A 144,179-nucleotide genomic window follows, 5' to 3' on the forward strand; every position below is an offset into this window, starting at 1 on the left:
CCAGATGCTGTGTTGAAGCCAGGTGTAGCAACTGATTATGCAATAAACTGCTGGATAATAAAACAATTGCAAAATGTAATAACATGTCCCTATAAATGGGCTGTAATGTAATAAACCTTTTAATGTGATCATTTACAAGGTAATAACATAATGTAATATGTATATATGTATATATATATATGTAGTAACATCTTCAGATCTTCAAATAAAGTTACATAACAGTATGTAACAATGTCAATGTAACAATGTATTCCATTATCAGGAAAAAATATTACAATATCAGTCTAAAATTGTTCATATTTGGCTATCTATTACATGAACAGGTTTATTACATTTTTGACTCTGTTACAGGGTTTTATTACATTTTGACAAATCATCACATTATCTCGCAGTTTTTACATTTTCAGTTGCTACAGGGTGTTTTGCTGGGTTTCTAAGTATTTTTACCCAAATATAAAAAAAAATATACAAATAAAAAGTATTGAATTCGAAAAGCTGAATGGAAACGTCAAATTGCAAGGTGGGAAAGTTTTTTTCAATAAAGAAATGATGTGAAATACATTTGTGGTATAAATAATAACATAGGTTTGGCATGATCAGCCCTATAAATGATTCAGTCTTATAGCACAACATTTGAAAAGTGCCTTTGGATATCATGAAACACTGTTGGTAAAACAAGTTATAAGTTGGTAGATTTGATGGAAACACATCTAATTTGCTTATTTATTTTTTGTGACATTTCAGAGTTCGCTTAACATTTGCTTGGCATCTGTATGGAAACCTATAATGTGTGTGTGTGTGTGGCACCGCTGACCTCTGGTGGTGGTGGAGGGGGCCCCCAGGCGCAGGTTCATGGGCACTTGGGAAGCCATGGCCAGCAGGTTGTGTTGGAACGCCTGCTGCATCAGGCGCTGCTGCTCCTCCGCCAGGCGGGCCATCTTCCTCTCCGGTCCTTCCCCTCCGCCCGTCTCCAGCTTTTCCCTCAGCTGCTCCAGAGTGGCGGCTCGCGCCAGGCCGGCCACCTGCTGCTGGCCCAGGGCCAACGCCATGGAGGGCCTCGCCGCCAACATGGAGGTGGTCAGGTCGTCTGGAGGATGGAGACGCAGGGTTAGTTATACTGTCTCTAATGGAATAACTGGTAAATATGGAATGAAACAGCCATCTAAATGGGCTGAAAATGTAGTAAAACTACTGATGGGTATGGAATAATGTTAATGTAACATGGCATTACATTATCTGTAAAACATTATTACAATTATCAGTCTAAAATTGTTCTTACATTATCTGACAATTTATTATGTGGACAGGTTTTATGACATTTTTGACTCATTTTGATGGAAGATAAGATGGAGGTAAAGACAGAGGGAGAGAGGAGGGGAGAAAGAGAAAACTCTGACATGATTTACATAACAAAATGAGAGTCTGTGGGTTTTATCTGTGGGTTTTAGTTAAATGGAAGACTTAAAGACCTTTTTCATGTCAGTTATAGTAAAAATTGTTGTTCATAATTGAAAAATGAGAAAACATCTCCTGGAAAATCAGTTTGAATGAACTGGTAGATTTTGCACAACAAAAGTAACTCGTCAGGAAAAGACATTTTTGAAGACTTCTGAAACTATGTTAACTATTTATCTGTACTTATGACCTTTTAAGGCCTTGAATTTAGATCAGGGGTTCTCAAAAACATTTTCCTGTCATGGACCCCCAAACATACAAACATTGGGACCTCCATTTGATAAGATTTGGTCCCAGGGACATATAGGAACGTTATTGTTGTTGTGTGAATTGTAAAACAGTCTACACTGTACATGGGGAAGTACAGTGTAGGGAAGAGTACAGTGGTGAGAGTGAAACTTTACAACTTTACCATACAATCTCTAATTGGGACAATTTCTAGTAAATTAAATTATAGTGAAATTAGACTGTTGCTCATTTTGCTGAGCACCTCCTGGAAATCCCCTCAATGACCCCTGCTGGTTCCCAGACACCCACTTTGAGAACCACTGATTTACATAACTTTGGAGGAACAGAACAGAGCTGATTTCAAACGTGCAAAGCAGCTCCACGTGAAAAGTGACTGGGAGCAGCCGAGCCATGTGGCGTCCTACGTGACCTCATTGCACGAATGACGGCGGCAAAAAAAAAAGAAACAGAAGTCAAAACACGGCTATGGTCGGGGTCAACAGCCGAGCCGCATTCCAGCCAGAGTCAAGGCGACATCAGATAAGAGAGCCGGGTAATGACAGTTATCAACGGGGATCCCATTGATGTGGACTGAAGGTTTGAAGCTTTAAAGCGCGCTGGTCATAAAGTGTCCCCCCCCCCCCCGCCGTGGGAACCGTGTTATTAATCAGTAGTAAAAGGTGAGGGCACTCAGCAGCCTGGGGCCATGTTGGTTCATACATGGACTCCCAAACACCTGGATGGACTACACACACACACACACACACACACACACAGTCATATAAACACACATGCACACACAGAGGTGGAGGGATAGAGCGCAGGCAAGGAAGGAAAAAACGCGCATAAACAGCGTAAATTTGGGAAAATGGAAAAATCAGCTTCATCAGTCCCTGCCTATGCCAATGCTCAATGCCCATGTGTAGTTTCAGATTGATTGGCCAACCCATTGAGGAGCAAAATGGATGCAGACAGACAGACAGACGGACAGAGTTTTCCTCATTTTATAGTAGGATTGGCCTATTATCTGGGCCTGTAAATCATTTCATGGCTTTGCAAGCATGACAATCTGATTTTCAGCTTACTTCTGCAAAAGGCGAGATGTCCCTCCATGTATTTTTTTCAAATATAACTAGATGTAATTTCTCTAAATTGCGACAGAGGGCACTAGTTCTCCATTAATGTTTTGAAGCGCTCCTTCCTGCAGCAGGAGCGCAACTGTAACCAGAATACTCCAGTCCAGTCCAACCAGGTGTGGAGAAGCTGCAGTCTTTGAAATAGTTTTATTTAACCTTCATTAATCCAGAAGAGGTTTTCTGAGCATACATACTCTTTTTTCCCAGCACCGCTGTTGTTCACATTCATACAGTTACACACATTTACATCTGGGAGCTGCTTATTTACTTGCAGGGAGGGATGTAGTGGACGGTAAACCCAATTAAACTCAGTTTGCTGAGATTACAAATGTTTTTTAGGCTGACAAAACATTGCTATGAAAATCAGAGTATATATCATAGTAAGTAGTATCAAACTGATGGAAGTTATATGAGGTTGGCGTCTTTTAAAGGAAAAAAGCACAGGTCACCTCGGCATTTTAATCCCGCCATCGCAGGTCTCTTGTGCCCCTATTCATCAGCATAGCCGTCGGGTGCCTACCTTTCTTCAGGGAGGGTGAGCCCTGCAGGCCGTTGAGGGCCCCCGAGGTCCCGGCCCCCAGAGCCGACAGGTGCATCTTGGGAGGGGAGAGGATGTGGGGGGCTGTGCTGGGCGAGGGGGAGAAGCGGAAGAGGCTGCTGCTGTAGCTCGGGCGACGGCCCTCGCGCCGGTTGCTGTCGATGGCCGCCTGAAGCTCGCCCGGGGAGCTCAGGCCTTTCCTCTCACACTCGTACGGGTACAGGTACTTCATGTACCTAAAGTGGGAAATACACACACACACACACACACACACCAACACATCAGATCACCACAGGAACAACGAGCCTATAAGATATTAGCACGTGAATCCAGCTGAGCCCATTTAATCCAGTTCAGTCATGAAGGGGAGAGATTTTGCAGTGATTGCACAAAATATTAGCCAAACCCACTCTATCCATGCATGAACTACACTGATCCGGTGAATGCATGTGATCCTTAACTATCCCCTATTACAATACACTTCACATATGAATGGGGAAATGAAGGGGAAGAGACAAATTAAAGAAGAATTCTTCGTTTCAGAGGCAATGAGAATGGTCAAATTTAAAGAATATCAAATTGAATGTCAGCACACAATATCGGCAGCTTCAATCCAACAATATCGGTATCAGCCTTCAGAAACTCATTCCAGTCTAAAGAAGAATTTTTACTGAGATGTGGATTGTGCACACGATGTTCTGTCTCAGTATGCACACAGGGGTGACGTCACCGCGGCTCTACAGTATGCGCAGTCACAGCTCTGGCATGTTTTCCATCCCATAAAAACATATTATGAATGCGGAGTGCATAATGGCGGAGAGCAGCCCCGAGGATCAATAAGGAGCTAAGAGCAGCGTCCATTAGCCAGAGCCGGCGGAGCGATGCTGCACAACGGCCAGCCAACATTAAAAATACATAAAGGTTCATTAAGGCACTCCGCTGGTGGACGGGGTAGAGAGGTGTTACACATCTACAGGGGAGAGGGGCAGTCCAGGCTCGGTGAGCAGCTGTCAGTCAAAGCCCACCTTAGTCATTGTGAACTCTGACCCAAATGGCGTCAATAAATCTATGGGAATCAATGGGCTCTATGTGTGATGTAATGGATGGAGGGATTGAATGTGAGCAGGGAAGGCGGCCTGGTGGGGGAAACAAACTCACATGTGTGTAAACACACAGGCATGGGCTCATATTGACATACACACTCATACCAACACACACATACACAAACCTACTCATTCTTATAACACACACACACACACACACACACACACACACTCTCATACCAATACAGCCTGAGGGTTGTGCTTGTTACCAGCTGGGACACACACACACACATGCTTAAGATGCTTTTTTTGTTTCAGATAACCAGATAGTCGATAGTTATAGTGCAAAGACTGAACTGAATTTGACTGGTTGTTAGGCCCTTTATTTGAATAGGCCTGCAGAAGCCTCTAACTAGTAACACAGACACACGCAGACTCCCAGACTTACTGTGTGCGCAGAGTAAAAGCTGCACTGGTGATGGAGGTGGGCAGGTTGAGTCCCTTGGTGATTTCTCTCCAGATCTTCTTGTTGATGACCTCCACCAGGCCTCCCTTCTCCGTCACCAGCTTGTAGAGCATGTACAGATCCAACACCTGCTTGGCCATGATGGGGATGCGATTGACTGGGGTTCCTATGGGGGACAGAGACGCAAGAGTTACACCAAAATACAGACTCGATGCCGAATGCTACCTGAGAATCCGAATCGCTTTATTTGACAAGTACAGTAAATGCACAGGAATTAAAATGAAGATATATATGCCATTTGGTGGATGATTTTATCTAAAGTGCCTTTTTGTATTACAAATGCATACATTTTTAACATGGGTGGCCCCAGTGGGAATAGAACCGCTAACCCTGGCAGTGTCAGTGCCTCACTCTACCCATTCAACTACACATGACCAATTTCTCTTGGGTGCATTTGTGCACCCGAGTGAACAATAACACAGAAAGCACATTCAAAGATGGTGGAAATGACGATGTTGGATGAATCCTACAATCGAAATGTGTTTTCGCTCAGCCGCCAATCAATGCTGTAGAATATAGGATCATTTTGTGGCCTCTGAATACTGATGTAAACACCTCCAGGACATTGGTAGGAGCAGGTTGTGTGGCCTGTAGCCTGCGCGGCCTGTTCAATTTAACTTGAAATCATATTAGCCCAGTTAAGGCAAACAGGCTTGACCTGGAAAAAGGGATTCGCAAACAACACAAAGTGAAGCGGCTCTAGACTTTTGATACAGATGCATTAATCTTGTCAACAGCTTATCTGCAGTAAAGCGTGCAGGGAGCATGTGGGGAGGAGGCGGGGGGAGGGAGAGGGGGAGGGGGGGAGGAGGAGGGGCGGCTGGTTGTATGCAACAGAATCAAAAAGTGCAATGTGCAACAGTGTGAGCATGGTATGGCGCTGGGAGAGGGGGGGTCAGAGTGGGGATTGTGACGACCTGCTAATCCATGGGCAGTGGGGGGGGGGGGGGGGGGGGCTCCTGGATAGGCCAGTATAATGAAGCTCATTTAGGGGATTGTACTGAGTAAATCCACACCCCTTGGCTGTTAGCACTGCCGGGCCCAGCGCAGGGGAGTCGTCCAGATTTGCGCTCGCAGTTAATGCCAGCCAATCCTTCAGCCCTTCCACAGGCTGCTCTTAACCTGGAACTGGACCCATTAATGTCTTTGTAAAATAGCAATGTGATCAGGCCATGGAGATTAGCCCCGATTCAATTTCTTAAGTTAGCAACATGTCTTTAAGCCATGTGCTGGGGGCTGGGACGAACACATGGACCACACAAGTGTGGCGGACAGGAAGGCGTGGCAATATTGTCAGGGCACTGGGTCTCTGACCTTTGCACTCCTTAATATTGGTTGCAATGTCAGTGATAAAGGAACTGAAGCTTTTTCTACTGTTGCGCTCACTGGAAGTCGCTCTGTAAATTGCTTTCAGCTAAATGCATAAAATGTGAAAATATACAAATTTCACTACAGGCAGAGCTGGGACCTGGGCTGGGGTGAGGTGGGAGTGAGGAGAGGCTCATAAGCCTTTTATACAGTGCATGTGATGATGAATAAGGCCATCTGTGAGGATAGCGAGGGAGTATCAGGCCTCTCTTGGAGCAGTGGTTCCTAACCTGGGTGTTGGGAGCTTCTGGGGGTCATAAGATGGTTTACGGAATATGAAAATGTCTCCAAAATAAAACAATAGTTTGTTTGTATCTTTGTGATTTATACAATTTCTGTGAAATAATGAAGATTTGTGGCCTCTGGGCTTCTTCTAATAATTAGTCAAGTAAAATGGTCTGAAAAGGGAGAATAACAATCATTGTTTGGTGTCAAAGTTCACCATTCTGCATGTTCACATCTGCAACAAGAGGATGTGAGTAGGGCTTTCAGGGGCTGTGGGCTGAAAAGGATGAGAACCACTGATTTAGAGGTCTATAAATTTAAGCATAGGCCAGCAAATTGCCAGAGGTAGTCAGGATAACACAACAAAGCAGAAAATAAAGGTGGGAATGCAGGATGTGAATGCCTCAGTGGAGATGAATGGGTGACATGTCCAAAAAACAAACAATAAAAAAAACCCCTGAAACACTGAACATGGAATCCCTGAAGACAGACATGTGCTTTCACTGCGCAAAATGAGCTTGTCCACAGCATATGTGGTTAACCCCGTTCAAGCCGCAGAGAAAGCTTTTCCAGGAAAACAGCTATCTTATCTCCAGAGCCAATTACCAGTCCACAAAACAAAGGGGCATATTGCCAAGATGCCAGCTTCTTTTACAGCTCACCTGGATTAACTATATAAAGAGTTGGGGAGCTAAGCGGAGAGGAGAGGAGAGGAGAGGAGGAAGAGAGGAGAGGAGAGGAGAGGAGAGGAGAGGAGAGGAGAGGAGAGGAGAGGAGAGGAGAGGAGAGGAGAGGAGGCAGGGAGTTAGATTTGGAATGGAGCCAAGCTGATGTTACATCCATCATGCCAGCCAGAGAGGCAGGGCAGTACAGCCAGAGGGGCGGTAGCAGTGATTTAGTGTCTAATATCACTAAATTATAGAGGGTCCAATCTGTAAAAGTGTTTTCATTTAGTCAACAAAGGACTTGAGTTACTTACTCTCCTTTAAAAGTACCATGATTGGTTTTATTTTTGCACTATTAATCATTTTGTAATAGTTGGTGGTCACATTTTTCAAAAGATGTGTATCTCATTTTAGAATGAAAATCTCTCATTTGTTAAGATATGTATGCGATAAATGTGTTGATACACCTCTCCGAAAGCTGTTAAAACCATATCTAGTGGTTTAGATTTTTTTTTTAATCACAATCAGTGATGTAGTGGCAAATAAAAAGGTGGATGAACTATGACCTCTAGTTGGTGGTCACCATGATGCAGCCACCAGTATTTAAAAAAAGACCCTGTCCTCATATAAAGTACATCAGTTTGATACTACTTACTATGATTACTAGATCTCTGTCAGCCTGACAAGGTGGATAAACTCTATTCTGTAAATAAAAAGTGGGTAAACTGTGTAGGTGGGTTTACCCTCCACTACATCCCTGGGCAGCAGGCAGCATTTCCAGAACAAGCACCAGGTCAAAGCACTAAGAATGCTTCGCTGCCAGCGCCTGGTCACAGTTATTTAATGCAGCGCTGGACATCAATCCTGCATCAAACAATTAGTACAACTGGAGGGGTCAGAGGTCAGCCAGGGGTTATTGATGTGTGAATTAAAGTGCAGGTCAGCAGGAAGCCATGTTTTCATACTGGCCCGGCCGTCCCCGTGAACAATGAGAGCACAACAAATGAGACACAATAGAACTGGCCCCGCAGTGACAGGCCAGCAGTTAGGCTTTAATTCACACCCGTGCGTTTATTCATCCCTCATATCAATGTGCACTGTCAAATCAAATCAAATTTACGAGGCACATTTTGCAATGCAAGTTTGCCACAAAGTGCTCTACAAGGCAAAAAAAGGAGTAAAACAACACACACAGAAACAAAAAATAAAACAATTTGCATATACGGTATGAGGCCAGTGTGTGTGGTGTGTTTGGATGAGAGAGGAAACCATATAGCTAACAATATATCTTAAGTGAGCCAGAGGTGGTTTTGAAACCTAAAACAGCATTAATTAGTCAACACATCAGCCAGGTTTCACATTTCAACATCGCCCGGCAACATGTGAAAACTCTGGGAAAGCACCTTTGATAATGCTGTAATTGACCAAAAATCACATTAGCAACACTAGGGCAGTTAGCCAGAGAGTTCCCTAATTTGCAAGAATCAACATGCCGCCGGCCTTTGGTGTCCAACATCTGCTCCGATTCCAACCCTGGAGACGTTTAGCTCTAACAGGCTTAATTAGACCAGTCCAAAAATTCTTTTGATCACAACAGCACAATTCTTCAGTCTCACACTCCTTTATTGTGGAGTTTTATGACCGTTACTATTTCATCCTCTTTGCTTGCTTTTCCTAATTCTTCTCACTGCCTGCGCAACGAAGTGTAATGCAAAACTTTAAATTTAAAGCGGAAAATCCACTTCCAACAAATGAAATTTGATTTGGTGCAGCGAAGACTCCCAGTTACTGCACACCAAATCTTTCCACTTCATCACAGCAGCTAAACTCCTCAGTAAAATAGAGTACTGAACGCAGGCTCAGCCATGATATCAGACCACATATTGAACACTGCATGGCATTAGGTCATTCAGGCCTCATGTAGGCCACTATTGGGTATTTCATCTCTCTGTAAAGCCATGATTTGTCCATGTGGCCGCACTGAGCCAATCTGTAATTGGCTGCAGGCTTCACCTCCCATCATCCTTTGCCCCGGACTGATTTTCCCCCAGGGACAGGGCCATCAGGAGCCGAGTGATTAATGGCACTGGGGGTCAGAGGTCGCTCTGGTGGGAAGTGCTGTGGCTGAGGGCCCCTGAACCACTCCCTAAGTCCTTCCTCTGACTTCCACCAAGAACACAACAGCCACCCGGCCAGCCTTCAAACAACTGGGGATACACACACAGAGCGAGGGATACAGACAGAGAGAGACAGACAGACAGAGGAGAAAGAAAGACAGACTGAGAGAGAAAGATCAAGAAATAGATGACAGATAAATAAATAGACAGAAATACAAAAGGAAAGACAGAAATACAGTCTACGGTTGGACCGCTATGGGATTTTCAAGGCTGATACTGACACGTTTGGATAGAAGCTGCTGATGGCTGATATTCAGTATCTTTAAATCTGACCATTTTCATGCCAAACGATAGATAAAAGATAAAATAATTCAGGGTTTCTCCCAGGATTTTATTCTTGTCTCTCTCCATTGAAACCCAAGATAATAATAATAATAACAATAATAAAACATGTTCATGCGTACTAAATTACAAACTGCATCATATCCATTGGAGGTACACTGGTCCGTCCCTAAACCAGACAGTGACAGACAGGCGCAGGCAAAAACTGACCATCCGAATCAAACCCAGTGCTATGAAACCAGTGTCTCCATGGCGGTCCCCCTCAGGTTGAATTAACCCTTCCCACCCCGCATTACAGCTCAAGTTTTCCATCTCAATCTGAGGAGGACCAAAACAAAAAAAACAAAAAAAAAACAAGGTCATTTCATCTGACCCCTGACCTATTTTTAGCAGGAAACAGCTGTTCGCATTAAAGGGCCTCTATAATAAATCAATTGGATGTCCCTGACGCCAGTAGTGGTAAATTAAATATCGCTGACTTCACATGACTGGCATTTTTTAAATAATTAAGTGGCAGAGCGACAGCCTTCCAGCGGACGACACACAGGAAATGAATTTTTCATTGAACGAGCGTCGGCCGGTGTGAGGTTTCACGACCAACTACCATCAGGAAAGAGAGGGAAAAGGAGAGAGAATGGGAAGAATGGGGTAGAGAGAGAGAGAGAGAGAGAGAGAGAGAGAGAGAGAGAGAGAGAGAGAATGGGAAGAATGGGGTAGAGAGAGAGAGAGAGAGAGAGAGAGAGAGAGAGAGAGAGAGAGAGAGAGAGAGAGAGAGAGAGAGAGAGAGAGAGAGAGAGACTACAACACAGTTTTCATCACCTCCAAATTGGGCAGCAGCTTCTAGGTCCTAGGAAGGAGGAGAGGAAGGGGGGAAAGGTAGCACTAGTGGAATGAAGGAAGGGAGGAGGACAGGAAGAATGAAGGAAGGAAGGGAGGGAGGAAGGAAGGAAAGAAGGAAGGAGGGAATGAAGCGGGGGGGTGGGGGGGTGTTGGTGGTAGCCAGCCAGCTGGAGAAAGACTGGATTACTGCTGTAAGGAAGGTGTCAGCCAACACAAACAGCCCCCGGCCTTGTGGCACTGTCTGAGTCCTTTCAACCTCTCTCTCTCCCCCCCCCCTTCCTCCTCCTCTTCTTCAGTGTATATACCCACCCAACCCCCCACCTCACCCCCCCATCCAACACATCTAGACACCAGTTTAGACCAAACAAAGCCTACTGCTCTCTCTCTCTCTCTCTCTCTCTCTCTCTCTGGCTGCTAGGAGTTCAGGCCCTTCCTCTTTCTCAATTCAATTATACTACATTCAATTCACTTACATTACCTTATTGGCATGAAACAGTGATGCCAAAGCAGCATACAAAATGCGCATTGTCAGAAACCAACAAACAGTTAAACAAGAGTTTTTACAATCAAACCATGTCAAGATTATAAATTATTTGGTTTCATGGCATGTAAGCTGTATCAGGCAGTACTAAGCACTAAGCACTAAGCACTAGTGCTGTTATTTTGCACAGCATGGTAATGCTGCAATCCATGCTGCTATATTCTTGATTATATTATATTTTTCTTTGCTATATCCTATTACTATTTGGTGCTGCAACGACACAATTTCCCCACAGTGTCAGTTTATATGAAGTGAGAAAGAGACAGAGACAGAAAGTATAGAAAATAGAGAATTCTGAATCTGAATTCATAGGAGAGAAAGATTTATAATATGTGGTTGTTACACTGATTTGTTCTTCCTACATCCAGCCTGAACTAATCATTTTTTTTCTGCCAACTTGAATTCATTATTTGAATGTTCCTGCTTGATTTTTCAAGATCCTTCATTAACAAGGTAGTGCAGCGCACACACACACACACACACAAACACACACACAGTCATACAAGTAGAACAGATGTTTATAGGTATGTACATTCCAATAAACCAAATTGAATTGAGAGGGGAGAGAGAGCGAGAGAGCGAGAGAGAGAGAGAGAGAGAGAGCGAGAGAGAGAGAAAAGACTTTGACACAGAGACACAGAGAGCGTCTGGACTCCACATGCCGAGTGTTTACTTTATGTCGGGTGGCCGCTGGCCGTTTGGTTTACATGTTCGTATGTCGGGGCGGCGTATTGTCAGGACCCCGCCGCACGCTGGGGCACGTTTGTTTTATTTTTAATGCAAGGCCAGGGACATAAAAGGTAAAAAAGCCACGAGTGCATGGAATTCGCTATCTTTAGTCCAGGCAGAGCCACCACTCGGCATGACGGACCAATTCATATCAAGTGGTAAGATATGCACCTCCCCCACACATTCGGGAAGTTAAATGTAACGTTACACTATAGATACATCGCTATTCCAGGCATGAAGCTAAAGCCACAGCTGGTAGAGAGAGAGACAGACAGAGAGGGAAGGAGAGAGACAGTCATCTGTTAATGTCCATTACATCTCAGTTGATACGCTCTATAGTTTTGGCAGCAGAGGTTTCTTTCCTGTCATGCCAATAAAGCATAATTGAATTGAACTGACAGAGAGAGAGAGCGAGCAAGGCTGAGAGTAAAGCTGAGAGAGAGGGAGAGAGAAAGAGAGAGAGAAGAGAGAGGAAGCAAATTGCAAAAATTGACTTAAAATGCTAAACTAGCATTTTATCAGGAACACAACAAAGCAGGAAAACGGGAATCTCCCCTTAGGAATGACTGGGAGTTGTACGTCAAAAAAAAAAAAAAAAAAGACATCCTGGAGAATAAATCACATTGGTGGCTAAGTGAAAAGACACACACACATTAATGCACAGTGATGGTATACAGGTTAAAACCCCCCGCCAATGAACCCAAGTGTCCCTGCTGGCCTGGGACTGAATCCTGAGAGAAGCAAAGGCAACGCACTAAAATAAGAAGTTTCCACAAACTTGGAGCAACTGATGAAAACTAGGTGCAAGGGGAGCCGGCACAAAAAAACAAAAATCTAATGCTACATCTGTGACTTACTAAAGCAATTGCATGAATGTTGGGACAACTCAAAAACATTTAACGCTTTTTCACTTAAGCACATGTCACCTTATTGGTCAGATATAGAATAAAAATGGAGACTTTGCATGTAAACATCTTGATTTGAGAAGTTTTTCTTCTATTTGTGTGTGCCTGCTCCATTTGTATCAAGTCTCAGTTGAAGTTTTGTTCCCCTGTTTCTGCGTGTCCAACCAGTGCAATAGGCACATATTCAGTTTGAGCTGTACTGATCCTTATGAAGACATTTTATGTAAAACATCGGTCTTTGAAAGTGGTAGTCCTTGAGTTCCTTGATTTAGTCTCCATCTTTGTCACCAAGCGCTCATTGCTGTGGTCTCTCTGCACTGCTCTTCCCAGAGATCACCTGTCAATCAAACAGTCTGTCGAGCACTGTGACGTCTTTCTCCTTGGATTTTCTGTTGATGAAGTTTGAGTTTCTGTAGCTGCCGCACTTTTCTTTGTCTGTTCAGCCATGGTGGCTATCACTGCTCATGCTAACTACCCAGTTCTTCTTCTATTTATTCCAAACAAACCGCTGTTGCTGCTGCAGGAAACATAAAACGCATCACTTCCTGTGTACCAGAGGATTTTCCCAGGAAAGACCTACCAACACCGGGTGTTTAGAACAGCAAATGTAAAAGCTTTCATGAACTGGACATAGGTGAATCACTATTGTGTTAAAGCAATCGGCAACAAAACAGACATTTATTTATATGAAAATGTTGTGGATTAATACTTTTATGCACTGAATAAAATGAATCAAGGCTACAAGTGTATGGCAACATCTTGCTATTTTAAGAGGACAGAATACCACCAGAACCTTTCATCCTGTTTCTCCCTCTCAGTTTTCCTATCTGTCTCAATGAAAAGAACAAATACTAAAGGGAAACACACACACACACACACACATTCAATGGCAGATAAGTCACTTGAAGCTGTATTTACTCAGGAAACGTGTGAGAGTAGCTTCTTAGTGAGAATTATTACAGCCCATAGATTAAAGGAGCTGTCTGCTGAGCATTGTTAACTGCTTCTGCCTGCGGTATAATATGTAACAAAACTGGCAACGCTCCAAAATGACAACCAGAACCTGTAAATCTCACTGACAGCAGTTCACAAGGAGGAGAATGTCAAGCTACTAACAGTAACACTATAATAACACTACTACTTATTTATACTATTAACGGGATTTATTAATAATGAATCAACTATTAATGATAACACTACTAGAAGTTTCTCAAGTGGAATTAGATCTCTGTACTACTGAACTAGTTCTAATATGATCAATCGTATGTCAAAATTCTGGCAGTCATGCCAATAAAGCTATTGAATTTAAAGAGAGAGGGGTAGAGAGAGAGGGGGGGGGGATGAGAGAGAGAGAAACATGACTCCCTCTCCGTGGGTCATGAAGATGGGTCACCTGGTGAAATAGAGGGGGAGGGGGATTGAAAAGGTTGGATGGCGCGAAAAGTGAGATGGGTTCTCCAACTGTAACCCAAGTCCCCTCGGTCCCCGGAGACCCGGCAGATCAACTGACTGGACCCCAATCAACACCGACTGATATGGAGCCGACAGAGGGATGGATGGATGGATGGATGGAGGGATGGATCCTTCTCTCTTGTGCTACACAGTTATTCAGAGTTCTCACTGGTCATGGAATTTCTGGAATATCATGGAAGTCTGAGCGATGTGTATTCCAGACAGGGAAAGTCAGGGAATTTCACAAATTCTTCGGGGGAGTCAGAGAATTTTATAAATAGATCACTTTACAGGAATGTATTGGTATGTGCTTGTTTCAGGCATTCATTGCATTAGATGGTGGTTTTTAGCCGATTTTCTCCACAGCAAGTCCAATCTAGTGGAGACCAGCCAGCTTGCCTGCTACCCCCTCTGCCCCTCTTAAGTGAGCTTTGTTCCTCTCTGCTCTGTGGTGGAAGATGGAAAAATGAATGAATGAATGAATGAATGAATCAATCAATCAATCAATCAATCAATCAATCAAACAAGCTCCTTAACTTGCGCTTTGTATAAATCTCACTGGGTGTATCTCTCTATCCATCCAGCCATCAATCCTTCAGGCACCAGCTCCTGGTCATAATCAGGGTGGAAATCACTTCTTATCACTAGCCAAACGAGTCCATTTTGACTGGGTCTCCCCACCCCAGCAGCCACTTTTTTCAGGCAGCCAACCATTATCTAAAAATCTAGTTGGCCAGTAAAATAGTGAATGTGGTTGCTGGATTTGAGGCATACTAGCCACTGCCCAGCAGCTGGAGCATGGTGTTGTGGAGCGTTCTGTACACTTACACATGACGGCTGAGTCAGATCATAAAACCTCTTTCTATTGCACTGTATACTTGACCTTATATACTTCAGTGCTTGAGTTTTTTTCCTATCACTTCATATCTACAGGATGCGTGCCTCCACTTGTACCTCAACAGCAGAAACCACTCCAGCCTGTCGCATCGCCCACACATGAGACATCCACCGAGCGTGTAGAACACTAAGAACAACATCTTGATATCATGTTGCACCACCCTTTTGCACAATCCTCGTCTCAACTGTCTTAAGGTATTAAAAGATCCTTCTTTAACCTGTCTCGGCCCCTCCACCTACATCTCCCCATCATGTTTGAAGTGGATTTAAAGGCTTAAGATGTAATTACAGTGCAGCATCCTGGAAACACTGTTGCCCAACCACCGGCTTTGTTTACTTACCTACTTAGTGGATTGAAAATATCTTTTTGCAATGTGAAATGAATTGACCAAGCATTAGATACAAAGGTGGACAGTATATGACAGCAAGAGAGTATATATGACATTGATATGAATTTTGAGGAGGTAAAAGCTTTGTTGACATTTGTAATGGTTGTAAACACAGAGTGATACAGCCTGTACTATCAGTTAGTACTATCAACTCTGTCAAACCCTTCAAGAACAGGTGTGAATACGTTCAAAATTTATATGGTCAACTAAATTCCAAAATATATCATTAATAAAAAGTATTGTTCTCAAAATCTTCCTGGAGTTCAAGCATATTGTACATCGAAGAATGTCCATCTAGCTTTTACATTTGCTGCATCGCATATTATATGTAAATACTTGACTCAGTATGAATACAGTGAGCTTATGTTATCAGGATAGCAATTCCATCAACTGAAAAGTTTAATTCCAAAACACTACATATCCAATCTGAAAAATAATTGCTACCCGAAATTCATTACTCCATGTTTCATAACATGGTTTTTTCCAATTTATTAATCTCAAAACAATCTTCAAATATTTTATTTTTTAACCACTTTTTAACACATTTTTGACTGTGTTAGTAGTCTAAGTAATAGTAGTTGTAGTACTAGTAATAGAAGTAATAGTAATATTGGTGGTGGTAGTAGTAGTAGTTCAAGTAAATTTGATTCCCTCCTCTTGATTGTACAATGCTTCAACAGTATTGTACAATCATTTTCGAAGAGAAGGTGTCAGTTTATTTTGAAATGCGGGGCCTCTCATTTTGAAATGAAACTCTCCCAACGTCACCATCAGTGGTGCAATTTAAAACTCTGCAGCCCAGTCAAAGGTAGTGGATGACCTCTGCTCTATATTTACACCTCACTGGAAGATCAAGTAAGAGAAGTGTAACCCGATAGCTGGGTCTCATAAGCAGCCAACTCTGATCTTTGACAGAAATGTCAAGAATGTATTTGTCACAGCAACATGACAATAGCATGTTGTACACAGAATAGAGGGATGGGCTATGGCATCAATGGTAGATTCCTGTGATTAAGCTGCAGAGGTTAGGCTTAGTTTTTTCCACTGTAGGACGGGGGGTGGGGGAGTGAGGGGGTGGGCAGGTGTCGTAATGCATGACTCAGGTAAACCAAACCTGAGAGAGAGAGAATTTGAATTCTAAAACTCCTTTACTGCCACAATCCAGCTACATGACAACCTACACCCAGGTACAGAAACAACTGTAATTCACCTAATCACAATTATTAAAAAAAAGATGAAAACAAAAAGATTAGAACAACATACTTGAAAGAGAGAGAGAGAGTGACAGAGACAAAAGGAGATACAAAGATAACATGAGAGATTCCTCAGAGAAACAGATACAAGGAGAGAGAATAAGAGTGTAAGAAAGTGTATTTGTATTAGTTTTGGCAACACTGCTCCTCTGACATTCATGCCAATAAATGTGCAAGAATGGGAGAGAGCAACAGAATAAGAAAGACAAAAGAAATAGAAAGGGAGAGACAGAGAGAGATAGTGTAGGAAAGAGAGGGAGAGGGACAAGTAAAGAGCAAAAGGCTCTGAAACAGGAGCTGCCTCTTAAATAAGAATGAGCAGTTCTGTGGTCAACACTGGTGAGCAGGTCACTGGTCAAACTGTTTTTTTTTTTTTGTGTTTTAGAGGGTAAACAGGGGACAGTGATGTCTTCACTGGCAGGTGCAGCATTGACGGGGCTCTCTGTGTCCCCCGCCCCCCTCCCCTCCCCTCACAGCTTTATAACACAGCTAAATGCTTCAATCAATGGACACCCGGATTGACAGATAAAGCCATCAGCTGACGAGCGCCATTTGGGGCGCAGATCAATATGGGAGACATCAGCTGCTATAAGCCGAGGAGAGAGAGGTAGGGAGACGTAGAAACAGAGAGAGAGAGAGAGAGAGAGAGAGAGAGAGAGAGAGAGAGAGAGAGAGAGAGAGAGAGAGAGAGAGAGAGAGAGAGAGAGAGAGAGAGAGAGAGAGAGAGAGAGAGAGAGAGAGAGAGGTGGGGGCAGGTATTGGTTCACACTCATCTCTGAAATTTTACCTCCCATCAATGCTTATTACTTTTGACTTTTGGAATCCATGGCGATGTGGCATACACTTACCTTTGGGGATTTAGCTGACGCTCTTCTCCAAAGCGACTTACATTGAGTTGCAACAGCAGAATACGCTTCAGTCCTTCAACCAACATCACAAGCAAAGGTCAGGACCTTAGTGTCCTCACAATATTCATATAACCACAGAATGATCACAGAAGAGCAGGGTATCTGAAGGCTTTAGACAGACAAATTGTACTCTTATTAAATCCTACCTGGTAATTAATTGAAGACCAATTAAAAAAAAAAAAAAAAAAAATAGAAACAAACCTGGCAAAACCAGCCTGTTTCTAACTGCATATAGCTTATCAAGGTTCTGAAATTATAAATGAGTACAACATGAAGTGCAATTGTGTTTCGTAAAGCACATATGATACATATTGTACTACTAACCCTGCTCTGTATTAATGTAAGAGTGAACATGAAGCACAAAGAAACCTGTCATTACAAGATTTTTATTTAGATCATTTATTTTAAGAGCATTTCAGACTCTTTGAGGACCCACGGATACACTAAAGAGCGAAGTGCTAACAAAAGGAAAACGAATAACAGCTAAGAAGAGAGATAACAAGTTTTTTTTTTTTTTTTTTAAAGAAAGCAATCAGAGCCGGTACAGAGGGGATATGAAGCCAGGAGTTGGCAAACATATCAGTGGCAGACAAACGGCTTACACCTAAGCACATAAACAAAAACGCCCTCAATGCAGTAGCATGACAATAGCGTTCGGCAACTGCACTGTCCATTTCTCAGCCGCGTCTTATTTTCCATTAGGCCTCTTTGCACTCGGGTCTCCGTGACTATGTGGCTTATGCAACGCTACTGCAGAGCCGCGCTGGAAGTGAGCTCAGGGCTATTGTGCTGCTGGAGGGCTCCTCTGGGGGCTGTAATGCATTTCATACCATCCATCACTGGGGTGTGGAGGCCAGGAAACATTGCTTTAAGAGCACACACAGGACACAGATGGAGAAGCAAGACACAGAGATACCCAGAGATAGCAAGGAGCACAGAAGGAGAACAGTTTGGGCCCGTCCGTGCTTCAAAAAGAAGTAGTTTGTTTCGGGGGGGGGGGGGGGGGGGTCTGCTACTTCAGTTTCAGCTGTTGGATATTGAATTCTCGGGGTGTGCTGCATACAAACTTTTTCATAAATTGCAAACAAAACAGATATTGTTATAAGCGATTGGCCTCTTCACACCTCCTACTCGCATCTATGCAAGCGTGTGCATTCAGCCGCGTGGAGGAAGGGTCATTCCAGTCCTGAACTGCGCCCCTTTCCCAGTAACTGGACAAGTATTTGATTGCACAAGTCACACACGCCTTGCAGACTATTCACAAATGTATCCCACGAAGACAAAAATAAATAAATAAATAAAATTCTGCCCGGTTGAACTGAGCAGCCCGTGTTATTTTTCCTCTGACCGATGACCTCGCCGGGAAGCATGAATCTGCTTGAGGCCCGCACTCATCCTCTTCTCTGCTCAGTTACTTATGAGCCTGGCGATTAAGAATCTCCCGGCTCTGCAGCTTAAGAGACTCAAATCCCCGTACAGTATGGTCGTAATTAAAAATGGACGGCACGGTGGCAATTCAGGACCCGTTGGAACGTTCTGGCTAAATGACTGAGGAAATAACGTGGAGGGGGGTGGAGCGCTCCAGAGAGAGATAAAGAGGGGGAGAGAGAGAGAGAGCTAGAGAGAGAGGAAGAGACACAAAGACTGGACTAGGTTGGTAAGAAACAAAAAACAGTCCGATACACCCCCCAATACACACACACACTCACTTAAAAAAAAAAAAAAAAAAAAAAAAAATCAGGAAAACCACTATTTCCTTTTGTTTTGGAGGAAGAGCGGAGCAGAGCCACAGTAGATGAGCTCGCTCCCTAAAGGCTGGGTTGTAATTTAGCCAACGGGTGGAGTTCAGCCAAGGCAAAGATAATCTCAGCCCTCCAACATATCAACACGGCAACCGCAAAATCTTTGATCACAAAAACAGGAAAAAAAAACAAAAAAAAAAAACCTGTCTCCGCTAAGAATAGTTTCTTCTTTTGCCGTCTGGCTTGGGGCAATGATTAGAAAGCGGTGGTTGGGTCTCTGGTAGCTCTTGGGTCCCCACCCTTTCCTCAAGACCGGGGGCCCAAGCATTACCAGCTCAAGCCTTTCCAGCCTGCTCGCCCTCCCTGCCTGTCTATCGCTGCGCTCCGTCTGGTTGGCCAGCTCGCTCCAGCCTCTGCCCACTGACGGGTCGCTCGCTTCCAGAGGGAAATGAAAGAGCGTCGCCTCCCTTCACCTCCCCCCCCTCCCCCCCCTCCGGTCACCGTGGCACCCCGTCTGCCCCCTCGTCTCCCACCGTGGTGTCCATGTCTGACCTCACCATCCTTCATCCCCTCCCTCTTCCCTGCCTCTTTCGCACATATAGACACGCGACGCTCTCTCCCTTGTCTTCTGTCCGTCAGCGTTGCCCTATCAAAAGGTTGGCCCCTGCTTTTTTAGGGGATCATTAATCATCCTGTGTAGGACAGGAGGCCCCCTTAATCCAGCCCCCCACCCCCCTCAGCAAGCAGGCCGGAGCGCAGCCCTCCGCCCCTATCCCCCATGGTGTTATCAAGTTTCAGTGGTTGTAACTGTAGCACAATAAACAGAGGGGGAAGGAGGGTGATGGGGGGGTGAAGGAGGAGGAGGAGGAGGAGGAAGGGGACGGAGACAGAGAGAAAGACAGACAGAGATTGAGAGAACAACATGTAGTTTTCCTAATCGCATCTCATTTCTGCAGTCAATGCAACGCACGTTTCTTAGCTCTTGGAATGAATCGCGTCCATAAGCTATCGAGTCAGATTGTGAAACTAGCAGAAAATAAGTTGGATTCCCAATCACAGATAAAAACTATAAGGTTTATTGTCTCACACACAGAGAAATTTCCCAGCAACCAGCGGTCCAACAGGTCTGATTCAACTGAACAGCATTTTACCCACAGTCCCAACATTTCCTAAAATGGACAAATGCCTCCACTTGACAATGCCTTGTTTTAAACCGGGTGCTGCCATTTTCCAGAAGTGGCGGGGTGTTAGCTAAATGAAAATGAGGCCGTATCAAAGAGCCAGAGAATGTTCCTATTGTGGCAGGGTGTTTGTGCAGAGGGCCCGCCTGTTACGAGGGCCGGCGTGAGGCTGACCGGGGGAGTAATATAATGCATACATGGATCCCCAGAGCCCATTCATGGTGTAATTGGTGTGGACAGAGCTCTCGGTCTCAGGGTTACAGTTAGGGAAGTTCCTCTGGTGTCCTGCTGGGAAGCCACTGTTCCCACGCCGCAAACACTGCAGCAAATATCCATCTTAACTAGTCATTTAACCTAGTAAAGAGGGTTAAAATCGTATTTTTTTTTTTTAAACAAGGGAAAAAAGCTGCCAAAGATGTGAGATAACTTCATTTGTTTCCAATGCAAATCAAATTGTTTCAAGAATTTCCTTGAATGGAGTAATATTACGTCGATACCAGAAGAGTAGGCTGACTTATTTCAAGATATTATCACTTGTTTTGATGAAAACTGAAACTGCACTGGAAACAAGTGAAATCATCTAACCCCGTTTTTTTTTTTTTTTTACTTTACATTACTAATTTTGGATATTTGGATATTTAGAATATCTCCACTTTGTCGCCTGGCTCTGAAAACATTACTGGCAGCCTCAGTGAAGCCATTAGGGACTTTACAGCAAGAAACAGAGCAGAGCCGCTGCCAACAGGCTGCAGCTAAATGAGACGTCTTCATTACAATCATCACCATCTTTCCCTCCTCCTTCCCTCCCACTCCCTTCTCTAATTCTATCTCCCTCTCTCCAGTCCTATCTAGACCATTGCGGGGTAAATGGCACAGACAAAGTCCGGCTTACCGCATTATCATTATCAACAGAGGCCTAAATCGACTGCGTAAGGATTTCCCCCCCTAAAATAACTGCTGCTCTTACCAAAGCAGTGATAGCACACCATGTGGTCCCTCTTAAGCTGAATCCACACTTCGCCTTAAAGAGTGTCACACTGGGGCGGATCTAGTCTCTGCTGTCCGCAACGTGTGGGGTTTTTCTGGCCGGGAGTAGCGGGGGCTAAAACACTTGTCTTTAACCCACCCCCGATCACACCCACCCTCCCCGCACCCGCACCCCACCCCACCCCACCCTCCCCTCTCCTCGGCTGGTGATTTCACTGAACAGGAGTCTCTCTCTCTGGCTCTGTCCATCACAGTCCGCGGCCATTAATCATCTCAAGTGGACAGCGCTGACAGGCAGTTTGCCGCTTCACTCGCTTTTTTTTTTTCCTTCTTCTTTATGAAACACCCGTAGCTCCCGCAGTCTCACTTACTGCCCCCCCCCCCCCCCTCCCCAACATTTACCCCCTTCCCAACCCCGCCTCTTGCCCCAAAACCCCCCATCCCAGATGAGAAAGTGGCCCGGGTGTCAAACCAAAACAAACAATCACCCATCTGCTTAATCGAAAGCTTTGAGGTGGTTAATGGTGTCGAGGCAGCTTCGAAGCTCCCCCCCTGTAATGGATATGATCAACAGTGATGCCAGTGTAACACGTGCAGGCCGACATCCTCCGCCTGCACCAGCTGTACTGCATTTACATTACATTTACATGTTTTTAGGCCTTCAGCTAACGATTCTATCTAGAGCGACATGGAGCGAGTGAGCTTCAGTTCCTTGACTGCCGACAATACAAGCAACGAATACTAAGGAGGTCAAGGGTCAGTGGATCTGACAAATATTCCTGTGACCCTACTGGTGGTTAAAAAAAAAAAAATCGGATCCTGGGAGAAAAGGTAGAAACGTTTTTCTTTTTGTGCGCCGTCTGCCATTTCTGTGATACAGGGCCCATCAATGGGCCCCTTTACACACAGGCAGGATTTAGGACAGCTGCTAAAATTCCTCAACCGTGAACACACACACACACACACACACACACACACACACACACACACACACACACACACACACACTCATGCCTTTTTTTAAGCACAGAGGCAGGAAATGGGAATCCCTCGTAAGTTTTCCTTCCGTTGTTGCTTTCCTCTCAAGGCCTGGAGGCCCCAGGACGAGGTGGGAAAATCGCTTCACCATTTGTCTCCCTCCGTCCACAGACTGCACTCGATTTCACTCAGACAACCTCACAATCAGCTCCTTCCAATGAACTAGTATTCTGCTTTGTAAAATGTAAAATGAGGCAAATGAGGCTGGCATTTTTCCCCATATAACTGGCTTGCATCTCCTTAGAAATGCTACATAGTAACAAAATGAAAATGAGAGAGATATCCAAAGGTCTCTGTCATTTTAGTTTAACAAAAAAAAAAACAGACTGCAGTAATCTTGAACCCATCTCCATGAAGGGAAAAGGGAGGATGGTTAATTGCATAGGAGCTTGGCCAGGCTTTGCTCTCCATCTCATACACTCTTGGCACAGCAACAGCAAAGGGGGGAATCCAGCCAAGCAATTTGTTCTGTGATTAAGACTCCGATTTAGAAGACAGCGGAGGTCAGCCTCTTGTCTTAACGGAGGGAAGTGTGTGTGTGTGTGTGTGGTGGGGAGGGGAGGGGAGTGTCTGAAGTAGCTGAAATGACTCCCTTCCCTCCTGTACAATGGTTGCACGATCATCCCTCTGGCTAAAAGCATTGACCTTATGGAATCAAGCTTCAGTAATGTCAATAGCAGAGCCCCGGTCACACCCTGCGTTTATGTTTGAAACGCAGCACAGCCACCGCTGGTTAACTGTCACCCTTCGAGTTAGAAGTGTTAGAATGTCACTCTCTCTGCTGCCCTTTAACTTCCACAAATAAAACCGCGTTCAATCTGACTGACTGAAAACGGCTATTAAAAAACAAAAAGAAAACCGCCTTTCCTCCCCGGCTCCTATTCCTTTCCCTCACACTTCACACTTGTCTATTATAGATGATCATTCTAGAGACACAGGAATACTTGTTACAACTGTTGTCAGGCACTGACCCTTGCACTCCCTTACTACCGGCTGCTTGTACTGTCGGTGATCTAGGAACCTGATCCATGGAAGCTGATTCCACCGATGCACTCGGTGTGTAATTCACTTTGCAAAAGAGATTCAGTTAAACACCTAAAACGCAGTATGCAAATGATGGGAGCTGACATATTAACATACTGATTTCGCCTATAATTTCATTGTGTGGACCTAAGCTCAGCTTTTGTGCTATTTTAATTAATTTCCCTTTATGTTTTCTGCTTGTCAGCTTGATTTTTTTTTATTTCATTTGTTTCTTTTCTTTGCTTTAAGGTGTGATGTTTTATAAGCCAATTTATCATTTGTCTCTCTTCTTTTTGTGTTTTTATCATTATATCATGTGTTTTAAGTCACTTCGCTTTTGTGTTTTACTATTCTGCAAATTCATTAAGCTAAAAAAAAAAGCAGCGCAACAGAAAGACATTGATTTGTGTTTAATATGACATTTCCTTCCTTTTTTGCTTTAAGTGTGCAATGCCATGAAAGTGAGGTTAACAACAAAAACAAAACAAAACGTGACACGCGGTAATCAGCCGGTTATCTGCTGTCCGGTGTGACGTTTTAGTCGGCTTGATGGATCTGTCTGTCTGACCAGCGTGAGTAAAGGGTCAGCCGGCCACTCCCAGCGTCTGCCACAGGACAGAGATGCTAACAGGCCTCTGACAGATCCCGTCCCTCCCTCTCTCTGACTCCGCTTAATTCATCACCCTCCAAACAAGACCTCTGGGCGCTGCGACCAGACCAGACACTCGGAAGCTGCTGCTTTCATGAACGGGAGCTCGCCAACACACACGTACTAGCACACACACACACACACACATGCACGCCCACGCATAGGGACACATCTACAAACACACGCACCATCATCATCCATCACATCCTGACAAAACAAACTATGCATCACGCACACACACACACACACTCTCAACGCATCGCCCACCATAGCCTGTGACAAAACATAATGAAATATGCGCCACACACACACACTCACACACCATCATCACCCATCATAGCCTGCCAAAACATAATGTTAAGTATGCACCACTGTAATAACATTGTGATTCACCTTGAGAGGTATTACTCGAGGCATGCATTTTGCCTGGGAACAGATTTGTCTGATAAATGTCTAAGTGCATTAGCTGCCCCAGTCGGAGGGGGTCTTGCAGGCAGTGTTAAAGGAGCACACAGCCAGCTGAGCCTCTCTGGCTGTTGGCCAACTAAATAAGTAAGGCCACACCACAGATCCTCCCGGCTCTGATACTGCAGAGCCGCAGGATCAGAGCAGGCAGATCTCACCTGCCGACCCCTTAACGCCTTTACTCTGGGGAGGGGAATTACTGAAGGATTTCTGAGCCATTAAGAGTTAAAGCATTTAAAGTCGATCAGTGACGATGACGTACCGCATGAGCAGCAACAAAGAAAGGGGGCAAATAAATGTTTAAGAGCAAGGACCACAATGGAAATAAGCTTTCCATTTGTCGTGTTATCCTTGATCACTTTGAGACTTCACCTACATTTTTAACACAGGTTCTAAAAATTGTCTGACAACATAAACTAGCTTGGCTGGGATATGCAGGCCCCAAACACCCATCAGATGTAGTCCTAGAAGTGAGATTTCAGTTGCTCTGGATGTGAAAGATAACAACCCCCTCCCCCCACTGAAGCAGGAAATGACTCTGAAGAGATGGAAGTTGTGGTATTTGCTTTTTCCACCTGGGGTGGGAAATTACCCCCCCCCCAAATGTCACATCTGTTACAACCCTCAGACTCCAACCGTAATTTACAATGCAAACGTTTTTCTAAAGGTTTCAAAACTAACCTACATGTCTGTAAAAAAAAAAGCATGGTTTTTAATTTAGAACATTATATATTACATTTTAGATTGAATTTTCTGCCTCCACCCTAAAAAGTAAAAAGGGCTTGGGGTTGAGGTAGAGGTTCTTCAGACTGAAACCACAGGGGAACCCCAGAAGGTTCCTTGAGGCACCCCTTCATAACGGGTTCATAAACACTGACAGCATTTCCACAAAACTCTTCAGGGATATTTTAGTGTAGTGAGTTGAGGTGCTTATTGGCTCCGTTTGGATCTTAGAAGAACCCCCGACCCCACCTGGATCTGATATAAACGAGAATCTGCGCTTGCGTGGCTTTACTTTCCAATATGGAGGGGGAGGGCATGAAAATAGTGAATAAGCAGCTGCAGCTTATTCCACAGTGGATTTCTGGAGAGCAGCCTTACCTCTTTTCTGCATGAAGGTGAAGAGGTCATCCAGAAACTCCTTCCTGTTGGGGTCATTGTCTAGCTCGTACAGCTGAGGGGGGAAACAGAAGCCTGTCACAGATCTATTTATATCTCTGTACAAAGAAAATGCTTCTATGCGTTTGCCCATTGATATTTCATACATAAGACTGGATGTTTCGATAAATGTAATGTCATGAATCATTTGTGTCCTATACTACCCCCAAAAATATATTCTCAGGGGAACTAGTTACATCAGTGTAATTTTATTCTTTAACTTTTATTTATCCAGGGAAGGCTGACTAATCATGCATGTTCTTTGTCAGCAACGTTCTGCTTATGTTCAGCAAAATCACTTCCCTGGGTAAAAGACAAGTTAAAAATATAGTTGCCAACATGTTCCTGCAGCAGTATCAGCAAGACTAAAGTGATTTTGATTGTGATGGCTTGTTGGTTTCCTTCTCGGTCACTTGATGGCCTGTTGGCTCTCTGTGGGTTCAGTCCTAATGCTCTCCAGATCCTCACCTTAGCAAAGTCTCTGGAGGCCTCTCCTCTTCCTCTGCTACTGTCAGCCTCATCCGCCCAGCCTGCACTCCCATTCTGCAACAGACAAGACAGGGAACACAGATAAGGTACAGTACACACACACAGAAAACACAGATGCAAACACACACAGAGTGACTGAGTTTAATTCCTAAACCTGGTATATTCATTTCGGAAAGTCATCTTTACATAAAGTTCATCATTTTATATCTCTAAAATCTAGAGGGTCCAGTGTGTAAAAGTGTTCTCATTAACTTAAGTTACTGACTATCCTTCCAAAAGTAGCATGATTGGTTTTTTTTCCGCACTATGAATCATTTTGTACCAGGAAGCAGTCACATTTTTCAAATGGTGGGTGTCTCATTTCAGAATGAAACTCTTGCTTAGACGTACATGTATTGGTGGTATAGTGGTATAGAAACTTTTGTATGAATTACAACCAGTGATGTAGTGGTAAATAAAAATGTGGCTGAACTATGACCTCCAGTTGGTGATCACCATAAGGCAAACAACTACCAGTATACACATAAATCCAGCTATATTTTCAGAAAAAGCATTGATATATGCTTCAATTGCTGTACAACTGGGTAAACTCTATTCTGCAAACAAAAAGCTGGGTAAACCAACTTACCCTCCGCTGCATCCCTAATTACTACAATTGCCAACATTCTCCAACACAAACAGGCACACAAACACCAACACACACTCATACTCCAAGAATGCATTTTTTCCAGAGGTTGGAGGAGTAACCTCTGGAGTTATTGTGCCCCTGAGCTCCTGTGTCCCCCTCCCCCTTCATCCTCAAACATCTCCATTTGACCTAAACCATCTGCATCTGGGCCTGCCCTGCCCTGCCCCCACCCATGTCTTCCGACCCAGCTGGATACAAGGGCCCCCCATCCTTCAACCTCAACGCAGCTGCGACAGGCGGCCAAGTTCATGGAGTGTAGCTGGCTGTCAGGGGTGGGAGGGCTGGTCAGTAGCCATCACACAGACACACACACACACACACAGAGGCTGATCATGGCTGTGTGTATGTTTGTGAGTGTGTGGGGAGGAGGGAGAAGGGGGGTCAATGGCCCCACAAGATGGGAAGGAAGGAAAATAGGGGCAGAAAGGGGTGCACGGTATGTGCCGAGCTGGAATGTCTCCTAAAGACAAAACCTATAAAAGCATCAGGAATCAAAACAAGATCCGTTTGGAGAGGGACGTTAATAGCTGCAGACTGGGGTCTAGTTTCAGCCGGGAGCCCATTGGTCAGCGGCGACTACGGGGCCTGAAACGAGAGCTGGGAGGGCAAAGGTTGTCAAGGCCCCTGAGAGCAAGTCATTTTCACCCTCTCACTCTCTCTACTTGTAGGGGTTGTCAACATTCATGCTCCCTAAACAAATACTCATCAGCCATCAACTTGCAAACCCCATGCAACTGGTATGTTTCAGCTTAGAGTGGTAAAGGCGTGAAGAATTTTGTTCCAAGGCGAGATATCCGCTATTTGGAAAAGGTGACACCTACTCATACAAAGGGATTCATGCTGACATGAAAATAAAACTCATTATGAAAGAACATTTAGGTTATTAGTCTTACAAAACATTTTTTTCCTCTCAAATTGGCATGAACGGTTTCATTCCAAAATGCAACATTTCCATTTTTGAAGCATTTTGTCATAGTGGTTCATGTCAAATAATTTAAATTCTTCAAAATATAGTGCAAGCATCTTGGAATGAAACACTTATCACACATATCCTCCTTTAAAATCATCCCCTCCAGCTCACTTATCAAAAATACATTTAGCTGTCAACTTCCTTTATCTATGTCATAGAGAATTACAACAGGATCATCATGGCAGGGTCAATGTATAGTACATTTGGAGGCCTTATAGACCTTTGCACACAATTTGACCGCCTTTGTTAACCTTTAACCATTATAAATGATTATAACAGAAGATAATTCAGATTATAGCCATGTATAATCTCACATGTTTGAAAAAACTTTGTAATCGGCACCTTTTATAGATGCTGGATGTTCTCTATTTAATGGCCCAGAGGTCGACGCTGTGCAATCTTACTGACTGTTACCAAATAAGGAGCAATAAAGCTACATGTGAAACACCATCATTCCCATGGTTAGCAGGTCAAGTAAATGTACTTTGTCAGTGAAATTCCACTGCTATGTGGATATTTATCAATCTGGTCATCAATCAATGTTAGCTATAGCCCTATGTGTGTGTGTGTGTGTGTGTGTGTGTGTGTGTGTGTGTGTGTGTGTGTGTGTGTGTGTGTGTGTGTGTGTGTGTGTGTGTGTGTGTGTGTGTGTGTGTGTGTGTGTGTTGTTCTTGGCTGATGAAAGCCTCAAATCAATCCAAACCAAAATCCAACTTTATTTATATTGCATATTTCACACAACAATGTAACCCAAATTGATTTCTCTATGTGTGTGTGTGTGTGTGTGCGTGCGTGCGTGCGTGCGTGCGTGCGTGCGTGTGTGTGTGTATGTGTGTGCGAGGCAGAGAAAATATTCACTGTGAACTTGTCTTCATGTTAAGGGACTGTAAGTCACAACAGTAGAATAAACTTCAATTGCTGGATCACCAACATGAGAAGTAACTGCAGTGGACAGCAGACAGTGGCTGCTGGGTTATTGGCCTCAGTTTGTTAGGGGAACACAAACGTGTTTACACACAACAAACACACACACATATGCACGCACACACACACACACACACACACACACACACACACACACACACACTCTTAGCCTCCCTGAGGGACACTCGGCCTTATGGGAGCACAGGGGTCAAGGTGTTCCTGACATCACCGAGAACAAAGGTCTAAAGTGACAGAACGCCGCTACCCAGTGTCAGACTCTGCTGTAGCTATCTGTTCTGCTTTAACCTAAATTACTTTAATATTTCACCCAGGGATTCAAACACTTTTTCCATGGCAAGTAACCCCCAAACAGTAGATATTCGTTACATTCCTTGGACTCCCATGTGATAAGATTTCATCTGAGGTACCCCTATTTGAGAAGATTTTTTTTGTTGGATATTTATTTGGTACAAATCTGGACGACTGTTGTACTTTAATTATAGAGATAACAGTGGGGAGTGTGAAACCTCAGGTGAGAATAGACGTTCCTATATCATTCTCTCAGTGTCCTATCTTACCTTACATCTTACCCACAGCGACCTGAGCAGGTAAAGGGGAATCCTGCTCTCAGTGCAAATAAGCTCAGTTGCCTCTCATTGCAAACTAGTCGGCCTCTCAGCTCGGTCCAAAAAAAGACATGAAGAACAGTCATTGGAGCATGGAAGCTATTACCCATGGATAGACATGTTGGCTCTTGAATGGGGACATTGGTCAGCTGAGGAATGTTAAAACTATGTTGCTTTTTGACGAGCTAGAGTGGATCCCCGTCGTTTTGGGACCACTCCTTATGATCAGTCACCTCCGCCCCTTCATCACATCCAGCGCTCCACCCAGACTTCTAAGAAAAACAGCAGCAGCAGATTTCCACGTTCCCACACCCTGCCTACATACATGACAGGGTGCTGCAGAGCCTTGGGCTTGTCCCTTATAATTCAATTTGGTGGTTTCAAATAAAGTGTTGACAGTGTTTGTGAGAGTGTGTGTCTGTGTGTTTGTGTATGTGTGTTATAACTGCCATTGTTACTGCAGTAGAGATTTAACTCCATATTGGACGTCCTTATATTATAATCCTTATAATATTTTAACCTTATGTAAATTCAATAGAAGCTATTTAAATAAAGCATTTAACTTGTGTGTGTCTGTGTGTGTGTGTGTATGTGTGTGTATTGTTAATTGCCATTGACTACATTTACTACGTTTACTACATTTTGGAGCCCTGAAACCATGCAAAACCTTTTGAATATTGAATTTAGTGGATTCAAATGAAACATTTGAATTCTGTGTGTGTGTGTGTGTGTGTGTGTGTGTGTGTGTGTGTGTGTGTGTGTTTGTGTATAGGATCTATATATATGTACATGTGTTTAAGCAGCCCACGTTTCTTCCTCTCTCTCTCTTGCAGCCTAATGCTGTTAGCAGGTTTACTGGCCAGGCGGTGGGTGGCTTAATCACATTATGGCCATACGTGACTGACTGGCGCAACGCCAAATCAGGGATGAGAATAAGGTAGTTGATCAGTAGTGAGCTCTAGTTGGTTATCACCAGGGGAGGAGGCAGGCTGTCTGCACGTTGACATACAAACAATACCCCTGTGCCTAAAAAATTGCTCTCTATGGAAGTGGTTTAGTGGGGTCCAAGGGCCCCCTGAGGCCCCTGAGGGTGGCCCAGGTGATGGCCAGCTAAATGAAGCACAGTTTAAATAAAGTATTATTCTGTTTAGTAGAAGTTAGCATAATCAGAGAATGTGTAAAAATGGCAAGCCAGGAGTCACCCTCTCCACTGTTATGTCAGTGCCGACATTTCAGGAAGTTGTGCAATTCTGTGCTGAATCATATCTTCAGAAAATATATATATATATATATATATATATATATATATATATTATATATATATATACGGAGGGTATATTATGCAGACAAACAGCCCTCAACTAGCGCCGCAAAACGAAACAAACAGGAAACTTTTGTCTAGCTCATTTCAGTCAAGTGGCTTGTTTATGACCTGCATTAACAAAACACTCCATTTTGAATGCACCAGGTGTGAAACCCATGTATTTGGACAATGGGTGCATGTGACGCCATCGCTGTGGATTGCAATGCACAACCTTCAGTTTGCAACATGTTGACATTCTTTGCATATCCCTCCATCTGCATTGGACAAACCTCGCAACACGCACATGCCTACTTGAATGTCGATGCATACCTTGGGGGTAATTCAACGCAGCCATTATAGAGAGATGTCTGGAGGAGAGCCACCATTTTAGTGCGGGAGGCCAGGCAAGCCGGAACAGGAAGGGTTAATGGCTGCTGCTTGGGGAGTGGGGGATGGATGGCATTGATTGCTCAGGATGTTGACAGCACTTCTCCAATTTGATAGTGGAGCTGTTATTAGATGAAGAGGCTCGTTCTTAATAAAAGCATCATGTGATTTGCCCTCACTCTTCCAGCTGGGGGGGTGGGGGTGGGTGGGCTGAAGTAGCGGTCGCGGAGGACGGGGAATTTATGTTGTATGAGGCTCACTTTGGGAATCATCTCAGATCATAAAAAGGAGGGAAGAACTGGCTCCTGCAAATTTACACGAGTGCTTTGAAACAGGTCAGCCTACAGCACATAGAGCAGGCGGCGTTGATCCCATTTGAAGTAGGTCATTGTCACACTACAGATAACAGGCTGGCCAACACTGGCTGGACGGACGGCAGAGAAAACAAGCGACACATTGGCTCTTCTGAAATGTGGAGCGGGCCAAAGAACAGTTGTTGTTTTGCAGCCCGCCGGTGTGATCCTGTGAACTAAAGGGGGCCTAATGAACAGAGGCACGTGTCCCTCGCCATATTAGAGCCCTGTTAGCCCTGAGCCATGCCCCTAACCCCTGCCTTTCCACTGTCATGACTCCCTCTGTCCCGCCCTCTGCAGCTCCATGCTGCAGACCACGTCCCCAGGGCCGGGACAGCCATTGAACAGAGGGCCCGATCAATAGCCCTGGATGTGCAAACACGGGGAAGTCCCCAGCCCCCTCCGGACGCAATCTCACAGCACACGTCAATACTCATCATCCTCAGCCATCTACCGCCGTGGCCGGGGAAACTGAGATGAGGGCGGGATCACAGCACCCAGGGTGACCTCACCCCTTCACCTCCAACAGGACACCCTAACTTTGACTAACACAAAGGAGGTTTCCATGGGGAATCCTCACCAGAGTGCAAACAGTCACATACAAAGTGTGTGTAAAGAGCCACACCCATCCTCAGTGAAAACAAAATATACACATGCACATACAAGCAATATCCCTATAGTAACCCTAGGCAGTAAATCATGGGTAAAGAAATGCCACAGTGCTCTCAGCGTGAGCCCTGCCACAATGGACACAGGAGGGAGGGTGACTTCAGTGAAATTCACCGGCATTCCTGTACACCAGTAACAGGACCTCACAATAACAGCAGCGCCCCTCTCATCCCACAGGTACTCTTAACATCTCATTCCCTGACTAATCTTTTCTAGCCAAATTGCTGGCTGTCAAAACAGTTCAGAGAGGGAAATCTTTTAAACAGACACAGCGGCGGTAATTTAATCACAATCAAGGAATGCCACAAGGCCTCCAGCACAATTCTGGATCACAGCCAACAATAGTGATAAATGGCGAGTAGCCAGCAAAGAGGTTACACGCTTCCTTTAATTACCGCTTGTACAGTGCATTTGAGTGAACAAGCCATTACAGCTATTCAAGCTGTACGTTCCTCCTTTTCTGAAATATAACTCCTTTTTACTGTAGTGACCCGCCCTCCAAGAGAGTGATAGAGAGATATAGATAGAGAGAAAGATAAAAAAAAAACCTGAATAAAAAATAGTCAATCTAAATAACTAATCAGAAAAAGTCAATCATTTGCTTTACAAAGTACCAATTTGTGAGAAGGGACTGGGGTCAGTCTTGGATTAAATCAGATTACATTTACAGTAAGCGGGTTTCCTCCCGTGTTGGAGAACTACGGCTGCGCTGATGCCTTCAGTTCAGCCCCCTCCGCTCTGGAAGAAAACGAATCTGCTCCCTCTCAGCATGCCTATAAAAACAAGCATTGCGGGGGGGCTGCGATCTTTAATCCAAATCAAATAATTGGGGCCCTTATCCCGCGGTGGGAATCATTTATAGTGCCTCTCGCTGTGGGGCGGGGGTGAGTGGTGAGGGGAGGGGTCGCTGGGATTGGGGCTGAGCGGATAGCGGCTTTTATCTGCTAACTACTGTAAAGGATCTCATGGTGAGCTGGCCATACGCTACCGTCAACACAAAGGCTCTAGCTAATCGCGATTCCATATGCAACAAGAGGGGAGTGAATCTCACCACCGCTCGGGAACATATGGTGGAATTCCTCCTCAGACACAGATCCAGCCCCGATTCTCTGCTCTCATTAGTTACTATGGAGCATAAAAAAAAGCTCATATATCACATGAGAGCAGGCCGGCAGAGTGCGGGACCCGGGGGCCTGCCTGCATCTGAGTGTCCGGTCATGTTGCTGGAGGTTGGAGGAGATTTCTTGCTCTTGGGGAACAGACAAAGTGGCGGGGACAGGGAGGGCTAAACGTCCAGGGGCAGAACGTGTCGCTACCTGCCCCGGCCTCGGAGGTGCTGCACCTCTAAACAGGCCTGTGAAAGGCAGGCCCCCGGGCTAGACCACCCCTCCCTCCATTAATCACTCCAATTACAGAGCTGAAAGAGAGAGAGAGAGAGAGAGACAAACACAGAGAAACAGACCGACGGACAGAAATAGAAAAAGAGATGCAGGCAGATAGACAGACCGACCCAGAGGAAAAACTAACATAGAACATAGCTAACTTTTTCACCTCGTCCTGTTTCACACTCAGAGAGAGAGATCACACTGTAGCCAACAACAAAGACCTGTGTCTGAGAGAAAGGGGTGGATCTGCATATTTAGTTCCTGGGTAAACATGTCTGTTGGTGACTAGCAAGTCTGGTTTGCCAAATAAACTGACTGCATTTGTTCAGCTCCAGCCCTTTCACCAAGACACCACATTCCACAGGCAGAGGCCCCATCCCCCATTACACTGGCTGGCCCCTTTCGCTGCCTCACACAAATGCAACGTTTACAGGCTGGCGTGGCCAGAAGTTCACACTCATTGGTTCAAAGACCCTTTCACAGGCAGAGCAAACATTTTAGTGAATCACATCTGTGCCACTACATACAGTACTCCATAAGTTAACCCTTTCTGGGAGCTTTGCAGGAGCATGAGAAGCTAGGCCTCAGAGCCTAGATTTTCCAACCAAACTATGCACAGACTTGCATGGGGCCCCCCGGTGCCCCCTCACGGATAATTTGATTTGAGGCCATTAGTTTTGCTCTGTGGAGTGTACAGTAACAGATTTTAAGTAGTCTCCAATATGTAAAGAACCGATCGATTCAGGAAGACACAAATTCAGCTCAATTACACTCTCAGGGAAATAACGAGGGTTCTTCAGAGCTAAAATAAACCACTCGCAAGTCCACGATAAAAACACATTTGCTCCCATTCAAATGAAGGCCGCTTCGAGCAAAAAGCCGCACCGCTCTATTCAGGTCAAAGCAGCTATTAGCCGTTTCTCCTGGGTTAAAAGCTTTGGCTAAAAATACCTTGCATATCTCACATCTTTCAAAGAGCAACCATCCACTTCACCCCCATGCTAATGGCAGCTGGAGACATCACACAGACCTGATAGGCCTTTATATACATTCTCATTATGCTGACAGCCAGGGGAACTCGATACATTCACAGATCAACAAAAAGACTCCACTGCTATTAAGACACATCACATCTAATTACATATGAAATGACAGAGGTCACAACGCCTGCAGTCAGATGGGAAAAGGACTTCTTTGTCTGGTGTGGTGGTGGTGGGGAAAGGGGGAGGAGGAGGGGGGGCGGGGGTATAAACCAGTCCCCTTATTCTCAGGGTTTTTGCTCTCCGTCACAGGAGTTAGTGTTATGACTATCTCTCTGAATCTGCTGTATCAAATGTTCAACCCATAAGCACAATTCACAGCTTTCTGCAGGGCCTAATCGATAGGGACCGATTTCCCCGTTCAGGGCCAGAGGGTATCTGTTTCCTCTCAGCTAGCGTTAAGTGTGCGGGGGCATTCCAGCTCTGACAGGCCAGCACCCCCCAGGGAGCCGGGCTGGGATGGTGCAGCCCGTCACGCATCTGGAGCTCATCTCCAAGGGACCGACAGGCCGCTACAGCTCTACTGGACGCTCCCGAGACGGCTGCATGGAAGGGGGCAGAGACGCACGAAAAAGGGAAACGGGAAAGAATACACCGACAGGATATGCTTTCATAGATTCCCATCCAAACCCGTGTATTTTTAAGTCATTGGTAAACAAAATAATACAAGAAATTTTAATGATGCCCTGAGGGGAAATTGGGTTGCAGTAAATAGTAACAGGATGTAGCACTAGAAAAAAAAAAGAGAATATAGAAAATTAGGAGTATTTAACGCAACTGAAAACAATCCATACAAGAATGTAATATGTGGAAAAGTACCAGTCAAAGTATTAAAACAAAAGTCAACTACAGCATCATGAGGGTGAGCAAAACAGCAGTAGGTAATTCAAATATACCCAGGATGTCACATACATCTAATCGAATCAAAGCATCTATTTTGAAATTGTTGTTGAGTGTAAAATGCAAGTAAGTAATAACTGTGTGATGCAAACAAGCATTAAGAGACCCAGCAAGCAGCAGGACGGCCCATGTGTATCTATAGTTTCATACAGGAAGCAAATTAGATCAGCCAGACTATCTCGTATAAGAAGGGCTGCATTGAAGTGGTTTTCATTCCGGAAGTGGGACTTCTTCAATATTCAAATGTTGACAAACGCAGGGCATGAACATGTTCTCATTCAAGAAAGAATACTCGATCACTACCAAATGATTTCCAGAGTTTCCCTAGAGTCCATGACACTCTTTTTACACATCAAGAAACACGACTTATTGTGTTGTCTGAGTCTTTTTTTTTTACCTCAATTCATATTGGAGCAACTTGAGGAGGAAGACAAGGTGAGACATCTGAATATGCACCAGGGGATATTTACTAAACCCAGTTTAAAAGCACTGGCTGTGTTGTGTGTTATATACGCTTTATGTCTACATTCTGGATCAGGCAGTTTAAGAAATGACATGATATCCAGCAGGCAAATCATTAAGCTTAAACAAACCTGATATTTACATTGCTCAAAGCCCAAAGATGAGGAAACTCATTCAATGCTCACTTTATACTACAGTGCACTGCAGTTCAGTCCATAAACGGACATTACAGAAGTCCAGTATATAAGATTAGATTAGATAAAACTTTAATGATTCCCATGGGGAAATTGGCTCGCTGCAGCAGCAGGGAATATGATATAGATAACAATAAAGCACATAGAGAGTACTGAAGGCAATACAACTAGTAATTATAGCAAAAGAACATATTGAGAACAACAAGACCAATAAATGAATAGACATACAGCGTCTTTGTTGACAGATTTACAGGTGTTTGCATAGTGGAGGGTTCCTATTTACCCAAGCAAAAACAAATTTAATTTAGCTACTATGATAGTTACATGGTATTATAGAACAAGCAGTTTCAACCAGGCAATGTGTGGGTAAAAGATGTGCTCTAACCATGCTGATAAATCCCATAAAGCACTGCTGGTTGTGCTTTATTGGTTACTTTGCCAAACTATGTAGTAACCATGGAGCAAGCAGTGCACATGCATTGGTAACTGTTGTATAAAGGCAGGACCTCATACCATTTGAAGTGTTTGATTCCAAAATGAGATATCCAATACTTGAAAAAGTGATACCAACTCTTACAAAATGATTGCTACTAATGATGAAAGAATCAAAACAAGTTATATCACTTTTCGAGGAGTAGTAGTTGGTTGACAAAGACCTTGGTTGACAAAATCATAATACTTTTACGGTTTGTTTGGAATAAATATAAGAAGGTAGAAGAAATATAAGAAGGTGCAGTCTAGATGTGTCTTTATTATCAGTTTGTTGAGCCAGTGGCTACGCTGAGTGCAAAACACCAAAGCAAAGACTGATTATCACCAAAGGTGTCACCAAAATCAGGAAGAACAAGAATTATAATTTTTGCTTCAGGCAATATTATCCTTTTTTTTTACAACAATGGATATATAGCATGAAGAAGTGGAAAAAAGGACTCTTCTTGTACGTAAGCCTTATCTGCACCCCCTCCTCTCTCTCCATACTAGATAGAAGCCAAGGCAGCGTTCCTCCACTGGGTTTGATGGATATACAGCAATTGAAGTGAAAATATAGACTATGACTTGAAGTTCATCGCTGATCATCTCCAGTATGTAAAAGCGTTATGTTGTCAACCAAGGAGTTTAGTTACATAGTTTCCTTCAAAAAGTATTCAAATTTGTTGTAATTTTGTACTTTCAATCATTTAGTATGAGTTGGTATTTTCCAAATGATACTTCTTATTTTTAAACAAAAGTCTTCAAATGAACTCATCACATATTAAAACCAGCCTCCCTCTCCGTCCTGATGGAGCTTCTTTCAGGTTTTCTAATCACATTTATTTGGGGCAGGAAAACCTGAGATGTCTTTGTTTGACCAGATGGCTGGCTAATCAAGACTGACTCCGCTGGGGGTTGGGGCATCCCAAATCTACCACTAATATTATTGAACCATGTTCCACAAGTATAGGCTGGTGTTTGTTAGCAGCCTGTGATCTGTTAGACAATATGTAAATGTCAGACAGTCTGTTCTGCTCAGCAAGTGCTGACTGACACCTGCACCTAGGGCGTATTCAAATATTTTTTATTGTAGTCGAGTAATTAAATGTACAGGGCTTTAGAAAAAAAATGATATTCAAATATTCACTGCAAGATACTGAAGGACACCGTCCAATGGAGTTATGTTTCTGATAATAACCTCCACATCTCTGGCTACATTGAAGGACTATAATAACCTATATTCATTGCAGTCCCACCCTTAAAGCCCTGCTGTTAATAATTCAATTTTCTGTGCCACTCTTTAATCATTTACTAACATGGCTTTTGAAATTATCGACTGCAGCTGACATGGTCCATAGTACTATTCTCAATGTGATTGTCTATTAACCAGATCAGCAAAAGGTCAGAGCCTGATGGGTTTTTTTTTTTCCTGAAATGTGATATTGCGGTCAACTGTTTATTTAGCTTGTTTCATTCAATTACATTTCTGCATCTTAAGCACACTGACAGATAAAACACACTATTTCTGAGAAACTCTCAAAACATTTTAACTGGAAAGAAAGGATAACTAATGTCTTAGCAACAGCAGGTCAAAGAACACATTTCTTGTGGCACATTTAATCCAAAAGAAAAACTAATAATTCAATATTTTTCAGCATAGCTCTACAGTTCAATACAGCTAAAATAAACAACTTCACTACAAACAGGACAGTACACATGCTGAGGAGAATAAGCTTTGTTTTTCGATGTGAAGCTGTGTGTACCGTAGCACAAATCTATCATACATACATATTCTAGGATTACCACATTTGTTACATCTACTGTTTAGCCTGTGGCTTTTACAGAAGCACTGCTTACTATTGGTTGCTTGTAATGACCATGATCCAGGAAGTGTGAAGCCTGTTATACTGTTGCTCTCACTGTAAATCACTCTGGAAAGAGCGTCAGCTAAATGCCTTGAATGTAGAATAAATGTTGGAAGCTGAGCGGAGAACACACTGCTTTTAGTCTAATGTGACGTTTCCTTGACAGCAGCCAGAAGTTTTTCTTTTTTTCTTTCCTCCCTCGTCTGCCGGTGGCCGCTGCTTCCAGGCACACGATTACGCTCAGCTTATGTGTGAAGACTTGGCAGACGAACAACCTAGCCGCATGCTACTATAAACTACATAGGATGTTGGCAGGCAGCGCAGCTAGTGTGCAGACAGACTGACAAGCAGGCGTGCTATAGCGAAACCTCCTTCACCTCGCTCTCCTCTGGATGGCTTTGTGCCAGGCTCCAGTCAGCTGCTGTGTTTACCCAAGGGCCTTTGACACAGTGGTCCAGTTAGCACCTACGGGCCCCTGACACTGGGCTGGAGCTCAGCCAAAGCAGTGGCGGGAGACGGCCAAGAAAGCCACTAACAATAGACCAACACCTCTCACTCTTCACCTCCACGCCTCCTTGCTCCCCGCTGCCCGGCCCTTTCAACAAGGAGCATGGCTGGGGTCAAGATGGCCTTGGGCTGCACAATTAACAGAAAAACAATCCAAAATCCAATATTTACTACTGCAATTTCCCCATTGCAAGAAGATGGGATTTTGATAAATATGTAAATGTCTGTTTTTCTGTTCTCTAACGCTGATTGATACAACACAATAGTGATTCAATCTATTTATAGCACTCTGTTACATCACCAACAGCAGCCAATTGTAATAAATTAACAGGTGATTATGATCAAATGACAGATGTTTTCTCCAACCTATGCTCATATTCTTTGCAGCACAAATATCCCAGTTTCCCCCAAGGGATCAATAAAATTAATCTTATCAAATTGACAGTTGGAGAAAATATGTAATTACACAGATTTGGCAAATCAAGCAATGGCATCCAATCTTCCAATTGTGCAGTCCTGTATGGGGATTTTAACACCATGGACCACTATTGTCTCTAAAAACTTGACCCAGACCATCATCACTGATGATAAAAAGTCACTTTGCATGGAGTCAGGGAGATGACATCATCAGAATACCTTAAATCCTTCATGCAAAATGTAAATTTGCATAACAATGTAACAACGCAGATTTGCACCAGGGTGTCCCATGCAGGAAACCCAACATCTACCCGTCCCCAGCAATACTGTGCTACACCAAGTTTAGGATTTTACATTATAAATGGATAATCAAAATCCCTTTAATTGCCAAGTACAATAAATGCAAGGGAATTTATCTAAAGACAGTGAAAATGTAGAGACTCACAGTATATAGAGACCACACACAGTACAAGGACACCAGGGCCTCACATACTGTGCAAAGGGTCAGTGCAAGACATAGTACGGACAGTAGACTATACATATCACTCTGCATACATACAGCTGGCCTGTATGAAACTCCAGGAGACTTTGCTCAACAGTGTCATATGACCTATAGGCTCTCTTTCCCTGCAGCTGCCAAAGGCGTTGGTGGATGTCTTTGTTTCATTCAGCCATTTCCCCTCCTCTGTTTGCGTTCATTAAAGAGCAGGTGTTGAGATATGCTGAGTGGGAGTGGTCGTAAAGGACGAATGGAACCAGCGTTGGGGGGGGGGGGGGGGGGGCTGTGGTTTCACTACCAACTGATCAGATTACAGCAGCCATCAGTAGCTCGGTTTCCATTAGAAGCAAGGAAGTCAATCCTCCAGGGTCGATTTGGGAAAAAAAAAGTGTGACAACCCTAATGGACATGCACCATTTGCATTTAAATGTGAGAAGTTTTTGCCTTTCAATTCAATTAGATGGAGAGGAGCAGTGTGGCCCTAAGTGACGATGCGCATGAGGAGTGATCCAAAGAGTAATTTGCATGGTGTCGCAGGAGCCATTACCTAAGCTTGACTCATACAAAGGCAAGACGACCTTGTGCTCACAATGGTGATGGCTATACATGGTGGATGAAAATAAAATAGGTCAGCTGAGTTGGGCAACACATCTATGTCATTATAGAGGTTAGGCTAGATAAAACACAAACATGCACCAAACCACCATGCAAATCACTAAAGAACATGGACAATAAAACCACAAAGGAAATGGACTTGCCAGCTTGGCAACGACTGCATTATCAAACACAACCATCTCTCGGAAGGAGCTAAAACCATGAGCAATGGGGAGAGTTGAAGTATGATCTAGATGACGACAGCTAAAGATAGATAGATAACTAAATACTACAAATGAAAAGAGGAAGAAAAAGAAGGAAGAAAAGAGATGCTGGATTTAAATCAGGCATGACGCTAGTAGACCTAAATATAATCCTTATCTGTATTTAGATCACTGTGGCACAATCAGTGGGTGCACAATCAATACAAGCCATTAATAGATATAAATGTGACATTACCACAGCAGCTGAAATCAACAGATTTAATCTTCAACTACGCAAGTACTACAAATACTTTAAAGCACGACATTTTAGACCACAGACCTCCATGCGATAAAGGCTTCGTCCAAATTACTTACATCTAGGACGTTTTTGTGTATAGGAGATAACAGCTGAGAGAGTGAAACCTCTGATCAGATTAGTCATTCTTACACTTTCGTACTGTGCTAACTTCAAGCGTATTAAATAACAGTGAAATTGAACTATTGCTAATTTTGCTGCGGACGCCCTCAAGGACTGAGGGTCTCTGAACTGAACTGAACGCCCTTTAACTTAACAGACGTAAAAAACCAGTGGCCCTGTGTGCGGATGGTAGAGTCATCATGACAGACTAGACGCTGCCAATTAGGAGCAGTGTTTGACCGGGCCGCGGTGTGGTGGAGGTGAGGGGGACTCTGGACCCTCCATGAGGAGCCTCCTCCTGCCTTCCAGCAGCAGATGTGCCCTTTGGGACTCAGACAAATAAAATAAGTGTCTCTGCCTGCACCAGCGGCCCTCCCCTCCAGCTCCTCCCATTCAGGCCCTTTTGCTTTTTTCTTTTACAGCCCCTGCGACACTGAGTGAAATGAATTAAAGGATCACCAATCAGGGGCCTGACTGCAGCACGGACATGCTCCCACCCCCCACCCCCCACCCCATCACCCCCCCGTCTCTTGTTGGGAGCCCCCGGTGGGAATGCTCACTGTTTGAAGAGTTAACTCTTTAATTCCGTCTGGAATGTTTCCTCTGGGTGGGGCTGTGTAGTGTGTTGAGACAGACCAATAACCCCTCTTCTCCTTCCACAACATCTCCTCCCCCTCCCCCCTTCATCTCCCTACTAAATTCAATACCTCTATTTCTGGGGCTGGAGGAATCTTCCACACTTGGCTGTTAGGGGCAGGACAGCACAAGCTCGGCCAGCGCAAGAAGAAGCCAGGTCTATGCCAGCGTGATCAGACTGTCATCTTAGATTGCTCCAACAGAAGTCCAAGCCTCCTCTATTTCATCCGCTGTTAAAGGGCTGCATGCTTTGGGTTTTTGATATATGTTATGATCGCAACTATTAAATCATAATTATTAGTCTTTATGATTTGAGGAACAAATTTATTCCACTTCCACTTTTGATATCTCACATCAATACCCTGACTATTTTCAAATACAAGGAATATTTCCAATGAAATTAAACTCAATGTAGATCATGTAGAATTTCATGAAACTGACATTGCGAAATCCGATTACACATGACTAATCGTGCGGCTCTGCAGGCTCTCATTTGTTTCCATACCGACACAAACTAAACATGCCGTAACAGTTGGGCTACATTAAGCACGGAGCAGTCTCTATCAGAAAAATGCCATTAAAGAGGCCGTCCAGAGCTAAAAGCCCAGTCGCCTCCATCCAGCCCGGCCAGCCGAGGCCTGCTGTTAATGAGGCAGAGCAAAGGTTCACACAGCATTGAGCTACAAACATAAACTGAAAAATCCCGACAACGCACCATATAACTGAATATGTAAACACTAGACCTCAGCTTAGTCTGTTCAAGGAGTTACAAATGTTACACTACCAAAATCCAGTTTAGGAAAACAGTAACTTTGAGAGTTCAGCACTTAATGAGAAGACAGGGAATAAACGTATTAATTCTTACATGAAGTGCTCCAGGTATGAACTCTGTGGATTCAAAGAAACACAGCAAAATGTTAACCCCAGAGGCTGCGTCACGTTATGCATTTAAGATGAAAGCTGCTTTAGTTTGACAAATGTATGACATGAGAATAAGGACAGAGAGAGAAATAGCCTGCCAGCCATGGTGCTAAAAATAAAGCTGGAATCAGACACCTTTAGCCAGCTTAATCTGCATTGAGATCAGTGTTGTAGTAAAGCGGCCAAATTTGGAAATGAGGTTAGCCATTTAGTGTCCAGACCATTAATCACAAATGCCATTAGTAATAGCATTTTTCAGTCATGAAGTCATTTCACATGACAAATGCAGGCCCTGATGAGGGACTAAAGAGATTCAAACGTATAAAATGGCACCAAGAAGAAAAACTACAAAAGCTGAGGGTCCCCTGTGGGTCAATGGGACATTCAGCAATTTAAGTAAAGGTATCATGAATACTCCACAAATACATGTAACAAGAAAATGACTTATTGTAGGTGAACACTAATTTTTCAAGACAAATACCGCTTCAATAGATACACGCAAGGTCAAGGACCCCCATTTGTGATTATTTTGTTCCAGGGACCCACATCTGAGAAGCATTTATTATCCGAGATGTGATTTATTACAGGATTCAAACTGTCTGTACTGTAGGTGGAGAGATAACAGTGGGGAAAGTACAGCTTTGGTCAATCAAGCCATCACAATACATTTTCTCATGCTGCTCATTGTCTAGCGAATAAAGAAATAGAGACATTTAAGTATTTCTAATTTTTCAGTACAGTTCCACTGCATTAACAAAATATGCTAATGACCTCATTACAAATTCACAGAATTACTACAACAGCCTTTTAAATAAAAGGCACTACGAATGTTCTTGCTCTTTGTTCAATTGACATGCATGTTTCACATTTTGACACGCTTTGCCAGGCAGTGTAATTGATTTCAGCATTGTGATCATTTCCACTCAAACCAAGCTCAATTTTCCAGTTACTGGAATATTATTGTTGAGAGATGGAAATAAAGCCATTAATAGCTCACTGGCTAGAGCATGGCATTGCAATGTCAGTGTTAGTGGTTCTATTCCCTGTGTAGCTCAATGGGTAAAGCAAGGTGCTAACATTGCCAGGGTTAGGGTTCAGTTCCCACTGGGGCCACCCATACTAAAAATGTATGTACTCATGGTAAGGCACTTGGGATAAAGCATCCACCAAATGGCAGACCTTATGTTGTTTCAAATACTAATTAAGACAATACAGGTCTTTATGTTAGGTACACACTCCTGTTTCTTATTATGAGTAAGCGCCGCAACACATTTTAATGGATCTCCTTTTGACCTCCATTTGAAGGGTTTTGGACAAACAGGGTTCTGACTGTAACTCCAGCCTTATTACATCAGCATAACAGGAAGTCCAGTAAACCGATAAGCCTGGCTCAAACGGAATAAGACAAACTAAACCATTTAAAACCCACTGACAGTTGTGGCATGTGAGACGCCAAACAAGAAGTTTCGGAGGGCAGAAAGCGGATCAGGCTGGAGTCTCCAGCTGTGTGAGGCACCAGGCGGCGGGGCCTCCTAGCTCCCACCGCAGCATCGCGCAGAGATACGGTGGGATACGCTTCTCACACTTCCAGCGGCCCTCCCAACCACACTCTAGCGGTGGGCCGATGCATCAGGGTACATTTGTTCCACATTCCACTGTCAAAATGCATGAGCCCATCTGCTAAATACAATGTCCTCCTCATTTATCATAAATGAACCATAAACGAGGCCAAACATTCCTGCCTCTAAAAGCTCACACACAATCGGCATCGATCTCTGCGCTGCAGCCGTGCAGCTCCCCACTTCCTGGCTGATGCGTTGCTGGGGCGACAGCTAAATTATGCAATAGCATTGGCTCAAACAAACAGGTTTCGATGCCTGGGCAGCAGCGGCAGGGCTCAGGGGTTAAATGATGTGATGAGAGTCTCTCTCTCTGTCTCTCTCTCTCTCTCAGCTTAGTCACCATTCTACCTCTGTGATCACAACAATGCAAATGAAGACTTGCTCTGCTCTGTTCGCTGCCTCCATTTTGTCTCATTTGTCAGGAGGCAGAGGTGCATGGGAATAAAGAGCGTGCGAACACAACGAAACTGGTAAACCGGTGAAACCAAAACCACCACAGCCACCACCAACCCACCTGTAGCCTGCCCTAGAAGGCTTCTCAGTTACAGCACTGTACAACGGCCAGCTGAAGTGTTGCTGCCGCTCCCAGTGGGACCTAAGACACAACCCATGGTCTCCGGGCATGATTAAAACTCTATTAATCACACAGGGATTATCAGGGGGAGAGGAGGGGTGTGTGAATGTGTGTGTGGGGCCGGGGGGAGGAGCGGGGGAGATTACAGGGGTCACCCAGCCTCTGTCCCGCTGCGGCGGAGGCCAGAGTACCGAGGCCGGCCGGCCAGGGCCAGTTGACCCTCCCCAGCTCTCTCTCCACGCGACGCCTTTGTCCGTCCCCTTATTTGACAATTATTTACTCTGCTGTTTAGGGCAGGGCCGAGGTCACCGCACATACATCACTGACACAAAAACACTAGCTACCCGTGTCTGTCCACCCCCATCTGACCTGTATGATCCCTCACCACTCATACACACTCCAAACACTCATGAGTACAGTACTCCAAGATGGGCTAATCAAATGCTTGTTCGAGTGTTGCTGGGTGAAGATCATTACAGCCAATAGATCTATGTGTTACATTATTACTACAAAGATGTATCCTGGTTCTTCTTTGTCATATCTGCGACATGTTGCACATGTTCCATCTGTTGTCTGGGTGCTGTGACTCTGACCCCTGCACTCCTTACCATTAGTTGCTTGTAATGTTTGTAATCTAGGAATTTAAGTTCATTCTTCTGTTGCACTCATTGTAATTTGCTCTAGATAAGAGTGTCAGCTATATTCCTAAAATGTGTCCCTCTATAGCTCAACAGATAGAGCATGGCAGGGTTATCGGTTTGTTTCCTACTAGGGCCACCCATGGCACACTTAGTACTGTAAGGCACTCTGAATAAAAGCCTCCACCTGACGGCATTGCCTACATAAAATGTAAATGTTAATGTAAATGTTCTGCTGTACAGCCACTTTAAGCCAGTCATCCCATCGCCCCTCTGCCACTGCTTTTAGAACATAATAAATGTACTCCCCCCCACCATTATGTGGGGACGGTATTTGCGGCATCTGCCGGGCTTGTCTCTGGCCTCTCGAAGACAATGACATCAAAAAAAACAGTTCCCCTGCCTCCACTGTCCCCCTCCCCCTACAGCGGTGCAACCTGAAACTGCCTGAAGAGATGAGCCGTCATTAAATACTGCAGAGCTGACATAATGACAGGAAAGATAAAAGAGAGGAAACAAAAAAAGGCCAGACCAATTCTCGTCCCATAATGCCTCCCCCAACCCCCAGGCTCAGCCCGCCTCTCCTAATAAAAGACACTGGGCCACAGATAGGGCCCTGGTCAGCTACAACTTTGCTGCTCTGATCTTCTGTTCTGACACAAGGTTCACACAAAGCACGGCCACCTCGCAGAACAATACCACCCCTCTCTGTCTGACACCTTTGGAAACAATAAGCAGCCTAAACAATGCAGTCAAACTCCACTGCATTCACTTTCCACTGTGGTACAGTGATGTTCTTGATAACCTCCGGCTGCTCTGGCCGACCGGCAGATCCCCGTGAGAACAGAGGCTGTTCTTGATCCACAATAATAATAAAAATACTACTGCTACCACCGCTAGTACTCCGCCTCCTGCCACTATACTACTGCCTGCTCTCAGCGTCTCTGTAATCCATGGCTCACTCTGCTTGTCATTTCTGAGCTTCCCTGTCAACCATCACCCCTGCACTTTATAAATAGACAGTAATAAAATCCTGGCACATGATAGTCCAGCACCCTCAGCCCACTGATCAGCCACACATACGTCCTCTGACACGGCCCACTCTTGTGCAACTAAGGCTTTTTATATCACCCAACTGCTGCTGGGCTCTCTTCAAGCTGCTACTTCCCTAGCGCTGATGCTAAACCACATGGAGCCCGGCTTGGCTCCCAGTTAGCATTCCAGCATTCTGTAACACTGCGGTGAGGCAATATTTACCTTCAAGGGAAAGTGCACTTGGCGCGCAGCCGAAACTCTTGAGGGGGGCGTAAGGCGCTGCTACTGTGCACTACCTCTAACCCTCCCATCCCCCACACCCCCCCCCGAAAGCCTCGTGCTGACCCGGCCAACCACCCGCAGCCTTGCAGCAGCAGCCCTGCCCTGCCTGACTCCGCTACCTGGATCAGGGCCAAACCAGAGCCTGAGCGGAGCGCCGAGAGGGACCGAGAGTGAGGGAGAGACACACACACACACACACAGAGAATGAGAGCGCAGAGCGAGAGAGTTAGTGAGCGTGAACGCATTGCGCCCCAGCCTGGCCCACTGCCAGGACTCACTTAGGAGGATTTTTAGCCACAAAAGCCAATGGGCGGTCAACCCTCCACAGAGATTTGAAGTGTCTCACAAAGATACCGCTTGAGAGGTTGTGCCACGGCCAAGATTATGCCGTCGCTCACAGCAGGGGGCCGGGCTGAGCAATCAAACAAAACACAAGACGGAAGAGTGGATAATAGTGAAAGGCATTTCCTCTCCTGGTGACACTAAACGACAGAGGGACATCTGTGTTGTGATTACACAGCTCTCTGTTGACCCGCTGCATTTAAGGAGAGATAGCACAACTTTGATGCCAGATTAGGGGCAGCAGAGGGGAAATCTTCAGAGATAATGTCCAAAACTTTTTCAGATGGGGCAGTTCTGCTTTTTCATAAACATGTCAGGCAGACGACTTTGAAAAGACACATGGTTTAGAGGGGTGTGTTTTGAAGACATAACTAGGAACAGACCAAAACAGGAATTGATGTAATAAGGAGGAAACGGTTTGGCAGGAAGCCAAGGCGGCACGCTAACCTGTTTGAAGTGATCGTCGTAGCTCCAGTCGGCCTGTCCGTTGGGGGAGGTGGCGGAGTGGGGCCCTGCAGGAGACAGGCCCTCGTCGGGTTCCTGCTTCACTCTGACGGGGGGCGACGCCGCCCGCTGGGGGGCCGACGCCGCGTAACTGGCGAACGGACGGGCCGGGAAGCGGGAGGCGCTCTGCTGCAGAGCGAGGGTCTGCTTGCGGAGGAACTCCAGGCCGCTGGCGCTGCTCTCCTCCTCGTCGCTGCCCTCATCCCCCTCCATCATCTCCTCGTCGTCGTCGTCGTCCCCAGAATCCCGGCCCCTGTCCTCCTCGTCCTCTCTCTCCGAGTCCACGCTGCTCTGGTTGGACACCCGAGGGGGCAGCCCTCCGCCGGGGACCCCGCCAGCCAGGCCCTTGCCCATGAAGCTGGCCCCGGAGGCCCGGGCGGCCGCCAGGATGGCCTGCTGGGCGGCGACCTGCTGGGCGTACATGATGTGGGCCTCTCGCAGCCTCCTCTCCTTGCGCTCCATCTCCAGCCGGGCCTGCTGCTGGCGCTGGAGCTGCTCCATCACAGCCTCCAGCTTCATCCCCCCTGTGGAGCCGCCCTGAGGAAAGGCACTCCCCACGCCGGGCTCTTGAGACATGCTGGGCTGTGGGAGGAGGAGGAGAGGGAGGCATGGATGACCAACCATAAACTGAAATCTAATTACCCATTAGATCTGGTTATATAGGATCAAATGACATCACCCTAAATCAAAGCTAGAAGGGAAACAAAACTGTGGCGAACATGAACACAGCATCCGGCCACCACTATTTTCATTTAGTTGATGTAGTAAGCTTGCTAAGTTGTAACTCCTTTACTCATTCACTTGAGTCAGTGTTTGAACCAGGCTACCCTTAGTTCAGCCCCACTGAGGCAAAAGTTAGAAAATCAGCATCATCACAGCAATAAATCTGAACTAGATTTGCTGATATAAACAGTTGAACTGGTGTATATACTATGGTGGCGCAAGTTATAAACATTTGCATCTAAAGTAAGTCTGCGAGTCTAAACACACAGACGTGGGCATGTGTGAAAGCAGAAACAATGCAGCAGCATTAGGCAGGAAAATTCACTAACAGTGTAACCAATATAACCAGGCTCAACAGCCTCACCAAGTACACAAGTCAAACCTTACAAAAAGGTAGAATAATCCTATAACACATTTTAGAAGGATACTACACAAATATCACAAAACTCATATCATGCAGCCACTATAAGTAAAAAAAAATACAAAAACAGAAAATGCTATAGTAAGAAAGAAAAAATACCATAAAGTATGATAAGGTCGCTATAAACTCACTAGTGAGTACCACAGACACACTGTAAATCCCTAGGAATAGCAATAGGAATATTACAGGTTATTTTTTTTCCATTACGCAATGCTGATGCAAGTTTGAACGTTGTTATCAAAGCAAAGTATGCATACTTGAGTAGCCTTTTACGCCTTCAAATAGCCTCCGGTAGAAACCAGTGATGTAGTGTTAAGTAAAAAGTAGGGTAAACTGACCTCCAGTCATCATAAGGCAAACAACCGCCAGTAGAAACACAAATCAATTAGACTGTCAGAAAAACATTAATTTATACCCCTCTCCCTGAAAATGCCCTGTGCACACAGCCTATAACTTACCATCAGTAGAAGTATGTAGCCCTAGTAAGTTTCAGAAGGATACTATACGAACACCACAGTAAAACTATAAACGTTATGTAATATCCTATAGGAATACTATAGTGATACCATAGGCGACAAAAATACCATCAAGCACCATAAGGTCACTATAAACTCACTATTGAGTGCTACAGACACACTGTAAAACCCTACAGGGATATTAAAGTGTATTTTATCTTAGGGATGTCAGCCTAAAATGGTGAGTAAACTATTCCACAATTTAAAATGTGGATAAAGTGAGTTTAAGGTGTTTTTTAGCCTCGACTAAATCCCTGGCAATGATAGGAGAAATAAATTAGGACGCCAAAGCGGAGTCACAACTCACCATTTGCGCCTTGCTGCTGCCGGAATTGTCCACCATCCCTCCTTCCTTGGGTTTATCCTCCTTCTTCCCTCGTTTCTGGCACTCTTTCAAACACTTGTAAACACACGCACACACACACGGGGAGAGAAATACTGTGCATGCACCGGAGATTTCAGTTGATCCGCCCGGCAGGAAGGCGCAAAATGCTCTCTTCTACGCGACCTCTCCAAATTTGGTTGTATCGGTTTCTTTTCTTTTCCCAATTTTTTTTTCCTTGTTTCCTTCTTTAATAGAAAAGGGGACCGACAGGAAAATGGTCCGATCTCATATCTCGGAAAGCGTTGAGGTAACTCCCTTCACTCGTTTTTTTTTTTTTTTCCTCCCCTTCAATTGACACCCCCCGCCCGGGCGCACAGCAGCATTAGGGCCCGCCCAGCGACAGCAACAAGTCTCACAGCCTTTTACTTTATTCCATTTTTTTACTTTAATCCGTTGTTGTACTTGTCATTTCAACTTTGTTTTGCGTTTTAGTATTTTTGTTTATTTATAAGGATATTCAATAAATAACTAACAATAAAAGTAGATACAGCATACACAGTAGCTAGGGGTGCATCATATTAACCTTAAAGAAAACATTCATCAATTTCACAGCATTCTTATTGCATTGTACTTATATAGTGTCGGATATCCTGGTAAAATATCAAGAATAGCCTTTTAAATGTAAACATGCATTTATGAACATGTACTGTATCCATGAAAATAATAAAATATACTCAAAGAAACTATAAACAAAATTCCAGAGTTGAGTTTCATGATGGCTGAATACTTACACCCCATGCAAAATGCAACGAGACCATCACAGCCCCAGATGTCTTATTAATGGAGGATAAAAGGCTCTCAATGCTATCTATCCAAACACTTACCTGGACAATACACAGGGCCTGTTGCTGCATTGAAAAGGATGACAACAGGCCAGCTCGCTCTGTATTATTATATTGATCAAAGCTACATAACGTGATAATCATGATACTGAACTGTGTAAATCAAATAGGACAAAAACCCAATGTCAGATTGCATAATGAGGTGCTAAAGGTGTTGCATTGACAGTACAGCATGGCTACACTCTGCCCCCTTGTGGAAATAAAAAAGTATCACCGTGGTCAAAATGGTTACTGTCTTGACAACCAGATGCAAGCAATATGATATAATGACCATAATGGCAGGCCCCATTCACATACCACATCTGCACACAACCACCTTTAAGACAGGAAATGATTCCTAATAATCATAATCACAGTGTTACACATGTCAAAGTATAGATAACAATTTTATTCAATAACGTAAAACAATAGACAGTATAATCAAATAAAAAAAGATTAGTGTTTCCCATCTTAAAATAACAATTCAAGTTATTGCATTTAGCACTCAGTAACACTTGGTATATTGTCACAATGTTAGTTAATAAGCAGATTGTCCCCATAGTTGCATAGTACAGGCGAGTCAAGTGTACTTGCTACTGACAAGTGGTGTTGAGTGCAATATTTATGTACATTTACATAAACAGCATGGTGCAGCATCAGGGCTGGGGTCAATACACTTTAAATTCCATCAACTCATTTACATTTAAAGCATTTAGCTGCTTATCCAGAGTAGAATAAGCCTCAGTTCCTAAATCACTCACATTATAACCACTAGTAAGGAGTGCAAGGGTTCCAGAATACATTATATAAGAGAAATCAAATTGCACATACAAACCACAAAAACATTTACAAATGGCAGAGCATTCATTCTCAATTATTTTGCAATGTTTTTGTGGCAAAGGTTTTTCAAAATTTGAATTTTTGGTGAAATGCTCTTCCTGGATTTACTGACTGTGAATTGACCCCAACCCTGTGAAGTCCCAAATCAGGGTTCCTACACATTTTCTATTACAAAAACTCACTCTTTTCAGACCTTAACTTTGAGTTGAAGATTTAGGTTTTTTGGGGGTGTTCAGATGGGCAATATGACGTTCAGCTAGGCCACACTGCTCTATAGCTGAACGTTATTCCTCACAACAACCAATATCACAATATGTGAAACGACGATGGGGTGTGTAGCTACATAAAATGTGCAGTCATATATACAGTTCATCTGGACTGAAACTGATATTTCTGCACTTTTCCAGATTTTTTGTGCAATTTCCAAAGTGTTAAAGATCTGGAATTTTATTTTTCATACTTTTCCAGATGTGTGCAAGAACCCCAACCTCTAATTCTTCCACAAATCTGCTCTGAGACAGCTGCTCGCTAACACTAACCAAATAACTTTGTAGTTGCTCCCTCACTCTCTCACTCACACACACACTCTCACACACTCACACTCACACACACACACACAAGGTCTCCTGAGGAAGTGATCACAGTCACTTGCTCTGATATTGAACAAAGACAGTATTCTTCAATGCACGGTTTCAAAATCAACAGCGTTAAGAAACAGTGGAATGCAGACATCAAATGAGTGATGAAAACACACACACACGCATACAATTTGCAGAGTGAAAAAAATAAAACAAAAATAAAAGGCTGAATCATTTTCAGCACATCTGTGTGTCTAGTGTGTTACTTTCCAACACGTTAGTAAATATCGACAGAACAAATATTATTAACACGTGGTGTAAAGTAACACAAATCTGTTATCCCAATCCAGAAACACTGATGTGTTGGAAATTATCACAAAAAAAATTATTTTCTGAAGAGTGACTTTGGATACTTTCCTTTAAAAGGATGGCATATGAAGGGTTATATTCCAAAATACTACACATTTTGGAGGAAAAAAATAATTACCCGAAATCCATCTTTCATAAGTTTCACTCCAAAATCCTTTATATCCATTTTTATCAATATTTAAAAATGCACATGATTTTATCTTCAAAAGTGCATCTATTTAGTAAGTAAAGGTCTTAAGATGACTCATAACTTTAACAGTAATCCATAATGTAACAGCAGGAGTCATTTTTGTAGTGGTGGATATTGCATTCTGGAATTAAACTCATTTCTACAATACAGAGAATCTAATCTGTAAAACTGTCACCAATCAAAGAATTTAAGTTACCTACTATCCTTTAAAATATGCCATAATGTAGTTTAATTTCTTGCCATGTATCATTTTGTAAAAGTACGCTTCACTCTTTCACATGGTGTACATCTCACTTCATCATATGCATTTCTCTCCAAGTATATCTTATGTAGGCAGTGGATGAGTGAGTCATTCCTGTGTGGGCAGTGATTACATTAATGACATCTTGAGTCGTAACATAATGAACTCGGTCTCCCCAGACACAACGCATCAAAGATGGACACATCTGAGGCTGCTGAAAGTGCCAGTATGTGAGCATGCCGGGTCTAACCTAAACTTTTCATCTGTGGTTTTGGACACAGCAACACACAGCTGCCTGACATGAGTACTGAAATCGACACGTAACATTAAAGCATCCATTTACATCAAAGTAAACATTGTAATATCACACTCAATGTAAGTTATGTTGCAGGGAACTTACTGAATAAACCAGTAACTTATTAAACTGAGCCACAAACAAATGAAGTGGTTTCATTCCAAAACGCTACATATCTAATTCTGAATAAAAAAAGATGGTTACATCCTTTGAAATGTCATTTTTTTGTATGCAAAAGGCTCAAGATAATTAACCTGAATAATATTGTCTAGTGAGGTTTACTTTCATGCTAGCAATCATTTTGTCAGAGTAGGGGTCACATTTTTCTTCTAAATGGTGGGCATCTCATTTTGGAATGAAACTCTTCAAATGAAGTTTTGAAGATAGATACTGCAGAAAAGGGCCAATCAATGCAACACTAGCCAGGGAATGTTAATGCTCAAGTGCGGTGTCAAATGACTTATTTTAACAAAAAGAGTAAAAAAATGGGGAAGGCAAATTCACCAAAGAGCTGGAACGCTAAAGCACAATACGCCATATTTGTATGCATGTACTGCATATCCCTTAACCATGTTGACCAGAGAGGATACGACAGTAACCAGCTCTCCATTGGGTCAATGAGTGCATCTCCCAAAAGATTAATCACTCTGCCACTCTATTCGGAGCGGAGGCAGGGTTAGCGTTTCGTGTAGTTCTATAAAAAGAAAAAAAGGTCAAGCTTTGGGGTCACAGTGGATAAGGCTTGGGCTGACGTCCATCCATGCTTTGATGTGTGTTGAGCAATCTGGGTGCACGCAGCCCTGCATAAACGGGGCTTAAACTTGGCTTCGGAGCTGGAGGTGCTCAGGCAGCGCAGCAGTGGGGCTTGGGTAACAAGGAGGCTTCGGTCACCAGTGGCTAAGGTCAGGGCGACGGCGGGAGCTGAGCCTTTGTGACAGAGCGGCCCGGGCACGTGCGGGCCACGGCGCCGGCATCACTGCATGGAGCAGGACGGGCCCTCGGAGCAGCAGCACACCGAGGAGCCCATGGCTTTGGGTGGAATCAGGTCCAGGTCCTCGTCGTCAGGGATCTCATCCAGACGGTAGCCGTCCTGCAGCAGCTGTCTGCTTAAGTCAGGATGGACCTGAGAGAAAAGAGAGAGACCTCACTGATCATGTTTACTCTCACAGAGTAACCTGGCTATTGGCCATACTCTGGTTAAGGTCTTATTTGGGCTAAAGGATAATTCTGGTTATTTTCAATCTGGGCCCTGTTTTCCTAGTTTTTGCCTTGACGATTGATGGTGTTCAAAATTTCGTCACTTGCTTTCATACCTCCAGACAGGGCCAACATAATCTCCAATAGTAGAACCCCAAAAGTGATTAAAACATGTCCGTTCAAGACAATAACACTCACACTGCAATGGGACATGCCTACATCTGATTTTCCAATTATCGATGATGTTTACTTGAATAACTGTTAGCATTAGAAAGTCATTACTTGTTACCAACCATTCTGGGTTTGTGTAGTTCAATGGACAGAGCAAGGCACTAACACTGCTAGGGTTAGGGGTGCGATTCCGACTGGGGACACCCATGCTAAATATATATACTCCTTGTACTGTGAGGCGCTTTGGATAAGATGTCCTGTATTTTTGTGTGTGTATTTATGGTATGCTGGGAATGCTACAGTTATGCAAAAAACAATGCAAGAAAACAGGTAAGAGTAAACTCTATTAAAAGGTAGTGCAAGAGTGAATAGCTTTTATTTTTTTAAACAAGCCTTGCAGCATATTTGAAATCAAGAAATAGCTAGAGGCTCAGTGTGTGACACATGAAGAACATTGAGGGGGAGGCAAAAAAAAAAAATACCCATGTATGAATGCATGCAAACACACACAACATCTGGCCCCATTTCCTTGAGTTTATGATATACCATCCCTTGTTTTATCTGCATTTGTGTTCTTTATTTTAGTTTCTTAAAACCACTTTATTAATGAATCTCACTTGAATGGGAGGGTTGCACCAATGTCACCAATACAAATTCCTATACATTTGTGTTTAGTGCATTAAATGATTCAGATTCTGGGTAAGAAGTGTGGAGGCTGCATGTGGCCTGTTGGGTCTCCATCACTGGTGTAAAACAATGCTTAGGGTCATTGAAAACAATTACTTTTACATAGGACTGCACAATTAATCATGTTTAGTGGCATATCACATTTCCATTTTATAATTAATAATTGTATTAATGTTGGCTTTTAGGCAATATTGAAAAATTGAATTTTAGACTACCCCTTGTAGTTGAACATAGTCAAAATACAGTACAAAATGACTTTGAATAAATTAATAATCACTACATCTCGCAATATAATCAGGATTGCGATTTGGTAACTGATTTTGGTAACTGTGATTACGGTTTCCCTTGTTATTCCAATGCAACATTTATCTTCTGATTATGCAAGGATATATGAGGTAACATTTTTGGATGCCCAAAAATTGGATTTTGCTCAGTGTTGTCTTCAAACCCAGATATGGAGGTGGTCAGGCTCACATTGTGATCTGAATTCTGTGTAATCTGGATTGAAGCAATGTAAAGAGATGGAAAAGGAGAGCGAGGACAACTACTGCAGACACAGTATTTCAATATATACAGCCACATGGGATGCACAACAGGCATTTTCAGGCCAAGTGTGGACATACAGAGATGTGGTTTAATAAAATCCCATCTTTAGAAACCAATCTCAAAATGACAAGTGGTAATCACAGCCATAGTTTTACAAGGTGGTTATTATAATTCTGAGAGCATCAGAAGAATGTCACAACTCACCTCAGCTGAAGAGTATCCTGAGGAATACTGCTCAAAATCTATCTCTTCGTCACTGTAAGGTAAAAATAAAAACCTGGGTTCACAATAGGACAACTTTATAATGGATCACCTGGAAATATGGGTTTATGGAAACTAGGCTTGTCATTACTTGCCATTTGACTTTGGTATACAAGTACTACTGTACTTGTATACAAAATAGACTACTGGCTCAGGAAAAACTTGTATTCTGTTCAACACATAGAAACATAGAAAGGAATGGGAATTCAGCAGCCCTTGCTCTTGTATAACCAGTGTAAGCTCACCTGTCTGAGTCCAGTGCAACCAGAGAATCCTCAGCATGCTGACTCAAAGCAGCGTAGCCCTTGTTATACTTCACCGTTCTAAAAGAAGAACCAGAAAATCTTGAAATCACCTCGACCAAAAATATCTTCATTCCATCATGTTCACATCACAAAAAAAAAGCAGCTTTCTCTCTCTCCCGCCTCTCTCCCTCTGTCTGTCTCTTTCCTTCCTCTCTCACCCCTTCATTCCCTCTCCCTCCTTTCCTTACCTCTTGGCTCCTTGTCTGGGCTGTTGCATCACTGGAGCTCCTGATGTGAGGGCTTTCTTCTTCAGTGCTTTCCTCGCCATCTCCCTGTGCTTTTCTATAAATAATCAGAATCAGAATCATAAAACCATATTTAGCCATACCAACAATTGGTAGGGGAACCCCCTATCTGAGGCTTTTTTGGGACCGACTGTTCGCACAGATTATCTGGTAGTGTGAGGGGTTTACAGATTCACTCTTAACAACCCTGATCGACTCGCAGACTGATCTGGGCTGCCCTGATATTTGATATTTATGACCTGACTTCTGCACGGGTCCTGAAATGTGTGAGGACCATAGATAGATTCATTCATTGCCAACAGCCAATGAGAGCTGAGTTTATACAGTGAGGTGAGGCAGAAGAATTCTATACTATTACCTTTTTTCTGATGAAGCCTACTCACCTGCAACTCTTATGAGATATGTATAACCCATGATGACTGGGTCTCTCCAGCCACGACCTTTTCCAAATTCTCTTTTTGTGTTGCTTATTTTTTTTCAGTGCATATTAACGGCACCAGGAGTCAGCAGGATAATTTCAGTTATATCCTTAAGTGTGTGATACCCTGTCCTTGCCTAATTGTCTAGTGTGAAAACATCTACTACTGAGAAGAAAACAATCTGTGAGATCCATCGATATGTGTGTGATGCAGTGCGTTTTCAAAATCAATTAGGTTTTTAAAAGTCTTCAAGTGTGTCCCCAGCCTCATGTGACAATGTAAAAGACCAAATTCACACTCACAGTTGCACGCTCTCTATAGGGGAATCCTCCCTGTACACAAGAGACATTTGCATTCTTCATGCAGGAATACTCCGCTACACTAAGTTTGGGATTTTAGATACCAAATGGATATTGGAATCAGAATCACATTAGTGAAGTCCAATAAAGGTGCAGAAATTTGTCTTGGTTACATTGCAGCAGAGACACTGACAACGTACATCTATGCAGTACATTTTCTGGTACGAAGACAACAGGACTTTGTATCTAAGCTGCTAAGTGACAGTGCAAGATACAGCATACTATGAACAGTACCACTTTCCATGCATGCAGCCTGTATAAAACTGCAGGAAAGTCAGCTCATCAGTGTCATATGACTTGAGCTCTGTTTTCCAGTACATTCAGCATTCTTCAGCTGTACAATTTTGAGAAGCGTGGAACAGAATGTACCATAGCTGAACCGGTGAAAATAACAATTAAGGAATCATGAAAGGAACCCTGAGCTACAGACAGGCATAGTAACTGCTTGTTTGTGTCTCTGATCGTGATGAGTCAAGGAATTGCATACGTAGTTTGAGGTGGATGGCTGGAGCTCTTGACATGATGTAAGGTCCTCTTTTCTCCACAGGTCTGATGCCTCCATCAGCGGTCTTGGGTCTTGTGCTGCTACTGGGCCCCTGAAGTTGCAGAATACAGGGTAAAATGAAGAAGAGTCTGTCTCTCATATTAGCAAATGTTACCCAAGTTAAGTTTCTTCATATGGTAGTTTGAAGAAGAGAGCATAGAGAGTGCTTTCATTTGGGTTTCTTAAAGTTCCTTTATGCCATGGCAAGAGCATATTAAAACCAACTCAAATACGTTCAGGCCACATTTTTCATGTAGTTTAGTGTGCCACTCCCTGATGAAGGCCACAGCACAGCCGAAAGGCAGTGAAGTGAAATAATATATGTTCTTTTGAACTGGTCATGCAATAAAGGCCTTTTCTTTTTTTTCATAGCCTTGGAACTCCTTCCTCTTCATAAGATAACTTTTTGCCCAGTGGCCACAGATCCCCAAATTCACCTGCCAGCTACAAGCTATAAGTTCCTTAAGCTATATAAGCTATTGTTTGGTTCCCTGTGATTGTTGGCTTCCTGCCTAAGTGGTTGGTAGAGTGGTTGCTAACCCTAACCCTCGACTAACCAGCCACAGCCAAAATGTACCAGTTCACCCTGTTTACATGAAAAGGTAATCAATTCTACGTGTTAATACACCTACTAATGGAACAGATATCATTTAGTCTCAATTAATTTCTTCTGAGTCTGAAAGCTTGTTCTTGACAATCATTCTCTGTGTATGACCCACCTACAGAGCTGTCACAACTGGCTAGGTTGGTTAGCTAGCCAACTGTCTAATGTTGACTATCTGGCGTTAGCCGGCTAGCTTTAGCTGACATTACCGTCAAAACTTGTGGCTCTGGTAGTGCATCCAGAAGAGTGTCCCTCTCCTGTTCCTCTATAATGTCGTTCATCATCTTGGCGTTAGTTGTCACACTTTACACCACAACACAGTCATGTTGACTGATGTCCCCAAGAGGAAGGGACTTTCTCGATTTCTTCAGGGGCAGGCACTTCAATTAGCCAGCTATGCTACCAGTGTCAAGCTAGCAAGAATGAAAAATAGAACGTCCGGCCGAACTTCCAAAATAAAAGCCTCATTGACGAACACCCGTTTTCTTCAGAAGTACAGAAATGAAATATTCACTATAATGTATTCAGTGATGAAAGTCACTTAATGGAAACACAAAAATGATATGGATGTGGTATTTCCTGAACATTGCACTTAACGTTAGGTCAGTAATGTAAATGTTTACAATGTCTAGTTACGTTACACAGATAACTAAAAATAAAAATATCGTTGAACTACAATAGCAAAACGAAAGAGACCAGCTACAATAAAAAAACAAATTAACAATGCTTTATTTTTCGTTGTTACAAAAAGTACGAGGGTAATGAATGTCAAGTTTTAATTTGACTATTGCATTTAGCAGAAGACGTTATATGTGTAATTTTAAATGAGCTCTATCTTACTGTATTGATAAAAGTTACTTCCGCTTCCGGTCAGCTATACGTCACTGACATCATCACGTCGCCATCTGGTGGCTGGATAAGCTCAGTGAGAACAGGCTTGATTCCCATTGAGAATTTCACATATAATACATTATATACTGTATATGTATGTGCATATTATATTCAGAAATACATTTAATTTATGCTTTTTTAAAGACCTAATCTTCATATAACGTACATCAGTTTCATCTTGTTCACTATGAATGAACGAATGCTATGTCATTAAGTTTTATGTCAGCCTAAAAAAGATGGGTGGACACAATAAAAAGATGTGTAAACTGAGTTTCCATGGGTTTTCTTTCCACTACACCCTGTTAATATTACAGAGTTGAACTGAACATGACAGGGATTTGATTTCCGTGCAAAAACAATAACCTTGTATGGGCTGTAATTACTGCTAAAGATAAATGTTCTAAGGAATGACTAAAATCAGTAAGAGTGCTAGTTGTCACTCTGAATAGACACTAATTAGGGGAGAAAGCAATTATCTTCACATCTAAACATAGCATAATTATTAAACTGATTACAGTGAAACTAAAACTTTTCCCCCCATCCCAAAACCACCTGTCTCTCAAAGTTTCTAATGACAAGTTTAAAAAAGAATCTCTGAAAAAGCTCCATATACATTTTTTTTTGTACTCAAGGGTTTCCTGGAAGAAAAGACACTCATACTCTTCCGTTATTGCTTTTCTTTATTAAGTCCATCATTTTATACACAACAGGACAACATGGATTCAGTCAACAATATAGACATTGGGACAGCAGAGAATCAGAAGAGCAGGGATTCATCTCTTTATACATCAAATGACCTGAGGAGAGAGGAAAAAATATCCTTTTAGCCGAAAGCATAGTGATGTGCAATACTGAAATACAATATACTTAACCAGCAGAAAAATCCATGATAAAAAAGTGTTGCAATAATGTAGGAAATACAATATAGATATGTCCATATGAGTGGTTTATTTTACAAAGACAAACAGCTTCAAGGACATATTACGAGAAACTGTTATATTACGTCACAGCATTTTTAATTAATGTCAACTAGTTTCCAATACCTATCCATGGAGCAGCTGGTAGGCTATATATACACATGGGGGGTACACAAGTGTCCTTGCTCAGGGGCACTTCGGCAGTATTGGACAGCATCGATACCGATGATTGAACCAATAATCTTTCCACAACCAGGCTACCTTCCTAACCAACCAGTAGTTGTACCATGTAATGCAGTCTCACCTTGACAGTCTATAACTTGTCAATGCCCAGCTCCTCTGGTGTGGAGATGCCGAGTTCTGCCAGGGTGGGCTTCAACTCTTGGATCAGGTATGGATAGATGTCTTTGTGGGGGCCTGCTTTGTCCTGCAAAACAAAGAAATTGTCAAGAAATTAGTAATCGTGCACTATCAAGTACAGCCCATGGCAAAATCCCATCCATCCATCTTCTAGCCTGGTAAGGATTGCAGTGTCAACAGAGCGAACAGAGCGAGCAGAGCGGCCCAGACTTAATTTTCCCATACACTCTGTAAATCAACTGTGAGTACTACTACTACATCTACTGTTAATAACCAACGATGCAAACTTACACTGTCATCCTGCATTTATGCTCTTACACTGGAATACAACTTTGTAAATCTGTAAACTGGAAATATCTGTAAATGTGTATATCTGCCAATAGCCATAATGGTGACAATTCTCTTTAACCTATTAGAATATTTAAAATATAATAGTTTGAAACCGTGAGAACCACAATATTTAATCCGGACAGCACAACCTCCCCTTTAACTGACGTTTGGTTTCCTGAAAGAGGACCTTGCTCTTTTGAGTTGCCATGATGGCTATCACCAACAAAACCAATGTCAACCGAAAGGGCATCAACCTCCCAAAGGCCATGGAGTTCCTGTGCTGATGGCAGCCAACAGTTGTTGATGCCCTCACTTTTGAAGTGAACATCAAACAGGTCAAACATAAACCATATCAGGCAAAAGACAGACAGACTGCATCACTTTAGCCCACAGACTACTGTAGCAGACAGGAGTTACCATTTCCCTACTGCAACAAACTTATTAAAATCACTGAAAAACGTTTCCAGCAGACCCTAAGTTGAAGCAATGATGGGACTGTCACTCACCTTGACAGCCTCTAGGATGCGGATGGCGCTGGCCAGGTCATCCAGTCTCCGGCAAGCTCTCAGCGCAGAGTCCAGGATCTTGGCCTCAGGTACCAGGTCGTACCCAATCAGGGTGTTCATGCCTTTAGGTCAAAATGCATGGAGAAAAGCCTCATTAGATCAGACAATCACCAAACACTCATAGCTTAAAAGCTGACAATTTCCATATTTTTTATAGGCTCATGTACAAAAAGCTACTACTACTACTACTACCACCATCACCACCACCAACAATAATAATAATAATAATAACAATAATAATAAACTTTCTTTGTACAGCACTTTTTTTTAAACAAAATTACAAAGTGCTTTACATGGAGAATATATGTGGCAAAGAAGAACTAAAGCAAATGCAAGCAGAGCGAAAAAGCTACAACAAAAAAGAGAGCAATCATAATGGACTACACACACACACAAAAAAAAGCAAAAACATTTTACTAGCAAAAAATGAGTTTTTAGTAGTGTCTTAAAAGAAGATAAAGAGGGGCCCTGATTGTAAATGCTTAATCACCTTTGACTTTAGTCTGGACTTGAGAAGTCAGAATAAATTTACTTTTAAATTCAAGACTACGCTTTTGCCCACAGTAGACGTTCACGTATGCATATGATTCGTAAAACTTATGCAACAGCAAAAGATGCACATCTCCAAGAGAATTAGTTTTAGCCAGAACAAGCTCTATATAATAAACATTAAGACACTATCTTTAATATGATCTTTATTTATATCCTTTATTACCTTTTAATTGTTGTGCTTTAGTACGTTTTACTGTTTGTCGTCCAACCTACACTTATATTCTTTATTGCTGAAATCACCCAATTTTTCCCTCAGGGAACACTGAAGTTCAAAGACGTTGAAGGTCCCATATTCTACACTTTCCAGTGTTTTATTTTATGTCTCGAGGTCCATTCAAAGCTGTTTGTGTGGTGTCTCTAAGCTTTGCCAAGAACAGGCTGTTTCTGTTGCTGTGCCTTTAAGACTCATTAATATTAATGAAAATGACAAAAAACAATGACAACGGCTCAACTGCTTTGAATCAAAAACACTTTGTTAAACTAGTATTTCTTAGAAAAATGATAATGAGCAAACCTTTGTGACGCCACAAAATTACAGAAGTCCAAACAGCTCGTTTAGAGGCTCGGTTTTCTAATATGGATTGTGTAGATTTAGTTGGTGACTGTGCATTTTGATACTTTAACCATGTTTAGATAGCACATCCAACTCCTTTATAATCAAAGAGGCAAGGGAAATCCTATTTTAAACGATATGGGACTTTTAATAAATGCTCCAGTTGGAGCATCAGTGGAACAGATACAGCCGAATGCTATCCAAACATCGCCCATGATTGCTCAACTCAATAAGGGGTTCCACCAGTCAAAAGAAAATTACCCTCCTCACCACTGACTCTGTGTTGCTGTTGCACACATAGAGGCTTCACAGACGCTGCCTTTTATGAGCAAACATTCTGGTGAATGTCAGGTGATGGGCAGCAATAAACGTCAGATAAAGCAGATCAAGGTACAAATCATTTGATATGGCTGCTACACAACTATGTTGGTAGAGAAATGATACATCAGGGTTTCCTCTGTATTTATTCAGCAGTGGTGTGCCACCATAGCAACAATGCGTGCCATTCGGTGGACTCTTTTATCCAAAGCCCCGTACAGTACCATGGGTGCCCACAGTTTTACAATGGGTGGCCCCAGTGGGAATCAAACCCGTAACAGTGATGGTGCCATGCTCGACCGTGAGCTATACAGGTTCAGTGCCACCACTGCTACAGAACATGGGAAATCAAAATAAATGAATAATTGTGCCAAATTTACTTCTAAAATACAAAGAGGCATAGTTTTGATGTTTCGGCTAAATATTTTCATCATGATAAAATATCCAAAGTAAAATGTTTTTAGCACTGCAACCTGAGCTGGAACCATAACAGGGACCAAGACAATGACTGATGCAGAAAGCAAAACTGAAATTACCCAAAGCCCAACTGCTACATAGAATTAGAGATTTAAATGAGAGTAACAGTGTGGGATGTTCTAAATGACTTTAAATAGGGATCATAGTTCATATGACAATAGGCGTATGAGTAGTGTTTATGCATTTACACCATATGGGTAAGAAAGGCAGGACACATCATTAGAATATGATGAACATAAACAGGCCATAATGTCACCTTTCTTCAGTTCCCAGGCATCAATGTCTGGCTTGCTGAAGTAAGTGACCCAACGGGCATCGAACTCCTCGTCTGTCTCCACCTTGCCATGGGAGTAACATCTGGAGGCCAATGGAGCTGGAAAACACAACATCAGAGGCAGACATAGACGTCTTTAATCAATTTCAATTTGTACAGGTGACTTCCAAAAAGGATCATCGGTCAAGTCAAATTTGTTTATAAAGCACCTGAAAAATAACAGGTTGGTTACAAAGTGCTTTACAAAAAATAAAGGACACAAATACAGATAAAAACACAAGATTATAGAGCAAGGGATACTAAGAAGAAAAGATTGAACAAGTAGATTTAGCCTAACACTCCAGACCTTGTATGCATGTGTGTGTATGTGAGCACCACTAGGGCAGTCTGCAGGACAAATAATTGAATGACTGACGTCAAAGAAGACAATGAGAAAGTAATGGCTGGTCAAGCAGGAGTCAAAGTAGGTTGTAGGTTGTACTGAATAAATAATTACTGAGACGGTGTTTGCTTGCCTGACACTGACAGTGTTCCAAACATTAAATGTCTTCACAGGGCCACCATGGGCAGACAGAATAAATTAAATGCATCACTGGGAATAGATTTGTATTTATTAGGTGCTCGGTAACTGCTCAATAAGAGCTGGGCTCCGTGTGATCATCAGTTTACTGTTGCACAACAGAGCAACAAGAACTCCCAAATACTTTGTTTCCCATTAGTTTGGTTGTGCAAATGTCAGTGGGACACTGGGCGGAAAAACGTATGCAGACTGTGCAGGAAGGGGGAAAAAAACTATGGATTTATACTAGCAATTCATCCAAAACAACAAAGAGAGAAAAGCATCATCAAGATGACAAGAAATGATACAACTGGCATATCAGAAGTAGGGCTGGGCGATATGGACCAAAAATCATATCTCGGTATTTTTAGGCTGAATGACGATACACGATATATATCTCGGTATTTTCTACGAAGTGGGCTACATGTTCAGTTGTAAGTAGGGCTGGGCGATATGGACAAAATCAAATATCACAATATTTTTGACCAAATACCTCAATATCGATATTGACAAAATTGTAGGGATGACTATTGGTGCTTTCACAAAATATTTACACAATGAGATTTTTGATAAATAATCATCAGTAATGTGGATATAATGACTAAGTGGGTAAAGGCAAATAATAGAACAGCTAGAACAGTCTGGTAAGTTCAGAAAATGACATCACTTTACTGTAATGCAGCCTTTAAAACCAGGAAAAGACACTTATGCCATATCACGATATTACGATATCCAAAATATAAGACGATATCTAGTCTCATATCACAATATCGATATAATATTGATATATCGCCCAGCCCTAATCAGAAGTCAACAGAGTCATCCATTAGTTGTCATTTTCTAGATTTGACAATGCGTTTCTATCTCACGTCAAGAGTGAGCATCAAGCTGTCAAACCAGTGGACCCAAATGATTCAGAAAGGTCTTCAGTCATGTTCTACACAGCATGTATATGTGTATATACGTGTACCAATGCGCAAGGCAGCATTCAACTGCCACAATTGGACATGGAGTATGGCATGATGTTCTCTCCCATGCAACCAGAGAAAGATAAAAAGGCATATATCAAGGCTATGGTTATCTTAGCTTGTAACTAGAACCAACATTACTGTACCAAGGGCTATGCAGTAGTCTGCATTTACACAAGGACACCCACCTGACCTACTGAGTGAGTTAAGGACAGCAATCTGGGCCGTCAAACACTTGTCACAAATCAAGTAATCACAAACTGCCATAGCGACAATATTAACAGAATTAAACAGTATTGCACAGTCTACGTTAGACAACGTTTGCTCCTATCAGCTGCGTATTTACTGCGGCTATTGAGGCTCTTGAACAAACTTTAACGTGGGTCATCACAAGGTCATGGCTTCTTTGCGAAAATTCATTTGGCGGTTCTTTCGTTTACACAACATAAGAGTTTCTACATGTATTTTAGATTTGAAAATAAATATTATTCCGTTCATGGCCAAAGGACTCCTCTTAAAAAGAATTCAATGTCACCCTTGGCTAGCTAGCCTTCACATACACACACAGCACGTAAGCTAAGCAGCTAGCCCATGAAGTTAGTTATTTCTGTGACATTATTTCATCTCGTGGCGGATATCGAGTAGACAGTCCTACCCGAGTAGCAGGGTCGTGACCGAGCCAAACTTCGTACCCCTGAGGCTGACAATCGAAACACGGCTCGGAACATGGTGCCGCTCGCTGACAGTGGAGGCTAATCGTGCTAAGGAACTGACTTACAGGAAATTACGTAGTCCGACCGGTAGCGCGTCATCTGCCAAGGCTGCGTCTCCAAAATAACCATCTGCTCATTTTGTCAACTGGTACCAGAAGATATATATGTCATTTATTTTGGTCATGTCCCCACTCTTGCATTTTTTGGCAAGATGTTTGTACATTCATTTTCCACTGTATTGATTCTGAATTCTCCCTTTCCTATGAAAATGTATTGTTTGGTTTTTTTACTTACACTTCTACCAAAGCAAATAAATACTATATCATCAATTTGATTCTTTTACTGGCAAAATCACATATTCATAAAGCTAAGTTTTCCAATCATAAACCATCTTTTTTAATCTTTGTAAATGAAATCAAACAATACATTTCTACAATCCTATATTCTAAAAATAGGAAAGCTATTAAAACTATACATTTATGTACCCTGTATAACATTTTTGTAAACTGATTTATGATTTCTGTCAGTGTTCTGATCCCCTGGCTTTACATGTTTGTTTATTTATTTGTTTACCATGCTGTTTGTTAATAAATTAATAAAAAAAAAAAAAAAAAAAAAATGTTCAAGGAGATTTGAAATGTTTATTTAACTGGAAGCCTGCATTGTCATTACCTTGTAAATGTATTCAAATAAATAAAGCAATATAAGTTCATTAATATAAAAAAAAATAATAATAAAAAAAAAATAACCATCTGCAATTATTTGTTTGTCAAGCTTTGTTTGTAACCCCTGACATTGTACGTTTGTATGTTTGTTACTTTTTGTTACTGGTCTGTTACTCCATTTATGCTTTTGGATATTTTTGTATATCTGATGCTGATGATAATAAAAAATAAATAAATACATAAATACATAACCAGCTGCAAATAGTTTGATAAATTGACATGTTGAAGATAGTTTGATCAATCTTTATCCAACCACAGACAAATGAGGTCTTACTCTCAATATGATGCCTGTAAACCATGTTTAAATTGATTAATGGAGGGCACTAATACAGTTATAATATTGTTTCAACACTTAGTTGTGAATCCACATTGTGTACATGAGTTGAATTTAAAGTTCCCCATGGGAGTGAGGACTAAGTGTCATTTATTTCATCATCCATATATGCCCATGTGGCTTAGCCTACATTGGACAAACCAGCAGGGCCCTCAAAACCTGCATCAGTGAACACCGGTCGGATATAAGGATGAATACTACCAACCCATTTTACTAAAATGGGACATCCTGTGGCATCTCTGTAATATCTAGGGATAGAGAAGGTGAGGGGGAGACATACAGTACACAACCTCTTATTACAGTGAGAGACTTATTGGATATTCACTCTCCGCACTCTACATACAAGGGGTCTTAATGCGGACTACGACCCTTCCTTTTAAACTGTGGATGTGATTACTGACTTTGACAGACTTTATTGCACTTCTGCACCTTGCGGGAGGACGTGTTGATGTGATGTGCTGATCATATTAGTTACTTTAATGAAATTATTATTATTATTATTATTGCTATTGTCATAAGAATTGCCTTACTGTGACTGCCATAGGTATGGTTTCATTGCTACTGCTATCGCTATAAGAATGGCCATTGCCATTGAGTAATTGAGTCTAAGAGTATTAGAGTGCTTTTTTTGAACTGAGCATTTTTAGAACTGTAGTAGGCCAAATCTCATAATAAATTATAGAAGGATACCATACAGATATCACAGCATGGGTGGGAGTGTAGGCAGTTTTAAACTGCCTAGACTGTAGTAACGTTACAGCACACTGTGATAATCTCTGATTGAATCTCTGAACCTCATGATTCCTTTGCTAACTGGCAAAACTACACACCTCGTAGTAAAGGACTTACAACCTTTTTGATCCATTCTTCGATTCGGCAGGAATCCGATCCACCATGCAACATTTATTTTAATAAGATCACAACCTTTAAAATCGGGTCACACGGCTTGCTGCCGCCATCCAAGCTGTATTTTGGAAGAAAACGAATAGCAGCCGAACCAACTATAAAATTGGAAGTTTTATTGAATTCAGTGCAGGCCGAATTTAAGAATGGATCCTTACGATTTGACAAAGGTCCTAAGTTTTGTTCTACTATGTGTATACGTTTGCCGATAAACAAGGCAACATTATATTCACTCTGAATTGAATTTGGCTTGAATGTCTGCACTTGAAAGGAATATCCTGATGTTTTCAATGTCTTAGGTGTTTTTCCACACCAGGCAGGCAGTCACAGTATGGGCATTTGTTGTCCTGTATTTTCGTAGGCCTACTTAAAAGTATATATATTTTTTGTATCTCCTATGGTATCTCTAATATTGCTATAGGGTCTTAGTGTGTCTGTGACGCATCAATCCAGTAGGCTAATTCTAGAACAGCATGAAGTCCCAAATTGTGCGTTTGACGTTGAGCGGTAAACAGGCAGGTACCGTTAGTACGACGGTAGGATTTGAACTTAACTTCTTTTTTATTTTGATAAAAACGACTCACCTTTCTGAAGGAGGAATTTCCAAGAAGAGAAGAGCGCACCGCTGTGATAGAGGCTGAAGGAAACAACAAGAGCTCACGTTTTCACGAAGTTAAGTTACAACATGACAAAACGTTAGTGAATATTTTACTAACATGGTCCAAACGATTTCAAATAAACCTCAAGAGACATGTTGTTACCACAACAGACTTGGTCAAACGACATCAGCAATATCAGTCATACTTAAAGGAGCCTCTGCCTCCTGATTTGGTCAATGTGACAATCCAATTCAGACAGAAATATAGGCTATGCAGAGAAGACTGGTCATTTGGTGGTTAATAGCTAAATTATTATTTGACAATAATTATTGGACATTTTCATTCGTTCAGTAATTCCAAAGCAAGGTTTAATTAAATCCAATAATTTGATGTGTATACACCCTTTGCCACTGCTCAGTGATTAAAGGACTATAAATATTAAAGGTTTACCGTAGACTATATTGTTAGTAACTCTAACAGGTGAAAAATCACCATCATATTCCTATTGAAACATATAGTGTATATTTGGTGCTGTGTTTATATTGACCTCCTTCATGGTATTTTTGTCTGTTATGGTATCACTATCATATTCCTATGCTATTCCTTTTTCTGTGTGGGAAAAAAACGAATTTATTTAATGGGAGAAGAATTTATAAGTTTTTAGCAACATACAATATTAAAGTATTTATCACATTAATTAGGCTACTTAATGTAGAATGGATACAAACTATAATTAAAGGTGTAAAATAGACACATATTCACTCATGTACTGAACCCTCTTGTATGTCCATGCTCAAAACATCTCACAGTTCACACTATGACATTATGTTTGGGGATTTTATTTTTCAGTTAGTAGGCCTACATTTGGACAGCTCTGTATACAGCTTTGGCTTCAACATATGTATCACAGGACACCGATGTATCCTGTGAACTTAATGAACTTCATTTGATGAAGGTGAGTGTAAACTTCTATTTTTTTTTATTATAAAACACATGCTCTATAGCATGTTTTGTGCTTCAAGAATATGAATTGTTAGATAGCTTGGTTGTCCCTGATTGACAAGTAAGAAACAGTTTATTTGATATTTTTCATTTCATAAATTGTTAGGCTACTGTTATAATTTTTCCAAGTACACTGTACAGATGTGTCATTAACTCATCTTACTTTCGCACTGAGTTCTACTCTGGCTCTTGTAATGAAGTTTAGTTAGAAAGTTAAGATGCCATGTATGAGTACTAGTTCTTGATATATGCTTTTTCCCACGGTGTAGCCGAGGGCATCTCAAGGCAAATTCAGGCCAGGCAGTCAGTCAGTCAGGTAACGCTGAGTGAGATGACGCGCTTCATCAGATGGCCTCTAGAGGGCGTTTTTGACTGTGAGATGCAGTGTTTCCCATAAAAAGGCACAAAATCAAAAGTTGCTCACTGTATATGAATGGATCTATATAAATCGATCTCTAATGCGCCTGATGTGTGCATCACATCATGTCTGTAATTTGGAGATGTATAGACAGCAGACCAGAAGCATTGAACTCACACCACAGAGTCTCCCGGTGTGAAAACAAAAGTGAAACGTAACATTCCACAGGCCATAATGGGGATTTGCAGACAGTAACTCGTCTTTGCTGCCCTACAAACTTTAACGGTAAGGTGCCTTAAACATTACCATGTGATATTTAAGTAACGTTAGTGGAATTAGGTACTTTAACCGCGTCGCAGCGCGTGGGTCTGTAAAGGATCTGTGCTTGTTTTCTAATGAATGATTAAGCAATACCTTACTTTTCAATGTTTGTCCTGAGCCTCATAGCCTGAAGACATGAGACTACCTTTTCAGAATAATTTCATCAGGACACCGAAAGCAATGCCCTGTTGATTTGAGGCTCGTGAAAATGCACAGTAGAAGTCACCTAAGGTAAAATGTGAGCGATTGTAAGTATTTAGTTGGAAATGTTCAACTGTTTCAAAGAACCGACAGTGGTTCAAAGGTTTTACCTGTGAAGCGGAACTTCAAGGGAAACATTGCTGTACCGTTTAATTTTGAGGATCGTCTTGTACGTAATGGACTGGTAGTCTTGTACCAAATGGGATTTGCATTCCAAATCCTGTCTTTTGATTTGTTTCACATCGATTTTTCAAGGTGAAACTACTCAAGGAGCATTTTATTTAGCAGGTGGAGACATTCATTTGATTAAGGTGAGCATAACTTTGATTTTTATTGTTAAACATGCTCCATAGCATGTTTTGTTTTTCAAAAATATGAATAGTTAGATAGCTAGCTGGGCCCTGATTGAAAAGTAAGACTAGCAGTGTGTTTTGCATTTCATAAAGTTACTGTTTTCATTTTTACATGTATGATGTACAGATGAGTCATTGATTCATCTTCTACTTTATACAGCATGGCACTGAAAGCAGCGTGACGTTCTCCACTCTTATGGAAGTAAACTATTCTTCTTAATTTGGGCATAATAGCTACATGACAATCTGACCATCCTTAACTAGTTGACTGCACTTTTCTTTGGCAGATTACCTAACAACGAAAGAGACATCCCTTTTTATCATGAAGAGGGCAAACCTTGTAGCCTTAATACAAGACACACCGATGACTGCAAATTCTGCAAGACTTTAAGGACAAAGGGTGCAAATTCGTCCACTCAAAGGAAGTAAAATCTGCTTAATTTGGGTATAATACATGGAAATCATCCGACCATCCTTAACCAGTTGACTGCAGTTTTCTTTGGCAGATTTCCTAACAACAAAAGAGACGTATATCAAGAAGATGGCAAACCTTGTAGACAACAGATACTGATGACTGCAAATGCTGCAAGACTTTCAGGACAAACGGTGCAAATTCATCCACTCGAAAGTAAACTCTTCTCCTTAATTTAGGTATAATACATCAGGCCGTCCACGGAAGACATTAGAAAGTGATCAGGATGAACAGGAATGTGTGAACAGGATGATGATAAGAGCTGTTAAATAAAAACAAAATTGTCAGCTCGTGATATTGCAAATGATCTCCATACATTGGGGGTGAAAGTATCGCAGGACACTGTGCGCAGAAGATTGAGAGAGGCAAATTACAGAGGCTACACCTCCAGATGTAAACCTCATCTGGAGGCTACACCTCCAGATGTAAACCTCTCATCAGCACATCATGTTTGGAGCAGCCGAGTGGTGTAGTTGGTAAGTTACCTGACATCAGTTCCGACAGCCATATATATAAAAATAAATAAATAAATAACAATAAATAATGTTCGTGCCTGGCTATTTACGCGCCAACGTCCGGAACTTCAATGCGCATCATAGCGTTGCGCCGGAAAAGGGGCGAAAATTAGCGTGTCCGCCTGGGTGTCATGTTTCCATCACTGCCGATCAGAGCTGGAGCCAATAAATACCCGTGACTACTGCAGAGTCATTTGAACCGGGAATGAATGCCGATTGTACCCTTTCACACTGAAGATTAAAGCCAGATGTTAGTGGGGTTTTTTGTCCAGTGTGAAAGAGGCTTTACAGATATGTTCCAATGGCCACCAAATATGGAGGTGGAACTCGCAGCCCACACTCAAAAAAGGAATGCAGGCAGGGGACTTCATAATGGCCACAAACATACTCCTGTCTGGGAATAACTACTACAAAGTATCACACCTGTTCAATTACATGAACATGGGCTTTGTTGGGAAGGACACCTTTTTCAACATTCAAGACACCTACTGCCTAGGACCAATTAAGGAATCTCAAGGATCTCTTGTCCTCTGGGAGGACAAGAGATCTACAGCGATTCAACGTCTGCAGAATAAAGATGGTGTTGTTCTAAGTATGTCCCATGGCGTTTTACAATAGGAAAACAATAGGCAAGACCTAAATGATGTTCAGTGTGCAGATGGGGTTTTGGTTTTGTTATTTTTTTCATGCATTAGTATTTTTATTTTTATTTTAAAAAGTATAAGGTTCTTTATCTTATTTGCCTATTGCTTGCTTTTTTCCTGTTTTGCCCTTTTCAGGTATATCAGCGCAACTCTCGTTTGAACATTTTTTGTGCCTGACTTTTACAGCAGATGGAAGAATGGACACTCTTGGCCACTGTGCCTAGTACTGCTCCTACACCGCCATGGAGAATGAATCTAAGTAAATCATAACTGTTGTGACCATTGATAAAAGGCAGACCCAGCGCAACTCTGTGATCATGGAAAGAGAGGCTTTTGTGACCACCATGGACAAGCTTCTTACATAAGTAAAGCTGACAGAAATATGTACCAATGCTCATGCACAGATTGCTTCTCTTACGAGTAAGTTGGTGGTATTTACCATTTACACAAACATTTTTTAGATATTTAGCAGATGTGTATGATTTGTCTGTTGTCTTTATTAGCTCTGAAATGAATTGAATTTTATTTTAGACTATTTTTAACTTGTATGTGGATATGTAAACCCAATTATTTTATCTTAAAACTCAACTATAATGTATATGTTTTATGCATACTGAGGCGGGACAGCAGAGATGGCAGAGACGGAACAGCATTTCCTTGTAAGTAATACACCTCTCAATTGCTGTCATCTATTCTTGTAAGTGACTAGATAACATAACGTTTATATTTAGTCAGAAATTGTTAACTCTGAGCTTATGTTCATGTTTATCCATGCTATCTATTACTTATTTATTGTTTGCTGTTATCTGGGCCACTGTTTAGTCTAGTGGGTAGCTTGTATGTCTTGGGGAAGCCTTGAGGAACAAAACTGTGTTCTATCATGTACTGCACTGTATATAGTTGGCTTGACCATAAACAAACCTGAACTAGATACACAAGAAGACACAAGGCACAATTTCCAGGCTCTTACTCTGATGCACTATGTGCTAAGATAGGTAGTGTGGCAAAAATGTGGTGTGAAATGGAATGCTCTTAGTCTACACATACAGTAGACTCAGATTAGTCCATATTCCGTAAATTTTGACACACCGCCTGTCTTGGAGCACAGCGCACTGAATACAACACCCATAACAACACCTAAACTATCCATGCTTGTTTTGTTGTTCCACTGTCTGATCTAATCACCGGCTATGTCTTTTAGAAACTCTGGAGCAGTGTGCTTCGCCATGTGACAAATGAGCACGAATGGTACCTTGGCCATTGCGTACATGGTTGCCTGCTAGAGAACCATGACAAAATGGCTGGAGAGTGGTTCACAAGGCACTGGAAGCTATAGTGCTCAACAAGAGGTGGCTCAGAGATGTCCACCGATATCTACCTTTCAGGTAGCAACCACCTGTTTCAAATGGAATTTATCGTGTCAGATTTTGATAAAGCCAAGTAATGGGCATAGTAATATATTTTGAGGCCAACTATAACCTGTGTATGTCAACACTAATACCAGTTTTTGTAAAGTAATGTTGTGAAGTAAGCTGACTAAAGTATGTTATTCAACTCAGGACATTATTTGCTTCAAAATACATTTATAATAGTGCCCGTTGTATAATTCTATAAATGAACATAGAAAGAATTGTTTCCACAGATCAACCTGTCAGCTCGAATCCTTTCACAACCACTTGCTGATGTACTCAAGCAAGTGGTTCAGCTTCTCACCATCGGTCTATGAGGCAAGGACTCTCCTGGCAGCCCTGGATTACAACCACATTAAAGACCGACCACCACTGCTGAACAAAGATGGCCAAAAGATGTAAGATTAAAATTTTTTCCCATGGCACGCTCCTGCAAGGGGCCGTGGGCAGACAATGCAGGTCACTCACTCAGAAATGGATGTAGGCCTACTGATATTAATTTATGTATATCTTTTTTCACTTTCCAGTGAACTATTAATTTGAAACCTTAACCTATTGTTATGTTTGTCACCACCATATTATATTTGTTGTTTATGTATATGTTTATGTATATAACAAAAATAGAAACTTAAGGGATTTTAAATACAGATACTTTTCTTTATAGCTTACGTCGACAATACCAGAAAAAAATTCGGGAGATGGACTGTCTATGCCGTGAAAGCCGCAAAGGACTACAGTTACATCCCTGATCTGCAGGCAGCCATTTTGCAGAAGAGACTCCAATCAGATATGGGGATGCCAAGGCATAGGATTCTAAGGCCTGATGACCCCAGGACACTCTGCCTCCTTCCGAATGTCCCACCTCCTTCGATTGACTCCATTCTTGAGTCCCACGTCAGTAGAGGCCTAGGTATGAACGGCTAGAAGTGTTCCAAGTGTTCATTGTGTAAACATTTTCTGCAAACAAATCTATCATCAGACCGTAATAGCAGAAGTTTGGTATTCTGTCTGATTGACTAGTGGTATGGCCCTGGTCATTATTTTTCTGAGATGGTAAATTATAGTTATTCCTGCTCATATGAATGCAATGTCTTTTACCTCTCAGGGGCCAGCTCTACACCGCAAGAGACAAGAGACGAGCGCTGAACACACACTAGAACCTCGTTCATCCGAACCCCAGTGTCCCAAAGTCACTGGTCAACTGAATGAGCTGGACTTTTTATTATTTTTTGTTTTTTATTTATTAGGACACTTTATTCACCTAACTCTTATTTTCTGCACATTTGCAATCACACAACACTAAGTGTTTAAATGTAAATAAATTCATTGTAAAGCAAACATTTTTCCTTCAAATATAAATAAATGTCTTGTACTGTATATAAAAAACATTGCTTCTGTCTTAAATCACTCTTACTATTATTATAACATGCAATGCCTTATAAAGAAGGCAGTATGGAACAATATAATATATATTATAATATAACAATAATTTAAAAATGAACAAAAAAAACTGTACTAACCACTCATTTCTACCAAAAGGAACATATATCTAAAGAAGAGAACAGGAGTGAGGTGGCTGCAGCAACCACAGTAATTATAACACCGCTGCTATGAAACCAGTGTACTGGCCATTTGGGTCTGGGTATTTTTGCTGTATTCTGCACACACAGCAGCTGGGGATGACAACACGGTTTCCTGCCCCACGTGCACCACACCGCCACAAGACAAAATTTCTGTAAGCGGCGTAGCGGTATTCCCGGTTGTCATCCCCAGGCTCCTGTGTGTCATGGACGGCATAAATGTAATTTCTTGCTGTGACAAGCGCAGTACATGCTCATCCAAAATGTACAGAGACACGTGGGGCAACCTGCTTATGCACATGGCCTCCGTCACAACACAACATTTGTTTTCAATGTCAGTTGGCATTTCCCTGCATCTTGTGTGCCTGCACCATCGAGGCACACCCTCTAATGGTGCTTCTGCTCCCTGAACAGCAGGTTGGAGCACATCAAAGATGAGGCCAGGTTCTCTGTCCATGACTCTTCACTAAGAGTCCCCGAGCGTCATTCACATCCATGTTCCCAATCATCTCCTGAAAATCACAATTCAAAGACATTTTAAACCCTAACCCTGACCCTGTCTCGGAAACTTGCAGTATTTCCTTACACACCTGTGTCTGTAACCTCCTGTCCTCTTGCAGAAGGTGTCGCTATTTTATGTGTGAAGTAACACCGCTTCCCTGAATCATAGTTTAATTTAAAACCTTCCAATATCACTGCATATGGATGTTATGGAGACCCTAAGAGGACATGGGGAAGACAAAAATAAAATGGAAGAAAAAATAAATAAATGGGGGGGGAGAAAAAAATAGGCTAGATGGACGAGAAAAAAAGAAATACTTTTGCGTTCTTCCAAGAAACATTTGCGTTCTTGTAAAATTTTTGGCATTTTCTCACAAAACTAGCGTTCTCCCAGAAAACATTTAGTGTGAAAAAAATAATAAGACCTTATAACTAAACCTGAAACTATGTGCTATGTGGAGATTTCATTGAGACCCAGCAAAAAAATTGTATGTAACTTTAAAAAGGAAAATCACTTCTCTTAATCTTCTTCTTAAATTGGAGCAATATAACATTTAAGACATTTAAGACTTTTATCATTTAAGAACAAAACATCTTTTTTGGGTTGTTTTATTTATTTATTATATATTTCTTTGCTTTTCTAAAGGTGATTGGAAATAGGAAAAGTGATATAATGTTAAAATACTATTATAATGTTTATATTGCAAACCCTACTTTCCAAGGAGCTGCTTTTTACTTATTTTCTGTAATTTTTGTTAATTTTTTTAATGTAGTTTTAAGTGATGTATGACACGCTCTTTACTGTTATTTTGACAACATACAATTTTGTTCATTTGATTTTTTTTCTGTCTTCTATCTTCAACAGGCCATTCTGTTTTTCTTCATCCCTATTACTACTTATAGATGACGCAATGCCATGTTGATATTTCCAGCACAGCTACAATGGAGTTTGATAGCAGAAATATTTTCTAAAACATCACCTGTAACCTGTTTTGTTTCTTTCAAATGATAGCCTAGACCAGTGGTTTAAAACCCCTTTTTTTCCCCATTTAATTGACTTTGAGGCTTTGTTACGTTCCTAAGATGAGACCACTGGCCTGGACATAACTAGACTAATATAATACCAGCAGAGGTGATGCTTCACTGAAGTCTACAGCTAGGGGGAGGTATTGATTAAAAAAACATTCCTAAGCCATTAGTGTACAACAATGTAGGTTGTTTCAGTGATTGGTCTGCAAGCAAAGAGCTTTTATAATAGCAGAGCATACACTGAGGGACAGAAAAAATTAGGGATTTCATTCCAAAACATGACATTCATTTTGGATGAAATGATTAATGAAAATTGCGTAGTACTTAAAAAAAAAACAAAAAAAAAACATGGATGATTATATCTTGTAAAATATAGGAATTTTTATTAGTAACAGGCTCAAGATAACATCAAAGTAATGACACATTAAGATGGCATCAATATTGTGCAATAGTGAGTTTAAATTTTTCAAATGGTGGATGCCTCATTTTGGAACATAACTCTTAATTTCTATCATATTAGTCTGACATTAAACTCCTGTGCCCATCAATGTAATTTTATGTGTGAATGTACGTATGTATGTATGTATGTATGAATGTATGTATGGATGCACATACCATGCATGTACAGGAGCTACCTAATGGATGTAGCCCAGGTTCAGAGGATTACCCTTTCGTGTGTGTGTGTGTGTGTGTGTGTGTGTGTGTGTGTGTGTGTGTGGTGTGTCTATGTTCTTAGTGACGTGGTAAACTCTAATCCGCCCTAAGCCCAAGGCACCACAGTAGATGTCCATTAGTGTAATTTGCTGTATGTCCCGCCTTTCTCTTTCTCTCTCTCTGTCTCTCCCTCCTCCCCTCTCTCTCTCCACACTGCTTCAAGAAAACAGGAATCCTACAGGGCACAAAACATGACATACTTTATCGTATTTTTGACTTATTTGTATTGGTATGTATTTGAGGGAGGGAACCACACTTTGACTGAAGGACTGAGGTTCAAGCCCCATGTGTTGGCAAGCTTCCACCCTATTGAAGTTTTCTTGAGCAAAACATTGAATCCCTAACCCTAATCCCTAGCTGACCCTGACCTCTGACCTCACTGTGAAGGGGGGGGGGGGGGGGGGGGGGGGGGGGGTAAAAGAAAAGACAATTTCCCAACTTGGATCAATATAGTATCACATTGTATTATTACTTGTCACTGTGAGTTGTCAGCATGTTCCCAACACTAACATCACCAAGACAAAATTCCTGTTCATTTTTTTCACCGGCTGAATAAAGTGATTCTGATTATATTTCCTCATTTTTCTTCTTTAAAAGTAGGTCATGCTGTCTTAGCAAAGCTGAGCTCTGGTGGGGTGTGTGTGTGTGTGTGTGTGTGTGTGTCTCAGAGGGATATGTGACAAAAAATGTTTGAATTGCACTGTGTTTCGAGTATGGAGATTGAAGTGCCCTAAAAATTGTCACCACTCTGTCAATGAAGGAATTTACTCATGCTTCAACACTACAGAGAAATCAGACACCTCTTTAAGCAATTTGCAAATTTGCAGTGACATGAGCTGAGTGTCGACAGAGGGTGATATTTGACTTGAGGGTGTGATTTCCACAAAACAAAAACCTCTGCACCTTCTGAGGAGACACAAGACTTTTCAGTGTCTGGGACGTCTTAACATAAGATTTTACTGTTCACACAAAGCGAAGCAGTTCCTCACATCCCTATCATGTCCCCTCTCCCATATCTTTCTCCTTTGTTCGCTCTGTTAATATACCTTGAAGTGAAAAAAATCCCTTCTATTTATCAGTTTTGCTTCTTATTTCTTGTCCTAGCACTACTCTCTCACATGATGAAAAAGACAGGTGGTCTTCTAGTGTATGCAGATTGTATTTTACCTTCCGAAGAACAGGAACTTACCTGGTCAGTTTATGTGCCGAAATCTCATTACATTTCAAAATAACACAACAGTGCTGACACGTTTATCTTAAGTGCCTTACAGTATAGTACCATGATTGCAAACTTTTGATTGCAAATTTTAGCATGGTTGGTTGGAATGGCACACCCTAGCCCTGACAGTGGCTTTGTTTACGTTCACAGTAACCTAGTTATGGGCCATACTCAGGCTAAGGTCTAATTTGAGCTAAGCTGTTTACATGAACCTTTGATACCCTGTGATTCAGTATCCTTGTTGCCCTGAATAAACCAATTACCAAAATACTCCTGTCCATCTGTGGTGTCCCGTCAACAGAAAGAACAGTCTTCCAGCAAAAAATTCTTAAAAGGTTCAGCGGCCATTCAGCTACCCTCTCCTTGTTTGACTGAACAATACAGGGCAAGGAAATAGTAATCCCATTATAATAGTAACTAGTGTTTGCTGCCATGTGTTTTGTTTCCATAAAAACATACCAATAACACTGTGGGGGTCTGAGTTTTCAATGCCGTAAGAGCCAGTTATACAAAACTAATTTAGATTTAGACTTTATATATTTCTTTGAAGACAATTCTACATTACCTTTATTTTACTTTTGGTTGGTGTAAACTGTATTCTAAATGTTCCATGTATAATATTACTTGCGTTCAATGAATGCTCCTCACTCATTTGTTAATAGTTTTAGCAGAAAAATGCTTGTTTCATTTTAGTACAGAGAAGAAGCTGTTGAGCAAGGGAGCAAACTAGAACATGCCTTATTGTGTTTTATCATTTCATAATTAAATAAATAGTAAAACTAGGATCATGGAGTAAAGAACGTCCTTGTAACTCTAACCCCATGAGCTGTATTCCTTTTGGGGCTCAACAGTTGAGAGCAGCTTGGAACATACAGAGAAAACTGCTTTTACAGTTTAACCAAAAGTGAAAGGAATAAGAGTTTACATGCCACTGTTTAATATTGGAGTAAGCCAGGCATCTTAACCGGGTTTCTCATAATTGGAGTATGAGCTTATGGAATGATGTTTACATACATCGAACCAGGTTTATATCGAGTTTCTTCATCATGTCTGCATTATCCTAATGTGAGCATACACATTTAATTTAGTGGACACTTTTATCCAAAGCCCCCTACAATCCCAAGACTGCTGACATATATATTTTCTTTCTTGTTAGTGTGGGTAGCCCCACTGTGAATTGTACCCCTATCTCTGGCAGTGTTAGTGCCATGCTCTACCTGTTGAGCCTCACAGCTTCATATTCATAAAATAGTCATAAAAATAGAAACAAAGCTAATTTTTGTTCTACAGTTATGATGTTTTTATTGGCATTTTCCATGGTATTATTTTACAATGATGGTCACAGTCTGGAAAGATAAATAGACATGAAACAAAAAGAGTGGCACTATTGCAAGGGGGCAGGAAACATGGGCCTCTCCTCTGTGTGGCCTACATATGGAGCATGCACTTGCCATGTTAAGATATTTTTGTCTTGCTAAATGAATTATTCAGTGCATTCTAGCAGAGGTTGGACATGCATAACACACTTAATGCGCTACTTGATATTGCTGGGGTTGAATCGTGGGTAAAGAGGTTTGGCCCAGCATGTGCAGAGGTTGTTGACCCCACTGCCAATGTCTGTGACTGTGAGGAGCCTAACTTTGTTCACAGGTCTGATCATTGAATTGGTTGCTGCTATTGTGCTGCTGTTGAACTCTGACCTCTAGTCAAGCTCCACCTCTTTCCACTATCAATCAAAGTGTTAACTATCATGACTAATGCCCTGATATATTTCTGATGGTTAAACAAGGCTCCCGCCAACAATGCAGTTCAGACCAAGTACAAATACATTTATTGCACACACACACAGCTGTATGATATATACTGTGCATTATGTATAGTATCAATTATCGTGAATTACAATGTGTCAATTAAATATTCAAGCATTTCTTTTGAATGGTCAGATTTAGCTCCCTGAGGAAAAGGTGAATACTGTACAATCCATCACATCAAACTGCGTAAATACTGTCCCATCAATAGAGTTGGTAACACTGGTGTACTAACAGTCGTGGCCTGGAGCCGCCATGTTTTCATGTCCGAATGGCTCAAATACTTAGTTTAATTTCATCAAACAAAGAACAGCTGAGTGTGCAGGGTCTGCTTATAGAGATGTAATATTGTTGTTATACACCTATCCATTAAATGGCGTTGTAGTTAAGCAGTGGGGGAGCCTGGGTTAGAAGCTGTGAGGGCTATAACGTCATGGTGAGTCACTGTGGCCTTATCATTTCGCGTCACGACATCTATACTGATGGATATACAGTGTGTTTTACATGGACAACACCAGAATACTGACATGGGGAAAGGACAGCACTTTGACGGGCGGGTCCTGCAATGGTTGATGTTTTGGAGCGAGGTGTACGTACAGTTTATATTACACATATACTTAAAAAAAATGAGAGAGATAAAAATAAAACAGGACAGATGATCTAAATCCATGAAGCCATCAAAGAAGCACTATATACAACCTTGGGGGGATGGGGGGGGGGGGTATGCCGACGTGTAACAGGACTATCATTTCTTAACAAAAGCCAAAGAGAGACGACACAGAACAACGTTAACAACAAGGAGAGGAAGAGGAGGAGGGAGGGGATGGTGGGGTGGCCAGAGGAAGGTCTGATATGTGCGTGTGTGCAAACCTCTACAGAGTAAGTATCACGATAAAAGCATGTTTTTGCGCCACCGACTGTCGAGCAAAGGAAGGGGCGCGGGCGCAGGTGTTGCGGGTTTGGTGGGGTGGGGTGGGGTTTATCAGGTGGAAATGGAGGTTAAACGGGGATGAAAGCACTTTTCGCTGCAGTTTAGCCACTGCCCAACATCTTTGTAGCACGCTGGTTGGCCTCGTCGATCCTGGTCTTGTTGGAATCAGCCTGGAAGAGAAAAAGAAAGAGAGAGTGAGGGATTATAGTTGTGCTGGCTGTTGCATAGCTGCATAGGTCATGTGGTGAAACAGATGCTGACAGTGGGGATGAGCTACTTTTATGATGAGACACTTTGAACCAACATAGCACCAGCGTAGCCATCCCATGACAAATATACACAATTAGGATGTTCGAAGCCACTGAGAATTTGTGTCAGGCAGATTTTCTCCATTAGTGTGTCATGCTGGGGATAAATCTGCTCAAAATCAGGACGAGTGCATCCTACGGCTCAGCCAAATGTACATTAGACACCAAAACAATATTAGGTTTGTTACCTTGCATTTACTTACTTCTCATAATCCTGCCACTGCAACTCCTTAAATACAGTTTCTGAATTTAACTGAACCTGTAAATCTAACCACATTCAGTCTGCTCCCTATTGCTCTCTGTACCTTTTCCATTATCCTGTCATTGTACTTTCATAAACACAATTAAAATGGTCATTCCATAAATACAAATGGATTCTAAACTCTGTGCACATTAAGTTTAATGTGCACACGTGGCCTCTCAATTATCCTGTTGTAATTTCATAAACCACTACAAATTTAACTATGAATTGAATTGAACCTGTCAGTAGTACAGCATTAACCTTGGCCTCTAACACTATCCATACCTTCTCATTGTACCTCCATTAACACAAATATAAATCGAGCCTCTGAATTTGACAGAGCCTGTAAGTTTGTCCCCTAACGCTCTCCGTATTTTCTCCATGATCTTCTCAGTGTAGCTCCACAAATGCAAATTTAAATTTTATGTCTCAAATTAATTGAAACATTTTTTTTGTTTTTCATGTTGCCCACTTTTAAGAAATACATAATATATGATATATAATTCTATATTATGATAAGATATATGTCGCTTGTCCCCTAGCACTCGTGGTACCTTCTCCATGATCCTGTCGATCTGGCGGTTCTGGGTGTCGATCTCCTGGCCCATGTCCAGGGCCATGTGACGCAGGTTGCCAATGATCCCGCCCACCTGCTCCAGGTTCTCGTCCATCTCGTTCTCCCGGGCGTCGTCTGTTACCCTGGAAACGCAAAGGAAGAGAAAGAGGAAATGGGAGTGTATTTCGCCCAAAGGTTATGCCGTGGCTACTGTTTCTGTTGAGGTTTGCTCTGTTGTGTTGGAAAGCACAAGCTTCACACAAACATACATGTTTAGTGATGCAGACAATCATGAGAATCATTTTAAATGCTTTCCTAAATGCCAAGAAATGAAATTTGAAATTCAGATATTGCAGAGGGACGTTTAAGGATACAATAAACATTATCTACACCACACAGCCAGTTTTAACTCATGGTTGTCAAGTGTGTGTTCAAAGCACACTACCACTTGCACACTACCCGATTTTGTCATTCAAAAACATTTTCCCACTCATCCAGAACAGTTCACTGTAAATACCATTACAAACGGTAGCTGTTAGCTGTCAGCTCAGTTATGAGGAAGCTTAGTTATGAGGGGAAAAAACGGAAAAGAGGAGGGAAAAAATGAAATCTGTTAGGTTTAAATAATACCTTTTTACCTTTAGAGGAACTTCACATAAACCAGCCTAGGAAGTGACTCCACCTGTGTTTTTTTCACACTATGACTTGTTTTAAAAAGCTGGGGCATTTTGAGGATCCCTGGTGGTCTTAATGTCCAAGAAATCTTTTGCCACCATTATTGTGGAATCTGCTTGAACAAAAGAGGCAGGGCAAAAATGATGGTCTTAATGATAATCGAGTTGGATGTAAGATTTTGTATATGAGTGGAGACGTAGAATTTTTTATTGCTACAGTTCACAAAGTCACACCATAGGAAGTGAAGGTGGTGGGCGATGGGAGGTTGTGCACAGCTAAAAATCACTGCACAGCGGATGAATACATGGTTGCTGACTAGAAATAGCTCCAAAAATAAAACTGGCGTTTTTGAGGTAAAGATATTTCTATTTTCTAAATGTATCTAATGTAATACAATAAAATCCACCAACAACTTTTTGATAATGCTAGTTGCCTACTATCACTCAACAGTGTATGCTTAAGAGTTAGCATGAAGCACTGGAGCCAATGATCTACCAGGGACACATGGATGATTTTGGTGCCTCTGTTCTCATCACTTAACAGGTAAACTGACCAACTGGACAATCTTCTCTCAAAGTCAAAATGTGTAATCTGTCACAAGGATGAGTCCCACTCTGCTCTTCACTGTCCAAAACAACATCAGGGATGTTGGGAATATTAGGAACAATATCTAGTTACAGTAAACTGTACATGACACATACACGCACACACTTCCTCACCCACACACACCTACCCACCCCCCTTACACACACACATAAACACACACACCCAAACCAATGTCCCTCCGCCCACACAGCGCACATATACAAAATACAAACATACACACACACACACACTTACCTGCGGATGAAGCCCCCACTGATGGCCATCTGTTCGCGTTCGTCCACCACACGCGCCCCTGGCTGGCTGTTCACCACTCCATCCTGGTTCGCTCCCCAGGCCTGGCCCCCGCCCTTAATCCTACCACACACACATTCATCAGTCAGCGTGGGTGGATCTGTGTGTGTGTGTGTGTGTGTGTGTGTGTGCACTTGTTTGTGAATTTAGATGTGCTTGGGTGTATGTGCGTGATTGTGTGAGTGTGTGTGCATGTGAATGTGTATATGCATGTTCGTGTGTGTGTATGTACGTGTCTGTCGTTCTGCGTAGTGACTCACTATTAAAACATATACATGAATATATGTTTAGAATGCAATGCAGAATATAGTGTCAAGCCAATTCGCCTACCAAAGCAACATGCAAGCCACGTATGTCGTATTTACATACATGCATTTTCAATCTATTAGTGAATAATTGATCCAGAGTGCTGATCAATTGAATTTGAGCACAATAAGCTCACATGTGGCATGTGTTAGAAAGTAATTGAGGTCCTTCACAGACTCAACAAAACCCTCTCCCACAAGCACATACAGTACAGCACAAACACAAAACATAGTTACAGGACTCCAGACTGAGGAAAGACAAACACACACACACTCTCTCGCTCACACACACACAAACACGCATTCAAGTTGAACGGACACACGAGGAAACGTAGCGCACAATGATAGACATGGGGAGGGGAAACATGTAAAAACACACATGAGGGGAACAGGATCAGAGCACATCATATCAACATGCTCAGGCTAGTGAAAGAAAGCCAACCGGTTAGATCCATCGTGGAAAATCATCAACAAAAACCAAAGTGAACGTTCATCATTTTGAACAGTAGACTGAATTAAAACTGTGATCAGCCCTTCATTTCATCTGGATGGATAGATCTGTATGATGATACACTCTATACAGTCAAACAGCAGTTGAATATAATTCTTGCCGTTTGTTTTACTCTTCATGGTGTCAATTCAATTCAATTCAAGGTGCTTTATTGGCATGACAGTTCACAAACAAACAATATTGCCAAAGCATGTAACAAGAGATTAATCATCAATAAAATTATTAAATAACAAAAAAAAAATTAAAATAATAATAATAATGGTGTCTCTATGTGACACTGCTGTCTTGATGTGGTAAACCCCACCCATCTGGTACTGCAAGCAGTTTGAAACAAACAGCAAGAATTATTGGCAAATGCTATTTGACCCAGGGCTGCCATATATAGATTCTAGATCTGATGAAAAACATGACATAACCAGAGGATTACATAACAAGTGGTTCATGACAGGGAGGAAATAAGAGCTATAGAACAGACAAGAGCTGGACAAAACGGAATCAGCAGACTCCGAAAACACCTGCTTTCACATACAGAAAACATGAAGAGCTTCATTCCAAAATTTATCTCAAGATCCAGTTCTCTGCTCTGTTTTGGAGAAAAGAATCATCTTGTTTATAAAATTTCGACTGATGAATTTCAGCTTGCAGCATTTCTCCAGAATGGGTATATGTTGTTTTGGAATTATACTCTTCCACCTATTTCAGACAGATATATACCACTGAAAATTAAATGTTTGCTGGTTTTGTTTGGGCTTGTCCTCAAGAAGACAAAAAAACAGCAGATTCTATATTGATACCCGAGTTCTGAAATCACAGATTTGTCTTAGGCACTGCATTTGCATAAATCATAAAGGAATATCTTTATTCATCCGGGGAAGCTTGACTGAGCAGCATCCTGCTTCACACTCACAAATGTAAATGATTCACAACTCAGGCACCAATATAGCCATTGGTTTATCAGTCACTTGAATATTCTATAGCTCTGTGTACAATACATTCACTGGTCCTAGAGTACAGTACGCTCAGACTTGGCTCACTGGCCATAGTTTGACTGTTGAGGGGCAGCGAACGGATCATACAGGAGTTTGGCAAAATTGCTGACAGGAATTCAGAAGCCATCCTTAGTTATTTACCTTCACAAAACAAGTTTGCCCAACTCTTGTATGATATATTGCTTTATGTAGGACAGTCCTGAGAGAGGGGAGGAGGTGGAACTCTGAAGTCTGAGGGTCATATGGCACAGATGGAAGCTGAAAGAGGTAGTAAGGTAAGTATGGCATTTTAGGAGGTTATGTTCCTCTAAAATGTATTTTTACACTATGTGTTTGATTATAAAGTCACTGTAGAAGACTGTACATGTTTTATTATAGTGAAACTTGGGTATAGGAAATTCAGCTGTGCCCCCCTACTGCATCATATCTGCAAACACACTGAAGAACGCCCTTAAGGCTTTTATACAATGTTACCAATGCATGTGTACTATCTGAAAAGTGAAGTGAAAACCGAAAAGTTTTCTCCAAAGACATGTACAGACATAAAAATAAAAACATGAGAAAACAAGAAGGATTGGTAACTACTTGGTATAGGACCCAGTAAATCATGCCAAGCCACATGTTATGGCCTATCAGATTGCTTGGCTGAATACAATGTCACTTAAACCATAAATGTTTTATTGTAATGTCACTATGGTTGTGTGTTTGATTAGAATCACAGCCCTTTTTTGACTGCCAAACTGAAAATATCTGTCAGGTGAAGCCTTTGCATCTCATCCCCTTTGCATCCAACGGTTCAGGAACTAAGAACAACTGACCTAGTTTTAGCCTGACAGCCATTCAGTATTTAAATGATATAATTCGCTCTGAATGGGTTGCATGAGCCCAGGGGTCATCTTCTCAAACCACAGAGGACTGTGTAATCCATCAGTTCAAGTAAAAATATGAAAACCACCAAAACTGAGGGTTTCAAGGTTTTCACCCGACAGCAAAATGGAGAAAATTCAAATGAGCAATTTGGGAGAGAAGGCAACGGGTTGATTGATTCTGGGGCTGAACTGTGTGCCTGCTGTACAGCATCATGCTGCAGGGGATTGGAGGGTGATGGGGGTGTAGGAGGGGTGGGGGGGTAGGAGGGGGGGGCGAATACTGTGGCCCAGATCCCTGCTGATGCTGATCCCTGCTGGAAGAGAATCTCTCATCCATTGTGGAATGAAGGGCTTTTAAGGACGACAGCCATGGCGGTTGGAGAGTGAATGTAGTGGCATTTGATCTGTTGTGCAGACTGACTCACATTCAAGCATGCACACACTCACACACATGCGAATACACTACACACACACACACACTCACACACAAAATCTTTCACTCGCTCTCATTCGCAAACACACACACACACACTGTGTTGGTGCAGAGTGGGCCTGTTCAGAGAGTGTTGTGGTGGCTCTGGGCCTGACTGCTCACACCACAGTTCACCATGCTCTATACACCATAAGGCTCAAGCAGGCAGACAGATAGGCAGGCACTGAAACACATGCAGTCAGGCAACGCAGGCTGCACCTACTTGTTACAGGGACATGAACAAAGACCACAGAACTGTCCTAGATTGTTCAAATTCTTTTCTGCATCCTTCATGTCCTTATTGATTTGGTCCATCCCCTCCTCGATGCGCTCCAGTTGTTCTGATTACCAACACATTGTCATTTTTCCCACCAAAAGAACGAAAGCACGTGAGAAGAGAAGAAGAGGAGGAGGAGGAAGAAGAAGAAAGCGGGGCCGGGTGGAAGGAAGGGAGGGGCGTAGAGAGGGAAGACAAAGGAAAAGAGACAAAAAAAGACATTGACTGTGACAAGAGAGACATCAGACATCACCATCACCACCACCACCAGCACTGGACAGGCTAGAGCGCGGGGCTCCCGGCCGGTACCTACTTTTTAATACATGGGCATATCAGACCACAGCATTGTCCTAAATCTTTTAAATCTTTCTCGGCCTCCTTCAGGTCTGCGTTGACCTTGTTCATGCCCTCTTCGACACGATCAAGTTGTTCTGGTGAGGACAAAGGCATGAGAGCAGTGAAATGAATTTGACTGGTTTGTTTCGATGGTTTGCGCTCTATAGGCTACAATGCAAGAAGCAAAATGTATAGGCTAGATGCAAAAGGAAAAGCAGGTAACAAGCATTAAGTGTGTGTGTGCGCACACTTGCGTGTGCACACACATACATGAATGCATTTATGTGTGTTTCTGTGATAGCATGTTAGCGTTAATTAGTGCAAACCTACTTTGTCAAACCATATTTTTTCCTGTCTAGATATGTACAGGGGCAGAATACCCAGGTTTGTCTGTACACAGAACCGAAAGAAAAATACAGCCACACTCAATGATTAATAAACAAATCTAAACTTAAACTTAGATCTTTCTTCATTAAGTGTTGCTAAATTTTTCCTTGCATTCAGCTGACTTGGGAGAACTGCATGGTTACAACAGATTTTGTTCCTTAGCTCCATCCAAAGGGACAAATATCGCTTTACTGAATAAGTGTTTCATCTCAGTAGGAATCTGTACATGAAGCTGTTAATTTTGTCAGTCTGTCTGAACGCTACCCCACACCAAGAGGGGGCAGAGATAGATGATAGAGTGATTGATAGAAAGAGCAGTAAATTTCCCAGTAGAGGAAAGAAGAAAGATAGCAAAAGAAAGACAAAGGCTAGATTAAAATATAAATAACTTTGGCAACTCCCTTGATGCTGCAAAGTTCATAGGACCACCATAGACTGAATTGGATCGGACACCAGCCCAGAGGAGATCAAAAAGAAATCGAAGAGAAAAGAGAGGGTTTGGGACAGGCAGAGCAGACAGAAACACATATAAAATGGCTGAAAATGTGACAGACAGGCAGAGTAATTAACAGCAAATGAATGAACAATGAATGAATGAACAGATGATGGTAATGGAAGTGATGAAAAGCATTATGGCACGGTCAGGCACACAAAGTCATGAGTGCGTTCTTCCTCAGGTGGTCAATAGGGCATAGAGGTATAAAAGCTCTAATTCAAGGTCAGATCCTCTCTCAATCTTGGTAATGGTTAAAGGGCAGGAGAGGGAGAGCAGTAATGTTATTCTCCGCCAGTAGAGAGGGGCGTCTTGTCCTTCAGCAGAAATTCATATTAGTCCCATTGCAATGGACAAAGACGATCATGTAATGGAGGTTCAGGATCTTTGGAAGCCTATGCTACTGATCTCTAACCATGGCCCATCTTTAAGGGAAGGTTTGGGATTTTTAGAACAACATACATTTAGTAGCAGTTTGTTAGACAAATATAGAAGTGTCAGTGCTTCGGACTGTAAATACCAACTCTGCTAATATTTTTGTTTTTGCAATGTCTAGAGAGTTAAATTGCGGAATGGCTCTCTGTTGGCTCCACCCTCTGTTTTGTTATGAGAGTGCACAAAAATGTAGAAAGCGTGTGGAAAACGTGATGGATGATAACATTTTCAACCACATTTTATCAGAGTCCACACTGCTGAGGAGATTTTTCAAAGGAGCCAAGAACGAGCTGCTGCTGTACGTCAAGCAGCTTTCCCAGGGAAAGAATCACAGGGATGGACAGAGGGGCTGGAGAGGCTTAGGGCCAAAAGTGAATGGTGGTGCATGTGCCAATACTACACAGTCATGACCACCGAGATTGAGAGTATACATTCCTCCACACTACAAACAGGATAAAGACAGGGGCAATGAGTAACAAGTCCCATCAACCTGTCTTGGATGTTAGAGGAATGGCCTGTGGGTGAGCAGGTATGTCATTGGGGTTTTCAAATGGGCACATCCCATCTCAGACATCTGGTTGAACTCAAAGGTTAAAAGTTGAACAAGGGGCGTCCTGGTGGCTCAGTTGGCGCATACCATGAAACTGCAACATCCTTTGTCACGTCATCCCCCTCTCTCTACTGTGACTGTCCAATAAAATGCCCTCCAGAAAATCTTAGAAGATTCAGCAATAAGTTCTGGCATCCCATTCTAGTCTCCTCAACGCTGATCAGACCTAAACTCATCTACAAAATACCTATTATACCCTGATTTTGCACCAACACAGCCTTACAGCTAGTCCAGAACATCAAACCCAATAATTTCTGACCTCACCATCAGTCTCAGCAACAACATGAACAGACTCGAAATGGACTGCGCAGCAACTCAGAAACCGCACTGTATCGCCAATCAGATTAATAGGAAGGGTGATCCTGCTGATTTGAAAAGTGATCAATATAGGAGAGGCTTCTAAAAATCCCAAACCTTGTCTTTAATACCAAGATGCTCTCAGTATACAGGGTACAGTGTTGACTGGGTTTTGGAGGATCCCTGGGTTCTGGCAATGCAGAAACAACAGATGATTTCAGACAGGTACTGAGGCTCTGGTTCAGTGAACAGGGGACAGACACCATCAACCACAATATGGATACTGGGGAGATAAACATCCCATCACAAAGCTTTGTCATCTAACTCAGTCTTTCTCTTGCTTTTACATGCTCCTTAATCTTTCCCTCTTCCGCTCTCTCCTACACTCGTCTCACCTCTCTCTCCATGTTTGTCTCTTCAAATTTTAGGCATTATCCAGTGTGATTTACACTGAGTGCAACAGTTTAATAAGCTTCAGTTCCTAGATCAACAGATGGAGGTAAGGAAAGGATTTTTCTGTCTTTAAAATGAGCATATTAGAGGATATGGGAGAAGGGGGTGTTATTCAGGTGGAAGAAGAGGATGTGATTTATTCTGCTGAAGAGATAAGTTTTCAGATTACGGCAGAAAATTACTACTCTGTGTGAGTAGAGGAGGGTTATCCCTTGGAGTTCACCAGCACAGCGCTACACACAACAACTAATTGGTCTTCGGCACTAATCCAAGGCAAAGTGAGGGATTAAGAAGAGGAGGAACGTGACAGAGAGATAGGGAGCAAGAGAGTGGCACGTTTATCTCCTAAGTTCCTGACAGTCAGGCCAGACTTAACAACCTGCACCCCCCCCCCCCCCCACCCTCCCACCAGCTCCAGGAGTGTTGTTCTGTAGCTGAGCCTGACCTTTGCCCTCCCTGTGGAGGGGCCAAGAGAAAACAGAGTTTCCCTTCATGAGTGAATACAGTATCACAAAAATATAAAGTAAACACATGGGTGGGGTTTACCGCGTCACAGCAGTCCTGATAGCATTGGATAAATTGTCAATCACAGAAAACTGTACAAAATTGAAAGTTTAATTTACTTTCAAGTGATTGCCTATACTTGCTATACTCACTGTTTTATCCTATATGGTAAACCCCATCCTTTAGCTACTCAAGGCAGGTTAAAAGACATATTTTCAATCTCTGTTTGGCCGAGTTCTGGCCCCACAGAGTGCAAAACATTAGGATCACCTGTTCTCTTCATGAAACAGACAGAGCAGGTGAATCCAGGTGAAAGCTTCATCCCTTACTGATTTCACCTGTTAAATCCACTTCAGTCATTAAGGGGAGATGGAGACTAACCCAACTGAGACATTGATTGTTTACGAGTGGTGCAACTATCTGGAAAATTTCCCTAATATGTTGTATACCGTGTGTCGTTAACTATGTGTAAGTGTATCAACCTCTTGACTGTCAGCTTTGAGCACTGATCCAAGAAAATAAGGAAAAGATGAGAGTCAGTGGGACAAGCATTAATGCTCCAATCCAGTGAGTAGTGGTAAATAAAAAGTTGAGTGAACTATGACCTCCAGTCAGTGATCATCAAAAGGCAAACAACCACCGATATAAACAAAAATCAGACTGTAAGAAAAACATTATTTTCCTTTTTCCCCCTTAAAACCCTATCTTTATATAACCTAAATCAGTGTCATACTACTTACTATGATGTATACGATTAAATAAAGTCATAAAGATTTATGCCCAAAACATTCCAGCAAATTAAAAGCTGGGTAAACTTGGTTTAGGGGGGTTTACCCTCCACTACATCCTTGCTCCAATCACCTTCAAAAAAATATGTCTAACTTTGTGTCTCAAAGAAATATAAATCAAGCAGGTGAAATGCATAGATTGTAATATGTAGAAGGCAGCTGAAAACCTCTTAAAAACAGCTTCCTTGTGGTAGTAGGTCTATCACAGCCGTGAGCATCTTCTGTGTAGCGGTGATGCATTTTGTGTCTCATTTCTCATGCAGTATTTAGACTGCATGACCACTGGGAATCTCTCTTCCCTATTCCCAGCACTGGCTTCTTTTCTCCTCCTTTTCAATGGAAAGGAGCCACTTTTGCATGTTCCCCACAGCGCTGAGAGTTAAAGGAGAATACCGGTGTCATTTAGAGTTATGGCCCATTTACTACTGTCTATGCCTAGTTTACATTCCCCCCAATAATTTTGCAATGCATGCTGTATATAATTGGATTTTTCAACGTCATCGTCATTTTTACAATACAAACTTTATGGTGTCAAACCTAGCATGAAATTAACTGCTGTCTGGGCTAACAAAAAGTAGCCAATGGCTATGACAATAAAGTTTGTAAGGCGACATGTTTTAGGGATTATTTGGAGGAGACTTCCATTTCTTCCTGCGAGTATCAGGTGATTGACAGTAAGCAGAGTGCAATGTAATGCATACACTGATATGAAAACACTCAGCTTGTGCACAATGAAATAATAATAAAACAGAAACTGACAAAACCAAATTAAGGCGTCATGTTTACTGTGATGGATTATCTCGCTCTGTGGAAGAATGAATGTCAGCAAATGGCTTCTTCTGAAGGTAAAAAAAAAACAAGCCCTGATATCTCCAACTATGCTGACTGTGTGTAGTAATGAATAATGTAAAGGAGAGGGCCAACCTAGATGATTGGCACAAACTTTTGCACGGCTTCCGGTAAAAGCCGTTTCGTGCTCCAAATAGGTTTTCAATAATCCGATAGCAACAGCAGGGGCTACAACCAAAGCATGTTTAGCACTTCTAGCTAAATCAGAAGTGCCTGGTAGACACAGGGGCTTACTGAGGCAGAGACGCAATCTATCAGCCCTGGATGAGGTGTAATTCAGGTCAACATGTATGTAACAGGCAGGCAGGGAGGGACTTATTAGCTGCAGTGAGGCCTCCACCACAGGTAATGCATCACCGCAAGGAATGACAAATCTCCCGGCATGGATAACCTGTGTGTGTACGTATGCGTGCACATACAAGTGTGTGCATTTGTATGTGTGTGTTTTGAAGGGCAGGGGGATTAGTTACACCTCAACAAGACTTATTAATTACCACAGACTTTGAAACCTATTTTTTTTCCCACCCCGGCCAGCTGCTGTAGCTTGTTTTAGGCATCAATTTTTTTGTCTGAGGCTCCAGAAAAGCAGGGGAAAATCCTGCTGCGTCATGGTTTCTTGATGTAAACTAACAGGGTGAGGCCTCCAACAGTACATTACAGAGGCCTTTGTAGGTCAGTAGTTACTGTTAGTGGGAGGGAAGGACAGGGAAAGAGAGATAGAGATAGAGAGAAGTATACAGCGAGAGAGACAAAGAAATAGCCTGAGAGAGAGACTGGTTTCCACCCAAGTATTTTATTGCAAATTGTGGTGTATCAAATTTAAAAAGCTTAATGGAAATGACAAGAGGCATTAGAATTAAATAACTAGCTAAATAGCTTTTTTTTTTCATGTGATAAATAGTGATGAAATGCATGTATGAGGCTAGTTGTATGGCCATTATAATATTAATATGGCCAACATCAGCTGACACAACACTAACAGCTTTCCCAACACTGATCTGTAATAATCAATTCTTGAAAGACTCTCTAATTTTTTGGATTTTTTTTTTTTTTATACATTAGGAAAGCTTATTTATTTGCTTCAACCCAGCTGATGGAAACACATTTTGTTCACTTTTTTTGTGACAGTTGGATGGAAACATAGCTTGAGAGAGCGATAGAGAGAGGCATATTGAGAGAAAGATAGGGATTAAGCAAGAGAAAAAGGTAGATTAGTGAAAAGAAAGAGAGAGAGAGAGAGCTGTAACACTGTTGTAACCAAAGTAATCTCCAGGCGACCTGTGTACAACTGTTCTGGTTGAACAGAAGGGAAAACGGTAGAGATCAAGAGAGAAAAGAGAAGAGGAGGAGAGAGGAGACCTGATGAGAAAGAAGAGAAGGAATGTGAACTGGAGAAAGAAGAGAAGAAGAGAGGAGGAGGAGAGAGAAAGACAGATGGCAGGGATCAGGTGTAGAGGACATTTGCTGAGAGGCAGAGGTAATTTAAATCTGTGAATTGATTGCTGTCCTATGTTAACAGCACTGAGCGCTGCACTGTGTCAGCCATTACTCTGGAGAGAGAGCGAGGAAGGGAGGGGGAAGGAGGGAGAGGGAGGCGATCTGTTCCTTTGACAGGCCAATTAGGCTGCTCTTTCACGCATGGAACGAAGCACAACCCTTTGGTAATACACGTACACAGTACACACACACCTACACACACACACACACACACACACACACACACACACACACACACACACACACACACACACACATACCTAGACCTTCCTCCACACAATAAACCTGCCTCTAATCTACACATTTGCCCACATTAAAGTATAGAAACATTGGGTCAGTATGTGTTAGCAGAGTCTAGGAGTAAGGGGGAGTCGACCAACAGGCCAATTAAAAAAAATAAAAAAAATATGGTGTAATCCTTTAACTTGGTAAAGCTAACAGGCCTAAAGAGAGACTGGCAGACACTCTGTGTGTGTATATACTGAAAATAGTCAAGCTAAGTTTTCTCCTAGACTATAAAGCACTGACAGTTTCAAGTTTATTCTCCATTTACATAAAGATGCATGAAGCAATGCAGCAAAGGAGAGGATTTTTATGTCTATTTTCTCCTCACTTAACAGGTAAGTTGATCAAAGGGACAATCTCTCAAAAAGTAGGTGTATTCCTTTAAGTCTCAGAACATTGCCGTCTGTTGACAGCCGACACAGACAAATACGTAAAAGTCAATATGGCTAATTCAATTTAGGCCTTAAGCAGATGCTGCTCTTATCCAGAGTGTTTAGTTGAGGGGATTTAACCTGTAACCTCCTTTTGATGGGATAGTCTGTCTAACCACTAGGCCACTCTGGTGCCCCTTTCATTTTCACAATGAAAGAGGACCTGGAAATCATGATGCTGGTAGAGTAGGCACAATTTACCAGCATTTGGCTGGTGGCTGGAGTTAATCTCCCACCCTGCCCATGTGTATCTGCCTCCACCTCACAGCCCAGCTCACAGTGTCAAGCACATCAATCTATCTATGACATATTTAATGCCATTTAATATTTTATCTTGTATTTAATATTTATGTAATTAAGTTTAATTCTAAGAGAACTGCTGAAGACAGCTGAGGTTAAACCAGATTAGGCATCAGTCACTCTCCTGCACTCTAGTGGTTGATCAGGGGTTCCTAGAAAAAATATCCCTTTAGGGTTCCTTGAAGAACCCCCATTTGTTTGATGTTGGTGGAAGTACCCTAAGGGTTTATGAAGTCTTATGAAGTGGTTCTTCAAGGAACATTGTGGGGTTCCCTTGTTGCAGTCTGAAGAACCCCTGCAGGTCTGTAAGAACTCTTTTACTTTTCAGAGTGTGTCCTCCAAACCTGTTCATTCAGATAATGTAACCCAGAGTTAAAGCTCCAAACCGAATTCAAAGTTTTGTTCTTTGATACCAAAACACCTCCTTATTTCACCCTCCGCACTACTACAAACCAGAGCACTAACACAACTCATCTGTTACTGCATACTAGTTGTCATTTATACTAAAAATGATTTTTTTAATGGTGGGCCGAGCCATAACCCAGGGATGCTACAAAGGTAGAACTGGAGTGGATGGGGAGTGAATGAGAGAGATGTGTGTTTGTCATTACCAGTCAAACTGATCATTGTTTCCCCTCGCAAAAGAGGACGAGGTGAAAGTATCTACTACCGGCTGACCTCTGACCTCTCGGTCAGGCAGCGAGGAAATGCCGTCCTGGTAAGCATGGCAACCAGGTTTACAGCAACATCACCGATAAAGTAGCACAGTTAAAATCATTGACATAGTTTTAAAGTACTGTATATCCTTGCTCTACTGCTTTATAGGACATAATACATGGCTAAAATATGGTCATCAATGAGACTGAAATAAAATTAACATAATATATACTCTGTAATACATTTGTCTAGCCAAGAAGCATAAAAGTGTATTATAGGGAGGCAAAGCGGAAGGCTAGCTCATCAGCCACATCCAGTATAATAGTGTCAGCCACACCAGCTGTAACTAATGTGACAGTCAAGGGCTTGATAGAAGCAGATAATGGAAGAAATTACAAAGCTCTGTTTTAGTAATAATGAAACCACAAAGGTCATTTTTGAGAATGTAGAAAAATTATAGTGTCATAAATTGGAATGGGAGTCTACAGAATTATACCGGATGTGCCGTTGACGTCAGCTCTCCTATTATACAGCGTAAAAATAGCAGCAAAAGAGAATCAGGACACAACAGAGCAGAACAGAGTAAAAATTGTGTTTAGTGATCTCTCCCTACCGACTTACCTCCCTGCTCATCCAACATGACCAGAGTCCTGATGCCGGCATCTTTACTCTAACGAATAGATAGAAAGAGAAGAAGAGGAAGGAAGAGAAGTGGGGAAAAGAAGAGGAAAAAAGGTGACAGATCAGTAAAGATCAACAGAGAAGAATAGAGCCGTCAGAACGACAGAGAACTGGGTCAAATTACAATTTGAAATCACTCTCTGAGTGTGATTGATCTTGTCTGGCAGAGTGGAAGCAGTTCAACTACCACATCTCTCTTAAACTAAAGCAAACAGTCAAAAGAAAGGGGAGGATTTCAATTCATAACTGACCCAGGAATGGAACATAGTGATTGAAACAGAAATAGCCACAGCGGATAGAAAGATTCCTAAAGAATGTATAGAATTTAATTGGGAAGGTCATTGCAAATGTCGACTCCGGTGATCATGTATCCTACATTTGTCCAATTTATTTTCTACAGTGTTAACAAAATGCCACCTAAGAGCTTTGCTTCCTCAGCGATGAGCAAGTAATTCCACAGAAACAGCAGTCGAAGCTTTGATTGCGGTATGAGAAAATGGTACGACCATGAACAGTGGAGTTTCAGAAGTGCATGGAAACGTATTCATCACACTGTCACCGGGTAGAGCATGTTGGCATGGCACTGCCAGGGTTTGGGCCACCGAATACAAATATATTCACACATCATACTGCAAAATGCCTGGGATAAAAGTGTCCACCAAATGGCATGTGCTATATGTGTTATGTTAGCTGGCTTGGTATCAGAGATTTGTTGACAAAGCTCCAATAATCTGACATTCTGATTTGGCTCACAGAGTTGGCACAAGCACAAGCACACACACACACACACACACACACACACACACACACACACACACACACACACACATCTACATATATACAGTATATGCACAAATAAACAACACACACACATATACACACAAACATGCACTGCTTTTCCTCCGGTACACGCCGACAGTGGGCTTTATCACATAATAACACAGTTCAGTGAACATACCATGCTGTCATACTAACAGCAACAACTGTACAGATAGCAGAACAACAGCTTCATGCAATCTATGAGCTATCAGATATTAAAGTCCAAAGGCCGTTCATTTTACGCTTCAGCTATTTTGGATCAAAGTGTGGCCTGACCTTCTTGGAGCTGTGATAGATAGAGACCAGCAGTGGGATCCAGTAAACAAGGCCAGTGATGTAACCGTTTGTATCAATCAAATTGACTGTGAAAAAAAACCTGCCGGTGGCCATGGATCTGTATCAGTGACTGGTGTGAAATTAGGGTGTGATGAAAGAGTGTGTTCAGAAAGTATTCTCTGGATAAATCAAGGTTAGAAAAAATCATGGTAGGAGGAGAAAAAAACAGGTTCCTTTATATGACCTTTGAGCAGGAATAAATAATAAATATAGCTGCAAGCCTTTAGTGGGGTACAAACCCATGGGGCAAATGATTTGATGGTGAGAATTTAAGCGTGATTCATCATTATGGAAAAGTTCTACATCTCAACGATGGACAATTTTATGTAAAGTCCTACAAGTGCAGTAGGAAATGCTGCCTGACGTATTACCATTAGAAGAATTGGCAATTTGTCCTGATGGTGGCGTTCAGCATGACCAAATGTGATCTGACACTTCTGGGCCCATCCCAAAAATATAGGTAAAAACTGATGACTCTAGCATCAAGCATTTAGGAATTATGCTATATAGGAATTTTGTGGAGACTGGATCAACTTTGTGAGAGAAATAGCAAAAAAAACAAAAAACTGTAATGGCTGAAATGAAAATCAATATGCATAATGGATTTGTCTCTGAGGTACAATTCCTTTCAAGACAGAAAAAGAAGAAGAGAAATCCTAACAAAAACAACGGGATTTCAGTCCTACAGGCTTGAACCGCTAATGATATGATCCTTTGAGGGAATATGAGGGAAAATCTGACGGGAAACTCTTGTTGCTTGCCAGGTCAGAGGTCGGGCTCAGCAGCACCCCTGGGTTTTGCTCAAGGACACTTCAGCAGGTCAGATGCTTTCAGGTAACTGTGCTTGAACCCAGTTGAAGAGCTGCCTCTCTAACCACTATGCCACTCTGCTTGGAATCATGGGAAATCACTGGCATGCGGGGCTGTCTGTGGCAACAGAACTACAGGACAGGATATCTGACCCCGCCAATTGGCATGATGTCATGTGGTGACATAATTTCCTTTCCGCATGACTAGTTAAACAGACACACAGAGTGACTAATAGGACTTTTTCACACCTCGCTGCCATACCATGAGTCACCAGAGTCTGGTAGTGACCTGATGCACAGCAGCGCTAATATTTCAGCTTTCCTACCAAAAATATACCCATGCTACCCAGGAAATTGAACAAGGAAGGCACTGACAAATTGAGATTAATAGTTTTAATAATAGACATGAATATTTTTAACTCATGTCATCCTCTAAAATTTCTTTCTTCTCCTCATTTTTATGCTTGGCAGCAGTACAGTGCTGGCAAGCTACGCATTCCATTTGTACATTTTATTATAAGCACATTTGGTGATGAGGTAAGAACTTGAATCTGGTAGTGATGTTCAATGTCTTCAATTTCTGTTTGTTCAATAGACAGGTATAGTCACTAGTCAAAAATAGCTTTCTCACATGTAACATATTTCTACTCCGAACCCTTTGTTAAAGGCATTTCTTAAAGATTACAGGTGGTGTCTGTATCCATGACAGTCATAATAGAAAACACAATTATTGTCAACTTTTCCTGTTTAAATAGTTTTAAGGGTTGAACAACTGGTCAAAGAGAATGCAGGCAGGAAATAACAAAAGAGGTCAAGAATGGAGGGAAAGAAGAGATCAAGAAGAAGGAAGTACAGAGGAGAGGTCTGCTGACAGGAAGACAGAGTCCTTGGTAGCCTGGTATTGATTTTTCATCTAAGCGACCACTTCGCTGTCCCCTGGAATCTATTCTAATTCAGTCGCCGTGGAGATGATCTCACCTCACCCAATATGACCCACATGACTCCCTGCAGTGCCACTATTGGTCGACCAGAACCCGAAGTGATATCTGATACACAAACACCAACCTCCTGGAGTTGCATTTCTGGTATCGAATGTGCTATAGGAAGAAAGGATGATTGATCAGTTGATTGAGTCATTAATTAATGTACACTGCTCAGTTCCAGGCATCTGTGTACATACTGCAGATAAGGGCACTGAAAGGTGATGTTTACTTCTTAAACAGTCGGCCTGTCAGTCTTTTTTAGTGTGTCAGAGATGTCACGCTAGTGTCAGATGAACCCTCACTGTCTGTAAAATTCATTTGTAAAGCACAGGTTAATCTCCAAGTGACAAAGTAAAAAAAAACAAATATTATGCATTTTCTTTTAGGCTCAGGCTGTTCATTTTAGTTAATGTATCTAGTGATGTCTACAGCTATGTAAGAGTCTAAACTGGATGCCTTGGATTTAGATTTAGATTTAGATAGTTTTAGATTTAGATTTAGATAGTATATCTACACCGCAGAAAATGCCATCTTAACAAGTCTTTCAGTCTTTACATCTTATTTTTCCTAAACTATTGGAAAATTCTTTTTGGCAGATTTTTTAATTGTTTTAAGAAAATCTGATTTTAAGACAATACTAGATTAAATGACTTGTCACTAAGATGGATATTTTTTGCAGTGTGGTGTTTTCCCACATCTATCTAACCGTCCGCATCACTGTAATATCATGTCCATATACTCTGACATCGGGCCCATTGCTGTTCCCTGTCGTCCAATCAGATCTCCTGTTTTGCTGACTGTCTGGTCCACAGCGACATCTGATCTGTAGGCTACTGATGTCCTTCACAGCCTCTCTGTCTGTCTCTCTCGCTATCTTTCTCACTCTCTTCCTTGGTCTCTCTCCCCCTCTCACAGTCAATCTCTCTCTGTATCACTCCTTCTTCTGCCTCTCTCACTTTCTCTCTCTCACTTCCCCCTTTCTCTCCTACACAAAATCCTAGCATATAATCTAAACAAATTATTTCAAAAAGGTAGTTGGCAGCTTAAACCCCTCGGTCTGCATTGTCAATATTTTAGAGATATTGAATGATCAACCCCAGTTTTTCTTTTCATCTGCAATACGTAAAGTGTTTTGGAAATATAATGTGTTGGATCTAATACAGTTAATGTGTATCAGGAGGCAGACAGAGGTCATTTTGTGCTTGACTTTGTTTCCCTCTGCTCACAGCACATGACTGACAGCTTAAATACACAGAGTTGAACAGACAGACTGAATTCCTCTACCCTGCGAGACTGATTTCACACACACACACACACACACACACACACACACACACACACACGCATGCTGTGGCCCCATTTCTTTGGGTTTTGATGTACTCAGTCTTATTCCCAGTCTTATTCTTAGTATCCCTTGTTTTATCATCTTTTGTTTCTGTCTGTATTTGTGTCTTTTTTGCTCTGTAAAGCACTTTGTAACAAACCTGTTTGTTAAAAACACTTCAGGAATAAATCTGAATTGATCTAAGATTGATTTAAGATTCTAATGGTCAAACCCAATTGCAATTTGCTGTCTATGTGGCTCTTAAATCAGGCCTATCAGAAACAATGGTACAGATCCACAATATATATCCTCAAGTCAGCCATATGAGCTGCAACTCCTTTAAATTTTAAACGCACTCAGTCCTGAAGCCTCAAACCAAATGTTCCCTGGATGACATTACTGGCATCAGGATTGCAGCTTGCCCTTGGTGTGTTTGAGGGAATAAGGTACGGTGTGGCTCACTGGGCAGAGCAAGGCACTATGGTACTGTAAGACACTTTGGATAAACGTGTCAATCAAACGGCACGTTACGTTTGAGACACGCTTGGCCATTTCCCGCTGGCTGTCACAGGCACCTGTATTACTATGTCACCAATAAATTACCAGGAGATTTCTATTTCACACTATATGCATTTACTGTGTTGCTCTCTGATGGATGTTCATTAATTTCAGTGAGAATCCATGCATCACTGCATTATGATACAGGTGCTGCACTGATTTTAAATTCACCTTTTAGGTATTTAGCTGATGCGCTCAACCAGAGCAACTTACAATAAGTACAACAGTAGAATAAGTTTCAATTTCTCCATCATCAACATTACAATCAACCAGTAGTAAAGTTTGCATGGTCAGAGCCTCAGAGAGAGAGGAAGAAATAAGACTTAAGGAGAGCAGTAGTGGATTTTGTTCTATTTATGCATTGATTATGCATGCATAAACTAGACTGAAGGTTATGTTACCCCGTCTTTTACTTGCTCTCTGTGATGTCTTTGTGATGAAAATATTTCATCAGCGAATGAAAGTTGCATTCTCCTTGCGTAGAAAACAATGCAGCAACGTAAATGCATTATGGATTAAGTGCAGTTGTGCCATTAATCTCAGGAAAGTGTCACAAGAAGAGGATGCCTCCAAATCAGCAGCACAAAGATCCAGACAGTGGCTACCAAAGACTCAGGAGTAATCCTGAGTCTTTGGTAGTGGCTGTCTCTATCATATTCATCCTCATCAGAGCAGAACTCTTACAGAACCAGACCGATCAACTATCTCTTACAGAGTGTGCAGTTATGTTGTGCAGCCTGAAATCCTGAACCACCTAACCACCTATAGACTAACAGCTAAAGACCAAAGATGAACCTAAAGCTTAGGCTGGCAAAATCAGTTTCATCTTTTCAAAAACTTCTTAAAATACAAGTTTACAGAGAGGCTATCATTTTCCTCACTTATTTTAGTTTCATTATATTTGTATGTTTGATTGTTCTTCTGTAGCCTACTTAACATACCGTTGAGAACCAGTGGTTATGATCATGGCATTGTTTATAACAGTCTGCTTCACAGAAGGACGCAGCATGGGACAACTGAGACCGATTAGATACCGTCCCTCTTCCTTTAATGCTTTATTCAGCAGAGCGCTGTACAGTAACTAAACCACTTCCCGACATGTAGTTTGAGAAAGTGTTATTGGAGATAGATTTAGTGCAGCATCAGACCTGGAAGGGACTGAACAAGCAGGTATCACTGCACCAATGTGCTCCCTGCTCTGACTCGTCTTTACTTATTCAATTAGTGTAAGCTTCACAGTAAGCCCATTTAACACAGAGGACATGGAGTACTGGCTCTGCTTACAACTGTCTGCTTGAGGGAAAGATGTACTGTAAAATCAGCATCAGAATCTTTTTAATCGGCAAGTAAAAAGTACAGAAATTTGTTTTAGTGACATTGATACAGAGTCAAATAGGGGGGGGGGTGATTAGAGAGTGGTTAGTACTGGTTATGAGGGACAAGCCTTCATGTTGGAGGAGTGACAACAAAAGGAAGGATTCTAATGTTGTCTCCTCCTTCTTCGTGACTAAAACAAAATTCCTAGTGTCTTTGCAGTGCTATGCTTTGTACTCAATAAAATTATCATTCTCCCTCTTTAACAGCATAATTTGAACACTCAACTGTACCGAAATTTGTCATGTCCTTTATTTGTCAGGAATGAAGAGGCATAACAGCCTCTTGTTTTGTTGTCAGTTTGCATGTCAGGCCTCTATTGGCAGCTTACAGAGTACCACACATTGAATAATTGAGACATGAAAGTCAAGATGTCAAAGGGTTAGCTTCATCAAAAGGCTAAAAACTAAGTCAATTAGATTAGTTAGATTAAGAATATTTTAGCCAGAAACTAAAGAAATAAACCCAGAGACAGTCTTATACTTTCTACAGTGTATTGTCAGAAGAGGCATGTGGAGTCATGCCTCATCCATAATCCATGCTGGGATATTGCTCCATCGCAGTCTATATCGAGCCTATTTCTCTGGAGAGATGCTAAGTGAGCGGGATAGAGAGCCTCTCGTCCGCTAGACAGAGAGGAGACGCCGACAGTCAAACACAACTCAGTTGCTATTTGTCTCCGTGTCTTTCAGTGGTTTTCAACCTGAGAACCACTAGAGAACCGGTGTCCTAGAACAAACCACAGGACTTCTCCAATGGAGAGGATCATACTTGAGGTGGACAAATGGCATTCCCCTGGCATTATCTTGAAAGGTCAAGTATTCAGCCACTGCCAGCGAAAAGCCTGGTCTGTCTCACAGGCCACTGTGGAGGTCCGCCCCACGTCTCTTTCTGCCCTTCAGTGTTTTGTCTCATTAAGACATGGAGGCTGGTCCAGGGGTCAGGAAGGGGACACGTCTTCGGAGCCAATGGGAATGCTGCAGCAAGTGGCGGCCAGACCCAACACACACTAATGCAAAGCTGATGCCAGTAAAACCACAAATTAATCACTTAGGATGTACTTCTTAAAGTTAGATGTCATCCTATTTGGGGATTTACATTTCATTGTCTCAATTAAATAATTGAATGGTTCTAAATTGGGATGTAGACCATAATTCACTTATTTTCACTGGCGTGGCGCCATCTTGGACCAATCGATTCTTGTCTTAATACATTACTTCTGATTGGTGGAGCTGACTACAGGCTAGTGTTACATGACTTCTGATTGGTGGAGCTGACTACAGGTTCTTGCCTTGCATACCCAAAATGCTACCAGGTATGCAAGGCAAGGAACAAGCTACAGTGCAACAGCGGTCTGTGAGAACATGGAAGAAGCAAAGGAAAATGGCTTCAGGCTGCACTTTACACAGCAAGAACAAAGGCTCCATCTATTTCTACACATAATTGGGTAGTTAAGGCCCTTGTCTCTGTACCCACCTGTACCCCTGTTGACCTAGAAGTTAATTTCAATAGAACCTTACTTTCATATCTTTGCTACTGTTTCAATAAAGAGAGAAATAGCCTGTAAAGGGGAGGGGACTGCTCCTCTGCTTTAGGACAAGAAAGCTGAGGCAGTTAGTGCTGGAACTATCAAAGCTATTCTGAGATATGACGCAGGACAAAAGGTCGGGACACTACTGAGACAGGAGTGACCTTCTGCCAGTAGGCACACCGTGACATTAAAGGAGCTCCGACAGTTTCCACGTCCTTCCTCTTTTATAGTGAGGGTGGAGTTTTAGAGTGGCAGTCCAATATACTAAGTGTACTAAATATCAGAGCCACCTGCTCTTCCTAGGAACTGACTGACCAGGTGAATCCAGGTGAAAGCTCTGATCCCTTATTGGTTTCACAGAGGAAATCCACCTCAGACATGAGGTGGAATGAAGGGGAGGAGACAGGTTAAAGAAAATGATTTCTGACCCCTGAGAGAAATGAGCCGTGTGCTGTGCAATATGGAGCTAAAACTCAATATTAACAAGGCGGTCTCGCTTCATATAGCCGACTCTGGCTTCATCTTTATTATCTGTCTTGAGAAAGGTCTTGGGAAATGTCAACAGGTGATGAGACCGAGGCGAATCGTTGTTTGTGTAATCATGTGAGTGATTTTACTCTACTGTGGCTGGTAATGTGATGTGTGTCATTGGACTCACCTCCTCAACCAGAGCCAGCATACGCCGAGTGCTCTCCAGAGACTGCAGAGAGAGAGAGAGAGACAGAGAGAGAGAGAGAGAGAGAGAGAGAAAGAGCAACGCTTTAGTTGGTTCACAAAAGGACATACAGTATAGCACCTGTAGCAAATATAGCCCTCCTCTTTCAAAGCTTAAATAAAAACTGTTGGTATCTCACTGTAGACCTTGGCTTAAACTCTCTCAGGGTAAAACACAAATGAAGACTTTCAGTAAAAAAAAAAGAGATATTCGAAAAACATATTTGAAAAACACCTACTCTTACAAAATTGATAGCTGGCATGAAGCACATTACTTGGTTACTATCAAAGTTGTCAAACACAAGGGCAAGACTTACAAAAAGACCTAAAAAAAAAAAAAAGGGAATATTGATGTGAGGATGAATTCTCTTTTTCAGCATTGCCCTGATGTAAAATCCACAGACTTCTACTGGTGGCCTGGTAGCATTTTGGGATGCTATTGCAATGAATTTTTAACGAGAGAAAGACATCTCAACATGTTAAAATGGCAAATTGAGGGTTGAACAGGACATGGTGAAAGTCTTCATCTGGAGAACAGAATTCTTATATTAGAACATGCAATACATTTTAATAATATTCGTTTTTATATTCCAATGAGTGCAGACAGGCACAGTTTATGGGCACTCCAACAGCATGATTCACCCCCTGATTCTTCTTCCCTCTTCTCCTCTCCTCATCCCTCCTGACTTGTCTCCTTTCCTCTTCCTCCTCTCTTCTCCTCTCTGTCTTCTCTCCCTTCTGTCCTTCCTCCTCTCCTCTCCTTCACACTCCTCACTTCTCTCCTCTCCACTTAATTCTCCCTCTCCTCTCCTCTAATCCCAGAATTTATTATCTGATTTCTACCTTTTGTTTGCTAACTTTCCACTTTCCCCAGGATCCCTCTGAATTCCATCCCCTCTCTCAACCCAAACACTCTCTTTCATCCCCAATCACTCCTTCACCTCCCTAATCTCCTCATCTACTGCTTCCCCCTCACCCCACCCCACCCCACCCCTCCTCTCCTCTCCTCCATACCATGGAGCAATTTTACATTGATTAGCAGTTTAAAAGACGTCCAAATGGTTATAGATGTCTAAAATTAGGCTAAGGATTTAAAAGGCTTTAAAAATTAAGGTTTAGTAGACGACTATGTCTTAGACTATGTATTCTGGGGTATATGACAAAAATAAAGGATTATCTTGTACATATGGACTTCTCTGGTGCTTATTTTTTTATATTTACAGCTGTAAGAATGTATTTGCTGCTTTGTCTAAAACAGGTCTATACATAGCCAAAAGGATCCTGGGCTATATGAGAGCTGAAGCATAGACAGGATGTTGAAATCATGTCTAGTGCTCAGTGGGATCCGTCCATCTATCCATCCATCCCTCTGTCCTCCTCATTTCAGCTATCTCTCCCTCTCCCTTCCCTCCCTTCCTCCCGTCTCCCCTCATATCCGAGGAGCCTCTCGGACTTGCATTATCTCTTCATGAATGTTTAATAGGGCCATTTGAGCTGCTCTATTATTCTGCTGCACAGAATTATCTGCTCTTCCTGAGCTCCTCTCGACTCATTAGAGAGGGCAAAGTTCTCCAATCCCCAAAAATGCACAGCTTTGATGAAAGACTTAGAGAACAAATAGCTAAAACAAGGGAGGGTCAAGCTAGAGGGAGAGTGTTCTCTGTGAAGAGTTGCTGTGATGAAAACCTTTGGAGATACATTTCTGTCCAAACTATCCATATGAGAAAAGAACATTTTGAAATGCTGCAATTGTCAAAGGATGATTCATAAACCCAAATTCAGTTCTAGAAAAAGGATTGTAACCCAAGTTTTGCAAGTAAATCCTCACATTACCATTGGCAATCATTATTTATGCCTTCGGTTCTCATTTTACATCAAAGTTTCAGATTTACAGATTGGTGGATCATGTTCTAGCTTTTGGCAGTTTGTCCTCTGCTGTAAAACATGATTTGTATAGGCAACATTTTATTGATTCAGTCCCGGAAGCAGTGCTTTTTTTTCTATTGCAGTTCCTGTCGTGTTTTTCAAACTAAAAGTATGGGTTTAGTCAAGGTTCTTGCAGGAATGCACCAGCAAATGCTGCAATAGCACTGAAATGCAACAGGCCTTTACATCCAAAGGATGTAATTCATATGCAATTCCATTTCTGGATTTACAGAACAGCTCACAATTTTACCATTGATAGATTTCAAAATGTTACAGTCATGTACGATGTGTTGTGGTTTTATCATAAAAACCTAACTTCATAAAAACCTAACCCAATTTTAGTGATTTATTTTCTTGAATTCAAGGATTACATGCTCCTTTCTAGTTAATATCAGGTGACAATTTTCCAAACAAATTTAAATTAAACCATTGAGGGCAAATGTGCAAGTGTGTGTGCGTGTGTGTGTGTGTGTGTGTATGTATGTGTGTAGGTGTGTGTGTAGGTGTGTGTGTGTGTAATCTACCTCATCGGCTATCTGGTCTGCGCGTGTCTGCAGGTCGGCCAGCTCATTGCGCATGTCGGCTTCATCCGCCATGATGACTGTTGAACCTTGACCTCAAACAAGGAAGACTGGAAGAGAGAGAGGGAGAGAGAGAGAGAGAGAGAGAGAGGGGGGTTATTTAAGACAGGTTATTACACTAACTATAGGCTACTACAAAATATACATTTATAATTGCTATTGTTGACATTTACATTTCTCTAATGTCTATCATCAAAATTGTGAACATCACATGCACACATGCACACACACACACACACAAACACAAACACACGCATACACAAAGAGACCAACTGACCCTTTCCCCTCCCATTTGATTAACTCCTATGTGTTTTTAATTGCCTTGATCCACGTGCACACACACACACACACACATGCACGCACCCACACACACACACAGTGCAGCCAACAGATTGAAACCAGTTTTATTGAGTTTATCAGTCATTTTAATGGCCTGTCCACATAGCTGAACAGTCTGATTAAATCAGCTTCTATCTCTATGCAGACACACCAGAAGTCCATGCAGGGTGGGAAATTACCAGCCAAATGCTGGTAAATTTGTGGTGTGGTTGTCTACTAATATCCACTTTGGTAGGTAACCAACCATGATTTGGAAGTCCTAATAATCTGACCACTACCACACCAAAGATATCCCATGGTTTCCCCTGCCCAACATAAACTTGGATCAGTATATTTACAACTTGGCCTGGAAAATGTACTGTGAGGGCAACAGCATGGCTCTGACCCTTGACCTCCTTATGTAATAGTGGTTTCTTGTAATGTCAGTGATCTCTTATTCTAGTATTGATCTCACTGGAAGTTGCTGGATTTTGTTTTCACTTTGCTGTGATGTAGTCGAGCTGAGTTTATTTTTCAAAACACAGCAAAAAAGCATGTAAGGTTGATTCATAAAAAATTCATATGCAACTATTGTGTTGTGCCTATTTCTGTCCTTGGCTGTTGTCAAGGTGGCTGAGTGGTTGGAGAGTTGGCCCTGTAACTGCAGGGTCACAGGTTCAACCTCCCCCTCCCCTTTGGTTACAGTCTCAGTCACACATACACTGATATATGTGCATGTGCACACATACACACACTGATAATAGTCAGCATTTTTACTGGGGGGTAGTTTAGTCCAGGAAGAACTGCTATAGAATCTGAGATTTCCGCAATTTCTGCTTTGTCTCCCCCTGGCTGGATAGTTAGCAGACCTTCGTCCAACCCAGTATTGTGTTGTTGGTATTGTGTAACCTGATGCCACAGTCCAGATGGATAAAATAACTATTACTAGGGAAAAGTCCCAGATTCCAGCTTTAAAAGGCAAAAAATTGTACTGCAGGATGGTCTAGTTATCAGATGCTGTTCAAACCCCCACCCTGCTGAAGTGTTCTCGAGCAAGACACTGAATCCCTACCAGCTCCAGAGCTGCTGTTCTGTAGCTGACCCTGACCTCTGACCTTCCTGAATTTCCCCTTCAGGGGTCAATAGAGAATTGAAAAGTAAGAGGGAGGAGCTACAGCACTGTAATGGTAAGAGAGAAACAGTATCAGGGCGGAGACAAGGGTCTATTTTGGTTCCCCTGAAGCGCTGCCAGACACTCAATGTTTCATAGAACCACACAGTGGAGGCTGAGGTACGGTCTATGAAAAATGTATGGAGCTTTTAGTCTACAGACTGACAGAGCTACATGCTGCTGCTGGTTGGGACGAAGAGGATGAGAGCTGAAGAGAGTGGAGCTCATCTTATCCGACTCTCTCTTTCAACTCTGTCTCTCTCCCTCTTTCTCTGTTTCTCACTCTGAATCCCTTTCTCTCACTGTCTCTGCTTTTCTCGTTGCCTCTCTCTCGCTCTCTCGCTCTCTCTCTCTCTCTCGCTCTCTCTCTCTCACTGTTTCTCATAACAATCCAGCCTTTTAATTGGGAAGATGTTTTCACAAAATAATCTGATCTAATCCAATCAGATCTAATTTGTGTGTCTAATGTGTTTTTGTTTGCATAGCAGAAACCTAGTTGAAGAGCTTTTGCTGTAATATGGCTTGTCACAGATATAAGATACATAAGATATAAGAGTTACAACCCAATTTCCCCACTGGGATCATTAAAGTTACATGCTGCAATATACAGTATAGCTATGGGGCGCCAAGTGGCTGGCAATAGTTTTCTTCTAAACCAGGTTTACATGGGCCAAAGTGCAACATTTTTGCCACACCCTTGAAGTATCTATTTGATCATTTTAAGAACTACAAATATATATATTTCAGGTCACTATGGTTCTGAAGCCTTGACCTCCTTACTATTGGTTGCTTGTAGTGTTGGTGATCTAGAAGCTGAAGCTTATTCTACAGTTGCACTCATTGTAAGTCACTCTGGATAAAAGCCTCAGCTAAATGGCTAAATGTAAAATGTCAATTTAAACATTTTACATAAAGTGCAAGTGTGTACCGATAATATCATGGCAGGCAACTGACCATTCTAGTCTAAAAATATATATTTGCCGGTAAAATTGTGAAATGGTGAATGGTGAATGGTGAATTCTGGGTTATGCAAGTCACTTTGGCAATTACCCAACTATCATCTGGACGTCCTGTTATGTTCAAAAAATCTAGCTGACTGGTGAAATGGTGAAAAAAGCGGGTGAATTTTGTCGATGCACCAGCTGCTGTTGCCGGTGGACCTCAATCACTCAATCCATCAATCAATCCGTCTGAGAAGAGTGAGGTGAGGAGACACAAGGTCAGACACAGTCGATGTTGGATGCTGGATGTTTGATAAAGTATCTCCTTGTTCCTTCTCCCTGCCCCTCCTCTCTCTCTCTCTCTCTCTCTATCTATCTGCCTCAATCCCCGCAGAGTCGTCAGGGCGTTTAATAATTGAACATATGCCGGGAAAAGAGACGGAGCAAAAATATAGCCTTTTAAAAGCCCTTCTCTCCCTCCTTCATTCCATCTCTCTCTCTCTGTTTTTCTCCCACGCCTGGTACACACTGCTGCTTTAAAATATTTACATTGACATTTTACATTTTAGCCATTTAGCTGACGCTCTAATCCAGAGAAATTTACAATGATTGCAACAGTAGAATAAAGCTTCAATTCACAGATCAGCAACATTACAAGCAAGCTATAGTAAAGAGTGCAAGGTTTCAGACAGTAGAGGAAATAAACTATTCCTGTGACCAAAGAATGATCAGCTATGAAAGAGAAGTGCTAGGAAAGGAATAGCAAGGAGGGAGGTAGACACCATTGAAGTATTTTAGGCAGGGCAGGAAACTGACTCTTTCTTCCACCAGCCTCAGGGGCTCATGGATTATAAAAGTCCAGTAGAAATAGAGTAGAAAAGAACCTCCAGATGACAGATGGTTACTTGGTAAGAGAGGCAAACTAATCAACCACAGCCAAAATTTGCTGGAGGTAATTTCCATACCCTGTTTTTACTTGTGGGTCTGGACAAGGAATGGTTTTTGTTTTTTTTAACTGAGATTATGTTGCACACACTGTTTGAACACATTTTCAAACTTGACTAAGACTAAGTAATCCGTTGAATTTTTGTTAATTTATTAAAGTTATCAAATCCCTGTGCTCCATTTCAAGACAAGTGTGTGAAGCAACAATGTTACAGTGACAAAAGTTTTGTTAATTTGATCACGCCTAACAAATCTGTGGCTACACTCACTGGAAAGTCCTAAAAACTGCTAAATTAAATCAATTTCACTTTTGATATTCTTTAATGAAACATGTCACAGCAAAACAGAGGAAAAGGTAGTTGTTCACACCTTAAAAACCAGCAGCAATAACAGAGCTTAATATACCAAAATCTACAGTGTCAATATCTCACACAAGTAAAGTTCCCAATCAAATACATTCAGGCTCTCTTCTGCCACCATACAAATAGTGTTTCACAGCCGCCCAAAATTCATAAATGTGATAATATCATATCACAAATCACAATATCATATCACACCTAATATATTCTTATGAACGTGCTTGTTTTTTTCCATTATAGCTGGACCAGTGGGAGTCCAGGATTAAATAATACACTAAACCAAAATGTTTCTGCAAAAAAATAAAAAAAACTTTAGTCAGCCTGCAGAGCTTTAGTCAGTCTGTTATTTGCTGCTGTGCTCTCATCTTTCATTTCCCCATCGCTCCTCGCCATACTCATCTTTCCAGTGTAATTTTCAGCTGTGTTATTGATCAGCCAGTAGCTCGTCTATCTGCGGTAGAGCTGCTTCCTGTTCACTCACACATATTGCTTCCTTCTCTTCTCATTTCCTTTCACTATATTTACTGCTTTGCCTGAGCTTCCTCTCTCTCTCTCTCTCTCTGTCACTCTTTCTCATGCTATCTTTCTCTCTCTCTATCTGCACTGACTATTGTAATTAAAACCAATATTCCAATTAACCAGTTGCAGATGTTCTTGATGTGCATCCTTTTTCAATGAAGCAATATCCATACATAAATGTTTGATTGTTGTAATGTTTGATTATTTACACTATTTAGCCTTCTTGATGCAGCCTATTCAAGGTTGCGTGGTAGTCAGTTAATCCTGTAGTCACTTGGTTGCTGGGTATATGGTAAGAACCGTGCGTTCCCACCACCTGTGCCTGATGGATTATGTTTCTATCATCATTAACTTCCTATCAGCTGACCGTCTCATCCATCACTCAATGTCTAGGGCAATGCTTTCTAGTGGAAAAGTGTGGTAGCCTAAAATACAAATAGACACAGCTCCTACACTATCACTGTATCTCTATACTCTAACACAATCTGTCAGTATTTTTCTGTCACTCTCTCTCTCTGTCACAGTTTCTCCCTCTGTATTTGTCTCTCTCTCTGTAGAGGGCTTTCAGGTGACCTAACACATCCTCTGGCGGCCATGTTGGCGGTCCTCAACTCTTAGGCAACAGTAGCTGTGAAAAGCTGATTGTGTTTCTAAACGTACAACTTGGACATGTCAACAATTAGCAATTTCTGAGCTTTTTTTGACTGATAATTTCGGCACTAATACATCTAATCGATTTTGTGTTTAGCTTGTTAGTTAACTAACCATCTGGTGAGCTAACCGTCACTGAGCTATAGTGACTAGCAGTTGCATGTTAACATTAATGTCAATTGCTTTGGTAGCCTGTTGGATCAGGTTGGACAGTTTGTTCAGGTTAACTGATGCTTTTCAAAGTACAACTCGTGGTGTTAAAGACTAGGGCTGAAAACAACAGTTTACTGTGTCACAGTAACCTAAATTTAGAAACTTTTTTTTTTTTTTAGATTTCTCTCTCTTTCTAGGCTGGTTGTTATATATTTAGACATTATTTGCGCACAGCCAATGGACCTAAATGATGGCGCCAGCTGTCGTTGCTATTTGTGCCACAACTGCAAAAGCCTCTGTCAAGCAAATTTTATGCAAACTGTTGAAATGTCACAAAAATAAGACACAGATTAAATGAATTTCCATCAGCTGGATATAGCTAGTCTTTCAAAAATGTATTGTTATTGGGCAAGTTGTTGTTGTTCTTTAGTATCAGCTAATGTTGGCCACCATGCTTTCAATCAATGACAAAAACAAAGAAATGCATTTGGCAGCATTCTTGCACCAACTAAAGGTCATACCATGACAGACATGGAAGCAACAGCAGCATGACATTTGTTGAGGTCATGGTGGGTAGATATCGAGGAAATTGTATCAAATTCTGCCATTTCCATTCATCTTTTCCAATTCGATGCATCATAATTAAAAAAAAAAAAGACTTGGATAGAAAACCATGCAGCTCATCACCCTATCTGTCTTTGTCCATCTATCCCATTCTGAGAGTCACTTCCTCTTTCATCTCATGGAGAAAAAAAGAGATTTATACCACACACAGACACACATACGCACACATGCACACACACTACAGTCCAGCTGACGTGGCGCAAGGCCCCGCCTTCCCCATCCCCCACCAGGGGCCATGGCGGCTGTCACTCGTCTTGATTGACGGCCGCTGTAAGGCCTGAACTGCCAGGCTCAGCCCATGGAGAGATTAAAGTCAGCGGGGAAAGAGGATTTAGCCTCCACTGTATTCTCTCCTCTCTCACTCTCTCTCTCCTCTAACTCCCTCTCTTCTCTCTCGGTTTCTTTCTTGCTCTCTCTCTTTATCCCCTTTCTGTGCCCTCTCTGTCCATTGCACAGTAATATACTGTATGTACGGTCAGTATGCTGTAGGTACCAGCGCAAGGGAACAAACACTGTGTAACATTTAATCCCCAACATGTTAATATAAAAATGTTTTACTACTCTCTATAGATGATTGATAGGCCTATAACACAATTTGATTCAACCTCCAACCAGCTCATGAAAGCTTTTACATTTGCTGTTCTAAACACCCACTGTCTGGTAGCTCTTTCCAGGGAAAAAATAATTTGGTGAAGAAAGAAGTGAAGTGTTTTATGTTTCTGGCAGCAGTACCAGCAGTTTGTTTGGAATAAATAGAAGTGATGGCTGTGCAGTGATAGCCACCCTGGCTGAATAAACTCAAACTTCAACTCAAACTTCATCAGCAGAAAAAGGAAAAAGGCATCACAGTACTGGACACACTGTTTGACTGACAGGTGATCTCTTGCAGTGCAGAAACACCACAGCAATGAGCGCTTAGTGACAAAGATGGAGACAAATTAAATTAAAAAAATAATAATAATAATCAAGAAACTGAAGGGCTACCACTCCTAGATAAATGACAACATAGAAAGACAAAGAATGTATTACGGTACATTATGAACACGGACATGGACTTAAATAGAGACATTAAAAGGGCACCAATGAATTATTGATCAAAATATTAATAATATGAATCCTAAAAGCCTGAGCCTGAGCACAGCAGCCTTTTCACCATTTATGGTGACAAAAGACGTGTGGAAACTGTTCCTGTGGTGTTTTATAATTGGATCAAAGCGTTAGTTTGTCACAATGAGCGGTGAAAAGGTCAGCTGCTAGTATGCGGGTTCCTACAACTGTCATTCTCTCTGCATTTCTTTCTTTGATCATTTTCTAAACATATAGCCTAATGCCTGCACAGGGAGAAAAACTGTCAAGGATGGCAGAAAAAAGTCCTGGATTTGTTTCCATGGTTGTTCTTTCTGTGCCAATCTCTCTCTTTATGCCTCCCACCATGTCTGTCACAGCCAGCTTCACATCTCTTCCTTATTACAATGTGATCTAATTCCCGCAGCCATTTTCACAGTCAAATAACAGCTCCTTGGACAGGCTACCATCGTCCCTGTCATGTTCCTTCCATCCTTGGAACCAGGCTAGTCGGTGGTAGTTTATTAGTTTATGGTACGTGATCCAGAGAGTGTATGTATGTGTGTGTGTTTGTGCTGGTACAGTATATAGGCCTACAGAAGACAGTAGAACAGAGCAGTGGAGTTTCGACACAGCGCTCCAGAAGGGGGATGGATTAGCACTGTCATAGGCTGACATGATTAACACACAGCTACACAGCCCCAATCGTCGAGGAATCCAACGACAAGCTATTTCAGGCAACAAAGAGAAATCCTATCAGAGCGCACAAATGGAAATTTCCACTCTGAAAACCCAGTTTGAAAGGCAGCACATGCTTGTATGAACACGACACTGTAACTGTATGTGAAGAGTTCGTTCCCACAATGCTAAATATCCAGTTGAGACAAAACAAAATCAGTACATGAAATTCCTTAATCAATAGCTAGGAACATCCAGTCTGTAAAGGTGTCAGAATTTGTCAACCAAGCCCTTAAGTTAAGCTCTCCTTTAAAGAGTGCCAAAATTTGCTTCCAGTTTGTGCTGTCAGTCATTTTGTAAGAGGCATCAATTTGTTCAAAGGGTCAATATCTCTATTTGGGCCAAAACTCCTCTTTTGCAGGTTAATGCTGAAGGCACGTTTTTCTCCGTGTAAGGTGCTGACCCGCCATTTTTTGAGCCCTGTCCTTGGAAAAAATGACATCCTTTCCAAAAAAATAGCTCAGCATTTATCAAGTTTCTACATTCCTATCAAAGAAAAATTGATTTCCCAGATGGATTTATAGATTTCCCAGATGCACCGTAATCAAAGGCAGGAAAATGAGTTGGTGGAGAACTGTAAATATGTGGGAACGGCTGTTGATAGCAAACTATGCTGTCAACTATAAAGAGACAAGAAAGATTAGATTTGAATTGAAATACATTGATGTAAGTGTCCCTTGTCCTATTTTCGAGTGAGTACTTTGATGTTAAAGGAAAGGTGGCGCTAGGGTTATCAAGTGTGCACTTCCTATCATAGATATTTTGTTGAATTTGGATCACAGCAAATCCAGAAGACTCATCTATACTACACCTACAGTAGGCTACCCTACTGTGACACTGCACCTATGTTTAGGCTTACAATTAGTGTCAAATAGTGAAAATCCTTATTTAAGTGATCTTCTGACCCTAGGACTATAATGCTTTTAGGACACACCATATAACCACCATAACTATAGCTAAGCATGATGGACTTCAACGTATGAAGAAATAGCTGAAGATGAGCATCAGTCCGGACCTCAGTTCATTTTGTTATGCTAAGCTCACTGCCACAAGCCTGTTTCTCTCACCTCTAGGCTGCTGCCACCCACTTCATCAGAGCAGGTACCCATCATGTGTGTAATTAGAGCAAAGCAGCCGTATAAAGCCACAGACTAATGGCTTTTACATTGTAGCTACCAGCCAACTCTGGCACTAATCCACATGCACTGTTAACATGTATATAGGCTACTTCTCTTTCCTTCTGTATATCTCGCACACACAGTAGTCAGAGAAGCAGGTTTGTGACGTGAAGGTTGCCAGTTTGAAACTCCAGACTGGTTGGGAACAGTAATGCACGGTTCACAAGAACATACTTCTGTCTCTCTGATGCACCTTTGCAAACACACACACATACACATACAGTATATTTCGAGGGAATTTGAGGCTATGCTCCCTCCCTCATGTGAGTTTATGGGATGTAAATACTCCAATGTAGATTTTAATCAAACTACAGCACTTAGCGCTTAAATCCACTCCACATATCAGCACACAACAGCCGGTAAACCAGTCCAACCAGCACCACCACCAATGTTTCCTTATCATACAATGAACAGCTTTCTAAATCTATGTAAAGGATGTACTACAGATCTCAGTAGTGGATTTGGTTTGAGGTAGGAGTGAATGAAGGGTTAATTAAGATCTCTGGAACAGGGGAAATCTGGCCAGGGAAAGTGTATGAGTGATGCTCTCGTCAAAGGGCCCTTGAGCAAGGCACTTAACCTCCTATTGCTCCAGTGGAGCTTCTCCATGGCCAACAGAAGAAGACTGTACAGGGTGGGAATGGATGGAGCAGGTATGGATGTAAAGCAATGTGGTGCTGAAAAAGCGAAACCCTTCCCTGGGCATTAATTGTCTTGGTTAAATCTACATGAAGCATATACAAAAGTCAGAAGTATTTGATTTGTGGTGGTAATGGTAACGTGTTGTGTCTCGTAATCTCAACCAAAAATGACAAGGAATGGTCCAGTAACGCTGCAGTGTAGAGACGATGAAAATTTGTTCTCATTTGATTCTGCATTGTAACATTCAATGAAAAACTGCCTGCAGGTCTAGCGCAGCCTAGATGCAGGATAAATGCATCAAAGAGCAATTTCTACAATGGCTTTCAGTGTGTACAGCACTAATGCAGGATAGAGGCAGGATAAAAGCTTGAAGCGGGACTTGTGCTCTGCCTTCCGCTGTAGCAGACTGTCAGGCTGCCGTGATGAACTGCCTCCACACCGCATCGACCGGGCTGCTATCAATCAAACGCCATGTTCTGTTGAGATAAACAATGTTTCTGAAGAAAATAGGACATCAGGGCCTTTTTTTTTTTTAACTCGTGTTGCACTGAATCTCTGAGTCAGGGAAACGAGGTCAGTTTGTCAGTCGTTCAGTTGCCTGTTTCTCACGAGTTTGGGTAACGATGAAGCACTAACCTAAATCTGGGGGATTTTTAGAGTAGCTGGCGCACTGAAATAGCTTGTCTCTCTGTTTCATTTATTTGTTTTTGCAGATTACTTAGAGAAGGCATGGGAAATGAGAAAATGGTTTCTGTGTAAGTGAAAATTAGTGTTTCTATTTTGTAATGGTCCTTTCTTTGTGTAACCGGGAGCAAGGTTATTTGTCTGTAAATGAATATCACAGAAGTTATATCCGGTGTTGCCACTGGGTTTGTGCTTGGCGGTGGGAAGGTAACTGTTCAGCCATGTCCCTACATGGAAATGCAACATGCAGTATTAATGAAAAGTCGAAAAAGATTTCAAAACAGTGGAAAGGTTTCTTGTTTTAGTCACCTTTTTGCACATCACTTACTGCTGTGGTGTTGCACTAAAACAAATTTAAGGTAAGAGCCGTGAAATGAATTCATTAAAATGAAAACAGTGTAGAAATCTCTGAGGAACACTTAACTCCTCTTATTCTCCTCTCTCCTGTCTTCCTCCTCTACTTGCACCAGACCTTGGTCCTGTCTTGTAAAAAAACAACAACTCAATTTTCCACCTGGCTTTAATGTCTTTGCCCAGCTCTTCTCTATCATATGAATATTCCAGGATGGAGACATTTTGTGCTGATATTTTGACCCTTGCACTGCTTAGTTTTGACTGATAGGAATAAGATCTAGGAGTATTATGCTTATTTTACTGTTGTACTCATTGTAGGTTGTTTTGGATAAGAACACTAGCCAGTGGTCACCATTAGAAAAATGCTCCCTCATGCATTTATCCTGCATTTATACTCTTTATTGAGTATTACACAGAAGAACCAAATGAATATGCTGTAACACATAACTCTGTCTCTTAACCAACCAGACCATTCCTTGTAACTGACATATAAAACCCAACAAATCTTGATTTTTCTGAACAATAGTTCAGCTAGCCTGCAGCAAAGAGCATCTGTACATACCTAAACTGTAAACTTAATATATAAATGTCAGCATTGCTTTCTTTCTCTCTGTTGTCCTGTAAAAACAGGCAGTGGGGGAGACAGTAGATTGTCAGCCTCCAGAATGACACCATGTCTCACTATGAGTAATGGATGTCTCACTGTGTGTGTGTGTGTGTGTGTGGGTGGGTGGGTGGGGTGTGGGTGTATGTGTGTGTCTGTGCCCCTCACCGAATGTGAACGCTCCTCTACGCTGACTAATTGAAAACATCACACTGTAAAAACTGGGTCAAGGACAAGAAGGAAGGAGAGCAGCAGCAAGACAGATGAGGGTGTGTGTGGGTATGTGTGGGTGGGGGTGTTGGGTGTGTGTGTGTGTGTGTGTGTGTGTGTGTGTGTGTGTGTGTGTGTGTGTATGTGTGGGCCCCGTCTCACCAGCATGTCACATCTGCCCAGCTTACATCAAAGCAGAACCATGTTTCATTATTCACTGGATGGAGCCAGGTCAACATTATTAATGCAGCAGCTGTGTGTGTGTGTGTGTGTGTGTGTGTGTGTGTGTGTGTGTATGTGTGCGTGCGTGCATACGTCTGACAGCATGACATATGCGCAAGTGTGTGCACTCGTGTGTGTGAAAGTATGTATAACAGCATGAGCATGTGTGTTCGTATGTGTATGAGTACATACGTGTGTCTGTATATGCGTATGTGTATGCGTATGTGTATTGTTTGTTTGTGTGTTTGTGTGTTTGTGTGTGTGTCTTGGAGTGTTACACTTTCCATCCAGCTCACCATTATTATTGCAGCAGTGTGCCTCAGTGTGTCTGGCATTTTTTTTACAGCAGGCTGCTCACACACAAACAGCAGAATGACATTCACAGCACAACACACACGACACACCCAACATCATGGCTACTGGATTTATCTGTCACAAGCCACCAGCCAAATACTGGTACATTTTCCCAGCGGTTGTCCTTTTTATCATTTTCTCAATCTTCATTTATCCAGGGAAGTTTAACTTTCCAGCAGCGTCCTACTTCACAGTTCCACACATTCACACATTCACACAGTTCGCCTCAATTCACTGTCTTTGAGAGATAGGTGACAGGTGGCGACACAAACCAGGTCCTCAAAGCAGTCCGAAAAGTTGAAAAAGTTGAATATTATGCAAATGAGCACGACAGTCAGGGCGCAAGAACCAATCACATTCGGGCAAAAAGCTGCAGATTGCTGCTCTTCCTGGTGTGTAACATTACTGGTGGTAGCCTAAAATACTTTAACTTTAACTAACTTTAGCTCTGGTAGGCTAAACAAGTAATGTTAGCTATCCCATCACATCCATAGCTGTAGCCTCTTAGCTAGCTAGCTTGCTAGAGTAAAACACAATATCGAAAATATATTTTCTGTAAGTATGCTTATGGATTACAATTAGGCAAAATGAAATGAAAAAAATGATAAAATATAAACCAGGTCTCAAAAAATAAACAATGTAGAACAAACTGTGAATTTGTTCAGATGCTTTTCCCCAAAACTCACCCAATAAAACCCCCACAAGCTAGACTTTTGATAGAACAAAGTGAAGCGATGCAAAGCAAAAGAGTCACACTTGGTCTGCATGTACCATGAGTTGTAAGCTTTCTGACTCCTGCCCTGCTCTGGTCTGATCTCTCTCCCTGTCTTCCTCCCTCTGTGTTGGAGTCAATAGATCTGCTGCCCTACAGTTTCAACAGACCATCTGGTATCTAACACACACACACACACACGGTTGTGTAACTCCGGGAATCTTTCTCTGTCCAGGCTTATCCTGGGAAAATCTCTGATCCTGGAGTCAGAGAGACTCTTATTAAGATGGAAAGTGGAAAGATACCTTTCACTTAGACACACACGCACACGGGCACACACACACACACACACACACACACACACACACACACACACACACACATATGTGTTCACATGCGCATGAACACAAGCACACATACACCCACACACACACACACACACATATACACACAAATATGCACACACACACACACACACACACACACACACTAAAAGCTGATATTCTCTGATGCCTTAACATGGACTGTCAGACTGTCAGCTAATGCCTCTAGTGTTAAACAGAGTGGTCAGCACAGAGCAGAGGACCGTATAGAAACATACTTGTCATATAGCGTCAGAGAGTTAAAGTACCTGCTGACATAGAAGTAATATAGTGGCTCACTGCATACATCACTGTCAGAGTTAATTCATTTTTAAATTACCTTTGTGTTGCATTAGAGCGGGTCCACACAACTACACTACAAGGAAGGTGCAGGAGTTTTAGAAGCCTATCCTACCTCTTTCCGTAGCTATTATTTCTTTCCTTTTCTTTATTTCCCAGCCCTGCTCTCTTACAGGATCATTTTAAGGTCACAGGAATATATTGTTCCATCTGTTTGCTTTATTCACCTGGCGGCCATATTTGATTTACATCTTACTTGGGGTGATCCTACGCCTCTAGCTCTGCTCATCTTTCAACAATACTGGAGGATAGTTTTGTTGTATATTTTGCATTATTTGTTCCATCTGCTTCACTGTCTTCCAGGTAGCGTTTCGCAATTTTAGTATGACGTAAATCAAATATGGCTGTTGTGTGAATAAAGCATAGTGTTAGGGTGCTGTGGCTCTCACACTCCTTATTGTTCCACCTACTCTGGATCAGTGCATCAACTAAATGCCTAAAATGTAGCCTAAACTTTAGATGCAAAATGATCATGGACCAAGCACCCTCTTAAAGGAAAGGATTTTTGGGCTTTCCTATGGATCTCTCTTTCTCTCTCTCTCTCTCTCTCACACACACACACACACACACACACATGCATACACACAGTACATACATAACTCGGTGCTGACCTATATAAACACATGCCAAGACATGTGACCAGGCCAGAGAGCATGCTGGGAGCCTGAGGGCTAAACTATTTAGACAACACACTGTTTCCCGCCTGGCTGCACATATACCATACATGGACACAGAAACACACACACACACGCACACAAACAACATGGACACACACGATCATGTGCAGGTAGGTACACACCTACACACAAACACAACATACACAAAATGGCTATTCAAACACATACACAAAATGAACATACACACACACACACAGATGATAGACCCAAATGACATGCAAACACATACACACACTCACACACATTCCCATACACAACATGGACACACAGACAAACAGATACACATAAACCAGCACAGGAAAGACCCATAGCCTAGATTTTTATCAACCATTCCATGTAGCCTACATTGATACAATAAAAAATAGTATTGTGACTGTTCATTTTTAATATTTCATTTCAAAATGTCCAATAGTTTAAATTAGAAATAAATGATTAATAAATGATTAGGAAGCAGTGAACTGGAATAGCTCAACCAAACATACATTTGGCATTACATCTTTTTCTCAAGACTCTAAAATGGACAGTCAAAACAAGAGAGGTCTTGCTTATTCACAACTTTATCTTTTGGTACTTTACACCAGCGCTGTTGAAACCCTATTGAAAACAATGGACAACCAGTTTCACGTCTACTGCATACCACCACAATGTCAGTGCAGCATTAGCTCACAAAAAAGCCCATGTTTGCAAGCACACACACACACAGAGTGAGAGAGTGAGTGAGGAAATGTATTGGAAGGTGTAGAGATGTGCTGGTCGAGCAACAGTGATCGCAGTAAAATAAAGAGAAAACTTTATTTTCTCTTCTTCACGTTTCATGTGTCACTGTTGCATCACAGGCAGCTGTAACAATAACTGTACTAAGGCAGAGTTAATCCACACAATCACTGCTACACCTGTCTGTCTGCTGTCTGAAAAAGCCTAACCAGAGACCAGACAGATAGACAGACAAAACAACAGACAGACAGACAGACAGACAGAGCTAGGACTGGCTCATTTTCTCCAAAGTACAGTCCTGTGGCAAGGTCCCTGCAGCCTCTTACAACATTGCGGTAGTTGATTTTGCAATTTTTCTTTTCTACTACAAACTGTCCAGTCCAAATAAAAAGATTCCACCCCAAAAGGGGTTCACTATTGTTGTTCACTATTTAAAATGCAGACACATAATCATGACCTCGGAAATGTCTTAGTGTTTAGACTGGGCCTCCTGGTTGTTTCTAGTTGGATGCAACACAGCCAGCCCAACCAGGCCTTTCTATTAAATATTTAAAGCTGCTGACGGATGCGGAGTGATGAGGGACATTAGAGAGCTGAGGAAAGCTTTCTTTCTTGCTTTCTTTTTCTTTCTTTCTTGCTTTCTTTCTTTCTTTCTTTCTTTCTTCTTTCTTGTGTTCTTTCATGCATTTACTTGATTTTCTCTCTCTCTTTGTCCCTGACTTTCCTTTTAGTCTCTATCTTCCTCTCTATCCTCTCTTTCCATCAGTCAGTGTATCGTCCCTTGCCCCAGAGGACAGATATAACCCTTGTCCTTTCCAGTCGGACAAATACAGAACAGAGCTCAGTTCCATCACTCTCTGCTGCAGTTACAGGGCCCAATTTTCATGAATCAGAGAGCAGGCACTGGTGCAATTTCATGGCACGAACGCACATGGGTGTGACCAACAGATTTTTGGTAATTTCATGACGAGTGGTGGCGCTCCTGCAGCACAATTGCAAAAGGGATTGGATTAGGAGGAATACATTATCAGTAGGTGTAGTAGGGACTGTTGTCAATCACGGCCAATCAAATCAGCTCCTCTCATTCCCTTTAAAAGCAGTGCGCTCCCCACCATGGTGCTGTCAGTTTGGTAATGGATGAGGAGTCCAGACTGGCTGCACCAAAAAAGCCTCTCCCAAGAGGAAACTGATGTCCTTGTCCGGGAGGTGCAGAGTTGCAAGTGATGTCATGGCGAGCCATGAAATTACCGAAAGGGCGCAGATGGGAAAAAATCCGCTTGCACCCTTGAAACCACCACTTCATCGGTGTGAGGTCACAGCATTTGATCTGCGCCAGCATGAAATTAGGGCCCACAGTTGTTTCAATGGGATTTTTAGCATCTGATCATGCCAGGATGCATTAAACATTTCTGGATGTACAAAAATCTGATTTTGCTCACATTTCTATCAGATCTTCAAAACCAGCAAGTGGTCAGGCTCACGTTGTGATCTGAGTCATATGTAGTCTAGATGTAATCCAGCCACAATGTGCATACAACCAATGCACATAGACAGAAAAGGAGAGTGGGAAAAAGTAATGTAGATTAATGCAGTTTAAATATATCTGTCACAGAAGACACATAGCAGGCCAAGTGTGGACACAGAGAGACCTGTTTTCATAATATGTGATCTTTAATAATGTCAAAATGCCGAGTCTAGACCTAGCCAGACAATAAGGCTCTTATCTTTAAACTACTGGAGCTGTAAGAGAAGCAGCTTGGACATCACTTAGCAAGTCACACACCTAATATGTGTGAAAGAGAAAGAGCTGTTAACTGCACACCTTGTGTGCTTGAGAGTATAAACACAAGATGGAACTAACAGTGCATCATCAGTTTTAAAACAAGTTTCAAAACACCAGTGTTTGCAGTACTTTTGATGGCAACCTTTGACCTTTTTTATAAAACTTTCTTATGCAGACTAAGTCATACAAAGTTATGAAGCTTGATGTCACAGTAGTTTTAATTAGTAGTATACATTCAATTCCACCAGTATTCAGTGACATATCAAAAGCTAAAACTAATTTCCATCCTTCAAGGTTGTAATCAAGCCTCCTGGTTTACATAATAATCAAGCCTCCTGGTTTACATCCAGATTAACCGCAGTGGACGAATGTAGGCAAAGTACAGGGTAGTAAGCCACATACAGAGCTGGGTCTCTGCCCACAGCAACGCCTGCCGTGACAATATGGCCTTGGCGCATAAAACCGCTCCCTACGGAGAGACAGGAGGGACACACAGAGAGAAATCTGCTGTGGAAAATCACTGAGGAAATTCTAAGGAAAGTCTCATGCATCAGGCGAATGTTACTTTTTATAAACACATAACCTAGATACTTTTTGTGCTGTTTCTCTGGTGAAATACCATCAAAACAGACTTCTAGGATGTTATTATGCAAAAGAAGACACTGCACTATAATTTGCCAACAATGTTTTTGAGTTTTGAGTAATAAGCTTTCAAAATTTATGGAAAACACAATCCTATAACAGCATCGTTGTCTGAGATGGCTGAGAGAACAAACTGTCAGTTAAAGGGGGTAAATACAATTATAAGTACTATTTCCTTACATGATTTTGAAAATGTTACAGTACTGGTTTGTACAGTGGGTCTAGGAAAAGTTATGGAAGGACATTTTGAGATATTTCAATAAAACTCTAATCAGCCCGTTGACCACAGCTTGGCCTTTCTAATTAACACCTCACATTTCTTTTTTTTCTTTCACAATTATATAACCTAGAAGTTATTTTTGGTGGAATTCCCCTTTAACACACATTATTTAACACAGACATGGGCAGCCGCAGGCGGCCCCCACCCTCACTCAATGACAGAGCGAAGGGGTTTTACAGTATCGTACTGGTGTGAGTGCACAAGTTCACACTCCGGCCGCCTGGTAGTGAGTATAACAACGTGGCTTTCGTCTCCAAAGTTGGGCTGACCCTGATTTTAACACCTTCAGATTAGGAAACCCAAACAAATGGAAAGGCACAAATTCCCAGCGTTCAGCCATGTTGTCTCATGTTCCAGCTGAGTAGGGATGATGGAGCAGATTGCATTTCTGACATTTCCTCATTATATAATCCAAAGCTAGGCGAGCAGACAGGAAGACAGACAGAGGGAAAGCTAGGCAGGCGGGCTGGGGAGTGAGACAGGCAGATTTACCACAGTGAAATGGACAGACAGACAGACAGACTGGAAGGATGAGACTGGCAGACGGACATGCAAAGAGTCAATCAACTTGTAAAGAGGCATGCAGGCCGTCAGACAGATAGACAGTTAGACAGGCTGACTGGAAGGCAGATAGGGAGTGAGATAGACAAGGAGGGAACCAGGGAGAGAGACAGGATAACTGACAGATAGAGAGACAGATGGACAGGCGGGCAGATAGAAGGGCAGAACAATAGACAAGGAAGTAGTCAGACAGATAGACAGATAGATGAACAGAAAGACAGACTAGTGAGGAGGCAATAAAACTGACACAGAGACAAGCAGTTAGACGGGCAGACAAAACGACAGACAGACAGAAGGACAGAATGACAGATAAGAAAGAAGTCAATAAACCTGGGAGAGAGATGCTACAGTAACAAATCATATTAAAACAGCTTTGGAAACTGTTTTGAACTGATATCAGAAAGATATTAAGTCCTGATTTCACAAAAGAATGCAGGTAGCAGCAGCTATGGACAACTATGGACGATGTATCAACATCTATTCAACGTCAAAATGTTTGCTGGCAATTAGGCCGACACATAGACAGACAGACAGATAGGCAGAGAGATAGGCAGAGAGGCAGGGAGACAGGAAGAGGGGAAGTGTGGGGCGTCCAGGAGATTCAAAGCAATCATCTCTGGCCTGCAGGGATTATCGCTGCAAAGCCCCACTGTCCCATTCACTGAGGATAAAACCCACTGGATTAATCTGCAGGCCTACAGAATACACAGAGAGGAGAGAGAGAGAGAGAGAGAGAGAGAGAGAGAGAGAGAAATGTCTCGCAACACTTACATAACACATGGACCACTCTCAGCTCTCTCTTTCTCTTTCTCATATTTGTTCACTTTCTCTTTCAGATTTCCTCTCCCTCCCTCACTTGCTTTCACTCTTTATGTCCCTCGCTTTGGCGTTCACAGTCTCTCTCACTTCTGCTCTCGCTAACACACTTTCTCTCACACACTCATACACACACACACAGAAACACAGAAACACACACACACACACACACACACACACACACACACACACACACACACTCTCTCTCTCTCTCCACCACCCCTTCCTTGCCTCTATCTCTTCTCTCTTCTCCCACATGCGCACATTCAAATGGACACATGTCAGGATGCTGGTCTGTACATGCTGTCCATTTACACACATGCAAACACACACACACACACACACACGCACACGTCACCCATCAGAGCAGCGTGAGAATAGCTTTTACACACATCTTGCCCACTCTAAAAAGTAAAACACTGAAACCACAGGGGAACCCCAGAAGGATCCTTGAGGAATCCCTTCATAAGGCGTTTATGGGTTCAAGGGTTCAACCCTGATGGGATTTCCACTAACTGAATGAACCTTATAGTGCTCACTGGCTCCCTTTGGATTTTAGAAGCCACTGATGGATCCTCATTTTTAGAGAGTATCATCAAAGCAGCTGCAGCCTGTCTACAACATTTACATTCAAGGTTCAAACCTGTAACATCCCAGTTACAGGACAGTCTCTCAGATAGGTAGATAGATAGATAAATAGATTGACAGATAGATAGATAGATAGATAGATAGATAGATAGATAGATAGATAGATAGATAGATAGAGAAGTATAAAAGTTACTAGCAGGTTCTAATCATCACAGGCCATGCAAACTGATGTAGCCTCCAAATAGCGCAGATTTCCAGACAGACTAACCAAGACCAAAACAAACCAGACTAACTTAGAACTACCAACAGCACAGAAAAAGCTTCACTACAAAATTAAATATCCACCACTTGAAAAAAATGACACCAACTTAAAATGACTGCTGGTATGAGGAGGTATCTTACAGTAGGCTAACACCTTTGCTTACAAAACAGGTTTGTTTTTCAGGACAAAATCATCTGTGTTTCTGAAGCCCTTGAAAATTCTGACTCTTATTTGTACTTGAATAAAATTTGAAAGCATGCCTTTGTCCTTGAGGATGGGGGGTTGACTTTCCCTGCAGGGTTTTACAGTCTGACTACAGTAGGAATCAGATTACTGCAGAGATCTACCCTGTCATCCAGATCAATAGGAGGAGGGGTGGGGGGCGGGTCACATTCTCAAAGATCTCAGAAATGATGTGCTCCGTCGATGGACCATCAGGATCAGAATACAGAGGGGTGTGTGTGTGTGTGTGTGTGAAGGGAAGAGGGGAGGGGTGGTGGTGATCAGAGCGAGGAACTAACTCAATTTTCATTTGCATTTTTGCACTGACCTCCAGATGATGGTTACCTGCAAGTGGCTGCTGATAGAGTAACAAATGTTACCAGCCATATAAGTGTTTAGTTTAGTCTAGTCTAGTCTAGTTTAGTTTAGTTTAGTTTAGTTTAGTTGCACAAATTATTTAAATGCAGAAAAGAGATACAAATTGTGCGAGTGAGACGAAAATATCCTGAGGGGTTTCTAAAAACGTCTCACCCTACCACCACCTCATCACCACACCCCAACCCACCACAAAAAACCAAGATGACAAATAATGATATATATTACAAGTCTATTTTGATAAGTGATGGGACAGCAGTGCCAGTTAGAAATAATCAAAATTGCATTAAAAAATCCCACATGGCAAGAAAGCAGCAACTGCCAAGAATGGACTGCAGTTGCAATCTTCTTTTTCAATACATGCTGCTTGCTCCTTTTATTGTTAAAACTTACTGCTACTACTACTACTACTACTACTATTACTATTGCTACTGCTACTACTAATAATGATAAGTGAGCACATTGAAAAAGAAGATTGCGATCGTAATCCATTCTCAGATGTTGCTGTCTTCCTACCATGTGGGATTTTTAATGCAGAATGACATAAATTACATTGAAACTCAACAAGGAGAATGGTACAAAAAGAACAAAATGCATAATGGAAATAAATGAAACTGTGTGTGTGTGTGATGTGTGTATGTGAGTGTATGTGTGTGTTTATGTCTGTGTGTGTTTGCAAAGAGAGAAAGAGGGAGAAAATGTGTGTTGTGTTACTGTGTGTGTGTGTATGTGTGTGTGTGTGTGAGAGAGACAGATGTAACAGCGCTTGACTGGTGGTAATTTCTCACTTCTGTGGGGATGGTGATGGGGTGGTAAGTGGTCGGTGGTGGTGGTTGGGAAGTGTGTGTGTGTGTGTGTGTGTTGTTTATGTGTTTGTGTGTGTGTGTGTGTGTGGGGGTGGGGGTGGGGGGGGGGGGGTGTCTGTTGTGCCACTCAAAGCAGGAGCCATTTTCTCACCGGAGAACAGATAATTTGTGCACCCTGGGTTCATATTCGTCATAACATCTCAGGCATTTCACTCTACAGCTCTCTACTGGAATCAGCAAAACTACTTTTGTTTTGCCTACAGGCTGCAGAATGGTACATTTACCAACTGCTTTCACTCTTTTACCAGCCAACCAGGTTTTTAGGACACCGAATGATGGTTGGTCACCTGCAGAGTAAACTGACTTACCATGCATTTTCACTATTTTACCAGCCAACTAGATGTTTAGAAGAGAATAGGACTCCAATTGATGGTTGGTTACCTGTAGAGTAGACTGATGTACCAGCCACAGCCAAATTCAGCCAAAAGTCAATGATTTATTGACTTCAGTTATATAAAAAGCGAAGTTCTGCCTAAAATACACTGGTTAATGGGCCCTTTTTAAAATCATTCTGGCTAATGGTTTTGATCAATGGTGTGGGTGGTGCAGTCAGTTGGGTAGGAACTGATTGATTTGTATGACAGGGTGATTGAACTGGAGGAAGCTGGCATGAATAATGGAGAATCACGCCTCCAAAGTGCCACAGCGATTCATTATCTCTCTTTTGGAGGAGGAATACTGCGCTTAACAGAACTACACCTAAACCAGCCGTATGTCCCACCCAACCCAAACCCACTCCACTGGAGGCACAGGAACAAAAACTGTTTCCAGAGACTTGGTGTTCTAGCCAAACCGTACGTTGGCATTCCTGCTGAGTGTTTTCCACCACAGGGAAACACAACATGTCGATAAGCTTGTTTTCCTTCACAGAAACTAGGCTCGAACACAGTAAGCTCGGGTTGTGATTTCTTCTCTGTTTCTTTTAAACCTGATCAGGCCTCTTGGTGAGATTTTCAGAGATTTTCTTCAGTTTTTTATTAGATGTCACCTTGTTCAGATGGACCTGGGGAGCATATGACTTGCTCATGTTGGAAAACATTGCTGTGACTATGTATAAAAAACATACATTTTGATTATTTTATTTGACACCATGTCACTACTTGATTTGTTTAAAAAAAAAATTAAAATGGCCAATCCTAGTAGGAGGCTAACTTTTTTGTCGACTCATTTGTCTCACTCTTCTCAGTTTAGACAGACAGACAGAGAGAGAGAGAGAGAGAGAGGGGTAGAGAGAGAGAGAGAGAGAGAGAGATACATACAAACATACGTAGAGAACGAGGAGGCTGGTTACAGACTGGGAATGTTGCGGTATTACATAAGTAGAGCTGGTTTCAATACAGAACTCAGACATTTACCCTCAGAAATAGAGTGATAGAGCGAGAGAGAGAGAGAGAGAGAGGAGAGACACACACACAGAGAGAAAGAAAGAGAGAGAGAGAACAAAATTAAGAAACACAGCAACAGAGGGAGACAGAGAAAGAAAGGAAAACGGAAAGAGGAGGAGGAAGAGAGAAAAAGACGGAGAGACAGAGAAGTAGGGAGATAGAGGTAGAGAGAGAGACAGTAAGAAACAGGGAGACGGAGGAAGAGAGATGGAAAGAGGGAGAGAGACACTAATGAACATTATCTATTACCATTACCTATTACCATTATACCACTAATGAATATGGCCTGTTCAATCAATGTTTTTAATCAGAGTTATGGCGATGGCCACTTAGGACACATGAAATCATAGGAAGGTTTTTATTCCTCGGTCTAATTACTAATCCCACAATCTCAACAACAATCAGCCTCCTTCCCCCTAAAAACACTGCGGCTATGACTTCTTCTCACTGTAGGGTAAACTAACAGACATCTACTCTACAAAACAATGTCCATCTCATTTATGGTATGGAGGCTTAAAATCTTATTTTTCTGGAAAAAGGCAGACAAAAATTGCCAATAGGGGTGGGATATTTGCACTTGTTTCCAATGCAAATGTTCTTTTTTCAGGAATTTTCTTGAATCGAGTGGCATTTTCTTGACACTAGTGGAGTGATCTACCACATTTTGCCTTGTTTCAACCTATTGAAAACAGAGAAACTTCCTGAAACGTAAAACTGCTGTAGAAACAAGTGATAGCAGAATGGCAGAAATTATCCACTTCTTTTAATAAAACTAAGATAGATTTTAATACCCGATACAACACAAAGGTCTTGTCAGGATGGATATGTTTTTTTTTTTTTTTGCAATGTGCAACTCTCATGGTGTCTACCTCTACTGTAGCTGTGCAGTTCTCCAGTGAAACTCCGGCGGAGCTGTCCACGGTGCTGAACCGGACTCACGCTGCAAGAGGCTTTACCGGGATTTAAACCCTCAGCCTCTCGCCACGCCATGGAAAACAACTTCACCTTTCATTTAATCCTTACGAAAAAGAACTAAAGTACTCTTGTCATAAACTTTAGAAGGATTCTCCTATACGAAACAGCACAGCAAAACTGTAATTCACTACAGGAATATTATGGGAACATTGTGGTGGTACCATAGGAGATAGCCATAAAACACGATAAACTATAACTATACTCACTATAAACTATAAATATACTCACTATACCGTTGAGCACCACAGACACGCTATGAAGTCCCTACATGAATATTATAGAAAATTATACAGATTTTTCATTCACACATGATTAGCAGGGCTGTAAAACTAGTCTACCCTGCTGTAAAAACCTTAACCGAAGACAATAAAACAAACAAATAAACAAACGAGCTGACAGTTGCTTGTGAAACAACTTCACCAAAGCTGTTTTCAAATTAACCGTTTTGTGAAAGAAGCTGAACCAGTGCGACTCTAAAGCCAAATTCAGGTCAAAGTTTAAATGATACAAGGTGTCTCTGTTGTTTTAGAGTAGGAATGCTTTGAGAAAGAGGAAGACAACAAAATCAGTCAAACCTACCTGAAGTAGTTTTTTTTTTTTTTTTCTCAAAAGCACCGTCGTCGGATCAGTTTTAAAATGTCTGTCCGTCCTACCGCTCCGTTCAACCGGACTGTCCCCGCTACGAACACGCCGCCCTCCTCCAAACCAACAGTGTCAAGTGCGACGGAGTTACAAACACAACACTTCCTGTCGACGTTTTCCAAAATAAAACGCTTATTGAAGAACCTAATCTTTACATTGTATTAGATTAAAATGTATTGATCTCTGTGGGGGAATTGGGTCATTGAAGCAGCAGATAATAAATTGTATATAAAGACAAAGAGAGTAGGCCTATTACAAACCTACAACAACAGAACATATTGAGGATCATACAACAAATAGGCCTACATGAATTAGGATCCAGCATCATTGTTGACGTGCTTAAAGGTTAGAAGTGGAAGTACAAGTGTGCATCACAAGGTGTTCACATTATCATAGAGATAGAAAAATGTACAGAGCCCTAATCCTTAAAAATCTTTTTAGTATGTATTTTACAGCTGTAGCCATATTTAATCTAGATCCTCAGTTCTGATTAGCTGAGCTGAGTTGGAAGCTGTTGACCACATTACAGTTAATAGACTAACCCAAAAATCACCACACACATTTTTTGTTGAGCCAGTGTTCAAGATACTTGATTTAACATTAAATTATTATTGATTAAGAAGATAAAAGATTTATCTGAGTATGTATTATCACCACTTTATAAAAAGCAATAAGCCACTCAATGCAGTGCTTTACAGTGGGTTTTAGCAAACAGCAAATAAGGTATTTATTAGCTTAAAGTCCTGACATAATATTAGCATTAACATTAATTAACATTAATTTTTTTTTTTTTTTTTTTTTCACATTTGAATCTAATTTTCATATATTCACCGCTTTTATTTTGAAGTCCAAATCACTTGACTTCCGGTCTCACTGTGTCTGGCTTGACGCTACTCTCAAAATGGCCGCGCCCTCTGACGTCACAGGCAGTGGCTAAAAGGTAGGGCAGCGCAGTTGTTTTCAAAGCTATGTTGACTACTAGAGTAGCACACCCACACTCACCTTCCTATCTGTGGAAAAGAGTCTACTCACCTTTTCAAGATGACATACATCTTTATATAAACATAAATTCATAGTAGCCTATACATCAAAATAAGTTTTTTAGTGTACTTATTTTGTACGGCAGTTCTTTTTGTAAGGATAGTATGATTTAAGTTATATGAGGATAGGAGCAAAACAAAAAAATATATATATGCTTTTCTGAAAATAAGAATGATTTTTTGAATGATTGTTCATAGAGATCATAGCTGAACCACATTTATATTTACCACTAACACATCATCATGATGGGTGGCCTATAGGAGGCAAACCACACAGTTGTCAGGGTTTGATATAAAAATGTATTCATGTTCTAAGTTTGAAAAGAAAAAACATGCATTCAAAATTGTAAATTTTTGTAAATTTTGAACTTGTGTCAGATTGAGATTGGAGACTGTTAGAGAGACAGATTGGTGTAATTTTACAGACAGAGAGAGAGAGAGAGAGAGAGAGAGGTGGTGAGGGAAAGACTGAAAGAGGAAAACGAGGGAGTGAAAGAGTCAAACTGTGCAGCGCTCTTTAATTTCCCACATCCTCTCTGCAGATCTGGCTTTATCTTTCCAGATGTCTGTGCAGAAAATGATCCACTTGGACACTTCAAAGGGCGCAGGTTCAGCAGGTACCAGCTGACATGCAGCGATATGTCTTGAGACGGTGAAACACACACACACACACACACACACACACACACACACACACTCCCGTCACTTAGATGTTCTCATTTCCATCACAGAAGCTACTGACTCAGTCTCACAGCAGGGATTTAGGCTGATGGTATTTTAAAAGCTCGGTGACTATAACATGTGCCACCATCTATTTCCTCTCTGTCCCCCTCTTTTCTTTCTCTTTGTCTTCCTTTCTGTCTCTTTTTTGCCTCTTTCAGTTCAGTTCAGTTCAGTTCAGATGCTTTATTGGCATGAATGTTGCATGAACTATACTACTAAAGTCGAACAGTTCAAAGTTCACGGCGCACTTGAGCATGACTGACAGATTTTTGGTAATTTGGTGACCAGACTCAGATTTGGAGGAATAAATGATCATTAGGTAACATAACAAAATATGTGTAAAACCCCCAGTAAAGAAACCACACATGGAGGCCTGATGAGGAATGCTTGATTTCTTTCATTTCAATTCATTATATTAACGATACAATATACAACCCTTCTTCACAGTAAAATAAGAAATGGGATATATTACATATGATCAGTCTGTGTCTGTCTGTAACTGTTTGCCTAAAGCTGCCTAAAGTTGACAGGAACTAAGAAAAACAGCCTTGAACTAAGCTTGCTCTTTTGAGTTTATCCAGTTGGTTTTCATTCAACTGAAGTTAAAACATTACAACACCAAAGGTGGAGTTACAGTTTTTACTAAGTTTTTACTCGACAGTGAACATATATAAATTTAGAAGTGCAGTGCATGCCTATTCATGTGAGTATACAGTGTATGTATTCATATATACAATACATATAAGTACATATATGCATAAAAGTGCATATGTGTGCATGAGGATGAGTGTGCATCTGAGTGTGCCACGCCATGCGCACCCCGACAGACTAAGTGATGTCAGAGAGTGTCTATGAGCTTCTACTCGGTGTATAATGTGTCCTGCTGTTTGCCCCAGGAGTCCTTGACTTTACATAATCAAATCCAGGCTGGGTGGAGAGCCTTTCAAGGCCACAAGGCTTCAGATCTGAATCCTGCAAATTCTGTCTGCACAGATTCACACTGAGAGGCCGGGCAGGGAGCACACACACACACACACACACACACACACACACACACACACACACACACACACACACACTCGTCCCCACACATCAATTGTCATGATGTTTGCCATGATAACTCTAACATGGTTGGCTGTCTCCATTATCAACATTGTATAATATGGTAAGATCCAACACCTGACCTAGGAAAGTATGTATCTAGACATCTAGACACCTTTATTTATCCTGTGAAAGGTTCTTCTGATCATTTTCCTTTCCCAGATTATATTCCCAGTTGGTCCGGGGATTCAAACCTGCAACTTTCCATTTGCAAACCTAACCTTTAGGCTACTGCCAGCCCCATTAATTCCTTAGCAAGATCTTATGAGGTCAAAGGTTTTGTAATTTATTGTTTGATGAGGTTTATTCAGTGTATGTGTGTGTAGGTAAAGGCTTCAGGCTTCATTCAGCCAGTTCAGGGAGACTCAATTTAAATTTTTAATTGAACTTTCATGTCATGTTCATAGCTTTCTACCTGCTGTCAGTAAGCTCTCACTATATTTCATCCTCTCATTCATTTTACAATTGAAGTGTTTATCACTTTCACCCAGAGCAACTTACAATTAAGAAAAAAAAAGAAATAAGAGGTAAGAAAAACAAGAGGTACAGAAAAAAAGGACTGCAACCATCCTCATCTCTCACCTTGCATCATCTTTCCTACCCTCCTCCGCTCTGTCTGTCTATGTGTGGCTGTTTTTCATCCATGTCTATCACCTCACCAACACTTCTCCGTTAACACAATTGACTGTTAATGCTTTTCACTGCTGCAGGGAGAGGTAGTTGCTTTCCTCCTTCTCTTTCCTCCTTTCATTCTTCCTCCTATTCTATTCCTTCTAAGTTGACATTTTAGACACATTTTTCACCGAACAAGCAGCAATACCCCCAGTCAGCTTACCGGGTTAGATAAATGACTTTAGATCAACAGTGGATGTGAATATTTACCGCTGATGGATGGGCCTGTCCATGTGTGGTTCAGTTCATTAGCAGACCACTGAAGAAACCATTACAGAAGTCCCTCCCAAATTGACAGTCCAATAGCAATCAGTCTGAGCACAATGAATCTCCTTTTATTGCGATTGATCGGAGTGTAACTTCTTCCTTTCCTTGGCTGTCATGCGTTCAAAATGGCTCGATGCTCTAATTTATGCACAACACAATGCATCCTGTGAAATGATATTCATTTGAGGGCGAATCCTATTATGTGTTACAGAGGGTAAGGAATGGTACTGTTGCAGAAGTCAATACTGAAGAGGCATTTATTGCAACTGTGTACGGTGCTGTAGAAGCAGCATTGCGCCCGGTAGATCGCTGACTCAAACCTCCAGTTGGGAGAATCTGGGCAGGGAGAGTGGTTGAGTCATGGTCTCCTCTCCATCAACAGCTACTGTCTGACTTAGAGGACTATTTGTTTGTTTACTGGTTGTTGACAGGTTTGAATAAGAAGCTGTAACTGTAAGTGTATGAATGTGATGCAAGGATCCACTGAAAAGGGCTCAACAAAACCCCTCTCTAGATAAATACTTGTTATTTGTTACCGTTAACACTTTTTGTTCACCCTGTGTCAGAAACATGTATAAAGAGGAGACAAGTGTCACACTGCATGAATTATCAAACATGAAGAGCAGTGACTCATATGGAAATGTAGCTCACAAGCACCAGAGATTGAGAACCAGTTTGGGTTATGGAGTGATTTATATAAATGGGTTCTTCAATAATTTAGCTGAATTTTGTCTGAAAAATTCATATATAGTTGAAGTGACTGCCTATCTTACATTGCTATAACATTTCACAGTCCCTGCAATCTGTAGGCTGATGATTAAAACACTTAAGTCAGTTGTTGCCAAGCTTAGTCCAGTAATCCCCACCTCCACTCTACCCAGCCTAACACACCACAAGAAATGACCATGTTGTTCATGGTGTTGCATGATGGTCCAGGTTTCACCTCGTGTGTTATAATATGGGCTAGGCTCAGTGCAGCACGCAGGGTGGAATTCATTCAATTACTTCATTGGCATGACTGTTTATCAGAAAAGCAGTATGCACAATGTCAATTTTCAAAAACCAACAGTTTATACATTCACACCATGATGAGATGCTAAATTATCTGGTTGGAAAACATGTACTATACAATAGTACATAATCAATATATATAATAATATAATTATATGTGAAATAGTCAAGACAAATTGTTTGTTGTAATTACTATAAATAGCTTGGGATGAATACATTTTTCAGCCTGTTTAGACTGCATGCAAAAGATTTTTTTTTTCCACCAGCTCTCATATCCATCTCATGATGCATCTTATGACAATCCTGTTTGTTGAAAAAATCTATAAATACACTTGACTTAAAAAACGCCCTCCTCTTACTGAATGGCATCCTATTTTACACATTCCCTTTTCTCATCCATTTCAAGGGTTACAAAATCTTCCAGCTGTCTCCTGTCCTTCATCTCCACTGCAGTGGATTGAACAGGTGAAATCAATAGGGAATCAGAGGTTTCACCTGGATTCACCTGATCAGGCTACTTTATTTTTTCACACTCAGTGTATTTTGCTACCAGCTGAACAATATACATATGCCTGATCATATCCTCTTTCTCTGAATATGTGTGTGTGTGTGCATGTACACTTTGATTGTGTGAGTGTATGTGTGTGTATGCCATTTATCTTAATTTTGTTTTAACCGTATGTATATTTTGAGAGTATGAGTGTGTGCACTTTGCTTTTACGTGAACATATGTGGGGGCGCGGGCGTTCACGTGTGTGTTAGCTTGTGTGTGCAGTCAGCAGAGATGTGATAGTCCCAGAGGGCTGACAGAGAGCTGACACGCCCATCAGAGTCTCACACCCATCTGAACACAGTATCGATCCTGGTAATGGAGACGCTCCACCCTCTAGCCCTCTGTCCCTCCACCTCTGCTCATCCCTCCATTATCCCTGACAATGACTCATCATCACTCACTCATTTAACTTTTTACATATTTAGGCATTTGACTATCGCTTTCCTGAGCAACTTACAAGTGCAACGAGAATGTGTTCTTACTCAACTTGCCTGGTTAAAGGTGCTTTGTGTAGCATTTTCACATCAATAAATCATTACCAGACATTAGTGTCTTTACCATAAAGACAATCAGCAAGAAGATGGGCAGCTTCTACACTGTGGCTTTGTCAAAACGCCAGCAAGAAGATATGTGAGGAGCAGATGCAGAAGGAGATGTGAATTGCCCTTTCTTCCTCCTATTCCTTGCACTTCTTTTATAAACCAGGCTATGGAGGAGCTGGGGATGGAGGGCCAGGGTGTGGGGAAAACACTTAGGAAAGGACATGGAGAGAATACAGCAGCGTTCTCTGACTCATGAGTTCGGCAAAGCTCTTCTGGCAACCCAGCAAGCCAGCCGAGTCAAGACAGCGACTGCTTACAGTAACATTAGCTAACAGGCTACAACTCAACTCAAGTCATTGACTCAACATAATAATAGTTCCTCCGACTGCAGCTAATAAACTATATTGAAACCCACCAGTCCAGCAGAAAAAGAGCCTCATCTGCATCTCTCCTCAGTGCCTCTCATCATTGAGTGCTTTTCATCTTGGAAAGCCAAAGCTGATGCTCAGTCTAGTTCTGGCTCTAGTGTGTGCGGGTACAAAGTCACTGGCAATCAAATCAAATTAACCATCAGTCAACGTTTACTGCCAAACGCAATACATTCAAATCAAAGCAAATGATAAATTAGAATAGTACAACATAGTCTTAACAAACATTAACACACAGCCATCAGCTGAACAAAATAATCAAACAGTGCCATAGCAGTGCAGAAGCCTTATTTTCTACAATTCATGGCAGAAACACTACAACTCAAACTGAGTCAGTTAATGCTGAGGAAGCAAGCCTCTACAAGGTTGTTAAAAACAACTTGACCATTTTAGGTTGCTGTACGTTTTGCACACAATGCATAATGTTTGACACATCTGTATTAAAAACACTGCTTACACACAACACAACATATGGAGAGTTTGTTCCAAAACTAAACAGTCACCATTTAAAAAACTCCTACAAAATAATTGACATCACAAAATCACAATAAAACAAATTATGTTACTTTTTCTTTTTAAGCACGTGACATTAATCATTGGTTCACTACATCTACACACTGGATGCTCTAGATTTTAGAAATACTGAATGATGAACTTGAGGTAATGTTTCGCTCAAAATGGATATCCTGTGTTTTGGAATGGAACTCTTCATAAGTTGTGTTAATATATGTTGTGATGACACTGTGTGTTGTCCCAGATGTACATTTTACATTTCAGGCATTTATCTGATGGCCTTATCAAGAGCGACTTCAAATGAAGTGAGCAGGTGAGAGTTCAGTGTCTTGCTCATGGACACATGGCCACTGCGGGGATTGAACCTGTGACCTTTCAGTTGTGGGAGGCTCTTCTCAAACCACAAGGCCACCGAACCAGCTGTTCAAAAATTACACATATCTTAAATGGATATACAGCATTTTAGAATAGAACTCTTCAAATATTTTTGTGTCATGAACGAAACAGAAACGTACTACAAATGTTAATACTTCAAAGATGACTCCACTGTCTACGGGATGTGTCTATTGCAAAATATTTTGTCTATTGTGTGATATAAAAAAATTTTGATTTCACAAAATATTGCAGATTTTATGACAAGCGCTAATAAATCAAACAACAGTGCTTGTTCTTCAATAACATTCAAAAAAGTGCCTGTTTTCAGTAAAGGGTTAGTAGATACTTCATGTCTAAGTTAACACTGACGGAGTTCTAGAGAGATCTAATTGAACTGCAGCTAAGATGTCGACTCCAGTAGGAATTAAATCCTACAAGCTAACATGCCAGTTAGTTAAACTCAGATAAGTGTTATTGCCCATGACCTGAACACCAAGTTGGGTTAGGATTAGGGTCTTTGTCTAAAGTGTGTTGAAACGTTAATGAACAGGCTCTGTCTGTCATCTGCCCCGCCCAACGTCCACACAGGCTGCTTCTTAGTGGTTCCAACTTCTGCCAATCAAGCAACTGGCCCCCGCGCTATTGGAGCAAAGAACGCCAAGATCCACTGTCCACCGGCGGACTCTCCACAAGCCGTCATCTGTCAGGTTCTGGGAACCCAATCAGCTGCTGCTGAACGGAAGTGGGCGGGGCCAGTGTGGTGAGGTCATCCCTGGAGGTCAAAGGTTCGTAGGCAGTGACTGGAGCAGCAATAAGCCACGAAACTCACTGTGGTTCTGAAGAGGAAAGAGTGGAGGAAGACAGAGGAGTAAGAAAGCGTGAGAGAGATGGGGATGACGTGCATGCATGTTCAGTTCAACACAATTTAAACACAAAACAAATGACTTAGGTGTCTGTCAACATGAAAAAAGTTAAGATGATAAAGTGGAGCATCTGTCAGTGCTTTCAAAGGAATCATTCCTTCGATGGTTGACGGCAATGCTTGACACCCAGTGGCTGTAGTGGAGCAGGGGCATCAGGGACCAGAAGTCCCTCATGCTTGAATTCATTCATTCATTCATTCATTCATTATAGCTCACAACTATAAATGCATTTGTTTACAATACATTGCATCTTATAATAAAAGTACAACAGCTTGTGGTGTGAGTTTCTGCAGGAGGCCATTTTAACATAATAGGCCTTCATCCCAAGTTTGCAAATTCTATTGCTATTTTCAACTTTACGGCTTGGAGCACGCATTTTTTACATTTTTTTTTTTTTTTTTTTTACATACCTCTTACAACCGCATTCATATTATAATACAAGTACAACTCGTTCTTGCAGTTTTGTAAACCCATACTTTTGCTGTTTTTTTATAGACTTGTGCCTTCAAAACACTGGTGATTTACAGATCTGACCCTTTGAGACACAGTAGTGATTTGTCAATCTGTCCCTTCAAGACAGTCTCTGTAAAGGCCTCTGAGACATGCTTGTGATAAAGGGCTATATGACTTGCAAGCAGGGAGCAAAAATGTGTGTGTTTGGGGGAAGGGGGGTTAAAGAGAGGAGGTTGGGAGGTTGGGAGTAGTGTTGTGGGCATTTGTGGCAGGGATGGGGTGCATTTGTTCGAACCTGCGGTGCACCCCCGCCAGGGCGGTGTTGCGGAGGGGGAAAAGCTTGGGGTAGACAATGGTGAACATGGGTTGGCTGCAGCGGTGGCAGTGTCCCAGGGGGAAGTGCAGCAGGTCCAGCAGGCTCTTTGGGAGCATGATGGGGGGCAGGAGGTTCAGTTCTGCAAGGAGAACAGAACAGTACGAGAACTCACAACAGCTTCCTACTGGGTTACACACACTTTATGTAGGTGGCAAGGCAACATTGAATGCAAGCAGTTTGATGTGACATTGGGCCTCATGCAGCAACATTCTCTTAAATTTCTCTTATATTTTCTCTTAATTTTCTGTTAAGAGAAAAAATAAGAGAAGTCAACTCCAGATGCTCTTACCCAGGTGTGCTGAATGATTAATCCCACCTGATCATAAATTGGAGGCGCGTGGCCGATTGTTTATTAGCATAGGTAACGCCCCCTAAACACCATATAAGGGCAGGTGTTGTGCCATGTGCAAATACTCTGGCACATGGCCAAGAATTGGAGAGCTGCTCTTGGCAATCTGAAACAGCTCAGCAGCCATTCATCCGTCTCATCAAATAGATCTGTGCGAACTTTAAAAACGTGTTCTCTGTGTAAGGCCTGGATGGCCAAAGCATCTAGGAGCAGTATGTATGCAATATCGCAATATCATCCAAGGGTTTTTATAGTCTTAATTGGGATCAATGGACCAATAGTATTTCTTTAGCACACAAATTTAATAATCCAATCATTATAATTACTCTAAAACATATAATAATCTAAATTTGATTATATGATATTCATGCGTTTTTTTATGTTCCTAAAATGTAAAACCTATGTTTCCTTGAGTTGGACAAACAATTTGTGGACTGTGAAAACAAGATGTTTTTTTCTTATCTTGGTAAGAGTGCTCTCGACCACTCGTAAAAATTTCTCTCACCTAAGATAAGAGCAAAAATAAGAAAACATTGGTGAATCACAGAAATCAATGGGTACTAACAAAATAAGAACAAATCGCGGATACGAACAAAAATAAGAGAAAATTTGTTTGTACATCGCTTCCTGCAATCGCTTCCTGCATGAGGTCCAGTCTCTCCCGTGCAAAGAGAGAAAAAATGGCATGCACCGGGAGGGACGCTACAAGGTTTGTTTACTTGTCTGTAAGTCACGCACAGTATCTCAGACGCTAATGATGGCACCTCTTCTTCCCCTTTCCTTGCTGCATACAATCAACATGAGGTAACATATTTTCTACTTATTGCCACTCTACAACTCTTTCGTTCATGGGGGATAATGTAAAAAGTGGAGCCCAGCTGGCCAGTGTGGCAGACAGACAGGCACACCAGCGCTCCTCACCCGTTGGGTGGTGGTGGTAGGTGCGGTACAGGGTCCTCATGGCGAGCTCCTCCAGAGGAACCACGCTGTCTGTCTCCAGGGCAACCACTTTCACCTCCGCTGGCAGGCCAGCCAGCGCCTCGCTTAGCGCCTCGCCCAGCGCCTCACCCAGCTCACCGTCCAACACCTGGGATGACACACCACACCTGGACGGGAGCAACACACACACACACGATATGAGACACATACTGTAGTGATGGGTCGATTCACAAATCAATCGTTTATTTGAATGATTCTTTAAAGTGAAAGAGTTGAATCAATTCACAAACTGAATAGAAATGTTAAATTGGTCAGTGTCTGCGGTTGGACTGTGCTCCGTACAGTTCTACAAAATGCATTAACACAAAATGCACTTGTTCACTCAATTCATAGTCAAATTGAATTTTTAGGGGCAATTGCCAGCTTAACCCAAACAGCATACTATAATACTTCATGGCGCGAACGTGATATTATTCAGCTCAATATAGGGATGGGACGATATGGTTCTCACGATAAAATTCGATACACGATATGATATAATAAATAGAAGTTCAGTGACAGCAAAGTCTGACTGAGCAGAATTACGTTTATTTCTGAGCCACTGATCTTTCTAGCAAAGGCTTTGGCTTGCTAAAATGTAAACAACAATTTAAAAATGTAGTCATTCAGTGAACTAGCAGCAATGCAGTTGCTGTATGTATGAGTGTATGAATCCAACATTTCAATCATGTCAATCATGAGTTTGCAGTTCATTTAATGAATCAATTCTGTGTATCAGTCAGTGAGTGTTTAACCCAGTTCTGGCTTTTACATGAGAAAATTGCCTGGACCCGATAACAAGCTAGCAATGGCAGCTGAGCAATGGTATCTCTTCTGTAGTGTGACAGCCAATGTGTGTGGGTAGATATGTTTTCATTTCCTGCGTTAAGGTCATTTTATTTGTGGTGTACCTCCTGTTGGCATTTAGATTCTGTTATCTATTCCAGCTGTCTCTGCTGTCACAAGGACGTTTTTGTTATTTTGTTTGTAGGCGAGTTGTTTTGTGGTGGTTGTTTTTATCTCACATGCAAAATTCAGTAATCGCATCTCTTCTATTTGTGTTTGCATCATATTTTACATCACTGATATTTTGATTATACTTATTTTGAAAATTTATATTTTTCATCAACAAGCAAATAAACTAATACTAACCTAAACCAAATGAACTTAAATTAAACTGAACTAACCTACATTAACTGATTCTAACCTAAACGAAACGGTTAACAGTCTGAGAAGGTTGTTACCCGCTGCAGCCGATGACCTTGTTGTACAGATAGGAGGGAAGGCCTTTCAGATCCACGTTGTTGTCAACAAACACAAACTGCAGCTCCCGCGATCTGCCAAGATCTGAAGAACACACACACACACATCTATCGTAATAGTCTTTTTCAGGATAACTACATCACTACAGCAACACACAACACACAAATCAAAGCGTATACTGACCAAGTGGTAGGAAGACCAGCCGGTTGGCGGCCATGGAGAGCTGGTTGAGGCGGTGGAGCCGGCAGAGCTGCCGGGGAATGTGGTTCAGCTGGTTGTGGTCGGCGGTCAGATACTGCAGAGACAGACACCGGTACAGCCGATCCGGTAGAGACATCAACTGGTTCATGGACACATCCAGAGTCTCCAGGTCCTGCAGATCACCGATCTCTGACAATGCCAGACAGGAGAGAGCATGAAGGTTTATTCCAAATCAGAAAATCCACCATTTGACAAAAATGACACCTTCTCTTATAAAATGATTGACAGCACAACCTTAAACCCAATGGAAAGTGAGGAACTTAAGTCCTTGGCTGACTAAGTGAGACTTTTACAGACAGTAATTTGATATACTGAATGACGAAATACAGGTAATTATTTTTATGACAGACGGCATTTCCACATAGTTTGGAACAAAGAAAGAACACTCTGACATTCAGACTGGCACCTGAAACTCACATTTACATTTAGATTTAGCTGTCAGTCTTATTCAGCGACTCACAATGTGAGTCGCTGAATAAGTGAGCAGGCTCAGTCTCGCTCGAGGACACTTCAAAAAGAAACATGTCTGCTGCTGGGACACATGGGCTGCTGTGGTGGTCATACCCGTGACCTTTTGTTATGAGACAGTTTCTCTAACCATTAGGCCACCCGGCCGTCCTCTACAGCAATGCCTTTGGATGGCAAAGGAACTTCAATGGCACAGCAAGCTCTGTCTCACCCCACTGACACAGACAGGGAGAGTGTGGTAAGACGGGTTTGAAAGTGGCCAAAGGGGAGTATGTGAGTGAGTGAGAGACGGTTCCTTTCCACATTGGAGTGTTTTTGAGGGTAACCTGAGGTGTGTGTGT

At 41.9% G+C, this 144,179-nt stretch overlaps 4 protein-coding genes and 1 pseudogene across 5 annotated transcripts in view; all 5 read right to left on the reverse strand.

Annotated features, from left to right (window-relative positions):
- Nucleotides 1-8: 8 nt before the first annotated feature.
- On the reverse strand, nt 9-49,758 carry LOC139639458 (AT-rich interactive domain-containing protein 3B-like; annotated as a pseudogene).
- Nucleotides 49,759-50,698: 940 nt separating this feature from the next.
- Nucleotides 50,699-58,836, reverse strand: fam219b (family with sequence similarity 219 member B). Its single transcript, XM_071513556.1, has 6 exons — nt 58,644-58,836; nt 57,774-57,882; nt 56,452-56,545; nt 56,204-56,281; nt 55,902-55,953; nt 50,699-54,219 (listed from the first exon to the last, which is right to left on the reverse strand). Exons 1-6 carry the CDS (start codon nt 58,716-58,718, stop codon nt 54,070-54,072), a joined length of 558 nt encoding a protein of 185 aa, XP_071369657.1. The 5' UTR covers nt 58,719-58,836; the 3' UTR covers nt 50,699-54,069.
- Nucleotides 58,837-59,967: 1,131 nt separating this feature from the next.
- LOC139639466 (cytochrome c oxidase subunit 5A, mitochondrial-like) lies at nt 59,968-65,992 on the reverse strand. Its single transcript, XM_071513568.1, has 5 exons — nt 65,855-65,992; nt 63,655-63,771; nt 61,439-61,560; nt 60,547-60,669; nt 59,968-60,122 (listed from the first exon to the last, which is right to left on the reverse strand). Exons 1-4 carry the CDS (start codon nt 65,925-65,927, stop codon nt 60,556-60,558), a joined length of 426 nt encoding a protein of 141 aa, XP_071369669.1. The 5' UTR covers nt 65,928-65,992; the 3' UTR covers nt 59,968-60,122; nt 60,547-60,555.
- Nucleotides 65,993-81,474: 15,482 nt separating this feature from the next.
- Nucleotides 81,475-107,603, reverse strand: LOC139639463 (synaptosomal-associated protein 25-A-like). 2 transcript variants are annotated; one of them, XM_071513564.1, is made up of 7 exons: nt 107,532-107,603; nt 105,026-105,067; nt 96,574-96,622; nt 87,577-87,694; nt 84,151-84,270; nt 82,634-82,778; nt 81,475-81,700 (listed from the first exon to the last, which is right to left on the reverse strand). In XM_071513564.1, the coding sequence occupies exons 1-7, from the start codon at nt 107,601-107,603 to the stop codon at nt 81,632-81,634; spliced, it is 615 nt and encodes a 204-aa protein (XP_071369665.1). In that variant the 3' UTR covers nt 81,475-81,631. The 2 variants fall into 2 exon arrangements, with proteins under 2 accessions (XP_071369665.1, XP_071369666.1); XM_071513565.1 differs by lacking the exon at nt 87,577-87,694 and adding an exon at nt 87,944-88,061.
- A 30,431-nt stretch (nt 107,604-138,034) lies between these two features.
- The window catches only part of lrrc28 (leucine rich repeat containing 28), a 9,004-nt gene continuing 2,859 nt past the window's right edge, over nt 138,035-144,179 (reverse strand). The window contains exons 6-10 of the mRNA XM_071513566.1: nt 143,293-143,499; nt 143,091-143,193; nt 141,790-141,974; nt 140,439-140,598; nt 138,035-139,603 (exon numbers count right to left, since the gene is read on the reverse strand). Coding sequence (XP_071369667.1) covers nt 139,534-139,603; nt 140,439-140,598; nt 141,790-141,974; nt 143,091-143,193; nt 143,293-143,499 — 725 coding nt within the window. The 3' untranslated portion in view covers nt 138,035-139,533. The remainder of the gene's footprint in view (nt 139,604-140,438; nt 140,599-141,789; nt 141,975-143,090; nt 143,194-143,292; nt 143,500-144,179) is intronic.

The sequence above is a fragment of the Centroberyx affinis genome, unplaced genomic scaffold (assembly GCF_046629955.1).
Source record: "Centroberyx affinis isolate AG114_WGS23_722 - 3 ecotype Tasmania unplaced genomic scaffold, CSIRO-AGI_Caff_v1 ptg007319l_1, whole genome shotgun sequence".
In the NCBI taxonomy this organism is placed as follows: domain Eukaryota; kingdom Metazoa; phylum Chordata; class Actinopteri; order Beryciformes; family Berycidae; genus Centroberyx; species Centroberyx affinis.

Bases quoted from the DNA above. Each gene is read 5' to 3' on its own strand.
- fam219b (XM_071513556.1), bottom strand. From the start codon at position 58,718: ATGATGAACGACATTATAGAGGAACAGGAGAGGGACACTCTTCTGGAT. The intron at 56,546-57,773 runs GTATGCAATTCC...GATTATTTATAG, and splicing joins AGCCATCCACCTCAAACTAC to AAAAGCACAGGGAGATGGCG. The intron at 55,954-56,203 runs GTGAGCTTACAC...TTTACCTTACAG, and splicing joins GTTGCACTGGACTCAGACAG to TGACGAAGAGATAGATTTTG.
- LOC139639466 (XM_071513568.1), bottom strand. From the start codon at position 65,927: ATGTTCCGAGCCGTGTTTCGATTGTCAGCCTCAGGGGTACGAAGTTTG. The intron at 63,772-65,854 runs GTAGGACTGTCT...TGTGTTTTCCAG, and splicing joins GTCACGACCCTGCTACTCGG to CTCCATTGGCCTCCAGATGT. The intron at 60,670-61,438 runs GTGAGTGACAGT...TTTGTTTTGCAG, and splicing joins GCATCCTAGAGGCTGTCAAG to GACAAAGCAGGCCCCCACAA.
- LOC139639463 (XM_071513564.1), bottom strand. From the start codon at position 107,603: ATGGCGGATGAAGCCGACATGCGCAATGAGCTGGCCGACCTGCAGACA. The intron at 82,779-84,150 runs GTAAGTGTGTGT...TTGCGTTTCCAG, and splicing joins AGTGGGGGCTTCATCCGCAG to GGTAACAGACGACGCCCGGG. The intron at 81,701-82,633 runs GTACCACGAGTG...TTTCTCTTCCAG, and splicing joins TCGACAGGATCATGGAGAAG to GCTGATTCCAACAAGACCAG.